We start from the raw sequence: 144,179 nt of genomic DNA, 5'->3' as shown, positions 1-144,179 counted from the left end.
TTAACAGTGTGTACAAGACTCCTTTCTGAACAATGCATAAGAAGCACTGGGAGACCTAATAATGGGGAATGAGCTGGAGCAGATAAGAGTCGGAGAACCGTCACCACACGGACTGCAGCGGTTCAAGAAGGCGGCTCACCACCACCTTCTCAAGGGCAATTAGGGATGGGCAATAAATGCTGGCCTCGCCAGCGACGCCCACATCCCGTGAACGAATAAAAAAAAAGTGTGAGAGAAGATCACTGTGGTTAGTGATTACAGTATAAGGAGGTTTAAGATAATGATTGAGAGACATAAAAGTGTGGGGGTGGGGGCAATTATGAGGGACGAGGATCTAAGAAACGTAAAATGGAGAAACATATTGACAGAAAAATAGATAGAACAACAGTGGGCAACGTTTAAAGGAGAGAGCAATAGAATCCAGGAAAAATACATTACACGAGATTGAGTACAATGGGCTTATACTCTCTGGAGTTTAGAAGAATGAGAGGTGACCTCATTGAAACATGCAAGATTACGAGGGGGCTGGACAGGGTTGATGCCGTCAGATTGTTTCCCCTGGCTAGGGAGTATAGAATTAGAGGGCATTGTCGCAGGATAAGGGGTCTGCCATTAAAGACAGATGAGGAGGAATTTCTTCACGCAGAGGGTTGTAATCTTTGGGATTCTCGACCCCAAAAGACTGTGAATGCTGAATCGTTGAGTATATTCAAGGCTGAGATAGATGGATTTTTAGATTCTAGGGGAATCAAGAGATATGGGGGTTGGGCAGGAAAGTAGGTTTGTGGTCAAAGATCAGCCATGATCTTATTGAATGGCTGATCAGGCTCGAGGGGCTATAAGGCCTGCTCCTGCTCCTAATTCTTATGTGCTTATGTTTTTATGATGAAATAAGAACAATCGAGTGAACAAATGAGATATCATGGATAAATAAAGAGGTGAGGATGAAATTGAATCTGAAGAAAAAGGCATTCACACAATTAAATGAAGGAGAGAATCACAAAAGTGAATATGATGAGATTAGGGAAGAGATAAAATAGGCTTGAGCATCGAGTTGGGAAAGACAGAGAGTGAATCTCTAACAGACTGAAATGCTAACAGGATGAGGACTTTCAACTGGGAGTTAGGTGAGTGTGGGAATTTAGTGAGTATGGGAATTAAGTACAGAGGGGGAAGTAGGTGCTAAGTGATTTAAACCAAAGCACTGTAGACTAAGACTGAGTGGAGCATAAAGGGAGCTGCACGAGGAATCTAAACAAGACAAGGAGGAGCGCCGAGGGCAAGTCAGTATTTAGTTCATTGGGTGGTGTTTTTCACTGGTTCGTGTTTTAGTGACAGATAAACAGTTAAGTGCCTTAAAGCTAAACAAATTTTAAATGACAGTAGCTAACATGGCGGGACAACTGGGGCCCGTCGCATGCACATCCTGTGCCATGTGGGTAGTCCAGAACATTTTGTGTATCCTGGAGAACCACATGTGCAGGAAGTGCCGCCAACTGCTCGAACTCGAGCTCAGAGTTTCTGAGCTGGAGGAGAGACTGGTGTCAATAGAGTGCATACGGGAAGCAGAGAATTATGTGGATAGCCGTTTCAGGAGGTGGTCACCCCGCAGCTACAGAGAGTTCAGGCGGAGAGGGAGTGGGTGATTACCAGACAAACTAGGAGGAACAGGCTGGCAATGCAGGAGTCCCCTGGGAGTGTGACACTCACATGCGGTATTGAGTGTTGAATACCAGTGAGGGTGTTGACACCTCGGGGGAGTGCAGTCAGGATCAAATCCACAGCACCATGGAGGACTCGGCTGCACAGGGGGGCAAAAGAAATGCAGTTGTTACAGGGGATTTGATTGTCAGGGGATAGACAGGCGTTTCTGCAACCGCCGACCTAAGTCTCATTTGGTGTGTTGCCTCACTGGTGCCAGGGTAAAGGACATCACTTAGAGGGTGCAGCACATCTTGAGCGGGAAAGGGGAACAGCCAGACTTCGTCGTCCATGTGGGAACCAATGACATAGGAAGGAAAGGTCGAGGTCCTCCATTCAGAGTTTCAGGAGCTAGGACGGAAGTTAAAAAGCAGGATCTCAAACGTAGTAATCTCTGGATTACACTCAGTGCCATGTGCTCGTGAGTACAGGAATGGTATAATAAGACAGGTTAATGCGTGGCTGGAGAAATGGTGCAGGAGGGAGGGCTTCAGATACCGGGGGCATTGGGGCCAGTTCTGGGGCAGGAGGGTCTGTTCAAGATGGACAGGTTGCACTTTAACAGAGCTGGGACCAATGTCCTCATGGGGAGATTAACCAATGCTGTGTGAGAGGGTTTCAACTAATTTGGCTGGGGAATGAGAACCAGGATGAAACATTAGAGAGGATAAAAAAGGTGCGCAGAGGATTGGGAGGGACAAATAGCACTAGAATAACGAATGGTTCAGAAAGAGGAGGGAACAAATAGGTGGTAAATGCGAGTCAGTCTGCGATTGGAGTGCATGAGTGTAAATCCAAGTAGTGTGGTAAATAAGGTTGATGAGCTGGAGGCCACATGGGATTATGATAGAGTGGCAATAACGGAGACATGGCTTAAAGAAGGGGAGGATTGTGAACTTAATATTCCGGGCTACAATGTATTCCGGAATGATAGGGAAGGAAAGAAAGAAGGGGGCATGGCAGTATTGAGCAAAGGAACTATTATAGCACTGAAAAGGATTGATGTAGTTGAGGGGTCAAAGACAAAATCTGGTTAGAATTAAGGAACAATAGAGGAGCTATGATAATGGGGGACTTCAATTATCCCAATATAGAATGGGACAGTGAGAGTGTAAAGGGCAAAGAGGGAGATGAATTCCTGAAATGTGTTCAAGAAAACTTTCTGGAATAGTTTGTTTCCGGCCCAACCAGGAGGGAAAAAGTGCTGGATCTAGTTCTGAGGAAAGTAGTGGGGCAGGTGGAGCATGTTTCAGTGGAGCAGCATTTGGGGAACAGTGATCATAATATCATTAGCTTTAGCATAGTTAAGGAAAAGGACAAAGAAAAATCAAATGTGAAAATGCTTAACTGGAGGAGGGCAAATTTCAGTGAGTGAGAAAGGGATCTTGCCCAGGTGGGTTGGAATCAAAAATTGGGAGGCAGAAGAATAATTGAACAATGGGAGGCCTTCAAGGAGGAATTGGCTCAGGTACAGAGTAGACAGGTCCTTACAAGGGGAAAGGAAGGGCTCCCTGGATGATGAAAGATAAAGAGATTAAAACGAAACAGAAAAAGGAGGTTTACGATTAACTTAAGGTTCATTACACAGTAGAGTACCAGGTTGAATAAAGAAAGCACCGGGGAGACCTAAAAAAAGGGAATAAGAGGATCAAAGAGAGAGTAGGAGAATAGATTAGCGGCAAACATAAAAGGGAACCCAAAAGTATTTTATAAACATATGAAAAGTAAAAGGGTAGTCAAAGGAAGGGTGTGACCGATTAGGGATAAAAAAGGAGATCTTCTTGTGGAGGCAGCGAGCATGAATTGGCTGAGGTACTAAATTAATACTTCACATCTGTCTTCACGAGGGAAGAGGAGGTTGCCAATATATCAATAAAGGAGGAGGTAGTAATGATATTGGATAGGATAAAATAGATAAAGAGGAGGTAGTTAAAAGAATGGCAATACTCAAAGTAAAAACGTCACCCGGTCCAGATGGGATGTATCCTAAATTATTGACGGAAGTAAGGGTGGAAATTGCGGGGGTTCTGGCCACAATCTTCCAATCCTCCTCAGATATGGGGATGATGCTGGAGGACTGGAGGATTGTAAATGATAAACCCCTGTTTAAAAAAGGGGAGAGGGATAAACCAGCAATTATAGGCCAGTCAGCCTAACGTCGGTGGTGGGGAAACTTTGAGACACAATAATCCGGGACAAAATAAATTGGCACTTGGAAAAGTATGGGCTAATAAATGAAAATCAGCAGGGATTTGTTAAAGGAAAATCATGTTTGAATAACTTGATTGAGTTATTTGATGAAGTAACGGAGAGGATTGATGAGAGTAGCAGGGCTGATGTTGAGTTTATGGACTTTCAAAAAGGATTTCATAAAATACCACATAATAGACCGGTTAGCAAAATTAAACCCCACGGGATTAAAGTGACATTGGCAGCGTTGATACAAAATTGGGTAGCGGACCCAAAGCAGAGAGTAGTGGTGAACGGTTGTTTTTCAGACTGGAGGGAAGTATACAGTCGTGTTCCCCAGAGGTCAGTATTAGGACTACTGCTCTTTTTGATATATATTAATGACCTGGACTTGGGCGTCGAGGGTATAATTTCAAAGTTTGCAGATGACACTGAACTCGGAAATGTAGTAAACAATGTGGAAGATAGTTACAGACTTCAGGAGGACACAGACAGACTGGTGAATTAGCAGATAGCAGATGAAATTTAACGCAAAGAAGTGTGAAGTGATACATTTTGGTAGGAAGAATGAGGAGAGACAATCTAAACTAAATGGTATAATTGTAAAGGTGGTGCAGGAACAGAGAGACCTGGGGTTGCACATGCATAAATCTTTGAAAGTGGCAGGACAAGTTGAGAAGGCTACTAAAAATATATGGGAACCAGGGCTTTATTAATAAAGGCATACAAAACAAAAGCAGGGAAGTTATGCTGAACCATTACAAAACACTGGTTAGGCCTCAGCTGGAGTATTGTGTTCAATTCTGGGCACCGCACTTTAGGAAGGATTTGAAGGTCTTACAGATGGTACAGAATAGATGTACTAGAATGGTACCAGGGATGAGGGACTTCAGTTATGTGGAGAGACTGGAGAAGGTGGGGTTGTTCTCATTAGAGCAGAGAAGGTTACGGGAAGATTTGATAGAGGTGTTCAAAATCATGAATTGTTTTGACAGGGTAAATAAGGAGAAATTATTTCCAGTGGCAGACGGGTCGGTAACCAAAGGACACAGATTTGTGGTTGTTTATTGAGCAGTTTTCTGTTGGAGCTGACCCTGCTTTGACTATTATGACTGACTGTAATGATCCTGCATTTACTCACTATACAGGGACTCACATTGTTTACTGAACAGTTTTGTATTGGAGCTGATCCGGCTCTCATTATGTGAGATGGTACATTTTGGCAGGAGGAATAAGGAGGCCACATACACCCTGGAATATAAGATTCTATAAGCGGCAGAGGAGCAAAGTGATCTCGGGGAACAGATTCACAAATCATTAAAAGTAGTAATGCAGGTTAACAAGGCCATAAAATGGTGGCAAAGCACTGGGGTTCATTTCTCGACGAATCGAATTGAAAAGCAGAGAAGTTATGTTGAACTTATATAGAACCGTGTTTGGACTATACTTAAAGAGCACTGTGCAGCATGCTGGCCTCCATATCACAAACAAGATATAGAGGCACTAGAGACGGTGCAATAAAGATTCATGAGGGCGATACCAGAACTGAGAGTTGATATTTATCATGAAAGACTGAACAGGCTGGTGCTCTTTTCTCTTGCAATGAGAAGGCTGAGGGTTGAAATAACAAAGGTCTTTAAAATAATGTTGGGGTTTCATAGGGTAGACGTAGAGCAGATGTTTCCAATTGTGTTGAAATACAAAACTAGTAGGCATAAATATAAGATGGTCACTAATTAATCAAATAAGGAAATCAGGAGAAACTTATTTATTCAGGTGAGAATGTGGAACTCGCTGCCACATAGAGTGGTTGAGGCGAATAGCACAGATGCATTTAAGGGGAAGCTAGATTAGTACATGAGGGAGAAAGGGATAGAAGGATATGTTGATAGGATGAGATTAAGTAGCCTGGGAGAAGTCTCGTGTGGAGCGTAATCACGGGCATAGATCAGTTGGGTCGAATGGATAGTACCTGTGCTGTAAATTACTGTAATTCAATGCAATTCTATGTAATTATCACTGAAGCCATGCTGCATTTACCCACTGTATAGGGACCAACAACAATAATAATAACTTGCATTTAACATCGCTTTTAACGTAATAAAACGCCCCAAGACGCTTCACATGAGCAATTTCCAAACAAAATTTGACACCGAACCAAATAAGCAGGTATCAGGACAGGAGGCCAAATGCTTGGTCAAAGAGGTAGGTTTAAAGGAGCGTCTTAGAGGACAAAGATGTTCAGAGGCGGAAAGGTTTAGGGAGGGGATCCCAGAGCTTGGGGCCTAGGCTGTTGAAGGCCAATGGTGGAGCGGTTAAAATTGGGGAAGCACAAGAGGCATTAATTGGAGGAGCGCAGAGATCTCGGAGGGTTGTCGGGCTGGAGGAGGTTTCAGAGATAGGGAGAGGCAAGGAAATGGAGAGATTGAAAACAAGTATGAGAATTTTAAAATCGAGGCGTTCCCGGACTGGGAGCCAATGTTGGTCAGCGAACACAGGGGTGATCGGAGAATGGGACTTGGTGTGAGTTAGGATACAGGCAGCAGAGTTTTAGATGAGCACAAGTTTATAGAGTGTGGAGGATGGGAGACCGGCCATGAGAGCATTGGAATAGTCAAGTCTAGAGGTAACAAAGGCATGGATGAGAGTGTCAGCAGCAGATCATCTGAGGCAGTGGCTTTGACGGGCGAGATTACAAAGATGGAATTAGGTTTTGGGTTTGGAGTGGGGATGTGGTCGGATGTGTGGACCCCAATGTTTATTGAAGAGTTTTGTTTTGAAGCTGACCCCGCTCTGACTATTTTCACTGACTGAAGTAATGCTTCATCTCCCCACTGTACAGGAACTCCCATGGTTTAGTGAACGGTTTCGCATTGGAGCCGATCCTGCTCCGATGATTATCATTGAATGTAGTGATGCTTCATTTATCCACTGTACTGGGACCCCCAATTGTTTATCGCCCAGTTTTGCTGTATTTACCCATTGAACAGTTTAACAGTCACAATCTATAAATGAGCTTGTAACTTTTGATGGCAACTTGCCAAAGTTTAGAGGAAAAGTGTTGTGATCCCTCAGTGAGACTCTCACAGAGAAGCAGAGCCGACGGACACGTTTGCTGGGAATCAGAAGTTGCACATTATCACCATCGATGAAATGTACAAGGGAAAGACAAGGTGTGTTCCCTGTAAACAAAAAGGGAAGTGATTTATAGAAGGTGATCACTTGGAATCGAGGATGAATTTCCCGAACCCCAGTGTGTGAAAAGCCGCTCACAGTCTGCAGTGTCTCAGACCAGTCGCTGTGTGTTTTGCTGTTCTGTTGAACTGACAGGAAGCACCTGGTGTTGTGGGGATTTCTGTGGTCGAGTTTTGCTGTCTGCTCACATGAAATATTGACACAATGCTGCTGGAACTTTCCCCTTGTGATTTGAACATAGGCGGCATAACTTCCAGCAGGTCATAGAGTCATAGAGCATTAGAGTTATACAGCACGGATAGAGGCCCTTCGGCCCATCGTGTCTGCGCCGGCCATCAAGCGCTGTCGACTCCAATCTCCAATCTCATATTCCAGCATTTGGTCCGTAGCCTTGTATGCTATGGCATTTCAAGTGCTCATCCAAATGCTTCTTGAATGTTGTGAGGGTTCCTGCCTCCACAACCCTTTCAGGCAGAGGGAAGTATATCTGGGTAATATCATTAATTCACTGAAAACACATGACAGCTTAGTGTCTGCAAACAAACTTAACCCTTATCGCAAAGACTGAATCCCAGCACAAGAGGACGGTAATCTGTGTAAACTTTCTCAAATGTACAACAACAAATATCCATAGGTCCAGATAAGTAGAATATTTCTGTGTCGAAATCAATCAGGAAATTCAGGTAGAGCGGGAGCAGCAATTCTCCCGGTGGTCTTAAAGTGAAGGAGAAGAAACCAGAAGAAGTTTAGGCTGATTTCTGGATCAGTGTCCAGTCCCGGGTGATATTGATCATTACAGACATTAACCAAGGGCTGCAATTGTTTCTATCCCTGATATCCCAGTGCTGGGGGAGTGTCCAGTCCCGGGTGTTATTGATATTCATAAGGCTGTGGATGCTGCGGGATAATTGGAGCTTTCAAGGCGAAGGTTGATAGATATATGTTCGGCAAAGGTATGAAGAGATATGGAGCAAAGGTGGGTAAAAGCAGTTGAGGTGCAGAAAAGCAACGATCTAGTTGAATGGCGAGACAGTGTCGAGAGACTCAACGGCCACCTCCTGTTCCTAATGTTCCTCTGTTCCCATTCATCCTCCATCCCCCTTGCTGGTCACTTCAGAGTCATGGACTTCATGTACCCAAAGCAGAAATTTACAAGCTTTTCATCCTCAAGGGCGACATAGCTACTTACCATTGAGCCTCCTGGGCCACATGTAAGTTTAAATCCCTGTTCCTGTTAATCTGCGTTAAGTCTCAAACCGTGAATCCGAACCATCCTGGTGTCTGATTGAGAGTTTATCCACCAACAGTGTCAAGAGCAGCCCTGTGCAAACCTCTAGATCCACAAAATTCAAGCTGGACAAATGCAAATGAGAAAGGTAAGTTTAAAGAGGACTGAGTTGTCTGGGCTTTGAGGGCCCAATTGCCAGCGCTTGGTGAGGGTTGACATGTGTCCATGAGCTGCAGTTTGGACACTCATGCCCAACGGGATGGGACAGGCAGCTTACTTCCTGGCAACTTGACAGGTGGCCCCCCACCAACACCCCCACACCACGACCCCGTCCCCCTCCTCCACCCCGTTTCCGGGACATTGACAAGTTGAAAAGGCCGTTAAAAAAACGCATACAGGATCCAGGGCTTTATCAATAGAGGTATGGAGTATAAAAGAAAATAACTTTTGGTAAACATTTATAAAACCCTAGTTAGGCCGCAGCTGGAGTATTGTGCTCAATTCTGGGCCCCACCATTTAGGAAGGGTCACGGCCTAAGAGAGGGTACAGAAGAGATTTACCTGAATGGTACCAGGAATGAGGGACTTCAGTTATGTGGAGAGACTGGAGAAGCTGGGATTGTTCTCCATAGAGCAGAGAAGGTTAAGTGCAGATGTGTTAGAGGTGTTCAAAATCATGAACGGTTTTGATGGAGTAAATGAGGAGAAACTGTGGTAGAATGGTCGGTAAACAAAGGATACAGATTTAAGGTGATTGGCAAAAGAACCAGAGGCGAAATGAGGAAACCTATTTTAACACAACAAGTTGTTATGATCTGGAATGCACTGCCTGAAAGGGTGGTGGAAGCAGATTCAATAGTAACTTTCAAAGGGAATTGGATAAATACTTAAATGGAAAACATTTACAGGGCTATGCGGAAAGAGCAGGGGGAGCAGGACTTCCTTCAAAGAGCCGGGACAGGCACGATGGGCCATATGGCCTCCTTCTGTGCTGTACCTACTATGATATAATGATACACATATTAACCAAGGGCTGCAGTTGTTTCTCTCCCTGATATCCCAGTGTTGGTTAAGCGTTGAGACCCGGGTGATATCGACTGTCCTATAATGGAGAGTGATTGAAAGTATCAGAGAGAATATTCTGTGTCTTTACTGTTTAAATATAAATCCCCTTTAATACTGGCTGTATTTAATTATATTGTCTGATTGTGGGGAGTGTGTTTCCTACAATTTATGATTCATAAACTATGTAAGAGAACCTGTTCCCTTTATACTAACCGCATTTTATTCTATTGTATGATAGTGGGGATATAGTTATTACAGTTAATGATACAGAAACTATCAGAGAGAATATTCTGAATATTAATGATGAAGAAAACTGTATTTGATTCTAGGGTGTGCTGGGGGGAATTGTTTTCACCGCGATCTCTCTCTCTCTCCCCCTCTCACTCTCTCTCTCATCGTTTGTTTGTATTCCAGGTAAAAGTCAACGTGAAATCCAGGATGTGATGTCCCGATACGTGTCACAGACTGGCGGGAAATGTTCTGTGTTAATTCTGAGAGAATGTCCATTAACTTATCCATCAGTGTGAACATGCTGAATGTGCTTTTCATCACGATATGAACATCACTTTATTTTAATCGATCATAATATGTTGAAATAACTGGATTTGTTTTTTCTCCATATTCTGTCTGAAAGTGTCTGTGTTCTGATTAATTGACAAATGTAAAACAGAAACAATGTATTTCTGATCATTGCTCAGTTTGTGTTAATACTGTTCTGCATCGATGGACCAACTTTGTAATAGAGAACCTGTGTTTATTAACAGTGGATTTACAGGAACTTCATTATTTGATCGCTTCACTTTTTCATATCTCATCATTAAAGGAGTTTTAGAACCCGCAGGGGGTCCAATGAATGGTCTGTCTGTTTTCTCCCCCTTTATTGTAACTGGTCCCTCCAGAGCCACAGAAGCTGAAACAACAGATGATTTCCCACCTTATGCTCGATGTGCAGAGACTGCTGCAGACTCATAATGTAAGTGGTGATGTACAGCGTAAATAGTTTTCAATAATAAAATAAAATACGTTTGTTCACTCTTTTAGTTGGAATGTGTGCCTTTACTGGTGTAATTCTGTTTACGATATTCAAGTTATTAACATGGTATCGTTGTCTCACGGAATGGGACAGCACAGACAGAAGGCATTTGGCCTACCATGCCTATGAAAGAGCTATCCAATTAGTTCAACACCCCTGCTGTTTCCCCATAGTCCTGTAAATGTTTTCCCTTCAAGTATTTATACAATTCCCTGTTGAAAGTTACTCTTGAATCTGCTTCCACCACTCTTTCAGGCAGCATATTTCCGATAATAACAAATTGCTGCGTAAAAAAATGTTTCCTCGTATTTCTCTGGTTGTTTTGCTAATCACCTTAAATCTGTGTCCTCTGGTTACCGACCCTTCTGCCACTGGAAACAATTTCTCCTTATTTAAGGACAGCATTAGATCCAAAGAGGAGCAATGTAAAGTTGCCATAAAAAGTAGCAAGCCTGAGCATTGGGAGCAGTTTAGAATTCAGCAACAAATGAGCAAGAGATTGATCAAGCGGGGATAAATAAATTACGCGAGTAAACTTGCAAGGAACATAAAAGCGGACTGTAAAAGCTCCTACAAGTATCTAAAGAGAAAAAGATTCGTGACGACAAATGTAGGCCCCTTACAGTCAGAAACGGGAGAATTTATAATGGGGAACAAGGAAATGGCAGAGCAATTAAACAAAATCTGTCTTCACGGAAGAGGACACAAATAACTTCCCAGAAATGCGAAGGAACCAAGGGTTCAGTGAAAAGGAGGAATTAAAGGAAATTAGTATTAGTAAAAAAAATAGTGCTGGAGAAATTAATGGGACTGAAAGCCGATAAATCCCCAGCGCCTGATATTCTGCATCCCAGAATATTAAAGAGGAAATGATGGAAGCATTGGTTGTCATCTTCCAAAATTCTATAGACTATGGAACAGTTCCTGCAGATTGGAGGGTGGCAAATGTAACTGCACTATTAAAAAAGGAGGGAGAGAAAACAGGGAACGTCGTGGGGAAAATGGTTGAGTCGATTATAAAGGATATGATAACAGGACACTTAAAAATATTAACGGGATTAGACAAAGTCAACACGGATTTATAAAAGGGAAATCGTGTTGGACAAACCTACTGGAGTTTTCTGAGGATGTAACTGTTAGAATAGATTATGGAGGATCAGTGGATGTGGTGCATTTGGATCTTCAGAAGGCCTTTGATAAAGTCCGACGTAAGACGTTAGTGTGCAAAATTAAAACACATGGGATTTGAGGTAACATACTGGCATGGATTGAAAATTGGTTAACAGACAGGAAATATAGTGTAGGAATGAATGAATCTTTTTCGGGGTGGCAGGCGGTGACTAGTGGGGTACCGCTGGGATCGGTGCTTGGCCCGACTATTCACAATATATATCAATGATTTGTATGAGGGAATCAAATGTTGTATTTCCAAGTTTGCTGACGACACAAAACTAGGTGGGATCGTGAGTAGTGAGGAGGATGCAAAGAGGTTTCAAGGCGATTTAGATAAGTTGTGTGAGTGGGAAAATACATGGCAGATGCAGTATAACGTGGATAAATGTGAAGTTATCTACTTCGGAAGGAAAAACACAATGGTAGGGTATTATTTAAATGGTGGTGGATTGGGAAATGTTGATCTACAAAGGGACCTGTGTGTTTTTGTACACCAGTCACTGAAAGCAAACATGCAGGTGCAGCAAGCAGTTGGGAAGGCAAATGATATGTTGGCCTTCATTCCAAGAGCATTTGAGCACAGGAGCAATGATGTATTACTGCGGTTATACATGGCATAGGTGAGACCACACCTGGAGTATTGTGTGCAGTTTTGGTCTCCTTACCACAGAAAGGATATACTTGCTATGGAGGGAGTGCAGCGAAGGTTCACCAGACTGATTCCTGAGATGACAGGAATGTCGTATGAGGAGAGATAGTGTCGACTAGGCCTGTATTCACTCGAGTTTAGAAGAATGAGAGGGGATCTCATTGATACGTAAACAATTCTGACAGGGCTAGACGGACTGAATGCAGGGATGGTGTTTCCCCTGGCTATGGGCTCTAGACCTTGGGGGTCGCAGTCTCAGGATATGGGATAGGACATTTAGGACTGAGATGAGGAGAAATTCCTTCACTCAAAGGGTGGTGAACCTGTGCAATTCTCTACCACAGAAGGCAGAGGAGACCAAGTCACTGAATATATTTAAGAAGGAGATGGATAGATTTCTTAACAAAAAAGGCATCAAGAGGAATGAGGAGAGAGCGGGAATATGGTATTGAGATCAAGGATCAGCCATGATAATATTAAATTGCGGAGCAGGCTCGAAGGGCCGAATGGCCTACTCCTGCTCCTATTTTTTCTGTTTCTATTTACTCAATCAAAACAGTTCATGAATTTGAACACCTCTATCAAATCTCCCCTTAAACTTCTCTGCTCTAAGAAGAACAACCCCAGCTCCTCCAGTCTCTTCACATAACTGAAGTCCCTCATCCCTGGTACAAACCTGGTGATTCCCTTCTGCACCCTCTCTAAGGTCTTGTCTTTCTAAAGTGTGGTGCCCAGAATTGAACACAATAAGGCTGAGGCCGAACCGGTGTTTTATGAAGGTTTAGCAAAAATTCCTTGCTTTTGTACTGTAAGCCTCTGTCAATGAATCTAAGGATCCAATATGCTTTTATAAACAGAGATTGAAAAAGCATATGGGATCCTTAGATTTATTAACAGCCTTCTCAACTTGTCCTGTCACCTTCAAAGATTTGTGCACATAGATCCCCAGGTCTCTCTGTTCCTGCACTCCCCCTTCAAAACTGTAGTTTATATTGGCTCTCCTCATTCTTCCGACTAAAATGTATCACTTCACACTTCTCTGTGTTAAATTTCATCCGCTATGTGTCTGCCCCTTTCACAAGCCTGTCTATGGCCTCCTGAAGTCTGTTACTATCTTGCACAATGTTTACTACATTTCCGAGTATCAAACTTTGAAATTAAATCCTCTCTCCCCAAGTCCAGTCATTAATATATGTTAAAAAGTGCACTGGTCCTAATACTGACCTCTGGGGAACACCACTGTACACTTCCCTACAACTGGTTCCCAGACACACCACAATATTGTTTCACTGCTCTACATCTATACCTGGGGATTCCGGCGTGTGGCGGGAGATCAGGAGAATCTGATCACAATTTCAGGGCCAATGTTTTTGGATTTTAATTTTAAAAGCTAAATAATGCAGTTACTCACCAACAGAGGGCGTTTTCAGACTAGCTGCTGCACCATCCATTATTCACCAGCAGAGGGAACTCCGGAAAAGGACGACGCCATTCAGCCCTTCGTGCGTGTTCCGTCATTTCATTCGATCGTGGCTGATCTGCAACTCAACTCAATATATCAATTTTGATCAATAATATTGGAGACACTTATCTCATCAAAATGTTCTATCATTTTGAAAATATCTATTCACCCAGCCTCCACTGCCCTATGGGAAGTGAATTCCAGATTTCCACGAACCTTTTGGTGAAAAAGTGCTTCCTGATTTCACTTCTGAATGTCCTTGCTCTAATTTTATGATTGTGCCCCATTGTTAGGGAATACCGAAATATTGCCAATTATTTTAAACAAGCAAACAATTGCCAAATATATTATTTAAGTTCCAGGACACAAATCATTAAAAACTACTAAACAGGTATAACACGGAATCGAGGTGGCGAATGGAATGTTGGCCTTTATCTCGAGGGGGCTGGAATACAGAGGGGCGGAAGTGATGCTTCAGTTGTTTCAAGCCTTGATCAGACCACATCTGGAGAATGGTGTTCAGTTTTGGGAACCACACTTCAGGAAGGATGGATTGGCCTGAGAAGGGGAACAATGAAAATTGACCAAAATGAACCGGGGCTGAAAGCGTTAAATTACGGAGACAGGTTGCATCAACCTGAGTTGTGTTCCCTTGAGTTTAGAAAGTTGAGGACTGATCTGCTTGAGGTGTTTAAACTGATAATAGGATTCGATAGAGTAGAGAGGGAGAGGATGTTTTTTCCTTGGTTCCCCACTATTTCTGATATGTTTTTGTGTCTTCCACTGTGAAGACAGATTAAAAAAAACATTTGTTTAACGTCTCTGCCATTTCCTTATTCACCATTATAATGTCTCCTGTCTCAGCCTTTAAGGGACCCACGTTTACTTTCGCTAATCTATTCATTTTTACTTCCCGTACGAAGCTCTTACAATCTGTTTTTTTATATTTCTTGCTGATATACTCTCATATTTAATTGTCTCCCTCCATCAATATGTTCTCTCTCTTTCTCTCTCCCCACGTTCCATCAACCTGTCCCTCCTTGTGAACTGTCCATCTGCAATATCTCCCAACTCTGCTGAAGGGATCTCCCTGAACCATCACCATTTCTCCATCATTTACAGACACTCCCTCACCCGTCACAATTTCTCCATCATTTACAGACACTCCCTGACATGTCACCATATCCTCTTCATTTACAGACGCTACCTGATATGTCAACACTTTTCCTTCAATTGAGGAAGCTCCCTGACATGTTTCCGTTTCTCCTTCATTTGTAGACATTCCCTGAGAATTCAGAGCACCTCCAGGCTGTCCCGGAGTTTGGCGCATGCGCGGGGCCACGGGCCTTTGGTTGAGAGTTGGACCGAAGCGAAAGGGGAGAAACCGGAATCCGTCGGGGTGGCTCGCGGTGCGGGGATAACGTTCACTGCTTTATACTCGGGCCCGGGGCCCTCTCCCCCCGGGTTTATTGACCTGTTCCCTCCGATCCTCTGACCTCCACCGACCGCTCCGACTCCCGCAGCCTCCACGACCGCTCATGCTCAGAACACACAGCCAAACAAAGAGCCTCTACTGCGCCTGCGCTCCGGTCTCCTCTGATTCAGATAGGTGATATTCTGTTCCGCGCTGCTTGCTGGGGGCTGCAGCCGCCATTGATGCACTTAATCTCCGGACTGAAAGCAAAGAGATTAGAATCAGGGAGAACGCGTTTGGACCAAGGGTCATAAAATAAACTGAAACCCCAAAACTTGGTGCTATTAAAACCGCAACAAACACTCAATGCAGCCGAGACCCGCTACTTTGGTGAACGGCACATATGATTTTTTTTCCCGTTACTATTAATTTCGTTTTATTAAATGTTGCAACTGACGGGTTCATTTAATGTTTATTGCCCAACTGTCGCTCAGGACGTCACTGTCACCATTAACCCGCCCTGGTGACTAAGGAGAGTTCCGAACCAATAGGAAGAGCGGAGATGGACTGGAGGACCGAGCGGGCGGCTGGTCCTCCAACCAGTCGGAGTGTGTGAGGAGCGGGACTTCCGGCATGGAGTGGGCGGGTCTGAGCCCGGATGACCCGAATTGTCTGAAACTCTGCATCATTTTTAAAACTTAATTTATCTTAAACACCAGGAGAAAATCGGAGCTTTATGTTGTGGCTTTCAACAGATGAAACCCTTTGAAGCGGATCTAACGTTTCAACATTTGTTGGTAAAATGGATTAATTAAGTACACCATGACAAAGGAAATGAAGCGGATGTTGTGTGGATGGATTGTGAAAAGGTGTTTGATAAGGTTCCGTACAGGAGCCTTGTTGATAAAATTAAGGCTGAAGTAATTAAAGGGAGTGGGACAGCGCGGATAGGTAGTTGGGGAAAGGGCAAAAAACAGAGAGTAGTAGTGAATGGATGTTCTCCAGACTGGAGGAATGTAAACAATGGTGTCCCCCAGGGTCAGTGTTGGGACCATTGCTCTTCTCAATATCAAGAAACGATCTGGGTTTGGGTATATGGGCACAAGATGAAAATCATCAGTTGACGCCAAAAAAGGCATCAAGGCAAACTGTGAAAAGGACTGTCAGTGACTTTAGTGTGACATACACAGGTTAGTAAATGGGGCAGGTGGGTGTCAGATGAAATTTAAAGCAGGGCAATATGAGGTGATACATTTTGTAATTTTAAAAAAAGATAAAATCGGGACTAAATGATAAAAGTTTAAAAGGAGTAGAGGAGCAGAACAGTAGCTGGGTGTAAGATTCTAACGAACGCCTTGTCTTATTAATTAGCAGATTCGAGTGTCTAGCGTTAGCAACTTTAATACTTTATTAATAGATACAAGATGAGCAGATTGCCTGTCCTCAACCGTATCTTATATTGGTCCATCAATCAGAGTAAACATGCAAGACCCTGGTGTCCACAGTAATGTAAACGAGGTCAGCCCATTGGACGGGACCTCGGATGCCCTGAGCTTGATCTCTGGTGTCTCCAGTCCCCTCTGCCCCCTTCCATCAGCATCCCCTCACTTTTATACCCTGTAGTGATCCATCTCTGTCACCTGACTTTTCTTTGTCTTCTCTGCTGGGTTTCGGCCGGAAGTGAGGAAATGACAGCTGGAGCTTCTCCAATCTGTGATTTACAAGGACACATTCCTTGGTTCCTAGAGATTACTTTTGTTCAGTAATTTTCTCATTATCCCTAAGCTACACTGCCGACTGTTAATTATGATATTTCTTATACTTTTACAATTATAGGTAGAAACATCACACGTTATCATCCAATCTATTATTTTGCTCGCTCTGGTTTAAGTTTATAGTGTGGTTAATAACAGACAAACTCCTGTTCTTTCTCCTTATCAGATTAGAGTTTCCAACTAGCCGATTCTGTGGAATGGAATGTCTGATCAATGTTGCCATGGCGACCTGTCTGCTGTGAAACGCTTGTTTGAGTTTCTAACTCAGACTAAATTTCTCTTTCCCATAATACACATTATATCAGATTTATGTCAATGTGTTTTAAACATGTTATGTTAATATCTCTAAAATCTACAAAGGGTTCAGATACATAAATCTTTAAAAGTGGGAGGGCAAGTTGATAAAGTGGTTAAAAAACCAAATGGAAACCTAGGTTTCACAAATATGGGTATCGAGTACAAAAGGACAGAGGTCATGTAAAACTGTACAAATCATTGATTAATCTGCAGTTAGAATATGGTGTAAAGATTTGGGCATCTTACACTAGGAAAGATGTCAATGCCATGGAGAGGGTATAGAAGAGATTGACGGAGTTGATACCAGAGACTTCAGTTGTGAGGAGAGACTGGAGAAACTGGGGCTCTTTTCATTTGAGCAAAGACGGGTGCGTGGTGTTCAAAAATTGATCAGGTAAATCAAGAAAAAACTATTCCCATTGGTCGGTGAGTGAGTAACTGGAGGGAATCAATTTCAAGTCTTCACCAAAAGACTCAGCTCCAGGGATAAAATTTCGAACACACTGTACAAAAATGTTAGGGACACTCACTGTTCTTCCAGATCTGTGTCAGGGGAGAAACTGATGGTTTTCTCTTATCAACGGATGCTGCAGGGAAATAACGGGGGACTGGGACTAACTGGATTGCTCTTACAAAGATCCAGCACAGGCTCGATGGGCCGACGGGCCTCTTTCTATGCTTTAATGATTCCATGATTCTATGATTCTATCTTCGGGTTAAATGTTCTCGGCAAGGTGATGGATGACAGCGTCGGAGAATTTGGCATTCTGAGCACTTAGTATCTGCTTGAAACACTCTCCATTCAGGTACAGCAAGCGTTGGATATAGAGAAAAGCTCCCTCTACAGTTTCCCATCAAACACTCCCAGCGCAGGTACAGCACGGGTTAGGTACAGAGTAAAACTACATTTACACCAAGCCATCAAACACTCACAGACCATACTGAGCAGGGTTTCTAGCCACTGCTGTAATGTCATAAACAGTGCCACTCAGACCATCTGGGCTTTCCTTGTCCCTTTAAAGGTGAAGAGCTGGGACATCCTGTCTCGAAACAAATCCCAGCTGCTTGAAGTGAGGATCGCAGGGGAAGAGTCAAAGTCCAGAGTGTGGAATGCCTGTATAAAATGCAGTCTTTGTTGAAGTCATGACGCTGATCAAAGTCTGTGTGAAGTTCTCTTGCCATTTCTGTCAAGATTTTGAAAAGACCTGCTGCCTGACACTTTAAATGTTGCTCAACTTTAGCTGTAGCTCACAGTGTCCGAACAGTCATTGATATCATATGACATATATCCTTTGATGTATCTCCTTGCACTCCATATCTTCTTTCATTCGTTCATGGGATGTGGGCGTCGCTGGTGAGGCCAGCATTTATTGCCTATCGCTAATTGCCCTTGAGAAGGTGGTGATGAGCCGCCTCTGGAACCGCTGCAGTCCGTGTGGTGACGGTTCTCCCACAGTGCTGTTCGGAAGGGAGTTCCAGGATTTTAACCAGGCGACGATGAAGGAACGGCGATATATTTCCAAGTCGGGATGGTGTGTGACTTGGAGGGGAACATGCAGGTGGTGTTGTTCCCATGTGCCTGCTGCCCTTGTCCTTCTAGGTGGTAGAGGTCGCGGGTTTGGGAGGTGCTGTCGAAGAAGCCTTCGCGAGTTGCTGCAGTGCATCCTGTGAATGTACACACTGCAGCCGCAGTGCGCCAGCGGTGAAGGGAGTTAATTTTTAGGGTGGTGGGTGGGGTGCCAATCAAGCGGGCTGCTTTGTCCTGGGTGGTGTCGAGCTTCTTGATTGTTTTTGGAGCTGCACTCATCCAGACAAGTGGAGAGTATTCCATCACACTCTTGACTTGTGCCTTGCAGATGGTGGAAAAGGTTCGGGGAGTCAGGAGGTGAGTCACTCGCCGCAGAAAACCCAGCCTCTGACCTGCACTTGTAGCCACATTGCTCATGTGGCTGGTCCAGTTAAGTTTCTGGTCAATGGTGACCCCCAGGATGTTGATGGTGGGTGATTCGACGATGGAAATGCTGTTGAATGTCAAGGGCAGGTGGTTACAGTCTCTCTTGTTGGAGATGTTCATTGCCTGGCACTTGTCTGGCGCGAATTTTACTTGCCACTTATCAACCCAAGCCCGATGGTGTGCAGATATTGCTGCTTGCGGTCACGGACTGCTTTATTATCTGAATGGTTGCGAATGGAACTGAAAACTGTGCAATCATCAGCGCACATCCCCATTTCTGACCTTATGATGGAGGGAAGGTCATTGATGAAGCAGCTGAAGTTGGTTGGGCCTAAGACACTGCCCTGAGGAACTCCTGCAACAATGTCCTGGGGCTGAGATAATTGGCCTCCAACAACCACTACCATCTTCCTTTGTGCTGGGTATGACTCCAGCCACTGGAGAGTTTTCCCCCTGTTTCCCATTGACTTCAATTTTACTCGGGCTCCTTGGTGCCACACTCGGTCAAATGCTGCCTTGATATCAAGGGCAGTCACTCTCACCTCACATCTGTAATTCAGCTCTTTTGTCCATGTTTGGACCAAGGTCTGGAGCCGAGTGGTCCTGGTGGAACCCAAAATCAGCATTGGTGAGCAGATCATTGGTGAGTGAGTGCAGCTTGTTGGCATTGTAGTCGACACCTTCCAGCACCTTGCTGATGATTGAGGGCAGACTGATGGGGCGGTAATTGGCCAGGTTGGATTTGTCCAGCTTTTTGTGGACAGGACATTCCTGGACAATTTTCCATGTTGTCGCGTAGATGACTGTGTTGTAGCTGTACAGTTTGTCTAGATGCGCGGCTAGTTCTGCAGCACAAGGCTTCAGCACTACTGCCGAGAGCTAGTCGGGGCTCTTCACAAAACTAGCTTATCACAGCAGTGCTGTCTTCAAATGGTATCCCAGTGTGAAAAAATGCATAATTTCAAAGCGAAGCAACGTGTGCAAATTGGAAGGAGGTGCGACTGGAAATTATGGGCCTGGGGCAGCGAGAGCATCTCTTCAGCATTAGATAGTCAGTATCTGAAAGAAGCAGGGAGATGAGGTCTTTTTGTCTATTTGTTCTAGTATATGCAAAATACATCATCCCTCAATGCCCAGCATCTTTCTTCCACTCTCCTGCTTTCCGGTTAAGGGTTTTTTTTTTCGTTAAGTCGCAGTATTTGCTTTGAACATCTATTTCACCGGCATCTGGAGGAGCAGAGGAGGCTGGAGGTAAAGTAATGACAGAAACAGAAGGAGATGACACGTGATGACAAAATCTTGTGTGTGTCAATTGCTTCAAGTGAGACATGACAGCCCTGCTTTGCCGTGTTTCTTTCCCGAGAGCTGCACAGATTAGGTGCGTGCGTTTTGGAAATGGAAACAGTTACACCAGCAGCTTGTGGTAATATTTCCCCTCACTGTCCATTTCATGTACCTGCCTACCCGCACTTGGTGCTGACGTTGTATGAACAAATCTATCGTGTTCCAAAAGTAAATGCCTGTTTGTCCGAGTAACTTGTCTGGGGCGAAAGTGACTTGAGTATCAAAGGGACAAAAAGGAAAAGCAGTGCTGGTTTGCTTGCTTGCCGTAAGATTGCGGTCGATTCTATGGTGGTTTAGATGCGGTACTGTTGTTTCTGTGGCCCATGTTCGATTCCCGAAAGGAGAATTTGAACTTGTTGATATTACTCAAACTGACACCAAACAAATTCCTTTAACAGAGTGTAATACTTGCTCATTAGCTATTTTTTCTCCTTTCTTTACAACCAGCAACCGGTCAAGCTTTAATCTTACAACCCATAAGAGCGATGCACAATGCACTTTCTTGCCTTGTGTGAAATGCCTCCTGTTTGAAAGTCGTGCCGCTCATCAAAGTATGCATGAAGTCTTCTTGCCATTTTTGTCAAGATTTTGGAAAATATCTGCTCCCTGGTGCTTTAAATGTTGCCAACCTTTCACTGCAGCTCGCAGTGTCCGAACAGTGACTGTTATCATTAGCCTTTTATGTATAATCTTGCACTCTATTTCCTGAACAACACCAACTGATGACAGCATCGTTTCCTTCAAATTGAATCCCAGTGTGAAAAAAAATGCACAATTTAAATGGAAGTAACGTGTCCAGGATTGGAAGGAAATGCGACTGGAGATAATGGGCCTGGGACAGTGATAAAATATCTTGAGCATTAAGATAGTCAGTATCTGAAAGACGCGAAACCTACCAAAATCCCTCGAATCAACATGAGCCTTTTCACCACCACTGCTCTTGCCTTAACAGCCAGCAGCCCATCATTCCTTATTCTTACAAACCATTATCGCGATAAACAATGTACTTTTTTGCCTTGTGTAAAATGACGTCATTTTCAAAAGCTGCATGATGTTTTCTTGCCATTTCTGTCAAGGTTTGGAAAAGACCTGCTGCCTGACACTTTAAATGTTACCAACCTGTAATTGTAGTTTACAGTGTCCGAACAGTCACTGTTATCATTAGCCTTTGATGTATCTTGCTGCACCAAAGCTCTTTAACAACACTAGCTGATCACCGCACGACTTTCTTCAAATTGAAACCCTGTGTGAACAAATACACGGTTTCAAAGCTAAGCAACGTGTGCAAGATTAGAAGGAGAGTGAGACTGGGGATAATTGGCTTGGATCAGTGATCTCTTGAGAGTCAAGATATTCATTATCTGAAAGAAGCAGGGAGATGAGATCCTTGTATATATTCATCCTGCAACATACAAAATCCTTCGCCTCTCAATGCCCAGCATCTTTCTTTCCCACTCCCTGCTCTGCAGGGAAGTCTTGGTTTCATTAATTCTCCGTGTTTGCATCAAACATCTAATTCAACTGGCAGATCTGGCCTTGCCTTCGAGTCATAAGTCACCCCAACATGCTTACATCATGTTAGTAACTCAAGATAACCTGTTTTATGTTCATGGAATTCATTCGAGTCAGCTTTCTAGAACAATATGTCGAGGAACCAACCACGGAACAGGCTATTTTAGATCTCGTATTGTGTAATGAGACAGGGTTAATTAGTAATCATATAGTAAATGATCCTCTGAGGAAGAATGATCATAATATGATAGAATTTCATATTGAGTTTGAGAGTGATGTCGTTAAGTCCGAAACTAGGGTCTTAAATTTAAACAAAACCAATTGCGTAGTTATGAGGGGTGAGTTGGCTGAGGCAGTTTGGGAAATTAGATTAAAATATGATGGTTTTATGCAATGCTGAACGTTTAAATAAATAAATACTAATTCTCAATGAAAATACATTCCCTTGAGGATTAAAAACGCCACTGGAAAAGTGGTCCAATCTTGGCTAACTGGAGAAATTAAGGATAGTATTGCGTTAAACGAAGCGGCTTTCAATGTTGCCATAAAGGCTGGTAGCCTGAGGATTGGGAGAGTTTTAGAAACCAGCAAAGGATGACCAAGAAATTGATACAAAGGGAGAAAATAGAATAAGGGTGAACTAGCAAGAAGTATAAAAATGGATTGTAAGAGCCTCTACAAGTATGTGTAATGAAGACATTAGCAAAAGTAAACACGGGCCCCTTGGAGGCAGAGACAAAAAAATTATAGTGGGGGATAAGGAAATGGCAGAGACGTTAAAAAAACTACTTTTATCTATCTTCAGAATAGAAGACACAAAAAATATACCAGAAATTGTGGGGAACCAAGGGGCAAATGAGAGTGAGGAACTTAAAGATTAAGATTGGTAAAGAAAAAGTACTGGAGAAATTAATGGGACTAAAAGCCAACAAATCCCTTGGACCTGATTGTCTGCATCATAAGGTTTTAAAAGAGCTGGCTGCAGAGACTGTGGATACATTGGTTTCGAAGTTCCAGAATTCACGAGATTCTAGAAAGTTCCCCTTGGATTGGAAGGTAGCAAACGTAACCCTGCTTTTCAAGAAAGGAGGGAGAGAGAAAACAGTGAACTGCAGGCCATTTAGCCTGACAATAGTAATAGGGAAAATGCTAGAATCTATTACTAGGGACGTGGTAACAGGGCACTTTGAAAATCATAATTTGATTAGTCAAATGCAGCACGGTTTTATGAAAAAGAAATTGTGTTTAACAAAACTATTAGAGCTTTTTAGAGAGCAACTAGCAGGATAGATACGGGAGAACCAGTGGATGTAGTATATTTGGATTATAAAAACGCATTCGACAAGGTGTCACACAAGATTAGGGCTCATGGGATTGTGGGTGGTATATTAGCATGAATTGAGGATTGGTTGACTTACAGAAAACATAAAGTCGGAATAATTTTCGGGTAGGCAGGCTGTAACTGGTGGGTTGCCGTGAGGATCAGTGCTTGGTCCTCAGCTATTTACAGTCTTTATTAACGACTTAGATGAGGGGACCAAGTGTAATGAGTCCAAGTTTGCTGACGATACAAAGGTAGTTGGGAAAGTGAGCTATGAGGAGGACGCAAAGAGGATGCAAAGTGATATAGACAGGTTAACTGAATGGGCGAGAAGATCGAAAATGAAGTATTTTATGTGGTGAAATGTGAGTTCATTTACGTTGTTAGGAAGAATAGAAAAGCAGGATATCTTTGAAAAGGTGAGAGACTAAGAAATGTTGGTATTCAAAGGTATTTGTGTGTCCTTGTACACGGATCACAGAAAGTTAACATGCAGGTGCAGCAAGCAATAAGGAAAGCAAATGGTATGTTGACCTTTATTGCAGGGGGGGTTGGAGTACAAGGGTAAGGAAGTCTTGCTGCAATTATATAGGGCTTTGGTGAGACCGCATCTGGAGTACTGCGTACAGTTTTGATCTCCTTACCTGCGGAATGATATACTTGCCTTAGAGCGAGTGCAACAAAGGTTCACAAGATTGATTCCTGGGATGAGAGGATTGTCCTGTGAGGAGTAGAATGGACCTATATTCTCTGGAGTTTAGAATAATGAGGTGATCTCATTGATACTTATAAAATTCTTGGAGGGTTTGACAGAGTAGATGCTTGGAGGCCGTTTCCCCTGGCTGGAGAGGCTAGAACTAAGGGTCATAATCTCAAGATAAGGGGTCGGCCATTTAATAAAGAGATGAGGAATAATTTCTTCGTTCGAAATCAACCGTGGCGAGATTCGAATCCACAATCTTTGAAGTAAAAGTCCGACGTGTTACTATTGCGCTGCAAAACCGGTTGCAGTCGATGTGATTTTAGATTTCCCATATGCTGCTTATGAACTTTTGGTCGGGTGGAACAAGTGGTTCGAAAGCTCAGTGGGGATTCAAAGCAGCTCCTGAGAATTCGTCACAGCGACGGTTCATGCAATGCCTAGTGCGCGCTCTCTGTCTCTCACTCCTCTCTCTCTCTTTCTCTCACTTTTGCTCTCTCCCGCTTCCTCTCTTGAGCTCTCACTGTCCCCATGTATCTCAAGAGGGCTGGAATACAAAAGGGTGGAAGTTATGTTACAGATGCACAGAGTTCTGGTGAGACCCCATCTGGAGGACTGCATTCAGTTCTGGGCACCCCAGCTCAGGAAGGATGTATTAACCTGGAGACTCGAAGGGCTGAATGGCCTACTCCTCTTCCTATTTTCCAATGAATGAAACAATAATTCAAGAATAGAGACCTCATTGTATCAGGACGAGTGAGTGAAGATTTTTTTCTGTTTGAAGTACTGATTTCATTAATTGAATATTTTCAGTGTCCCAGCTCAGTGCAGTCCAGTCCAGACAAGCTGCTCGCACAAAGTGGCATTTTCTGTGAGAACACAAAAGACTTGTTCAGGCCATTACAGTACCGAGTGGGGATAGGCCTGTGCATGAAATGGAATAGTGAGGTGAAATATTACCACAAGCAGCGGATGTCTCTGTTTCCATTTCCAAAATGCACGCACGCACGGGCCGATTCGATGCAGCTCCTGGTAAAGCTGCGAAGCAATGCAAGGCTGCCGTGGATCATTTGAAGCAACTGACACACACACGATTCGGCCCGTTTCACGTGGCATCTCCTGTTTCTGACTATTCTTCCCCTCCCGCTTCCTCTACTCCTCCAGCTGCCAGGTGAATTAGATGCATGATGAAAACACAGGGGAATTCATGAATCCCATCCTGACCTGGACAGCAAGGAGCGAGAGGGAAAGAACGGTGCTGGCCTTTGAGAAGGGATGGATTTTGCACATGCCGGGAAAAATAGACACAAAGATCTCATCTCCCTGCTTCTTTGGTATGTCGGATATCTTAATGCTCAGGTGATGATCTCACTGCCCCCCGGCCCATGATCTCCACTCGCACTCTCCTTCCAATCTCACACACCTTTGCTTAGGTTTGCAATCGTGTAAGTTTTCACACTGAGATTCAATTTGAAGAAAGCGATGCTGTGATAACCTGGGGCTATTGAGGAGTTGCAGTGCAAGAAGACTAATGATAACAGTGATAGTTCTAACACTATGAGCGACAGTTAAAGGTGGACAACATTTAAAGTATCATGCAGCAGGTCTGGGTCCAAATCTTTCACGTGGTATCTCCTTCTGCTCCTGTCACTCATTTTCCTCCACGTAGAGTTCATTTGGAATTGCTGTGCGGCTGCATTGCGCATTTTCCAGTTCTGCTTCGAACAATCGGGACTTTAAAGGCACCTCTGTGACCTGCACTTTCTTTAAATGAGTTTTGTTCGCGTTGCATTCGACTGTGAAATCGCTCTCGGTTTTCATCTCAATGAACCAGACTGTGACCGCATTGTATCTGTCAGCGTGTAAGTGGCGAGGTTGGGGTCAGCACGGGTCGTTTTCAACTTTTGAAATCTCACCAATTACAAGAGAAAAGAGACATTGAATCAAACTGTCCCTGTCAGTGATGAATTGAAGTGAATATCGCTCCAAGCAGATCTGGACAACTCGCAGTGCAGCCGCACAGGAGTTCCAAATCCACCCTCTCGCCACTCGGCAATCGCACGAACTGAGCTTTGCTCTGACCCAGTGTCAGGGCGCTGAAATCGAATGTTTGTCGGCCACATCTTTTCTTAACATCATAGTTCCTGGTTTAATGGTGAAAACTGCCGTCCGTTTCACTGTAAATACAAGAGACAACTTTGTAGACACCGTGCAGTGCCACAGACCTGCTCGTTGGACCTGCTCGTTTCATGTCCTCTCATTTTCACCACACCTGAATAATACTGGAATCGAGAATGGAGAATCACAACTCGAAAAATCAATCCTCTCGACCACGAGGGGACGGAGACTTCCGACATACAGATGTTTAATGGCAAGGTGAGTTTAATGTTCAGAAATAACACAGCACAGATTTTCACTCATGCAAACTTCACACCCTTTATTTTGGAAAAGTAAACTGATAGTGGAGAGATGGTATATTGATCGCGGCAACCTGAATTTTTAGCTCGTTGAATCAATAGTTCAAAAACAAACGTGTCGTGTCTCTGTGGCGCAATCGGTTAGCGCGTTCGGCTGTTAACTGAAAGGTTGGTGGTTCGAGCCCACCCAGGGACGGTAGGGAAACTTTTACCTTAAGATTCATGGTCTCATATTTCCTGGTTTCAAATATATGTTTTGTCTGCACAAAAATGCCCGGTTTCGATGGCCAGCTGAGCATGGCCGATCTTCCACCATTTAACCTGAGATTGCCTTCACGGAAATCAGAATTCTCCTTGACAGAAAAGGTCCAAAGATTGCAGGAGAGCCGCTTCACTCTGACATGGATGTTTCTGCAGTGAGCGACACCAGACTGTTTCCACAATAAATGTCAGTTCTTTTATTTTGGAAACGCAAAATTGTTTTCGCATTCCGAAGGGTTTCAGTTCATTTGTGAACTCCACCACTGACCCTGCTGAAGGTTGTAGGCTCAGGGAGTGGGACCTCCAGGAGTGGACTGTAAGAAAGCTGGGTTTCGGTATCCTGACAAATATATGCCGAGGAACCAGAGAAAACCTGACGAAGGAACCGTCTGGGGTTTTACCTGTTAGTTTAAGTCTCAGGGTGAATGATTCCTGACTCCCCGAACTGTCTCACATTTAACTCAGGTCAGATCAGGATGAATTCAGTTTACAGGAGGATAGTGTCAAATATCACCCACAATCGAGGGAGACAAAATCAGCCATTAGACAAGCTACGAGATCATTGGAAAAGAAGATGGTGCACAATTGTGAGAATAAAAGCAAACGCTTTTTCAGCTGCGTCAGCAGTCAGAAGACCATTAAAGATAGATTAGGTCCACTGAAAGGCAGTTCAGGACAGATTCCCAGGCTATGGCAGAGCTGTTAAATGACTATTTCTCATCAGCCTACACTCCTGTGGATGATGCTCAGATTCCAGTTGTGGGATGTGCTGTCGACAATAACATCATAAATATTAAAATGGAAAGGGATGTCATCTTGGATGAAATACGAAATCTCAAAATAGATTGTGCTCCAGGTCCAGATGATATTCACCCACGGGTGTTTAAAGAGATGAGACGGTGCTCTGTGAGCCCCATGCCTGTATCTTCAACAGCTCAGTAGAGTCAGCGATTGTCTCCTGAGATAGGAAAATAGCTTACGTAGTTCCCATTTTCATTAAATGGGACAAATCAGAGCCAGGGAATGACAGATCCATCGGTGTGATATCGATCAGAGGGAATGTGCTTGAAGGGATCCTAAGCGATGCTGTTTATGACCACGGGGAAAGAGAAGGGGCCATTAGAGATACTCAACACGGCTTCCGGGAAAGAAGGTCGTGTCTTACAAACTTGCTTCAGTTATTTGAAGAAGTTGCTGGGTTAGTGGATGAGGGAAATCCGCTTCACATTGTCTATCTCAAGGGTGTCAAACTCATTTTGGATGATGAGCCTGATCCGATATCATGGCACCTGGCCTGGGCCACATACAGCAAAAGTTATTGAACTGGAAATAGATGAAGGTGAACCATATTGTTACTTACTTACGTTTAGATTTTATTTACTGCTACTGCAGCTCCCGATAACTGGCACCTCTTGGCTTGAACCATTGCATCAATATTTGGAGAAAATGACTGGGCTGTGTGATGTCTTGGATAAAAACATGAGGCCACTTGTCATTACAGAACTTTGGAAGTGATTTCCACAGTTTCACAACTCCCTGTGTAAAGAGGTTTCTCTTGATCACTGCACTAAAGCAGAAAGTCGGGGTTAAGGGTCGCTCCTGAGACTGGTAAAAGGTGGAAAGTGGTGTTCCACAAGGATCGGTGCTGGGACTACTATTCACAATTTATATAAACGATTTGGACTCGGGAATCGGATGTACAATTTCAAAATTTACGGATGACACCAGTTTGGGGCGAGGGATAGATGATACTGATGAATATTACAAGAATATGCAAGAAGACATCAATAAACTTGCAGCATGGGGGTGTAATTGGCAAATTAATTTCAATAAAGATGAGGATGAAGTGGAGCATTTTGGTAGCAAGAACAAGGAGTCCTCATAATGCTTGGACAATAAGACTCTGTATGGGGTAGAGGAGTAGAGGGATCGAGGGACACAGATACACAAATCACTAAAATTAGTGATGCAGGTTAAAAAGGCCATAAAAAAGCAAACCAAACACTGTGGTTCATTTCTAGAGGGATAGAATTGAAAAGCTATGTTAAACTTGTATGGAACCTTGATTGGACTACACTTGGAGTACTGGTGAACATTTCTGGTCTCCATATTATAAGAAGGATATAGAGATACTGGAGAAGGTGCAAAAAGGATGTCACCATATAAGTGGTCGCTGGATTTGGTGTCTCTGTGTAACTGTCCCTGTATTTGGTGCCCCAAATGTAAGTGATCCCTGGACTTGGCGTCTCAGTGTAAGTGGTCCCTGGAACTGGTGTCTTAGTGTAAGTGGTCCCTGGATTTGGTGTCCCAGTGTAAGTGGTCCCTGGATTTGGTGCACTGTGTAAGTTGCCCTAGATTTGCTGTCACAGTGTACGTGGTCCCTTTTGTATTGAGGCCTTGCTCGTGGAATTTTTCTCCTCTTTTCACTTTTGCAAAAATTGTTGCCAGCTTATTAAAGCCATGAACTGGCTCTCGGGTAGGGCACAGAAAAAAATGAAACCTCGTCAGTTTCCCTGAGAATGACAGGTCTGAATTCGAGTTAGAGAAAATTTAGCAATTAAACCAGACTGGGTGGGTCGGGTCTGAGTTGCGACTTAGTAACGGAAAACTGGCGGCCAGTTTACTTCGCACCATGGGGAAGGGCCGAGCACTCGGGTTTCTGTATAATTTATTTATTTATTTTGTTTGTTGCCTCCCTGGCACCGACCTCGATTGGATGACAATAATTAATTTTCTGTTCACCAATTCCGGCTTTCAATGGCAGGGCATTTCCCCACAAACCCCCGCGCCTCAGTCTGTGCCTTATCAATGACTACAGGAGACACATGTAACGAGTCGCACAACACCAGGTTATAGTCCAACAGCTTTATGAGAAATCACAAACTTTCGGAGCTTTGCTCCTTCGTCAGGTGAAGTGAAGAGTTACATAAAAGCACAGCATATATAGTCAGAGAACAAAGCCAGATGATTACAGATAATCTTTCGAACTGCCCTTTATCACACCTCGGCAGAGAGATACTCACAGCAATCAAAGGAGTGTTCAAACAGGTTAGTCAGGAAACATTACATCCAAGAATACTGAGGTGGGGTCACCAGGGGTCAAATGTAGCAAATGCTGGGGTTTGTATTAAAAACAGATAACTTTTTTTTTGCTGGAAATCGCAGCAGGTCCGGCCGCATCTGTGTATGGAGATCAAGCCAACAATGACTTGAGCCTGGATGACTCTACATCAGGTGGGGTTACATGTAGCATGACATGAACCCAAGATCCCGGTTGAGGCTGTCCTCATGGGTGCGGAACTTGGCTAATAATTTCTGCTTGACGATTTTGCGTTGTCGTGTGTCTCGAAGGCCGCCTTGGAGAACGCTGACCTGAAGATCGGTGGCTGAATGTCCTTGACTGCTGAAGTGTTCACCGACTGGGAGGGAACCCTCCTGTCTGGTGATTGTTCTGCGGTGTCTTCAACATGTCATCGATGATGACGAACACCTCGCTATGGCCATCCCCACGCCTCCACTACTCGCCTTCAAACAGCCACGTAACCTCAAACAGACCATCGTTCGCAGCAAATTACCCAGCTTTCAGGAGAACAGCGTCCACGACACCACACAACCCTGCCATGCTAACCTCTGCAAGAGATGCCAGATCATCGACACAGATATCACCATCATACGAGAGGAGACCACCCACCAGGTACATGGTTCTTACTCCTGTGACTCGGCCAACGTTGTCTACCTCATACGTTGCAGGAAAGGATGCCCCGGAGCATGGTACATCGGCGAGACCATGCAGACACTGCGACAACGGATGAACGGACACTTTTCCAGGGTATTTGAAGGGGAGGATTGCAGACGGAAATTCAAACCAAAGATCACGTCAAGATCTGACAGAGTCACACGATTCAACAGGACCTGACTATTATCGGCCTTTGAATGTGAAAGGAGAAATGTTTGTCTTTTCTGTCTGCGGGAAACGCTTTCCAACATCAGTGTGACTGGAAAAGCACCGAGACACACACCCGAGTGAGAGTGTTCCAGTGCACTGACAGTGGAAAGTTATTTAACCAGTTACACAGCCTGAAAAAACGCCACACCATTCAGTACACGTGTTGTGTGTGTGGACGAGGCTTCCACTGATCGTCCAACCTGGAGAGACACAAGGACACCCGCACCATGGAGAAACCGTGGAAATGTGGGGACTGTGGGAAGGGATTCAATTATCCTCTGAGCTGGGAACTCATCGAAGCAGTCACACTGCGCAGAGGCCTTTCACCTGCTCCACACAAAACAGGAAAAGCACAGTTTCCGCTCTAGGGTGCGTTTCCTGATCTCACCCGGAGTGGTACTGAGCCCCACAGAGCAGGAAACGCCCAGGCTCATTCACAGGCCTGTGCTCAGTTTTCTATTGTCAGGCTCATGGTTTCGAGCCCAACTTCGAGTGGTTTGTGTGATAATTTTTAGGCTGATTTCACAAGCGATTCTCAGTTCCAAATTCCACCGACAGAGAGCTCAAGGAGTATTTGATATAAATTAGATTCAAGGGCAGTATCAGAAATGTCCTCCTTGATTCTGGACCTTGATCTCTCTCCAACCGCTCGCTGCTACAGATTGAACTTTATTTCAATTCACCTGCAGCTCGGGGTCAGTGCGGATCAGAGTGTTTCGGGCCCATCTCTCCCTTCAGAGCCCATCAGTGCCGGGAAAAGAATGGAGAATTTTACAAACATTCCATGTTCTGTAACTTTTCATGAAAACTAAAGTGTTTTTCACTCCGTGTCCAACACTGTGTGGTCTCCCCTAGCGTGTCCACTTTCTGTGTTTAGAAACACTTCGGTGTATTTCGTTCCGTGTCCAAAACTGTGACGTCTCCCCTGGTGTATTAGCATTTTGTGTTTATAAAGAGTGTAAATTATTGACCGGGGGTTTGTGTGTAGGGATTTTGAGGGTGAGCTCTGATTCCCGCTCCCTGATGGATTGAATGGAGAAAAGAATTAATGAGAGAGAGGCGCGATGTGGGAGACGGGATGATGGAAGAATGTGACCATGATCCTGGTTAAAAGTGGCCCAAACACACGATAATATTAATATATCACCAGCAGAACATTAACATAACCTGAGTTCCGAGATCTGGTCGGGTCCCATTCCCGCGAAGTAAGGAATGAGCAGGAGAGGCAATTCCACCCGGTTTATGTCTTTTTTTCCAAAGCAACACCACACAGTCCAACTTGGGATGGAGCCGAAATAGCTCAGTTGAGAAAACGAAAATTTGAAAGTCCCTGGTTCAATTCCGAATTTAAGCAAAATTTGGTTGTTTGGCTTTCGTTCTTTGCATCGAATCTCGCATTAATTTACAATGAAATTTTATCCGGCGATGGAGGCTTCGCGCAGGATGAGAGAGGCATCATGATTGAGAAATATTGATAGCATCTTTATTTAGCTTTATTTCTTTCTGCATTTTTCTCTATTTTTGCCTCTCTCAGTGCCGGGTGAACATTTGATTGAAACATTTGATTCCTAAACTGATGCCTTCTCCACATTTCGGGCGGCCAGACGCGCTTTGTCTGTTTGTTACTGCTTGTGACATTTAAAGGGAACAAGCCCCGAGTTAAAGGTTTATCAGCAAACCGACAGAGAGATAACACAGCGGGAATAAAACTCGTTGCCTCACATTGTTAGATACTGAGTGACACAGATTGTCATGTGTATCATTAAAACATACCCGGATACTGCGTAACACAGGATGAAACGTGTGTCAGCAAACATACCCGGATACTGAGTGACACAGGATGTAATGTGCGTTTGCAAACATACCCGGATACTGAGTGACACACATTGCAATGTGCGTCAGTAAACCGACCCGGATACTGAGTGACACAGATTGTAATGTGTGTCAGTAAACATACCCGGATTCTGAGTGACACAGATTGTAATGTGCGTCAGTAAACATAACCGGATACTGATTGACACAGAATGAAATGTGCGTCAGTAAACATACCCGGATACTGAGTGACACAGATTGTAATGTGTGTCAGTAAATATACCCGGATTCTGAGTGACACAGATTGCAATGTGCGTCAGTAAACATACCCGGATACTGAGTGACACAGGATGAAATGTGCGTCAGTAAACATACCCGGATACTGAGTGACACAGATTGTAATATGTGTCAGTAAACCGACCCGGATACTGAGTGACACAGATTGTAATGTGTGTCAGTAAACATACCCGGATTCTGAGTGACACAGATTGTAATGTGTGTCAGTAAACATACCCGGATACTCAGTGACACAGGTTGTAATGTGTGTCAGTAAATATACCCGGATTCTGAGTGACACAGATTGTAATGTGCGTCAGTAAACATACCCGGATAATGAGTGACACAGATTGTAATGTGTGTCAGTAAACATACCCGGATACTGAGTGACACAGGATGTAAAGTGTATCAGTAAACATATCCTGATACTGAGTGACACAGGTTGTAATGTGCGTCAGTAAACGTACCCGGATACTGACTGACACAGGTTGTAATGTGTGTCAGTCAACATACCCGATACTGAGTGACACAGATTGTAATGTGTGTCAGTAAACATACCGGGATACTGAGTGACACAGATTGTAATGTATGTCAGTAAACATACCCGGATACTGAGTGACACCAATTGCAATGTGCGTCAGTAAACTTACCCGGATACTGAGTGACACAGATTGTAATGTACGTCAGTAAACATACCCGGATACTGAGTGACACAGGTTGTAATGTTTGTCAGTTAGCATACCCGGAAAAATGGTTCCGGAAATGGAAAGAAATATAAAGATAGGAAACGAGAGAAAAGAGACAGATAGAAAGAGATGGAGACACAGAAAGTGAGTGAGAAAAGAAGGATAAATGAAGAATTAAAAGAAAGATGCGTTTCTCCGCCCCAATGGCAAAGATAAATCAAACATTGTAATGAATGTTATTCCAAACACTTTTTGCGTGAATTTGCTTGTTGGTAAAACCTGGATTTTCAAAATTACTTAAATAATGCAACATGTAATTGATGGCCCGTACGGGGATCGAACCCGCTATCTTGGCGTTATTAGCACCACGCTCTGACCAACCATTCGTTATTTTCACGGCAATTGACTTGGGGCACGCGTTGGGTGGTCTGTGTTTTATTTCTCACACTGCGTATTACGGTTATTGCACGAACATTGAACAAACCACATCCCTTAAACATTGAACAAACCACATCCCTTAAACATCCAGATGGAGTTTAATTTAGATAAATGTGAGGTGATGCATTTTGGGAGATCGAATCGGGCCAGGACCTACTCCGTTAATGGTAGGGCGTTGGGGAGAGTTATAGAAAAAAGAGATCTAGGAGTACAGGTTCACAGCTCCTTGAAAGTGGAGTCACAGGTGGATAGGGTGGTGAAGAAGGCATTCGGCATGCTTGGTTTCATTGGTCAGAACATTGAATGCACGAGTTGGGATGTATTGTTGAAGTTTTACAGGGCATTGGTGAGGCCACACTTGGAATACTGTGTACAGTTCTGGTCACCCTATTATAGAAAGGATATTATTAAACTAGAAAGAGTGCAGAACAGATTTACTAGGATGCTACCGGGACTTGATGGTTTGACTTATAGGGAGAGGTTCGACAGACTGGGACTTTTTTCCCTGGAGAGTAGAAGGTTAAGGGGTGATCTTATAGAAGTCTATAAAATAATGAGGGGCATAGATAAGGTAGATCGTCAAAATATTTTCCCAAAGGTAGGGGAGTCTATAACGAGGGGGCATAGATTTAAGGTGAGAGGGGAGAGATACAAAAGGGTCCAGAGGGGCAATTTTTTCACTCAAAGGGTGGTGAATGTCTGGAACGAGCTGCCAGAGGCGGTAGTAGAGGCGGGTCCAATTTTGTCTTTTAAAAAGCAGTTGGACAGTTACATGGGTAAGATGGGTATAGAGGGATATGGGCCAAGTGCAGGAAATTGGGACTAGCTTAGTGGTATACACTGGGCGACATGGACATGTTGGGCCAAAGGGCCTGTTTCCATGTTGTAACTTCTATGATTCTATGATTCTATGATTGTTACTTGTTTCTGTATAAAACTGGCAAGGGAGCAAATCGAAATTACGGATAAGGAGCACTTTAATGCGACAAATTTAATTCTGGTAATAATTATGTTCTGAACATTGAAGAGCCCATGCCTGAAACACTGCTCCGTTGTAAAACCAGTGGGCAGGACCCTGAGGTACTGCCAAAATCGTGTGCTGAGGTTTCCGTAGTGTAATGCTTATCGTGTTCGACTTTTCCGCGAAAAAGCTCCAATTCAGTTCCCGCATAAAAACATAGTTTTGAGGAACTTGCTTCGGATAAACCCCCAAGCGTCAACTTGTGCTTAGAGAAGGGACAATTATTGTTCCTTCCTGTTAACTTTAACAACGGCTGTAACAAATTCCAGGTGTCATAAACTATCAACATTTGAAACCAGACTCTTAAAATGCAATCTGGAAAGTGAGAATCGGTGAAAGTTCATCACATACAAAGCACAAAAACTTATTTAAAGTTTCATTGTTCGTGTTCGTATTTCCGTGAATATGCAGCATAAAGTTATCGGTTACAACAATTATTCATCTTTCACAGACTTTTATTAGTTTCATTAATTAATTTAATGACGTTCATTGCTCATTGCACCAACAAGCTTTAGCTCGGTGAAAAATTAATTTTGTTAACCATGCGATGTGATGTTTTTCTCTGGCACAATCATTTGGCGCTTTCGGCTCTTAACCCAAAATTTGGTGGTTCGATGACCCCCAAGGAACCACACAATATCCCCGATTTCAATGCGTGTTTTCACTGTAAGGAAATGCACCACAAATGAATTTGATGAAAAGTGACTAATATTGTTGACTTGAAATAGTTTGTGTGCAACTTGACAATGCACCACATCAGAATCCAAATGAAGGTTCGGGGCTAAAAAAAGCAGATATATGCACGGCGACAGAGGACAAGGTTGAAGTATTAAATGAGTATTTTGCAACTGTCTTCACCAAGGAAGAAGAAGCTGCCAGAGTCAGTAAAAGAGGAGGTCGTGGAGATACTGGATGGGATAAAAAATGATAAAGAGGAGATACGAGAAAGACTGGCTGTACTTAAAGTGGGTAAGTCACACGGTCCGGATGGGATGCATCCTTGGTTTCTGAGGGAAGTAAGGGTGAAAATTTCAGATTTGCTGGCCATAATCTCCAATCGTCCGTAGATATGGGGGTGGCGCCAGACGACTGGAAAATCTCAAATGTTACTCCCTTTTTAAAAACGTGTGCAAGGATAAACCCAGCAACTACAGGCCAGTCAGTTAAACCTCGGTGGTAGAGAAGCTTTAGGAAACGATAAATACGGGATAAAAATAACAGCCAGTTCGACAAGTGTAGATTAATAAAGGAAAGCCAGCACGAATTTGTTAAAGGCAAATCGTGTTTAACTAACTTGATTGAGTTTTTCGATGATGTAAAGTGCCACGTAGTAGGCCTGTCAGCAAAATTGAAGCCCATGGAATAAAAGCATGGAAACTAAATTGGATAAATGACAGGAAACAGACAGTCGTGGTGAACGTATTTTTTTTCGGACTGGAGGAAGGTAGACAGTGTTGTTGTCCATGTGTCGGGACTGGGACAATTGCTTTTTGATATATATTAATAACTTGGACTTCTCCGTACAGGAACAATTTCAAAATTCGCGGATAACACAACACAATGCAAGTGTAGTAAACAGTGAAGAGGATAATAATAGTCTTCAATAGTACACAGACGGGCTGGTGGAATGGGCGGACACATGGCAGATAAAATTTAATGCAGAGAAGTGCGAAGTGATATATTTTGGCAGGAAGAATGAGGAGAGGCAATATAAACTAAATGATACAATTCTAAATGAGGTGCAGGAATAGAGAGTCCTGGGGGCATATGTACACACATCTTTGAAGGTGGCAGGACAGGCTGAGAAAGTGGTCCTGGGCTTTATAAATAGAGGCATAGAGTACAAAATCAAGAAAGTTATGTTGAACTTTTATAAAACACTGGTTCGGCTACAACCAGAGTATTGTGTCCAATTGTGGGCCCCGCATTTTAGGAAGGATTTGAAGGCCGGAGAGAGCGTGCAGAAAAGAATTACGAGAATGGTTCCAGGGATGAGGGACTTCAGTTATGTGGACAGACTGGAGAAGTTGGGATTGTTCTTAGAGCAGAGTCGGTTGAGAGATTTGATAGGAGTGATCAAAATCATGAAGGATTTGGAAAAAGTAAATAAAGAGAAGCTGTTCCCATTGGCAGAAAGGTCGAGAACCAGACGACACAGATTTAAGGTGATTGGCAAAAGAAACCAAAGGCGAAATGAGTAAAACTTTTTTATGCAGAGACTTGTTATGATCTAGAATGTGCTGCCTGAAACGGTGGAAGCAGATTCAATCGTGGCTTTCAAAAAGGAATTGGATAACTACTTGAAGGGAAAAAATTGCAGGGCCACGTGGAAAGAGCGGGGGAATGAGACCAACTGGATTGCTCTTACAAAGAGATGGCACAGTCTGGATGGGCCGAATTGACTTCATTCTGTGCTGTAACCATTCTATGATTCGATGATCGGATGGACAGAGCGGTCTAAAAGGAAAGGCGATCGGTTGTGGGTATCAGGGAAAATTTCGACTGGTTGCACGACTGTGTTACTGACGGCTCGTTGGTCTCGGATTATGGTTTTCACTTTGGGCGTTTCACTAATTGATATGTGAGAGGTCCGGGGTTCAAATTCCCGGACGAGCCCTCCTGTTTCACTATTTTCAGTGGAAATTCATTCATTTGTTTTCCACGTCTTTTCAGCGTTGCAGAATACAGGATTGACTGAATTCTAGAGCATGTTTGACGTTTAGTGGCTCGAATGCAGAGGGTTTGTTGACGCAACACCACATAGGGAAAGGAAAATGTCTCAACGTGGTGTGCAGATTGAAGCTGAATGTGAATGTATCCCTTTTCAGGCGATCTCATAGGTGCAGAAAGTAAATGCTCCTTAATCGGCCGGGAATCAATCCCCGTCTCCTCGGGTGGCAGGTGAGAATTTTACCAGTGAAACAGCAACGTCTGGACGGTAGCGGCTCGCAGCTGCGGTGGTCGAGTGGTTAAGACGTTAGATCTGAAACCCAATGGGGTATTCCGGCAGAAGTTGGAATCGTGCTATCAGCGCAATTGTGTAAAGTTTTGTTCAATGCTCAAATAAATATGAACTGGAGATAACGGGTTGCAATTCCTTCCCTCAGAGAGATACTCCACCGCGGCAGATCCTTTTAATTGGGAGCCCAGTGGTCACTTGCAAAATATCAAGATACGTGAAGGGAACTTCACAAAATTCCACAACTGTCCAAAACTGGGCACCGCACTTTATAAAGGATGTGAAGGCGTCAGAGAGGGTGCAGAAACATTTACTGGAATGATTCCAGGGATGAGGTCTTCAGTTACGTGGGTAGACTGGAGAAGCTGGAGTTGTTCCCTTCGAGCAGAGAAGGTTGAGTGGAGATTTGATGGAAGTGTTCAAAATCATGACGGGTTTAGATAAAGTAAATAAAGAGAAACTGCTCCCGTTGGCGGAAGGGTCGAGAACCAGAGGACGCAGATTTACGGTGGTTGACAAAAGAACCAAAGGCGATATGAGGAAAAACTTTTTAAACCAGCGAGTGGATATAATCTGGAATGCATCGGCTGAAAGGGTGGTGGAAGCAGGTTTAATCGTGGTTTCTAAAAGGAATTGGATAAGTATTTGAAGGGAAAATATTTGCAGGTATACGGGGAAAGAACGGGGGAATTGGACGATGGGCCGAATGGCCTCCTTCTGTGCAGTGACGCTTCTATGATTCTATATCTCCCAATCTCCATCTTTAATGCTGCGAACTTGATGTTAGGTTTTTTCTGAACTTCTATCTCTCTATCTCTCTCTGTCTCTGTCTCTCTGTGTTTTCCCCTGATGGACTTCTCAGGCTTCCTTGAACGGCCAAAGCTCATCGAACCTGCGACACCAGCAGAGAAGGGTAAAGATAGAAAGACTGAGACGGTAGGAAAAGTAAAAATCCAACCCAGATGAAGAATTCGCAGCTAATGTCTGCACATTAATGTCTCTTCGTCCTCACAGTGAAAACATCAGTAATTTTATTCCACTATAAAAAGAAAGAAAGTCTTGTATTTATAAAGCGCTTTTCACGACCTCAAGACGTCCCAAAGCGCTTTACAACCAATGAAGTATTTTTGAAGTGTGGTCACTGTTATACTTGTGGGAGAGTGGATAATCTGCGGATGCCGAGGGAGAGAACAATGTAACTTAAGAGCAATTAATTCTGAAAAGTCTCACTTGGCATTACAAGTCGCACATTGAAAACGAATGTGGTAAAGAGAGGCTAATATTGTTGATATGAAATAGTTAGTGTACAACTTTACATTGCTGCACATCGGAATAGAAAAAGTGATTGGATGGATAGTCGGATGGCCGATCGGCGAAGGGTGGCACCGAATTCTGCACTGGTTGCAATCTTTTGGTAGCAGTAGCTGCGATGGCCGAGTGGTAAAGGCGTTGGACTCGAAATCCAATGGGGTTCTCCTGCGCAGGTTCGAATCCTGCTCGCAGCGCTATTTCTTAAAGATTTGTTTAATGTTCAAATAAATATGAACTGGAGTGAACGGACCGTGTTCCCTCCCTCAGAGAGATGCTCCAGCGCGGCAAACGTTTTTAATTCGGAGCCAATGGTCACTTGCAAAGTTGCACGGCACGTGAAAGAATCGCTCCCAAGCTCCATCTTAAATTCTGTTCTTTCGCAGAGCTTGATAATTATACTATTTATTTCGAAACTTTAATCTCTCCCTGTCTCTGCCTCTGTCTCTTGACTCTCTGAGTTTTCCCCTGATGGACTTCTCAGGTTTTCTTGAACGGCCAAGGATGATCGAACCTGCAACACCAGAAGAGAAGGGTAAAGATGGAAAGACTGAGACGGAGGGAGAAGCAAAGGTGCAACCCAGTTGATGAATTCGTAGCGATTGTCCACACATTTATGTCTCTTCGACCTCACAGTGAAAAAATCAGCAATTTGAGTACAGTGCACTTACAGCAGAGTGTTTAAATGCGGATGTCGAGACAGACACCAATCGATCCGTTGCCATGGTGATGACCGAATCTAAACACTGGACCACAAGGAAACGCTGAAAATCCTTTGCTGCGAACAGGCAGACCAACGCGGCCTTTCCTACTTGCCTCTTTGTAATTCAGGTCATTTTCGTGCCAGACAAGCTGTTCCCACAAAATTGCATCTTCTGTTCAAACTACTATTGCGACAGATGGTGATGTTCAGGCAATGACAGCACCAAGTGCAACTAGGCAAGTACATGAAATGGAAAGTGAGGTAAAATATTACCACAAGCTGCTGATGGACATGTTTCCATTTCCAAAATTCACGATACGAATGCAGCTCCTGGCAAAACTGCAAGGCCACGCAGGTCCATCATGAATCATTTGAAGCAACTGGCAGTTTAAAGTGGCATCTCCTCCTGCTTCTGTCGGGGGTGAAGGAGAGACACCGTCGTTATAAACGTACAGTTTGATTTTGTACAGAACTGGACAGAGAAGGAGCACATATACTGGGGCTGTGAGATATTCTATATTATTCATATTTAACCACAAGAATATCCGCAGTCAGAAGCTGAAAAGAAGGGAGAGATAAGAGGCCTGAGAATAAACACAGAGCTGAATGAATCACTAAAAAGTGAAAGAAAAGTAAATCTTACCAGTTCCGCTGTGTTCCGTGCGCAATCATGGGAGCTCCCCGATGGACTGATGGTGAGAATTCAATGCTCCCACCAACGCATGAGTTCGATTCCAAGTCAGGGAATTAACTTAAGCAAGAGTTATGAAATTATTAAATTAATTACATGAAACTAATTAAACCCTATTGGTAGATGAATGACTGTTTTATTCACCATTAATCAAACGATAACTTTCTATTTCAGACTGAAGAAGATGTTGACGTGGTTACCGAGAGACAGTCAAAACTTTAATAAGATTTTTATGCTTTGCAGGTGATCAAATTTCATCATTTTACAGATTGTATCTTAAGGGTATGATTAAAAGCTCAGCGCAGCTGTTGTTAAATTTAAAATGAATAGGCAATTGTCGCCGTTTATCACAGGAACGCCCGAACCGGTTCTACGATCAAGGTGAAAGCAACACAACGAGGATCATCTGATACAAGACGAAAGGCCTCGGGCGATGACAAAAATCCCCACCGCTTTGCTTTTCCAACATAAAGGGTGTGACATTTATTCTCTGAACATAGAAACAGTCTGGTCTTGCTCACTGCAGAAATCTCCATGTCACAGCGAACCAGCTCTCCTGCAGCTGGTGCGGCCTCCCTTCTGGCCTTTCGGGGGCTTGTCTGCCAAGGAGAATTGTGATGTTCTTGCTTCCAAAACATACGTTGAAACCCTGGAACTTTGAGGCGAAGAATCCTGAGGAAAAATCAAATAAGAGCTCGAACCTAAACATCAAACTTTCGTGGTAACCGATAGCACCAACTAGACAGGCGAAGAGGTCACCTGATAAACCAATAATTAATTGGGCTAAACTTTGAGTTTGCAGCGACCAATATAACAACTGTCTACAGTCAGTCCAAAATGAATGGTTGAAGCTTGTAGGAGTGAAAATCCAACAAGCCGGTCTTCACTCTTAAAGCAGCAACTATGAAGAAAAACATGCCGGAGAAATACTCGATTTCAGCGCGGTGACACTGGGCCAGAGTAAAGCTCAGTTAATATGATTGGCGAGTGGCTGGAGGGTGGATTTGGAACTCCTGATCGACCGCACTGTGCATTTTCCAGATCTGCTTGGAGCACCAATCACTTCAATTCATCACTTACAGGGACAATTCGATTCTCGGTTTCTTTTGGCTGACGCTTGGTGAAATTTTACAAATTGGAAGCGATCAGTGTCAAAGCTAACCGCGTCACCGACATGCTCGCAGATACAAAGCGGACACACTCTGCTTCAGCTAGATGAAAGCCGAGAGCGATTTCACCTTCAAATATAATGGCGAACAAAACTTATTCAAAGAAAGTGCAGGTCGTTGAGTTGCCTTTAAAGTCCTGATTGTTTGCATTGAACTTCTTCCCAATGCGTTTGAGAGCCACGTGGGGCGATTCGGGGACTTAATTTCCTTTTATGCAAAAGTTTCAAATGCCGTTCAAGTCAAAAGTCCTGGGACCACTGTTGTTCACAATTTATCGGTGCTGGGACCACTGTTGTTCACTATTTATCGGTGCTGGGACCACTGTTGTTAACAATTTATCGGTGCTGGGACCACTGTTGTTCACAATTTATCGGTGCTGGGACCACTGTTGTTCACAATTTATCAGTGCTGGGACCACTGTTGTTCAGAATTTATCGGTGCTGTGACCACTGTTGATCACAATTTATCGGTGCTGGGACCACTGTTGTTCACAATTTATCGGTGCTGGGACCACTGTTGTTCACAATTTATCGGTGCTGGGACCATTTGTTCACAATTCATTGGTGCTGGGACCACTGTTGTTCACAATTTATCGGTGCTGGGGCCACTGTTGTTCACAATTTATCGGTGATGGGATCACTGTTGTTCTCAATTTATCGGTGCTGGGGCCACGGTTGTTCACAATTTATCGGTGCTGGGACCACTGTTGTTCACAATTTATCGGTGCTGGGGCCACTGTTGTTCACAATTTATCGGTGATGGGATCACTGTTGTTCACAATTTATCGGTGCTGGGACCACTGTTGTTCACAATTTATCGGTGCCGGGACCACTGTTGTTCACAATTTATCGGTGCTGGGACCATCGTTGTTCTCAATTTATCGATGCTGGGACCACTGTTGTTCAAAATTTATCGGTGATGGGATCACTGTTGTTCAAAATTGAAAGATGCTGGGATCATTGTTGTTCTCAATTTATCGGTGCTGGGACCACTGTTGTTCACAATTTATCGGTGATGGGACCCCTGTTGTTGACAATTTACATTAATGATTTGGTCACAGGAATCGGAAATACAAATTCGAAATTGACAGACAGCACATAATTGGGAGCTGTCGTTAATACAAAGGAAAAATGCGAAAAATACAGGAAGACATCAGTAAACTTGCAAAATTGGTGTGTAAATGGCAAATTAGTTTCAATATTTATTTTGTATTCCCTTGCCTTGTTTGCCCTCCCTAAATACATTACCTCATTCCCCAGATTGAATTGCATTTGCCACTATTCTATCCACCTGTCCAGTCCACTGATATCTTGCTGCAGTCTACAGCTTCCCTCCTCACCATCAACCACACGACCAATTTTTGTATCTTCTGCAAACTTGTTAATAATACCCCGGACATTTAAATCCAAATCAATTATCTGTAGTACGAAAAGCAGCGACCTAGTACGGATCCCTGCGGAACCCCACTCGAGACAGCCTTGCAGTCACAAAAACACCCGTCGACCATGACCCTTTGCTTCCTGCCACTCGGTCAATTTTGGATCAACTTGTCAATTTCCCTTGGATCCAATGGGCTTTTACATTTTTGATCAATCTGCCATGTAGGAATTTGTCAAAAGCCTCGCGAAAATCTATGTCGACGACAAAAAACGCACGACCCTTATCCACCTTCCTTGATACCTCCTCAAAAAATTCAATTCAAACGACCTTCCCTGAACAAATCCATGCTGACTGTCCTTCATTAATCCGTGCCTTTCTAAATGAAGATTAATACTTTCCCCCAGAATTGTGCTCAATATCGAGGTGAGGCTGACTGGCCTGCAATAATTCGATCTGTCCCTTTCTCCCTTTTTAAACAACGGTACAACTTCAGCAGTCCTCCAATCCTCCGGCATCGCACCTGTAACCAGGGAGGATTGGAAAATGATGGTCAGAGCCTCCGCTATTTCCTTCCTTGCTTCTGTTAACAGCCTGTGATATATTTCATCCGGGCCTGGCGATTCAGGTGGAGTGATTTGGGGACTTCCTTTCCCTCTTTGCAAAAGTTTCCAACGCAGGTCAAGATCACAAGTCCAGGTCCAAATTAGGACTACTTCCGGGTTTGAACCTCAAATCGTGAATGATACCACGACCCCAACGAGCCCAGAAACAAGAACGTGTCCTTAAATTAACGTGTTTCAAACACATTCCATGAGAGGTCTGTCTGGACAATGAAAGGGCGATTTTGAACAGTCTTTCTGGTGTCCGTTTCCTCCTGAACAAACACCAATACCACAGTGTTATTTTGTCGCTTAATTGCACAAATAAGGTAAAATAACAAGCTACACAAGGCACTGCTGGGAGTTGAACCCAGGATCTCCTATTTACTAGACAGATGCTTTAACTAGCTAAGCCACAGCGCCAAGTGATAATCTTACGGGTCCACCTCCTCACATTAATATCTATCAGCGACACTTCACGTTTGGGGGTTCAGGCCGTTTGATCTTTGTCTGTTTCGCTTGTCCGTTCACCTGTGCATTTCGATGTTGCCTGCATTTCTCGCTTTGTTTATCTTTGTGTATCCATCAGTGCGGTGATACACGGATGATTATGTGTGATTGTATTTGTTACATTAAATAAATTAGTGCTTCAGACAATTCTCGCTCTGACATTGGAGAACTATTGAGCCGAACTTTACAGCGAAGTGTTGTTTATTGTGGTGCTGAAACTAAAAAATCGTAAGAGGAGCAAAAAGGGAAAAGGAGAAAAACGTGTGAGGGAAAATGAGGACAACTCTCAAGGTTTTTACAAGTATATTAAGAGAGAGAAGGGAGGCTTAGAGTAGTGTGGGCCCCTTAAAGACAGATGGAGGTGAAATTGTAACTGAAAATCAGGAAATGTTAGAGTTGCTAAATTTTTACTTTGCATCGGTCGTCACAGAAAAGGATGAGGCTAACATACCAGAGACACGAGGAAAACTGTTAATAAATCAAGGGGTTTCGTACAAGTAAAATAATGGCAATGGAGAAAATAATTAGACTAAAGATAGACAAATCTCCAGGTCCTGATTGTTACCACCCCAGGGGATTAAAAGGAACAGGTGAGGAAATTGTACATGCTTCAGTCATGATCGATCAAAACTTTCCTGAGTTAGGAATTTTTATTTAACGAAGCGCATCTTGATTGGAGGCTTCTGTTTCAGTAAGATCTCGAAGTGATAATTGAGAGACCGAAAATGAAGCTGTTTGACAGGAGCGCTGATGCTGTCGGTTGTTCGCTGCTCTCGTGTTGCACAATTGTTAAGAATGCGTTACTTATTTACAGCAGTATGGGCTCCAGATATGGCCAGGTTGTGAGTTCGAGCGTCTTTTAAAACAATCAATCCTTTTACTCCGAACATTTTGACCGGAGTTCAAAGTACAACTGGTATGTTCCATAATGCATCTACTTCATAGTGTTCCCATGTGGGCTCTTGGGTTCCTCTGGCCGACCGTCTTGCAATAGGAGGTGCCAGTTTACTTGTTCATCGGGGGAGAGGGGGCTTTTCGCGGCAGCTCATATGGCAAAGGAGCCGGTACGAGATCATTAAATCTAAAGAACCAAACAAACAATTCTTATTTTCGTCAAGCCGATATTCATCGGTTGGAAGTTTCTTGTGGGGAAAATTTGGAAGGGAAATATGCTGCCTGGTGTCACTGTGCAACGGAAGAAATTATTCAGCTTACAGATGTTAATACGCTGAAAGTTCTTGAGGCCTTTTCCAGCTCCCGTGTGGGACAAGTTCAGCTTTTGAGCCGCTGGGTAAAGTGTGATTTTAATTGCTGCTAACGAATGACAAGACATTTGGCACAAACAAGAAGAATTGTAAACTCACGAGTTCACTGTCCATGTTTCTTACATCATGTTCAACAGGAACAAGGATTCTCCTCAACACGTTCCTGAGAATTTTATCAAACGGAACTCACCCTTGTTCGACGGCTTCAGGGATAATTCAGACACCTCTCATGAATATATACGATGGGAGCTTATGTAGTATCGAGCCTGGGTAGCTCAGTCGGTAGAGTATCAGACTTTTAAAGTGGGTAGTGAGCTGAAGATCCAGCGTTTAACTCCCTGTCCAGGCTCCAAATTTCGAAACAGCTGGCAAGCTGTGTCTTTTCAGGGGGACCTGCGATGTGTTGTCAAAGTTTCGGTAGTATCTTGTTTCCCAGGGATAGGCAGTAATGCGCTGTCTGAGGCGGTTCCCGATCAGGAATTCAACTTTACTGTATTAATTCACTGTATTAATTTCGCAAAACTCATTAAACCCTAAAAAAGAGGAATACTTGTTTAAATCGCCATTGATCAACCAGTAACTTTCTGTTTCCGGCTGAAAGAAATGATAACTTTTTTTATGCGCTCATTCACCAGGGCGAATTTAGGGAGTTCAGAGGGGAAGTGAAAAAGGAAATGAGAGGCAAAGAGAAATATTACTATAGACTGACGGCCAACATAAAAGTGAATCCAAATGTCTTCGACAGGCATGTAAACAGTAAACGGGTAGTAAGGGGAGTGGTGAGGCCGATTAAGGAGATCTACTCATGGAGGCAGAGGGGATGGCCGAGGTACCAAATGAGTACTTTCCATCTATCTTTACGAAGGAAGAAGATGCTGCCAGAGTCTCAGCAAAGGAAGTTATAGTTGAGATACTGGATGGTCTAAAAATTGAAAAAGAAGAGGCACTTGAACGGCTGGCTGGACCTAAAGTAGATAAACCACCAGATCCGGATGGGATGCATGCTGGTTTGCTGAGGGAAGTAAGGGTGGAAATTGCGGAGGTACTGGCCATAATCTACCAACATACTTAGATATGTGGGTGGTGCCAGAGGACTGGAGAATTGCAGAGGTTACACCCTTGTTCAAAAAACTGTGTACGGATAAACCCAGCAATTATAGGCCAGTCAGTTTAACCTCAGTGGTGGAGAAACTTTTAGAAACGATAATCCGGGACAGAATTAACAGTCACTTGGACGAGGGTGGACTGATTAGGGAAAGCCAGCACGGATTTGTTAAAGGCAAATCGTGGTTCACTAACCTGTAAGAGTTTTTTGATGAGGTCACAGAGCGGATAGATGAGGGCAATTCAGTTGATGTGGTGTATATGGACTTTCAAAAGGTGTTTGATAAAGTGCCGCATGGTAGGCTTATCATCAAGATTGCGGCACATGGAATAAAGGAGGCAGTAACAACATGAATGCAGAATTGACTAAGAGCAGGAAACAAAGATTACTGGTGAACGGTTGTTTTTCGAACTGGAGAGAGTTGTACAGTGGTGTTCCCCAGGGATCAGTGCTGGGACCACTGCTTTTCTTGATATATATTAATGACTTGGACCAGAGTGCACAGGGCACAATTTCAAAATGTGCAGATGAAACAAACTTTGGAAGGGTAGTAAACAGTGTTAAGGACAGTGAGAGACTTCAAAGGACATAGACAGGCTGGTGGCATGGGCGGAGACGTGGCAGATGAAATTTAACGCAGAAAAATGCGAAGTGATACATTTCGGTTGGAAGAACGAGGAGAGGCAATATAAACTCCGGGGCACAAACGTAAAAGCGATCCAGGAACAAAGAGAGGTTCATGTGTACAAATAGTTGAATGTGGCAGGGCAGGTTGAGAAAGCGGTTAAAAAGCATTCGGGGTCCTGGGCTTTATAAATAGATGCATAGAGTGCAAAAGTATAGAAGTCAGGATGAAACATTATAACACACTGGTTCGAACACAACTGAAGTATTGTGTCCGGTTCGGGACACCGCACTTCAGGAAAGATGTGAAGGCCTTGGAGGGGGTGCAGAAAAAAATTAGCCGGAATAATTGCAGGGATGAGGGACTTTAGTTACGTGGATAGACTGGAGAATCTGAGGTTGTTCTCCTCGGAACAGAAACGGTTTTGTAGAGATTTGATAGAGGTATTCAAAATCATGAAGGATCGAGACACAGAAGATGGAGAGAAACTGTTCCCATTGGCGGAAGGGTCAAGAACCAGAGGACATCGGTTTCAGGTGATTGGCAAAATAACCAAAGGTGACATGAGGAAAAACGTTTTCACACAGCAAGAGGTTCGGATCTGGAATGCACTGCCCGAGGGTGTGATGGAGGCAGATTCAATCATGGCCTTCAAAGGGGAGCTGGATAAGTACTTGAAAGGAAAAAAAAATGCAGGGCTTCGGGGAAAGGCGGGGGAGTGTTTCTAGCTGGATTGCTCTTGCAGAGAGCTAGCACGGACTCGATGGGCCGAATGGCCTCTTTCCGTGCTGCAACCTTTCCATAATTCAACTCAATGTGCATGAGGCGATGCAAAGGGAACAGAGCGTGCCGCAAATCGACACACCTCTCAGTATCCTCCCAAGCAATGTAGTTTAAGAGCAAATAATTCTGAAACGTCTCACTTGACAACTCAAGTCGTACACTCGAAACCAATTTGGTAAAGGGAGACTAATATTGGTGATTGGAAATATTTAGTGTGCAACTTGATATTGATGGACTCCGGAGCAGAAAACGAGATTGGATGCACAGACGTGGTCTGAAAGGATGGCCGATCGGCTGTGGGAGGCAACGAGCTTTTACACTGGCTGCATAGCTGAAATAATAGCGGCTCGTTGGTCTAGGGGTATGATTCTCGCTTAGGGCGTTTCATTGAGTGATATGCGAGAGGTCCTACGTTCAAATCCCGGACGAGCCCTCCTTTTAGTGAAAAGTCACCAATTGGCTTCTGACATCTTTTCAGTGTTGCTGTTGGTGGAACTGAATTATTTCCAGAGGATGTTTGAGCTCCAGTGGACTCAATGCCGAAGTTTCGTCGGCGCAACACACGTGAAGGAAATAAAATGTCTCAAGATGATGAGGAGATTGAAGCTGAATTTGGATTTTTCCCAATTCAGGCGGATATTAGATGACGGGATAGAAAGTCACATATCCAAGTTTGCCGATGACACCAAGATGGGCAGCATTTTCAGCAGTGCAGATGGAAATATAAAATTACAGAGAGGCATTAATACAATGAATGAATGGGTAAAATTGTGGCAAATCGATATCAATTTAGTCAAGTGTGAGGTCATCCACTTTGGACCAAAACGGATAGATCAGAATACTTTGTAAATGGTGAAAAGCTCGAAACAGTGGAGGTCCAAAAAGACTTTGATGTCCATCGACATACATCATTAAAATGTCATTGACAGGTACAAAAAATAATCAACAATGTCAATGGAATGTTGGTCTTTATATCTAGAGGACGAGAATACAAGGGGATAGGCATCATGATACAGCTATACAAAGCCCTGCTTCGACCACACCTGAAGTACTGTATTCAGTTCTGGGCAACGCACCTTAGGAAGGATATATCGGCTGTGGAGCGAGTGCAGCTTCGGTTTACTGGAATGTTACCTGGACCCCAAGGGTCAAATTACGCGGAGAGATTACATAAACTCGGGTTTACCTCGAATTTAGTAGATTAAGAGCTGATTTGATCGAACTTTTCAAAATATTAAGGGGAACTGATGGAGTAGATAGAGAAAAACTATTTCCGCCGGTTGGGATGTCTAGGACTTGGGGACATCGCCGAAACATTAGGGTCAGGACTTTCAGGAGTGAAGTTGGGAAACACCTCTGCAAGCAAAGGGAGGTGGAAGTTTGGAACTCTCTTCCGCAAACGGCAGTTGATGCGAACTGAATTGTTAATTTTATACCTGAGATTAATCGATTTTTGTTAACTGAAGTTATTAAGCGATACGGGGCAAAAGCGATTATCTGGAGTTCGGTCACATATCAGCCATGATCTGTTTGAATTGCGGAACAGGCTCGAGGGGCGAAATGGCATACTTATATTCCTCAGCTCCTCATTGGTGAGAATGATTCTGCATTGGCCGGAAATCGAACCAAAGTCTCCCGCATAAGAATTGAGAATTCGACCCCTGAACCTCCAATGCGCGCGTTCTTAATAGCGGCAAGTGTCCATTTGGAATCCGATCTGAACGAACATGCCGTTTACAGCTGCGGTGGCCGAGTGTTTAAAGCGTTGGACTCAAAATTCAATTGAGGTTTTCCTGCGCAGGGTTGAATTCTGCTCGCAGAGCAACTGTTTAAAGATCACTTCAGTGCTGAAATAGATTAATTGGAGTTAATTGACCGCATTTATCTCTCTCCCAGAATGAGAGATTCGACAGCGTGGCCGGTGCTTTTAATTAGTGTCGGATCTTCTCTTGAAAGACTTCAAGACCCGAGAAGGAATCTCTCCCAACCTGTAACTTAAATTCTGCTCGTTTGCAAAACCTGACATTTATACTCTTTATTTTCTTTGCCTGCATCTCTCTATCTCTCCCTGTCTCTGTCTCTTGTCTCTCTGTGTTGTCCCCGATGGACTTCTCAGGTTTCCTTGAATGGCGAGAGCTGATCTAACCGGCAACAATAGCAGAAAAGGGTAAAGGAAAAAAAGACTGAGACAGTAGGAAAAGGAAAGGTGCAACCCAGCTGATAAATTCGTAGCTAATGTCTCCACATTCATGGCTCTTCGCTCTCATAGTGAATGAAAGCAGCAATTTGAGTAAAGTATATTTATGGTCGCGTGTGAACAACAATGTCGTTTCAGAGCAATTCATTCTGTAAAGTGTTACTTGATAATACAAGTCGTCCATTCAAAAGGAATTTGATGTTGTTGATATGATATAATTGGTGTAGAACCTGACATTTTTCGACATCGTATATCGTACAAGAAAGCGGGATTGTATGGACAGAGCGTTCTGAAAGGATGGCGGATCGGCTGCGTTGCAGTAAAATTTTACAGTGGCTGCACGGCTCTGTTGCCAGTTGGTCTTCGGGTCTGATTCTCGGTCAGGGAGTTTCACTGGTTCAAAACCCGTTGAGCCCCGTTGTGTCCCCATTTTCAGTCAAAGATCACCAATTGGCTTCTCATTTCCTTTCAGCAGTGCAGAAGGCAGGTTTGACTTATCTCCAGCAGAGCATGTTTGAGCACCAGAGGACAGAATGCAGAAAGTTTGTCCACGCAACACACGTAGAGGAAATGAAGATAATCTTTCTAGAAGTTGGACAGATTGAAGCCGTCACATTAATTTATCCCAACTCAGGCGATCTCATGGGCACAGAATACAAAAGGTAAAGGATGCTGCATTGTCCTGGAAACAAACTCATGGTTTACCGCCGGCAGGCAAGGGTTCCACACAGAACCACCAATGAACACATGGCTGCAGACTGCACGTGTAGCGTTGGATACATGTCTGGAACATGCAGTCTGGCAGAGTTCCCGTATGTCCACCTCGATGATTTCACGAATTGCCTTTAAGCTGCACCTTAAATTCTGCTCAATCACAGAATTTGGAGATTGATACTATTTTTCTTTGCATGTATCTCGATATCTCTGTCTGCGTTTCTTCTCTCTCTGTGTTTCCCCCTGATGGTCTTATCCGGTTTCTTTGAACGGCCAGGTCTGCAAACCCGGGCGTTCCAGAAGGGTTTCCAGAATGTCAGATCTTCAGTCCAATTGTTGGATTTCGACGGGATGAGCTTTGCGATTTTCGTCTCCGTTTTTGGAAAATATAAACCCAGATGGGTTTTCACCTCCTCGGGTCCCGTCAACTTCGGGTAATGGGAATGAACCCAATCTATCATTCGGTCTTAATATATGTATTCTCATTGCTTAAGAATTAAATTACGGGGTTACATTTATTTTGAGGACACATTTTAGAAATTAACACATAACAGACTTATTCGAAAACTAAAAGCACGTGGGATTAAATGACCGGTGTTAACGTGAGCACGTAATTAGCTAAAGGACAGGAGGCAGAGAGTCGTGGTGAACGAATGTTTTTCTGACTGGAGAGAAATATGCAGTGGAATCCCCCAGGGGTCGGTATTAGGACTATTGCTTTTCTTGTTAGATACACATGACTTGGATGTAGGAATAGGGAGTACCGTTTCGAAGTTTGCGGATGATACAAAACTTGGCAACGGAGAAAATATTGAGGAAGATAGCAGCAGACTTCAGGAGAACATGGACAGCCTGGTGAAATGGGCAGTCACGTGACAGATTTAACGCCGATCAGTGTGAAGTGATGCACTTTTGGAAGAAGAACAAGAAGAGGCAGTATTATCTAAATGGAACAATTTATGGGGGGTTCCAAGAGCAGAGGGACCTGGGGGAGCCTATTCACAAAACAGGGCAAGTTGATAAGGTAGTTAAAAAAGCGTATGGGATATTTGGCTTTGTAAATGGGGGCATTGAATTTAAATACAAGGAAGTCACACTAAACCTTTACAAACAACTGGTTAGGCCTCAGCTGGAATGTATATTACACTTCTGGGCAACATATTATAAGAAGGATGAAAAGGGATTGAAGAGGATTCAGAGCAGGTCGACCTGGATGATACCAGTGATGAGGGACTTCAGTTATGTGGAGAGATTGGAGAAGCTGGGATTATTCTCCTTACAGCAGAGATGGTTAACGGGAGACCTAATAGTGATATTCAAAATAATGAGGGGTTTTGAAATAGCAAGTAGGGAGAAACTGTTTCCTCCGGCAAGTGGGTCGGTAACCAGAGATCACAGATTTAAAATATTTGGCAAAATAACTAGAGAGGAATTTAAGAGATTTTTTTTTCACACAGAGGGTTTGTTAAGATCAGGAACGCACTTCCTGAAAGGGTGGTGGAAGCAGATTCCACAGGATCATTCAAAAGGCAATTGGACATGTTCTTGAAGAGGACTAATTTGCAGGGTGATGGGGAAAATCTGGGGTGTGGGTCGAATTTGGACAGGTCTTCGAAAAATAGCCGGCAAAGGTACGATGGCCGAATGGCCTCCTTCTATGCTGTAAGATTCTATGATTCTATGATTACCTTCTGAATCGTTGGAATTGATAATTTTCAGTGTTGTGGAGCAAAGAAAATTATAACCATGATATTTGGATTCACAATTCCCTTATGGATATCGCAGATTATAATGTCCAGGCGGGGGTAGGTCTGAATGGGGGATAGATTGCGGTGATTGGAATGGAAGCCTCGCAGAATGAACTTGATCTCAACAGCAGGCGGTGAACCTTCTTCTCGAGAGAGGATCGTCATTTTAGTTCAAAAGGAAAAAGGTATCAAGAAAATCGGGTGAAACAGATACGGTATGATCCGGGACTGACAGCACATCCCTTTTGAACAGACACAGACACTGAATGATTTGGGACTGACAGCACATCCCTTTTGAACAGACACAGACACTGAATGATCCGGGACTGACAGCACATCCCTTTTAAACAGGCACAGACACGGAATGATCCGGGACTGACAGCACATTCCATTTAAACCGACACAGACACGGAATGATCCGGGACTGACAGCACATCCCTTTTGAACAGACACAGACACTGAATGATTTGGGACTGACAGCACATCCCTTTTGAACAGACACAGACACTGAATGATCCGGGACTGACAGCACATCCCTTTTGAACAGACACAGACACGGAATGATCCGGACATAAATCATAATTATGGTACGTAAGTTTCTCTTGCAGAAACGTCCGTTGGCCGTTTCGAGAAGGAAGGGACCTGATCTTCGAGATTGACTGAATGAAACAATACTGAACACAACATCGACGAGGATGGGATTCGAACCCATGCGTGCAGAGCACAATAGATTAGCAGTCCATCGCCTTAACCACTCGGCCACCTCGTCGCATGAACAAACTCGCACAAGCTCCTTTATTCAAAATGGAAATACTGGCTATGTTGCCAAACTGAAATAAAAACAATAAATGCTGGACATCCTCAGCAGGTCAGGCAGAATCTTTAGATATAGAAACAGAGTTAATATTTCATGTAGGTGACTATCACATGAGTAATCTATTACAATCCTGACTTGCGCCTTGCAGATGGTGGGACGGCATTGCGGAGTCAGGAGGTGAGTTCCTCGGCGCAGAATATCCAATCTCTGACCTGCTCTTGTCGCCACAGTATTAATATGGCTGGTCCAGTTAACTTTCTGGTTCATGGTGATCACCAGGATGTTGATGGTGGGTGATTCCTGGAAAGATTCCAGGAATGAGGGGCTTTAGTTTCATGGATAGACTGAAGAAGCTGGGGTTGTTCTCCTTGGAATAGAGACGGTTGCGAGGAGATTTAATGGAGGTATTCAAAATCATGAAGGATCTGGACAGAGTAGATAGAGAGAAACTGTTCCCATTGGCGGAAGGGTCAATGACCAGAGGACATAGATTGAAGGTGTTTGGCAAAAGAGCCAAAGGTGACATGAGGAAAAACTTTTTTACACAGCGAGTGTTTCGGATCTGGAATGCACTGCCCGAGGGGGTGGTGGAGGCAGATTCAATCATGGCCTTCAACAGGGAACTGGATAAGTAATTGAAATGAAAACAAAATACAGGGCGACAGGGAAAGGGCGGGGTGGGGCGGTGGGGTCCAGCTGGATTGTTCTTGCAGAGAGCCGGTACAGACTCGATGTGCCGAATGGCCTCTTTCCATGCTGTAACCTTTCGATGATTCAATTCTATGTGTCGGGGGCGATGCAAAGCGACCGGAGCGTGACGTAAATCCACCTGCTCATGTCCATTCCCTGATAATAAATCCTAGTGTGATGCAAAGAAGAAATACATAATTATGGTACATATCTTTCATCTTATGCTCACCATAAGAGATACTTCGTTTACCAGGGGGCCATTGCACACTTTGATTGAAACATCACCTGGATCACCCCTTCCACTCCCAACACCTCCGTGCAAGAAACATTTTGGGTGGCAATTCAGACTTTGCTGATTTGTGCAAACAGATATAAGCCAGCAATGCGGAAACGCACTTCTTTGGAAAGAAGATTTTTAGGTGAGGCGGCCAAAATAAACAACTCTACCAATTGTGACAGAGATGGGATGCGAACCGACATAATCGAAAAATTGAATCCAGCATCTGAGAGAGTTAAGCTACTCTCCTACCGACCAGTACATCCACTGCTGATGAAAAAGATCAGATGGCTGAAACCTTACCTCTGGTTCTTTCTCCACAGGCGCTGCCTATCCTGCTGAGCGTTTCCAGCATTTTCTGTTTTCATTTTTGTGAATTCACAATGGCTTTTTTCCTGAAAACACCCAATTTGACCCAAGGACAAAGCTCACACTTCACTTTCCCCACGCGCTTTAAAGTCTGTCGTTTCTGAACAAAATCCCCTCCGCGCCGGACATTCAAAGGACCTTTCGCTCACGGCCAACCTCCTGTAATCGACACTTTTTCACCATTGCCGCTCTTCCCATTTCTCCTCATTCCTTTTCAATCGGACATTTCCACAGAACTATTAAGATCAAGCGGAACATTTCCGACCTGACTGCACCGCCCAGATTGCCAAAAGTGCACCTTTCAGCCGTCATTCGCTGCTATGCAGCGCCTCCCGTCTCTCCCCCACATCGACTGCTCGGGGAAAAGCGCCAACGACCATGAAAACAAAACCAAGTTCTTCAGTTATCATCCCCCGTGTCACAAGATACCCCATAGAAATTTCACCGAAAAGTATGCCACTGTCCTTCCGAATGCCAGTCCTGCTTTCTTAGTGCTTGTCTCTGGAGCAGTTGGGCAGATCGAAATGTAACGATTGGTTTCAAGGCACAAATGAACATTGGTGCGAGCGGGACATGTGTCCCCGAGAAACAGCGGTCGATGTGGAGCAAACTTAAAGGCGTAAGAATGTGAAAGTGAATGTTAGAGTTGGCAAGGCCGCAGGAAAGTCTCAATGAAATGGACCATGATTGTGGAAGGAAGGAAAAGTTGGAGGAAGCGGCGGGTCTGAATTTTGGATCATCCAGCAGAGACACATTAGAGAACAAAAACAGGATAAAGACAAAGGTGCAGGAGGCAGAAATAAAAAGCACGAAATAAGAGGAATGAAAAGAGAGTGACTTAGTGGAGCGCGAAGAGGTACAGTCGCATAGTGGTTATGTTACTGGCTAACAAGCCAGAGGCCTGGACTCATAATCCGGGGTCACGAGTTCATAATCCCGCCATGACAGCTGGAGAATTTCAATTCAATTAATGAAAAATAAAACCTGGAGTTAAAATACCAGTATCAGTAATGGTGGCCATGAAACTACCGCCAAGCTCTTCCAGTACAGCTACAACACTGGCATCTACCCGACAATGTGGAAAATTGCCCAGGTATGTCCTGTCCACAAAAAGCAGGACAAATCCAATCCGGCCAGTTACCGCTCCATCAGTCTACTCTCAAACATTAGCAAAGTGATGGAAGGTGTCATCGACAGTGCTATGAAGTGGCACTTACTCACAAATAACCTGCTCAACGATGCTCAGTTTGGGATCCGCCAGGACCACTCGGCTCCAGACCTCATTACAGCCTTGGTCCTAACATGGACAAAAGAGCTGAATTCCAGCGGTGAGGTGAGAGTGACTGCCCTTGACATCAAGGCAGCATTTGACCGAGTGTAACACCAAGGAGCCCGAGTAAAATTGAAGTCAATGGGAATCAAGGGGAAAACTCACCAGTGGCTAACACAAAGGAAGTTGGTAGTGGTTGTTGGAGGCTAATCATCTCAGCCCCAGGCCATTGCTGCAGCAGCTCCTCAGGGCAGTGTCCTCGGCCCAACCATCTTCAGCTGCTTCATCAATGACCTTCCCTCCATCATAAGGTCAGAAATGGGGATGTTCGCTGATGATTGCACAGTGTTTAGTTCCATTCGCAACCCATCAAATAATGAAGCAGTCCGAGCCCGCATGCAGCAAGACCTGGACAACATCCAGGCTTGGGCTGACAAGTGGCAAGTAACATTCGCGCCAGACAAATGGCAGGCAATGACCATCTCCAACAAGAGAGAGTCTAGCCACCTCCCCTTGCAATTCAACAGCATTACCATCGCCGAATCCCGCTCCATTAACATCCTGGGGGGTCACCATTGACCAGAAAATTAACTGGACCAGCCATATAAATGCTGTGGCTACGAGAGGCTGGGTATTCAGCGGCGAGTGACTCACCTCCTGACTCCCCAAATCCCTTCCGCCATCAACAAGGCACAAGTCAGGAGTGTGATGGAATACTCTCCACTTGCCTGGATGAGTGCAGCTCCAATAACACTCAAGAAGCTCGACACCATCCAGGACAAAGCAGCCCGCTTGAATTGCACCCTAGCCACCACCCTAAATATTCACTCCCTTCACCACCTGAGCACAGTGGCTGCAGTGTGCAACATCCACAGGATGCATTGCAGCAAATCGCCAAGGCTTCTTCGACAGCACCTCCAAAACCCACGACCTCTACCACCTAGAAGGACAAGAGCAGCAGGCACATGGGATCAACACCACCTGCACGTTCCCCTCCAAGTCACACACCATCGCCGTTCCTTCATCATCGCTTGGTAAAAATCCTGGAATTCCCTTCCTAACAGCACTGTGGGAGAACCTTCACCACACGGACTGCAGTGGTTCAAGAAGGCGGCTCCCCACCACCTTCTCAAGCTCAATAAATGCCGGCCTCGCCAGCGACGCCCACATCCCATGAACGAATGAAACATTAATGTGAAGACATTGGCTGCAGCAGCGGGGTTGCACCTTTACTTTTCCGACTGTCTCAATCTTTCTTTAACCTTCTCTTCTGGTGTTGCAGGTTCGATCAGGCATCGCCGTTTAAGGAAGCCTGAGAAGTCCATCAGGGGATAATACGAGAGGCAGAGATAGGGCGAGATGGAGAAATGCATGCAAAGAAAATAAAGAGAATACATAGAATCATAAAATGGTTTCAACACAGAAGGAGGCTATTTGGTCCATTGAGCCCGTGCCGGCTCATTGTAAGAGCGATCCAGTTCGTCCCACTCCCCCGCTCCTTCACGTGTGTTGTGCCTTGGAAACTTCCACACCCTGTCCTCTGGAGCTCAAATATTCTCTGGAAAAAAATCAATTCTCCCAACAGCAACACCGAAAAGATGTCGAAAGCTATTTGCTGACTTTTCACTGAACGCACTGAGACAGGAGGGGTCGTGCGGGATTGAAGCTGAGATCTCGCGTTTTTTACTTAACGCAAATCTCGAAGTCAGAATCATACCCCGAGACCCACGAACCGCTGACAGTGAAGTCGTGCAGCCAGTTGAAATGTGCGCTGCCTCCCACTGCCGATCGACCATCCTTTCAGACCTCTTCTGTCCATCCAATCTCGTTTTCTATTCTGGTGCACAGCAATATCAAGTTGTACATTAACTACTTCCAGTGACCAATATTAGTCTCCCTTTACCAAATTGGTTTCGACTGTACGACTTGAATTATGAAGTAAGAAGTTTCAGAATTAGTTGCTCTGAAACTACATTGCTTGGGAGGAGACTGAGAGATGCAGATGAACAGCGGATCCTTGCAGTGCATGTCCACAGATCCCACAAGGTAGCAGAACAGGTAGATAAGGTGGTTGAGAAGTCATAAAGGATACTCTCCTTTATTAGCCGAGACATAGAATATAAGAGCAGGGAGGTGATGGACGAAATTTATAAAACAATAGTTAGGCCACAGCAAGAATACTGCGTACAGGTGTGGTCACCACATTACAGGAAAGGTGTGATTGCACCAGAGATGGTACAGAGGAGATTTAAGACAATGTTGCTAGAACTGGAGAATTTTAGCCATGAGATTAGATTGGATAGGCTGGGGTTGTTGGCTTTGGAACTGATGAGGCTGTTGGGAGATTTAATTGAGGTGTATAAAATTAAGACGGGCCGAGATAGAGTGGATAGCAAGAACCTATTTCACTTAGCAGGGAGGTCAATAATCAGGGTACATGGATCTAAGATAATCGGTCGAAGGATTAGAGGGGAGTGGAAGATTTATTTCCCACCCAGTGGGCGGTGGGTGTCGGGAAATCACTGCCTGAAAGGGTGGAACAGGCGGAAAACTTCATCGCATTGAAAAATAAAAACTTGAATATGCACCTGAAGATCCGTCACCAACAAGATTGGGGACCAAACGCTGGAAAGTGAGCTGAGGCTCGGTACCGATTTTTCGGCCGGCACAGGCACGATGTGCAGAATGGCTTCTTTCAGTGGCCTAACTTTCTAGGATTCTATGATATGATTGCCGTCTGTCTCGGCATCGTGATAATATGCACTCTACCATAAGTATACTTTAATCAAATTGGTGCTTTCTTTCACTGTGAGAGCGAAGAGATAAGTGTGCAGACATTGGCTGTTGCAACTGGGTTGCACCTTTACTTTTGCTACCGTCTCAGTCCTTTTCATTACCCTTCTCTGCTGGTGTTGCAGGTTAGTTCAGCCTTTGCCGTTCAGGAAGCCTGAGACGTCCATCAGGGGACACACAGAGAGGCAAGAGACAGAGACAGGGAAAGATAGAGAGATGCATGCAAAGAAAATAAAGAGTATAAATGTCAGGTTTTGCAATCTAGCAGAATTTAAGTTACAGATTGGGAGATATTGCTTCTCGGTCTTGAAATCTTGGAAGAGAAGATTGGACGCCCAATTAAAAGCACCGGCCACGTTGAAGTATCTCTCATGCTGGGAGAGAGGTAAATGTGGTCAATTAATAACAATTAATGTATTTGAGCATTGAAGAGATCTTTGAACCGGAGCACTGCGAACAGAATTGAAACCTCGGCAGGAAAACCCCATTGGAGTTTTGAGACCACCGCTTGAACCAATCGTTCATCGCAGCTGTAAACGGCATGTTCGTTCAGACATGATTCCATAGAGAAACATGCAGTTGGTGTATAAGCCAGCATTGGTGGTTCAGGGGTAGAATTCTCGCCTGCTAAACGGGCGACCCAGTTTCGACTACCGACCAATGCACGATCATCTTGCATTCTGCACCAAGGAGGAACTCCGGAAGAGGAGTCTGGTGTTTGGTCCTTCCAGCCGATTCTGCAACTCCATGGGATCATGGCTGAGTTGTAACCAAACTCTCTGTGCCCGCCTTAGCCCCATATCTCTAAATACCTTTGGTTAGCAAAAATCTCTCAATCACGGGTTTGAAATTAACAATTGAGCTCGCGTCAACTGCCGTTTGTTGAAGAGACTTCCACAATTCTACCTCCCTTTGCTTGTGGACAGTTGTCCCAAATTCACTTCTGAAAGTTGACTCCAATGTTTAGGCTCTGCCCCCAAGTCCGAGACAGGCCAACGAGCGGAAATAGTTTCGATATAACTAACTCATCAGTTCCTCTTAATATCTTGATAATTTCGATCACATCAGCCCTTAATCTACTATATTGCAGGGAATACAACCATAGTTTGTGTAATCTCTCCTCGTAATTTAACGCTTAGTGTCCAGTTATCATTCTAGTAAATCTACACTGCACTCCCTCCAAGGACAGTATATCCTTTCAAAGGAGCGGTGTCCAGAACTAAACACAGTACTCCAGGTGTGGTCCAACCAGAGCTTTGTGTAGCTCTAGAATAATGTCTATTCCCTTGTATTCTCGTCCTCTAAATATGTAGGCCACCATTCCATTAGCCTTTTTGATCATTTCCTGTACCTGCCCATGACATGTTAATGATCTATGTACATGGACACCTAAGTTCCTTTGGAACTCCACAGTTTCGAATTTTTCACCTTTTGTAAAGTATTCTGATCTATCTTTGTGTGGTCCAAAGTGGATGACCTCACACTTGCCAAAATTGAAATCCATTTCCCACGGTTTTGGCCATTCATTTATCATATTAATGCCTCTCTGGAATGTTATGCTTTCATCCACACTGCTCACAACGCTGCCCATTTTGGGGCCATCGGCAAACTTCGATATGTCGTTCTCTATCCCATCATCGAGCATCAATGAGACCGCCTGAACTGGGGGAAATTCACATTCAGCATCAATCTCTTCAGCATCTTGAGACATTTTATTTACTTTACATGTGTTGCGTCTTGGGAACTCCATCACTCTGTCCTCTGGATCTCAAACATGCTCTGCATGTAATTCAATTCTACCAACAGCAATACTGAGAAGATGTCAGAAGCCAATTGGTGTCTTTTCACTCAAAATAGTGGGCCAGCAAGGCTCATCCTGGATTTGAACCCGTAACTTCTTGGATATTAATCAACGAAAGCCCCAAAGCGAGAATCATGCATCTGGATCAACCAAGCGCTGTTGCTTGCTTCGTGCAGCCAGTGTGAAGGTTCGCTGTCTCACAAAGCCGATCGGCCATCCTTTCAGACCTCTTCGATCCATCCAATCTTGTTTTCTGTTCCGATATGCAGTAATATCAAGTTGTACACTAACTATTTCCTGTCACCAATATTCGTTTCCCTTTACGAAATTGGTTTCGTCTGTCCGACTTGTATTATCAAGTAAGACGTTTCACAATTAGTTGCTTTGAAACTACATTACTTTGGAGGATACTGAGAGGTGTTGATGAAAAGAGGGACCTTGGAGTGCATGTCCACAGATCCCTGAATGTAAGAGGACAGGTAGTTAAGGTGGTTAAAAAGGCATACAAGATACTTTCTATTATTAGCCGAGGCATAGAATGTAAGAGCAGGGAGGTTATGGTAGAAATTTATGAAACTATAGTTAGGCCACAGCAAGAATACTGCATACAGTTGTGGTCACCACATTGCATGAAAGATGTGATTGCACTAGAAATGGTACAGAGGAGATTTACGACACTGTTGCCAGAACATGAGAATTTTAGCTATGAGATTAGATTGGATAGGCTGGGGTTGTTTGCTTTGGAACTGAGGAGGCTGTTGGGAGATTTAATTGAGGTGTATATAATTATGACGGGCCTAGATAGTGTGGATGGCAAGAACCTATTTCCCTTAGCAGGGATGTCAATAATCAGGTTACATAGATCTAGGATAATTGGTAGAAGGATTAGAGGGGAGCAGAAGATTTTTTTTCCACCCAGCAGGTGGTGGGGGTCTGGAAATCACTGCCTGAAAGGGTGGGAGAGGCAGAAACCCTCAGCGCATTGAAAAATAAAAACTTCAATATGCAAGTCAAGATCCGTAACCAACAGGATTAGGGACCAAACGCTGGAAAGTGGGATGAGGCTAGGTACAGATTTTTCGGCCGGCACTGGCCCGATGTGCAGAACGGCTTCCTTCTTTCGCCTAACTTTCTAGGATTCTCTGATATAATTGCCGTATATCTCGGCATCGTGCTAACATGCACTCTACCATAAGTATACTTGAATCAAATTGGTGCTTTGTTTCACTGTGAGAGCGAAGAGACATAAGTGTGTCGACATTAGCTGCAGCAGCTGGGTTGCACCTTTACTTTTCCAACCGTCTCAGTCCCTCTTTTACCCTTTTTTACCCTTCTCTGCTGGTGTTGCAGGTGAGATCAGCCTTCGCCGTTCAAGAAAATCTGAGAAGTCCATCAGGGGTCACACAGAGAGACAGGGAAAGATAGAGAGATGCATGCAAAGAAAGTAAAGAGTATAAATGTCAGGTTTTGCAAGTTACAGATTGGGAAAGATTCCTTCTCGGGTCTTGAAATCTTAGAAGAGAAGATTGGACGCCCGATTAAAAGCACCGGTCACGTTGAAGTATCTCTGATGCTGGGAGAGAGGTGAATGCGGTCAATTAATTCCAATTAATGCATTTGAGCATTGAAGAGATCTTTGAGCCGTCGCACTGCGTGCCGAATTCAAACCAAGGCGGGAAAACCCCATTGGAGTTTGGAGACCACAGCTTGCACCACTCGGCCATCGCAGCTGCCAACGGCATGTTCGTTCAGACAGGATTCCATTTAGAAACATGCAATTTCTGCATAAACCAGCATTGGTGGTTCAGGGGGAGAATTCTCGCCTGCCACGCGGGCGACCCGGGTTCGATTCCCGGCCAATGCAAGATCTTTTTGCATTCCTTAAGTCTGGAACTCACTGCCTGAGAGGGTGGGAGAAGCAGAAATCCTCATCGGATTTAAAAAGCACTTCAATATGCACTTGAAGAGTCATAACCGACAAGACTACGGACCTAAAGCTGGTAAGTCGGGCGATGCTGGATACCTCTTTTCCGGCCGGTACAAACACGATGGGCGGAATCGCCTCCGCTGGCGTAAATTTTTAAGGTGTGGAGATGCCGGTGATGGACTGGCGTTGACAAATGTAAACAATCTTACAACACCAAGTTATAGTCCAACAATTTTATTTGAAAATCACAAGCTTTCGGAGGCTTCCTCCTTCGTCAGGTGAATGTCGGTGAAATTTTTCAGATTGTCTGATTCTCTGATATGATTGCCGTCTGTCTCGGCATGGCGATAACATACACTCGACCATAAGAATACTTTAATCAAATTGGTGATTTGTTTCACTGTGAGAGCGACGAGACATGGATGTGCAGACATTGGCTGCAGCAGCTGGGTTGCACCTTTACTTTTTCGACCGTCTCAGTCTTTCTTTAACCTTCTCTGCTGGTGTTGCAGGTTCGATCAGCCGTCGCCGTTCAAGGAAGCCTAAAAAGTCCATCAGGCGACAACACAGGAGACAGAGACAGGGAGAGATAGAGAAATGCATGCAAAGAAAATAAAGGTTATCAATAGAATCATACAATCATAAAATGGTTACAGAACAGAAGGAGACTATTCGGCCCATCGAGCCCGTGCCGGGTCATTTTAAGAGCAATCCAGTTGGTCCCATTCACCCGCTCCTTCCGGTAGCTCTGTATTTTTATGCCTTCAAGTATTTATCGAATTCCTTTTTAAAAGCCACGATTGAATCTGCTTCCACTATCCTTTCAGGCAGCGCATTCCAGATTACAACTACTCGCTGGGTAAAGAAGTGTTTCCTCATGTCGCCTTTGGTTCTTTTGCCAATCACCGTAAATCTGTGTCCTCTGGTTCTCAACCTTTCCGCCAATGGGAACAGTTTCTCTTTATTTACTTTATCTAAGCCCTTCATGATTTTGAACACTTCTATCAATTCTCCTCTTAACGTTCTGCTCCAAGGAAAACAACTCCAGCACGGGGTAAATGCGATCAATTAGCTTCAATTCATTAATTTGAGCATTAAACAGCTCTTTAAACGTTACTGTGCAATTATGGTAGCGTGGCCTCGCGGTCTAAGGTGTTAAATGCGTGGGTTTGAATCCCGCTGCTTTTAGAATTTCTGCCAATGTTTATTTTGTTCTGTTCACAGAAAACCCGATTGTAGTGCGATGGAGCAGAGGATGTGAAAGGAGCTGAAAGTGTAACTGCAGATATTATTTTCATCACGGGGACAGGACACGTTTCCACAGGTAAGGGCCTCTCACTTTAATATTATTTCCAGCAGAGTGGGACAGGTGATCAGAGTGACCGGGCTCCAGCGGCGCAGTCAGTGCACGCTCCTTACCTGACAGTACAGGGTCGGGAAATGGCGAGGTTGTTGGTTGAGTCTCACCAAGATCAAAGAATCCTTTTCCTTGTGAACATTTCGAACGGAGCTGAACGTATAATTGAGTGTTCCAAAATGCATCAATTATTTGTATCGCCACGTGGTTCCTCTTGTTGCAATATCAGATGAGATATTTAGTGTTATTAGTTTACAGGAGGGAGGCTGCGGTATTGGAGCCGCAAACTATGATTTTGATCAATCTACTAATTTTGGGATTTAGCTTGAGTTTTAAACCAGCGCGTTAGAACGCTCAGCCACGATACTTTCCATCTTGCGATCATCAGGAGCTACTTTTACAGGAATTGAATTACTGCAAACAAGAATTATACCCCTCAAGCACCAATGCTCGAAAAGCAGCAGGATGAATGTGTCCAGTTAGAAACCAGTCTGAAGGAACATGCAGTCTGACAGAGCCGGAAGTTCAGCAGATTGACTTTTGCGGTGAGCAGATGATCAGCCTCCTTCTTGAGAGCCAATCCAGCTCAGAGTCGATTGAGCATTATAAATTGGGGTGGGACTGGAGCCACTTGTGTAAGATGAAGTGCAGGGAGTTGTTTCCCTTCCTTGACGGGCATTAATGATCCCGTTGTAGTTTTGCTGCAAAATTTCACTTCCCAGCGCCGAAATCACCGAACCCTGAGCTAAAATTCAACGATGGTGAGATTCAGACACACAACCTTTGCAGTGATTAGAAGTCCCACGTGCTCCTCATGGCATCACAAATCGGCTATCGATTAGGTTATTTCACGTTACCCATATGCTGATTTGGAACTTTTGCTGCGGTGCAGGAAATGGTTCGAAAGCTCAGTGGGGATTCAAAGCGCTGCTGAGAAATCGACACAGCGCTGGTATGTGCAATGCAGAGTGCTCTCTCCATCCCATTCTGGAGGACTGCATTCAGTTCTGGGCGCCCCACCTCAGGAAGGATGTCTGAAACTGAAGGCTCGAGCTGCTGAATGGCCTACTCCCGTTGCTATGTTCCAATGAATGGAAAAATAATTCAAGTACAGGGACTCTAATGTATCAGGATGTGTGAGTGAAGAATGTTTTCTGTTTGAAGTACTGATTTCCTTCGTGTTCCAGTTCAGTGCAGTCCAGTCCAGACAAGCTGCTCGCACAAAGTGGCATTTTCTGTGAGAACGCGAAAAACAGTACCGAGTGCGGGTCGGCCTGCGCGTGAAATGGAAAGTGAGGTGAAATGCTCCAACAAGCAGTGGATGTCTCTGTTTCCATTTCCAAAATGCACGCACGCACGGGCCGAATCGATGCAGAGAAAGCTCCGAGGAGAAGCAGGACTGCCGTGGATCATTTGAAGCAACTGGAACACACAAGATTCGGCCCGTTTCACGTGGCATCTCCTGTTTCTGCATCTTCTTACCCTCCTGCTTCCTCTACTCCTCCAGCTGCCAATTGAATTAGATGCCTGATGCAAATACAGCCAATACATGAAACCTATCTTGACCTGGTCAGCAGGGAGAGAGAGGGCAAGAACGGTGCTGGCCATTGAGAAGGGATGGATTTTGTACATGCAGGGAAAGGTCTCATCTCCCTGCTTCTTCACTTTGCGGAATATCTTATTGTTCAGGAGATGATCTCACTGCCCCCCAGGCCCATGATCCCCGCTCACACTCTCCTTCCAATCTCACACACCTTTGCTTAGGTTTGAAATCGTGTATGTTTTCGCACTTGGATTAAATTTGAAGAAAGCGATGCTGTGATAACCCGGGACTATTGAGGAGATGCAGTGCAAGAAGATACATAAAAGGGTAATGATAACAGTGACTGTTCTGACACTGTGAGCTACAATTAAAGCCTGAACACTTTTAAAGTCTCATGCAGCAGGTCCAGGTCCAAATCTTTCACGTGGCATCTCCTTCTGCTTCTGTCACTCCTTTTCCTCCACGTAGAGTTCACTTGGAATTCCTGTGCGGCTGCATTGCGCATTTTCCAGATCTGCTTCGACCGCAATTCGCTCCAGTTCATCAATTGCAGATACTAGTTTCATAAAGGGGAGAGGACACCTTTTCACAGACAAGGGCTGTTCATCCTTTTGTTTTTCAAGCACAGTAGGGCAGATGATCAAAGTAACCGGATTGGGTGAACTGTCTGTGCAGGTGCCTGGTGGGCTCGTGGTTATGATTCGGCGTTCACACCTATATAATTAATTACATGAAACCAAATAAACTCGACGAAAAGATGAATATTTCTGTAAACACCATTAACCAACCTATTATTTTCTGTTGCAGACTGAAAGAGACGCTAACGTGGTTACCGAGTGACAGTCACAAGTTTAATAATGATTTGTTTTGCATGTGAAACGCTTTTCAGACTGCATTTTAGAAATGGTCAGTGTATATGACACCAGGAGTTTGGTGCAGCCGTTGTTAAATTGAACAGGAACCGCCGATTGTCGACCTATCAACACAGGAGAAGAAACTCGCCCCTGAAGGTACATATCGAGCAAGTTCCAATATAATGAAGAAAATCTGCCCGGGATCCAATTGGGGGCTTTTTGCATGTGAGATGAACGTGCTAACCGCTATAATACAGAAACCGCAACACGGTAAGTATTTGTAAAAATGTTCAGTGCAACCGCTGTTCAATTTCACAGGACCGGTGTTTTGCATCAAACAGAAGTTAGCAGCAAAAAGTGTTATTAATGGGAATAGTGGGACTGAGAAATGTTTAAACAGCCGGCACCCTGTAAAACAGAACTCCAAGTATCGGTTTAAATAAAGTCCTGAACTGACAGAGCGGAGGGCAATTAAAGATTGAATTATATCGCAATTCACCGAATCTAACCAACGTTTAAAGAAGTGAATCTGTCAGGAGTGGGATTCCTGCGCTTTTGGTGAGGAAGTGTGGTGGGCTGCTGCTTCCGTCCCCCGCACTCCGAGAAGCGCGGTGGGGATCGGTACCAATCACCATCCTATGTATCCGGGTCCACACGTTTCCTGCAGAGCTGGTGGCAGAACTGCAGCGTCTGACTCCAGATCCGAAGACTACGTGTTTGAATTACGTTGGTTCCCAGCATTTTCACTCCGGCTCAGGGCTCTGCGACTGATTCGAAATTGGGACAGTGTTTTGGGGATTGGCTGTTCAGCGTTTGCGCAGTAATAACAAAGTTATATTTCAAACATCATTATTTTTTTTCTGTTACTTTCTATTTACACCCTCTCCAGTTTTAGATAGAAACAGATATCAACGTTTAAGTGGTGTGCTGTCCAATGTTTGTGGAATCAGTGTAATTCAATTTGATGCATTGAATGGCGTTTTCTGTAACTTTCTATTTGGACCCTCTCCAATTTAATGTAGAAATAGGTCTCAATTTTTAATGGCTGTAGTGTGCAATGTTTGTGGTATCAGTGAAATTCAATCTGCTACTTTAGTCTATTCCTTCTCCAACCCAAACTCTTGTCGTTAGATTTGTAACATCACCTCGTTCAAAATGGGATAGTCAGTGATATAAATAAATCAGTAACAGCCCCGAAATCTCAGCGGGTATATTTGTTCCAATACTCAGTGACCATCTCGATTTCCATTGAAAATTTCAATCAGCAAATCCCAGCGGGTATTTTGGGTTTGATAAACTAATTTAATTGCTTGACTGTTTCCTGGAAATGATACAGTTGGGATTTCCTTACCCGTATCGGCAATTGAATCAATACATTCGTTCATTTCGCAAATGACAGTTGCAGAAATAAATAAATCTCGACATGTAACATGGAAAAGCAACACTTCCTGTCATTAAAAACAAATTACGCATTTTTTTATTTGCTTACGTTTAAATGTAGAACATACATTCAGAACTGCCCTCTAAACTTAAAAAATGGTAAAACAATCCCAGATTTCAAACACAGAGCATGATGCTCATGTATAAGTAAGATTAATCATTACTTTGTGAAATTTGCATTCTAATTGTCTTTATGATGTTACGGAAAATATTCCGAGATGTCCGTCCCCAACTTAACGGAGAAACTAAGATGAAAACCGAAAGAATTTTTCAAAAACTATTTGGAGCGATTTGATCGGTTCCACTTCTCCTTTCTTTAATTGTTACCTTTTGCTAATTGTTCATCTTGATCCGTTTGCTTCATTTTTTCCTCAGCTATTTATGGTCAATTTTCTACTTGTTAACGTTATTAAATATGTGATTTGTTTGTTCCCTCCCTCTTGACTTGTGATTTGTTGACCTCCAGGTAAAAGTCTGAAACAGAAATGTGTTTATATTCAGGCGTGACTCTGAAGTGTGAGACCGAGAGGTGATGCCGGATGTGTGACCGAGAGAACAACTGCTGGAGGCAGAACTGTCCGTAACCCAACATACCCCGTGTGGCATTGCTCATGGTACGTCGGATGACAATGTTTTATATTGACTGACCGGCTATATATATAACACACACCGGATTTTACTGCTGGTTTAACTCCACAAAGTATAATCACCATAAATGACCAAAGTCTCAGATCAGTTAGAATTGAATTGCTGTTGGTGAGGGGAGTTTGTGCATTGGAAGGAGTTTATACATTTACAGCTCCAGGTAAACCTGCAAACCTCCCTCGCCTGTAGGTGACGTCACCATGAGGTGTCTACCTTTGTTTGTGCTTCTGGACTTCTGAAGTGTGATTGAACCTCACCAAAAGTTTCCTATAATTAGTGAGGAAGGAAGGTATCAGTGTAAATGTGAGATATAAACGTGGATGTTTCACTGGGTAACCATGGGAACCAGATACACTGCTCATTCCAGTTATTTGTCCAGCAGGAAACAGAAATCATTCTCTTCAACTGTATTCGCCCGAAGGAAAAGGAAACAAACAAAACTGCTCAGTTCTTTGTTTTCGCTTCTTCTGTTGGTTTACGTTCACTCACCGAGAAAGTGACAGAGGGACTGAGAGATTGGATTGGCTTTTTCACTTTGTAATCTATTACACTTTGTACTGATTGTAAGAGACGGTTCCACCAAAACTATCCTGTGCCTGATATTCTCATTAATACCAAGATGTGTTCAAAATGAGTTTCTAGAATTTTACAAAAGCTGAACAGCGAAAACTACTTTGAAACGAGTTTCGCTTTGCAACCTTGAACAGAGATGGGTTACTGGTTGTAAGTAAAGAAGTTTGTACACACAGGCCTTTGGATCAATATCCTCGAAACGTGTTTCGGACACATTGTATGAGAGGTCCGTCTGCACAGTGAAGGAACATTTCCGCATTGAAGCTCTGGAATCCTTTCCTTGTTGGCTCCGGAATTAATACAAATACCGCCCAGTGTTATTTTGTTGCTGAATTCACAAATTGGGTAAATATCACATTGGAGACTTAAGACAAAAAAGTCCCCGACCAAACGGGCACTTTGAGCAGCTTAGCCACGGAGCCAAATCAAGCTGCAACTTCACGACCTCCCCTCTCTGACACCTGTCAGATTCCCGCCACTGTCTGTTGGAGTTTGAGGCCGTTTTGTACTTTTCGATTTGTCGTGTCGATTTCGCTGTGTTTACCAATACCGTTTGTATCTCTCGCTCCGTTTTGCTCTCTGTGGCAATGTGTGGATTGATTCTGAATGAAAAATGAAATAAAAGGCCCTAATTATCAGGTGGGCCAGTGGCGCAATGGATAACGCGTCTGACTACGGATCAGAAGATTGTAGGTTCGACTCCTACCTGGCTCGGTTTTATGGAATTTTCCCCCTGACACTGGGGAATGAATGAGTCAAACATTATAATTAGATATTGTTTATGGTGAAGCAGCAAATAAAACATTCCATTTTGAATGATTTAGTTTCAGTTATGTACAAAAAAAAGAAACTTTGACCACAACGTAATTCCAACAAGCCGCCTATTCGGTTGATGTCAGACACACTAACATTGCAGCACGAGGTGTCGCCACCGCGCAAATGGCCTTCATGTGTGCACGGATCTTTCAGACGCTTCGTGTGACACAAGAGCTTTCCAATCCCGCCACCTCCTGAACATCGAGGCGTCCGGCAGAAGCAGCATTCACCGCCAGGACCGATATCGCGCTACCTTTGCCGGTCTTCAGGAAATCCGATTCTGAAAATACAAAGCAGGACGGACAGTATCTGGAAAACAGTTAAACTTTCAGTGTTCAGACTTGGTGAGATCTATAAGCAGGACTTTGGCTAGATATTAACTGGAAGTGTAGTCGGAGTGCGCTGCTCTTTTATAAACTGTGGGCGTGTAGATATGAGTGCGATGTCTATACATAAATTGTGGGTGTGTATATATGAGTGAGATGTTTATATATTAATTGTGGGTGTGTCTATATGAGTGTGATGTTTATATATGAATTGTGGGTGTGTATATATGAGTGTGATGTTCCTATATGAACTGAGGGTGTGTGTATATGAGTGCGATATTTATATATGAAATGTTGGTGTGTATATATGAGTGAGCTGTTTATATATGAAATGTGGGAGTGTATATATGAGTGCAATGTTCATATATGAAATGAGGGTGTGTATATCTCAGTGTGATGTTCATGTATGAACTGAGGGTGTGTATATATGAGTGCGATGTTTATACATCAAGTGCGGAATGACCTGAAGGGACAATTCCACCCGGGATTATATGTTGTTCCAACGAATGACACAAAGTTCAATAAACATTAGGCGGAAATCACTCAGTTGGGCGGGCGTTAGACTGAAGATCTGAAGATCTCGGGTTTCTGCAGTTTTAGTTATTTACCCATAACCCTTCATGTTTTTCCCTTCAAGTACTCATCCAATTCCCCTTTGAAAGTCACGATTGAATCTGCCTCCAGCACTCACTCAGGCAGTGAATTCCAAATCTTAACCACTCGCGGCACAAAAGCGTTTTTCCTCATATCGCCTTTGATTCTTTTACAATCACCTTAAATCTTTGTCCTCTGATTCTTGACCTTTCTGCCAATGGGAGCAGCTACTCTGTCTGGACCCTTCAAGATTGTATCCACCTTCCCCTTAAATGCATCTATGTGATTTGCCTCAACTACTCCTTGTGGTCGCGCGCTCCACATTCCGACCAATCTTTCGGTAAAGATGTTGATCCTGAATTCCCGATTGGATTTATTAGTGACTATCTTATACTTATGACCTCTGGTTTTGGACTCGCCCACAAGGCAAGTGAAACCATTTTCTCTATGTCGACCCTATCAAACCCATTCATTATCTTAAAGACTTCTATCAGGTCCCCCTCGGCCTTCTTTTTTCCAGAGAAAAAAACCGTAGCCTGTTCATCCTTTCCTGATAAGTCTCTCCTCTCAGTTCTGGTATCACCCTTGTGAGTCTTTTCCACCTTCCCCAATGTCCCTATATCCTTCTTATAATATGGAGACCCGAACTTTGCCCAGTGCTCCAAATTTTGTCTAACCAAGGTTCACTGCAAGTTTAATATAACTTATTTGCTTTTCAATTCTATCACTCTAGAAATGAACCCCAGCACTTAGTTTGTTTTCACATGGCCTTATCAACCAATGTCGCGACTATTCGTGATTTGTGTATCTGTGACCTTAGATCCCTTTGCTCCTCTATCCCATTTAGACTCTTATTATCCAAGCAGTATGTGGCCCACTTATTCTTCCGACCAAAATGCACCACCTCACACTTAGCTATATTTAAATTAATTTGCCATTTACACGCCCATGCTGTAAGGTTATGAATGATTGCCTGTATTTTTCGCCTTTTTCCTTTGTATTAACTGGAGCTCCCAATGCGTCCGCAAATTTTCAAAATGTACTTCCGATTCCCGTGTCCAAATCAATAATGTAAATTTTGAACAACAACGGCCCCAGTACCGATAAATTGTGAACAATAGCAATCCCAGCACCGATCAATTGTGAAGAACAGTGGTCCCAGCACCAATAAATTGTGAACAACAGTGGTCCCAGCACAGATAACTTGTGAATAACAGTGATCCCAGTACCGATCAATTGTGAATAACAGTGGTCCCAGCACCACTAAATTGTGAACAACAGTGGTCACTGCACCAATAAATTGTGAACAACAGTGATCCCAGCACCGATCAATTGTGAAAAACAGTGGTCCCAGCACCGATAAATTGTGAACAATAGTGGTCCCAGTACCAATAAATTGTGAACAGTGATCCCAGCACCGATCAATTGTGAACAACACTGGTCCACCAATAAATTGTGAACGACAGTGGTCCCAGGACTTTTGATCTTGAACTACAGTTGAAACTTCTGCAGAACATGAAAAGAAGCGCCCAAATCGCTCCACGTGAATCTCAAACACTTTGGGAAGAAGTTCAGTGCAAACAATCAGGAATTTAAAGGCACTTCAATGACCTGCACTTTCTTTGAATAAGTTTTCTTCGACATTACATTCGAACCTGAAATCGCACTCGGCTTTCATCTCACCGAAGCACAGTGTCGCCGCTTTGTATCTGTCTGCCTGCAAGTGACGAGGTTGGACTAGGCACGGTCTTATCCAATTTTTGAAATCTCGCCAAGCTCCAGGGAAAGGAAACTTAGAGTCGAACTGTCCCTGTGAGTGATGAGTTGAAGGGAATGTCGCTCCAAGCAGATCGGGACAGAGCGCAGTGCAGCCACACAGGAGCTCCAAATCCACCCTCTCGCCAGTAGGCAATCACAAATTTTAATTGAACTATCCATTAGCCCAGAGTCACCCGCTGAAATCGAGTCTTTCTCGGACACATTTTTTTCTGAGCATTGGTTTAAAAGTGAAAACTGCGGTCCACTTCACTGCAAGTGCAAGAGAGAACTTTGTAGATGCTGCCCGCGTGCATCAAGACCTGGACAACATTCAGGCTTGGGCTGATAAATAGCAAGTAGCATTCGCGCCAGACAAGTGCCAGGCAATGACCATCTCCAACAAGAGAGAGTCTAACCACCTACCCTTGACAATCAACAGCATGACCATCGCCGAATCTCCCACCATTAACAACCTGGGGGTTACCATGGACCAGAAACTTAACTGGACCATCCATATAAATATTGTGCTATAAGAGCAGGTCAGAGGCTGGGTATTCTGCGGCGAGTGACTCATCTCGTGCCTACTCAAAGCCTTTTTACCATCTACAAGGCACAAGTCAGGAGTGTGATGGAATACCCTTCACTTGCCTGGATGAGTGCAGCTACAACATCAGTCAACAAGCTTGGCACAATCCCGAACAAAGCATCCCACTTGATTGGCACCCCAGCCACCACCCTAAACATCCACTCCCTTCACCACCGGCGCACCGTGGCTGCAGTGTGCACCATCCACAGGATGCACTGCAGCAACCCGCCAAGGCTTCTTCGACAACATCACCCAAACCGACGACCTCTACCACCTAGAAGGAAAAGGGCAGCAGGCGCTGGGTAACACGGCCACCTGCACGTTCCCCTCCAAGTCACACACCATCCCGACTTGGAAATATATCGCCGTTCCTTCATCGTCGCTGGATCAAAATCCTGGAACTCCCTACCTAACAGCACTGTGGGAGAACATTCAGCACACGTGTTGCAGAGGTTCAAGAAGGCAGCTCAACTCCAACTTCTCAAGGGCCATTAGGGATGGGCAATAAATGCCGGCCTTGCCAGCAACGCCCACATCCCATGAAAATATACAAATTGTCGAAAGGTTACAGCATGGGAGGAGGCCATTCGGCTCTATCAAGAGCAATCCAGGTAATCCCACTCCATCGCCCTTTCCCAGTAGCGCAGCATTTTTTTCCTTTCATGTCCTTATCCAATTCCCTTTTGAAGGCCATGGTTGATTCTGCCTCCATCACATCCTCGGGCGATGCATTACTGATCCTAACAACTCGCTGTGTAAAAAGGTTTTTCCTCGTGTCACCTTTGGTTCTTTTGCCAATTACTTTAAATCTATGTCCTCTGGTTCTTGAACCTTCCGCCAATGAGAACAGTTTCTCTCTATCTACTCTGTCCAGACCCTTCATGATTTTGAATACCTCTATCAAATCTCCTCGCAACCGCCTCTGTTCCAAGGAGAACAATCCCAGCTTCTCCAGTCTATCCACGTAACTAAAGTCCCTCATTCCTGGAATCATTCTAATAAATCTCTTCTGCACCCTCTCTAAGGCCTTCACATCTTTCCTAAAGTGCGGTGGCCAGAACTGGACTCAATACTCCAGTTGTGGCCGAACCAGTGTTTTATTGAAGTTGATCATGACTTCCATACTCTATGCCTCTTTATATCAAGCCCAGGATCCCGTCTGCTTTTTTAATGATTTTCTCAACGTGCTCTGGCACCTTCAACGATTTGTGCACATTAACCCCCAGATCTCTCTGTTCATGTACCCCTTTACAGTTGTGCCCTCTAGTTTATATTGCCTCTCCTCGTTCTTCCCAGCAAAATTTATCTCTTCGCATTTTTAGCGTTAAATTGCATCTGCCACTTGTCGGCCCATGCCACCAGCCTGTCTATAACCTCTTGAAGTCTATGACTATCCTCCTCACTGTTTATTTCCCTTCCAAGTTTTGTATCATGTCCAAATTTTGAAATTGTGCCCTGCACACCCAAGTCCAAGTCATCACTTTATATCAAGAAAAGCAATGGTCCCAGCACTGACCGCTGGGAACACCACTGTGCACCTCCCTCCAGTCCAAAAAACATCACCATCACTCTCTGTTTCCTGTCCCTTAGCCAATTCTGCATCTGTTGCGACTGACCCCTTTATTCCATTTGCTGCAATCTTAATGATAAGCCTACCGTGTGGCACTTTATCAATTGCCTTTTGAAAGTCCATATACACCACATCAACTGCATTACCCTCAACTACCCTCTCTGTTGCCTCATCAAAAAAACTCTATCAGGTTAGCTAAACACGGCTTTCCCTAATCAATCCACACTCGTCCAAGTGACTGTTAATTCTATCCTGGATTACCGTTTCTAAAAGTTTCCCCACAACTGAGGTTAAACTGAACGGGCTATTGTTGTTGGGTTAATCCTTACAACCTTTTTTGAAGAACGGTGTAACATTGCAATTCTCCAGTTCTCAGGCACCACCCCCGTATCTATGGATGTTTGGAAGATTATGGCCAGAAGCTCCGTAACTTCCACCCTTACTTCCCTCAGCAAATTGGGTTGCATCCCACCAGGACCGGGTGATTATCTAATTTAAGTGCAGCTGGAATTTCAAATACCTCTTCTTTATTATTTTTTAGCCCATCAGTAATTCAACTATATCTTCCTTTACTGAGACTCTGGCAGTATCTTCTTCCTTGGTAAACACATGCACGATGTCCTTTTATTTTATTCGTTCATGGGATGTGGGCGTCGATGGCGAGGCCGCCATTTATTGCCCATCGCTAATTGCCCTCATTTAGGATCTCGGCCATCTCCTCTGCCTCCATGAGTAGATCTCCTTTATGGTCCCTAATCGGCCACACCCCTCCTCATACTACCCGTTTAACGTTTACATGTCTGTAGAAGACTTTTGAATTCCCTTATATGTTGGACGCCAGTCTATTCTCATACTCTCTCGTTGTCCCTCTTATTTCCTTTTTCACTTCCCCTCTGAGCTTTCAATATTCTGCCTGGTGAATGAATGAATTAAAAAAAAACATGTTAGGATTTCCTTCAGTCTGAAACAGGAAGTTACTGGTTGATTAATCGCGATTTGAACAAGCATTCGTCTTTTTTACAGAGCTAATGAGTTTTGCGTAATTGATAAAGTGAATCATTTTGTAAAAGTTAATTCCCTCAACGGGAACCGGAGCCGTCTCCCGCACTGAGAGCATTTGCAGAAGGCAGCTCTCTTCTGCGATTTTCCTATAACAGCTCCATCGGTAGAGTTTCAGTCGTGTCGTGGTTATCACGTTGAACTAACCCGCGAAAAGTCCCCGATACACAACCAAACGGAAATATTGTGGAAAAAGTAGTGCACTCAGAATCACTAAATATAAAAAAGGAAGAATTCACTCTGTGTTTCGATATGAATAAAATACAACGCCTCACAAAACCGGTAGAGTTTCCTTACTCTGCCCAGTTCTACACACACTCAAGCACTACACATATACCGACAGTATCTCTCCCTCACTCCGGTTTCCTGCCCTGACGGTACAGGAAGCCCCTCTCAAAGCTGCACATTGCGACTGGTTTCAGTTGATTTGTGAAAGATCATTAAATGATCCTGCAGCGCTGCCTCGGTTAATAACTACAGTTATAAACAACATTCTATAACGAGGGGGCACAGATTTAAGGTGAGAGGGGAGAGATACAAAAGGATCCAGAGGGGCAATTTTTTCACTCAAAGGGTGGTGAGTGTCTGGAACGAGCTGCCAGAGGCAGTAGTAGAGGCGGGTACAATTTTGTCTTTTAAAAAGCATTTGGACAGTTACATGGGGAAGATGGGTATCGAGGGATATGGGCCAAGTGCAGGCAATTGGGACTAGCTTAGTGGTATAAACTGGGCGACATGGACATGTTGGGCCGAAGGGCCTGTTTCCATGTTGTAACTTCTATGATTCTATGATTCTATGATTGCAGCCGCGGCAACAAACACATCAGTTTTTCGATGTTCGATGTTCCCCAGCTCCTGGATTGTGTGAGGCCACGACAGCAACTTCATTCAGGCCGTCTGTCCGGCCTCGCTCTCTCCACTCACACGTTAGACCAAGAGAGATAGGAGCAGGTCTCGGCTATTCGGACCCTCGAGCCTGCTCCGCCATTCAATGAGATCATGGCTGATCTGATTTTTACCACAACTCCACTTTCCCGCCCTTTCCCCATATCCTTTAACTCCCTCACTGATCAAAAAATTTGTCTCACTCAGCCTTGAATGTATTCAATGACTCGGCCTCCACAGCATTTTGAGGTATAAATTCCAAAGATTCACAACCCTCTTGGAGAAGAAATTCCTCATCATTTCTGTCTTAAACGGGCGACCCCTTATTCTGAGACTATGCCCCATAGTTTTAGATTCCCCCAAGAGGGGTAACATCCTTTCAGCATCTACCCTATCGAGTCCCCTCAGAATCTTGTATGTTTCAATAAGATCTCCTCTCATTCTTCTAAATTCCAATGAGTATAAACCCAACTGTTCAGTCTTTCCTCACAAGACAACCCTTCCATACTCGGAATCAACGCAGTGAACCTTCTCTGAACTGCCTCCAATGCAAATATGTCCTTGTTGCTGGTGGAAATCAGAAAATTCCGCTTCAGACAAAGCATTACTGCCCATCCCTGGGAAACAAGATGCCACGGAAGCTTTGACAACACATCGCAGGCATCGTTTGACCCGCAGTTGTTGCTCCGATGCAAAGCAGAACTTTGTGAAGCCAGCTGTTTCAAAATTTATAGCCTGAACAGGGACTTGAACCCTGGACCCTCAGATCACTACCCACCTTAAAAGTCTGATGCTCTACCGACTGAGCTACTCAGGCGCTATATTCAAAAAGCTTCTATTATACAGATCCATGGTAGGAGTCTAACTTATCCCTCGGCGACGTCGAACCATGGTGAAGATCCGATTTATAAAATTCTCAGTAACGTGTTGAACATGACGTAAGAAACATGGACTCCGAACTTGTGATTTATAATTCTTTTTTCTGCCAAATGTCTTGTTATTAGTGAGCACCAATTAAAAAAACACTTTACCCAGTGGCTCAAAAGCTAAATTGTCCCACACGGGAGATGGAAAATGCCTCTCGACCTTTCACCGTATGAACATCTGTGAGCTGAACAATTTCTTCCGTTATACATTGACACCAGGCAGCAAATTTCCCTTCCAAATTTTCCTTACACGAAACTTCCAACCGACGAATAACCTCTTAACGAAAAGAAAAATTGTGTGTTTGGTTCTTTTGATTTAAAGATCTCGTACGGCCCCGTTGTCATATCAGCTGCCCCTCTCCCTCAAAAAACAAGTAAACTCGCACCTGCTATTGCAAGACGGTAGGCCAGAGGAACCCAACTGCCCAGATGGGAACACTAAGAAGTAGATGCGACATGGAACAGACCAGTTGTATCTTGAACTCCGGTCAAAATGTTTGAAGTGAAAAGTTCGACTTTTATCGGTGAGGTTCGCACTCACAACCTGAGCATTTCTGGAGCACCAAAAACGTTTCGCGAACTGTTCGATTGCGCTACAAGATCACAAAAGCGTTTAACTTTCGGTCTCTCGATTATCGTTTCGTGACAAACAGAAGCCTCCAATCAAGATGCGCTTCGTTCAATATCCGCAGTAAACTTTAAAAGCCGTGGAATCTGAAACAAAACCCCAGAAGATAAGAACTTTTAATTATATTATTATTATTAACTTAAGGACAATTTTTGATGGTACATTAAGAAGGATTTGGAGAAAATGTGAGATGAAACTAATCAACTCTCTCTGGGCTGTCGGTGACTGAAGAGATGAGCGTTATTTGACTTGGAAACTGAGGTTCGGAACTTTCCGATGGAGAAGTGTGACAGAAGATTGTGGTTAGTGACAGTTGCCGGGGAGATCCAGAGGAGGGGCAGAAAAGTCAAAGTCACAGCTGTGACAGCTCAAGTGCTTTGCTTATCTGTAATATTTAAAAAGTAATGTACAGTACGGGGCAAACCGATTTGGTATCAGTTATCAAAAATATTAAAAGACATAGGTTCAAAGACGGATTTGTGAAGAGGGAACGGATTTAACCGCCAGACCGAAATCATTCCACATGAATCTGAAGCGTCTTGGGGAAAACGGCAGCGCCAACTGTTATGTTCGTGTCATGATTTGAAAGACCCTCCAATTACCGACAGTATCTTTGAACCGGTTGTGCAGCAAAACCGCGATTGAAGCCGCTTTGTATTTGTCAAACGTGCAGGTGATGATATTGGGGTTGAAAAGGGTCGATTTCAATTTTATGAAATCTAACCATATGACCCGAAAATCGAATGTAAAATCGAGTTTTTCCTTTAAGTCGTGAATTGAAGTGAAAGGCGCATCGAACAGATCAGGGAAATGAAGAGCAGAATACGTGGATGGAACTTTCACAAGTGAAAATCCCTCTTTGTCGGAAGACTCAGTCCCCAGTTGCGGAGAGGATTGATATTTCGAGCTTTTATTCACCAGCCTCAACTTCAGCAATTTCCCGTTTGCTGACAATGACATGAGTCGAAATGAGCAGGTCCAACGAGCCGGTCTGTAACACAGGCCAATGACTCAGTTCAACTCGTTCACCAGTCACTGGGCTCCGTTATAGTCGCTACAGTCAGTAACACACAAAGATGAATCTGAAACAGAAAGAGATAATTTTTAACACTTTATATCAACCACCGGCGTTTCCCTCTTTCCGGCTTTTAGAACAATCTGTTTCACAGTTTGTCAAACCCGAAACAGCCTCTGGGATTTGCTGATTGAGAATTTCAGTAGAAATTGGGACCGTCACTCAGTATTGGAACAAACATTCACGCTGAGGTTTCGGGGTTGTTATTGGTTTATTTATATCAGTGAGTGACCGATTTTAAACTAGGTGAGGGTCTAAACCTAAGGTAAGAGCCTGCGATAGACAAGAGATTCTTCAATGTATCAAGTTAAATTACACTGATTCCACCAACACTGTACATCACATCCCTTAAACATTGTTACCTGTTACTGTATAAAACTGGTATGGGTGGAAATGGAAAATAACTGAAAAAACCTTCATTGTATCAAACTTAATTCTGATCATTATTATTATACAAACATTGCACAGCTTATTCCTCAAAAAAGACCCAATAAAAAAACAGTCGCCAGTCCCCGAGCCGCTGTGCTTGTGGTATGATTTGCACCCGCTTCTGACTGACTTGAGATCAGACGCACTCCCGTCAAAAGTAAACGGATGGAGCCGGATTCATAACAGAAAAATGAGGACCGATCTCCGCGGTTCTCCAAGAGTGCGGGAGGCGGAATAACAGCAGCACACAGAGCGATCTCTCTAAACCAGCCGCTGCCGCCTGAGAAAAGCGAGTCCTGTTCCGAGCCGTGTCTGCTGGGCGCCTGCCGACCCTCCCTTCACTGAAGGGGACCGATTCAGCACCAACTCACACACCATTGGATCATTTAATCACCTTCAACATCTGAATTACATCACCACTTAATCTTCCATACACAAGGAAATTCAAGCCTTGTCCACGCAACCTGTCCTCATAATGTAACCATTTTAGCCCCGGTATCATTCTGGTCATTCGCGCTGCACCTCCTGCAAGGCCAATATATCCTTCCTGGGGTCAGGTGCCCAGGACTGAATGCCGTACTCTAAATTTGGTCTCAACAGAGTTGATATAATTGTAACATAACTTCCACCCGTTTGAATTCCTGCTCCCTTGAGATAAAGGCCGACATTCCATTGGCCATTTTAATTATTTAAGCACCTGTCTGCCAACTCTTCTTGATTTCCCAAAATATCTCTGCTCACCTACAGTTCCTAGCTTCTCACCATTTCGGAAATACTCTGATTTATCTTGCTTAGGGACAAAGTGGATGGCCTCACATTTCCCCATATTGAAACTTTGAACAGTCTGGGGCTCTTTTTTTTATCGAAAATAGAAGGCTGAGGTTGACCTGATATCGGACTTTAAGATTATTCAAGGGTTTGATAGTTCAGATGTAGATAAGGTGTTTGTACTTTTGGGAGTGGGGACGTCAAAACTTAGGGCCATGAATATAATAGTCATCAATAAATCAAATATCGCATTCAAGAGAAACATATTTATCCGGAGAGTCGTTAGAATGTGCAACTCGCTACCACAAGGAGTAGTTAAGACAAATAGCGTGGATACATTTACGGGGAAGCTAGATAAACACATGGAGGAGAAAGGAATATTCGGGTTTGCTCATCGGGTTAGATGAAGAGAGGTTGGAGGAGGCTCGTCTGCAGCATTAACACCAGCATAGTTTGGTTGGGCCGAATTGCCTGTTTCTGTGATGTACATTCTATGTAATTCTATGTAAGCTCCATCTATCACAGTTTTATCAACTCACCTAATCTGTTAATTTCCCTTTACAACTTTATGCTCCCATCTACACTACTCACTGTGTCACCTAACTTGGTGTCGCCGACAAACGTGGATATACGGCTCTCTATTCCTTTATCTCCCTCATTTATACATATAATAAAAAGATGATTCGCCGGTACAGATCGCTGGGCGACACCACTAATCAAATCCTGCCAATTTGTGTACATAACCACTAACCCTACTCTCTGTCTCCTACCTCCTAACTAACTCCCTCCCCATGGCAATGGGTTGCTTTGAATTCCACATGTTCTCATTTCTTTCAACAGTCTCTGATGCTAAACCTTATCGAATGCCTCTGGAAGTCAATATAAACATAACACCCATAGACACTCCATTATTTATTACGTTAGTTACATCTTCAAAAAGTTCAACGAGTTTCGTTTGACTTGCCTTACACTTTACAAATCCATGCTGGCTCTCTCTGATCAATTCATGTTTATCCAAGTGCTCAGTTATTCTTTCCCTAATGACAGATACTGGTAACATCCCCACAAGAGACGTCAGACTAATAGGTCTGTAATTTCCTGCGTTATCTCTCCTACCCTTCGTATATAATGGAATGACATTTGAAATTTTTCAATCCGTGGAACAATTCCTGAATCAAGAGAGTTTTGAAAGATCATGATTAAAGCATGTACAATGTCCTCACCGATTCCTTTTAATCCCCTCGGGTGGTAAACATTATGCCCTGGAGATTTGTTTATCTTTAGTCTAATTATTTTCTCCATTCCCATTATTTTACTTACACTGAATCCCCTTGATTTTTTTTCAGTTTTCCTCTGTCTGTGGTATATTGTCCTCATGCCTTTCTGTGAGTATCAGCAAGTCTGCCATTTCCTGATTTTCAATTACAATATAACCCCCATCTGTCTTTAAGGGGCCCACATTACTCTTCGTCACCCTTCTGTCTCTTAATATACGTGTAAAAACCTTGAAAGTTGTCCTTAATTTCAATCACAAGTTTTTCTCGTTTTCCCTCTTTGCACCGTTTAAGATTTTTTTTAGTTTCAGCACCACAATAAACAACACTTCGCTGTACATGCAGGGAAAGGTCTCACCTCCCTGCTTCTTCGCTTTGCGGAATATCTTATTGTTCAGGAGATGATCTCACTGCCCCCCAGTTCCATGATCCCCACTCACACTCTCCTTCCAATCTCACACACCTTTGCTGAGGTTTGAAATCGTGTATGTTTTCGCACTTGGATTAGATTTGAAGAAAGCGATGCTGTGATAACCCGGGACTATTGAGGAGATGCAGTGCAAGAAGATACTTAAAAGGGTAATGATAACAGTGACTGTTCTGACACTGTGAGCTACAGTTAAAGGCTGAACACATTTAAAATCTCATGCAGCAGGTCCAGGTCCAAATCTTTCACGTGGCATCTCCTTCTGCTTCTGTCACTCCTTTTCCTCCACGTTGAGTTCACTTGGAATTCCTGTGCGGCTGCGTTGCGCATTTTCCAGATCTATTCGACCGCAATTCGCTCCAGTTCATCAATTGCAGATACTAGTTTCATCAAGACACATTTTCACAGAAAAGGGCTGTTCATCCTTTTGTTTTTCAAGCACAGTAGGGCAGATGATCAAAGTAACCGGATTGGGTGAACTGTCTGTGCAGGTGCCTGGTGGGCTCGTGGTTATGATTCGGCGTTCACACCTATGTAATGAATTACATGAAACCAAATAAACTCGACGAAAAGATGAATATTTCTGTAAACACCATTAACCAACCTATTATTTTCTGTTGCAGACTGAAAGAGACGCTAACGTGGTTACCGACTGACACTCACAAGTTTAATAATGATTTGTTTTGCATGTGAAACGCTTTTCAGACTGCATTTTAGAAATGGTCAGTGTGTATGACACCAGGAGTTTGGTGCAGCCGTTGTTAAATTGAACAGGAACCGCCGATTGTCGGCCTATCAACACAGGAGAAGAAACTCGCCCCTGAAGGTACATATCGAGCAAGTTCCAATATAATGAAGAAAATCTGCCCGGGATCTAAATGGGGGCTTTTTGCATGTGAGGTGAACGTGCTAACCGCTATAATACAGAAACCGCAACACGGTAAGTAATTGTAAAAATGTTCAGTGCAACCGCTGTTCAATTTCACAGGACCGGTGTTTTGCATCAAACAGAAGTTAGCAGCAAAAATTGTTATTAATGGGAATAGTGGGACTGAGAAATGCTTAAACAGCCGGCACCCTGTAAAACAGAGCTCCAAATATCGGTTTAAATAAAATCCTGAACTGACGGAGCGGAGGACAATTAAAGATTGAATTATATCGCAATTCACCGAATCTAAACAACGTTTAAAGAAGTGAATCTGTCAGGAGTGGGATTCCTGCGCTTTTGGTGAGGAAGTGTGGCGGGCTGCTGCTTCCGTCCCCCGCACTCCGAGAAGCGCGGTGGAGGTCGGTACCAATCTCCATCCTATGTATCCGGGTCCACACGTTTCCTGTGGCAGAACTGCAGCATCTGACTCCAGATCCGAAGACTCCGTGTTTGAATTACGTTGGGTCCCAGCATTTTCACTCCGGCTCAGGGCTCTGCGACTGATTCAAAATTGGGACAGTGTTTTGGGGATTGGCTGTTCAGCGTTTGTGCAGTAATAACAAAGTTATATTTCAAACATCATTGTTTTTTTTTCTGTTACTTTCTATTTACACCCTCTCCAGTTTTATATAGAAACATATATCAATGTTTACGGGGTGTGCTGTCCAATGTTTGTGGAATCAGTGTAATTCAATTTGATGCATTGAATGGCTTTTTCTGTAACTTTCTATTTAGACCCTCTCCAGTTTAACATAGAAATAGGTCTCAATTTTTAAGGACTGCAGTGTGCAATGTTTGTGGTATCAGTGAAATTCAATCTGCTACTTTAGTCTATTCCTTCTCCAACCCAAACTCTTGTCGTTAGATTTGTAACATCACCTAGTTCAAAATGGGATAGTCAGTGATATAAATAAATCAGTAACAACCCCGAAATCTCAGCGGGTATATTTGTTCCAATACTCAGTGACCATCTCGATTTCCATTGAAAATTTCAATCAGCAAATCCCAGCGGGTATTTTGGGTTTGATAAACTAATTTAATTGCTTGACTGTTTCCTGGAAATGATACAGTTGGGATTTCCTTACCCGTACCGGCAATTGAATCAATACATTCGTTCATTTCGCAAATGACAGTTGCAGAAATAAATAAATCTCGACATGTAACATAGAAGAGCAACTCTTCCTGTCATTAAAAACAAATTACGCATTTATTTTATTTGCTTACGTTTAAATGTAGAACATACATTCAGAACTGCCCTCTAAACTTAAAAAATGGTAAAACAATCCCAGATTTCAAACACAGAGCATGATGCTCATGTATAAGTAAGATTAATCATTACTTTGTGAAATTTGCATTCTAATTGTCTTTATGATGTTACGGAAAATATTTCTAGATGTCCGTCCCCAACTTAACGGAGAAACTAAGATGAAAACCGAAAGGATTTTTCAAAAACTATTTGGAGCGATTTGATGGGTTCCCCATCTCCTTTCTTTAATTGATACCTTTTGCTAATTGTTCATCTTGATCCGTTTGCTTAATTTTTCCTCAGTTATTTATGGTTCATTTTCTACCTGTTAACGTTGTTAAATATTTGATTTGTTTGTTCCCTCCTTCTTGACTTGTGATTTGTTGACCTCCAGGTAAAAGTCTGAAACAGAAATGTGTTTATATTCAGGAGTGACTCTGAAGTGTGAGACCGAGAGGTGATGCCGGATGTGTGACCGAGAGAACAACTGCTGTTGGCAGAACTGTCCGTAACCCAACATACCCTGTATGGCATTGCATATGGTAGGCCGGATGTTTTATGTTGACTGAACGGCTATGTATACAACACACAACGGATTTTACTGCTGGTTTAACTCCACAAACTATAATCACCATAAATAACCAAAGTCTCAGATCAGTTGGAATTTAATTACTGTTGTTGAGGGGAGTTTGTACATTGAAAGGAGTTTATACATTTAAAGCTCCAGGTAAACCTGCAAACCTCTCTCGCCTGTGGGTGACGTCACCATGAGGTGTCTACCTTTCTTTGCGCTTCTGGACTTCTGAAATGTGATTGAACCTTACCAAAAGTTTCCTATAATTAGTGAGGAAGGGAGGTATCAGTGTAAATGGGAGATCTAAACGTGGTTGTTTCACTGGGTACCATGGGAACCGGATACATTGCTCATTCCAGTTATTTGTTCAGCAGGAAACATAAATCATTCTCTTTAACTGTACTCGCCCGAAGGAAAAGGAAACAAACAAAACTGCTCAGTTCTTTGTTTTCGCTTCTTCTGCTGGTTTACATTCACTCACCGAGAAAGTGAGAGAGAGAGAGACTGAGAGATTGAATTGGCCTTTTCACTTTGTAATCGATTGCACTTTGTACTTATTGTAAGAGACGGTTCCACCAAAACTATCCTGTGCCTGATATTCTCATTAATACCAAGATGTGTTCAAAATGAGTTTCTACCAATTTTACAAAAGCTGTGCAGCGAAAACTACTTTGAAACGAGTTTCGCTTTGCAACCTTTAATAGCGATGGGTTACTGGTTGTAAGTAAAGAAGTTTGTACACACAGGCCTTTGGATCAATATCCTCGAAACTTGTTTCGGACACATTGTATGAGAGGTCCGTCTGCACAGTGAAGGAACATTTCCGCATTGAAGCTCTGGAATCCTTTCCTTGTTGGCTCCGGAATTAATACAAATACCGCCCAGTGTTATTTTGTTGCTGAATTCACAAATTGGGTAAATATCACATTGGAGACTTAAGACAAAAAAGGCCCCGACCAAACGGCCACTTTGAGCAGCTTCGCCACGGAGCCAAATCAAGCTGCAACTTCACGACCTCCCCTCACTGATACCTGTCAGATACCCTCCACTGTCTGTTGGAGTTTTTGGCCGTTTTTTACTTTTCTGTTTGTCGCGTCGATTTCGCTGTGTTCACCAAAACCGTTTGTATCTCTCGCTCCGTTCAGCTCGCTGTGGCAATGTGTGGATTGATTCTGAATGAAAAATGAAATAAAAGGTTTTAATTATCAGGTGGGCCAGTGGCGCAATGGATAACGCGTCTGACTACGGATCAGAAGATTGTAGGTTCGACTCCAACCTGGCTCGGTTTTATGGAATTTTCCCCGTGACACTGGGGAATGAATGAGTCAGACATTATAATTAGGTATTGTTTATGGTGAAGCAGCAAATAAAACAAACATTCCATTTTGAATGGTTCAGTTTCAGTTATGTAAAAAAAAAACTTTTACCACAACGTGATTCCAACAAGCCGCCTTTTCGGTTGATGTCAGACACACTAACATTGCAGCACGAGGTGTCGCCACCGCGCAAATGGCCTTCATGTGTTTCCGGGCCTTTCAGACACTTCGTGTGACACAAGAGCTTTCCAATCCCCGCCACCTCCTGAACATCGAGGCGTCCGGCAGAAGCAGCATTCACCGCCAGGACCGATATCGCGCTGCCTTTGCCGGTCTGCAGGAAATCCGATGCTGAAAATACAAAGCAGGACGGACAGTATCTGGAAAACAGTGAAACTTTCAGTGTTCAGACTTTGGTGAGAACTATAAGCAGGAATTTGGGTAGATATTAACTGGGTGTGTAGTCGGAGTGCGCTGTTCCTTTATAAACTGTGGGAGCGCAGATATCAGTGCGATGTCTATATATGAATTGTGGGTGTGTATATATGAGTGAGATGTTTATATATTAATTGTGGGTGTGTCTTTCCGAGTGTGATGTTTATATATGAATTATGGGTGTGTATATATGAGTGAGCGAGTTTTTATATGAAATGTGGGTGTGTATATGTGAGTGCAATGTTTAAATATGAACTGAGGGTGTGTATATCTCAGTGTGATGTTCATATATGAACTGTGGGTGTGTATATATGAGTGCGATGTTCATATATGAAATGAGGGTGTGTATATATGAGTGCGATGTTTATACATCAAGTGCGGAATGACCTGAAGGGACAATTCCACCCGGGATTATATGTTGTTCCAACGAATGACACAAAGTTCAATAAACATTAGGCGGAAATCACTCAGTTGGGCGGGCGTTAGACTAAAGATCTGAAGATCTCGGGTTTCTGCAGTTTTAGTTATTTACCCGTAGCCCTTCATGTTTTTCCCTTCACGTACTTATCCAATTCCCCTTTGAAAGTCACGATTGAATCTGCCTCCAGCACTCACTCAGGCAGTGAATTCCAAATCTTAACCACTCGCGGCACAAAAGCGTTTTTCCTCATATCGCCTTTGATTCTTTTACAATCACCTTAAATCTTTGTCATCTGGTTCTTGACCTTTCTGCCAATGGGAGCAGCTACTCTGACTGGACCCTTCAAGATTTTATCCACCTTCCCCTTAAATGCATCTATGTGATTTGCCTCAACTACTCCTTGTGGTAGCACGCTCCACATTCCGACCACTCTTTGGGTAAAGAATTTGATCCTGAATTCCCTATTGGATTTATTAGTGACTATCTCATACTTATGACCTCTAGTTTTGGACTCGCCCACAAGGCAAGTGAAACCATTTTCTCTATGTCGACCCTATCAAACCCATTCATTATCTTAAAGACTTCTATCAGGTCACCCCACGGCCTTCTCTTTTCCAGAGAAAAAAATCGTAGCCTGTTCGTCCTTTCCTGATAAGTCTCTCCTCTCAGTTCTGGTATCACCCTTGTGAATCTTTTCCACCTTCCCCAATGTCCCTATATCCTTCTTATAATATGGAGACCCGAACTTTGCCCAGTGCTCCAAGTTTTGTCCAACCAAGGTTCACTACGAGTTTAATATAACTTCTTTGCTTTTCAATTCTATCCCTCTAGAAATGAACCCCAGTGTTTAGTTTGTTTTCACGTGGCCATATCAACCAATGTCGCGACTTTTAGTGATTTGTGTATCTGTGTCCTTAGATCCCTTTGCTCCTCTATCCCATTTAGACTCTTATTATCCAAGCCGTATGTGGCCCATTTATTCTTCCGACCAAAATGCACCACCTCACACTAAGCTATATTTAAATTAATTTTCCATTTACACGCCCATGCTGTAAGGTTACGAATGATTGCCTGTATTTTTCGCATTTTTCCTTTGTATTAACTGGAACTCCCAATTAGGCGCCGTCCGTAAATTTTCAAAATGCACTTCCGATTCCCGTGTCCAAATCAATAATGTAAATTTTGAACAACAACGGCCCCAGTACCGATAAATTTTGAACAATAGAGATCCAAGCACCGATCAATTGTGAACAACAATGGTCCCAGCACCGATAACTTGTGAATAACGGTGATCCCAGCACCGACCAATTGTGAACAACAGTGAACCCAGCACCACTAAATTTTGAACAACAGTGGTCCCTGCACCAATAAATTGTGAACAACAGTGGTCCCAACATTAATTAGTTGTGAACAACAGTGAACCCAGCACCGATCAATTGTGAACAACAGTGGTCCCAGCACCGATAAATTGTGAACAACAGTGGTCCCAGCACCAATAAATTGTGAACAGTGATCCCAGCCCCGATCAATTGTGAACAACACTGGTCCCAGCACCAATAAATTGTGAACAACAGTGGTCCCAGGACTTTTGATCTTGAACTACAGTTGAAACTTCTGCAGGAAATAAAAAGAAGCGCCCAAATCGCTCCACGTGAATCTCAAGCACGTGGGGAAGAAGTTCAGTGCAAACAATCAGGAATTTAAAGGCACTTCAATGACCTGCACTTTCTTTGAATAAGTTTTGTTCGACATTGCATTCGAACCTGAAATCGCACTCGGCTTTCATCTCACCGAAGCACAGTGTCGCCGCTTTGTATCTGTCTGCCTGTAAGTGACGAGGTTGGACGAGGCACGGTCTGATCCAATTTTTGAAATCTCACCAAGCGCCAGGGAAATGAAACTTAGAGTCGAACTGTCCCTGCAAGTGATGAGGTGAGGGGAATGTCGCTCCAAACAGATCGGGATAGAGCGCAATGCAGCCACACAGGAGCTCCAAATCCACCCTCTCGCCAGTCGGCAATTACAAATTTTAACCGAAATATCCATTGGCCCAGAGTCACCCACTGAAATCGAGTTTTTCTCGGACACATTTTTTTCTTAACATTGGTTTAAAAGTGAAAACTGCGGTCCACTTCACTGCACGTGCAAGAAAGAACATTGTAGACGCTGCCCGCGTGCAGCAAGATCTGGACAACATTCAGGCTTGGGCTGATAAATAGCAAGTAGCATTCGCGACAGACAAGTGCCAGGCAATGACCATCTCCAACAAGAGAGAGTCTAACCACATACTCTTGACAATCAACAGCATTACCATCGCCGAATCTCCCACCATTAACAACCTGGGGGTTACCATGGACCACAAACTTAACTGGACCATCCATATAAATATTGTGCTATAAGAGCAGGCCAGAGGCTGAGTATTCTGCGGCGAGTGACTCACCTCGTGCGTACCCAAAGCCTTTCCACCATCTACAAGGCACAAGTCAGGAGTGTGATGAAATACCCTTCACTTGCCTGGATGAGTGCAGCTACAACATCAGTCAACAAGCTTGGCACAATCCCGAACAAAGCATCCCACTTGATTGGCACCCCAGGCACCACCCTAAACATTCACTCCCTTCAGCACCGGCGCACCGTGGCTGCAGTGTGTACCATCCACAGGATGCACTGCAGCAACCCGCCAAGGCTTCTTCGACAGCACCTCCCAAACCGACGACCTCTACCACCTAGAAGGACAAGGGCAGCAGGCGCTAGGTAACACGGCCACCTGCACTTTCCCCTCCAAGTCACACACCATTCCGACTTGGAAATATATCGCCGTTCCTTCATCGTCGCTGGATCAAAATCCTGGAACTCCCTACCTAACAGCACTGTGGGAGAACATTCAGCACACGTGTTGCAGAGGTTCAAGAAGGCGGCTCAACTCCAACTTCTCAAGGGCCATTAGGGATGGGCAATAAATGCCGGCCTTGCCAGCAACGCCCACATCCCATGAAAATATACAAATTGTCGAAAGGTTACAGCATGGGAGGAGGCCATTCGGCTCTATCAAGAGCAATCCAGGTAATCCCACTCCATCGCCCTTTCCCAGTAGCGCAGCATTTTTTTCCTTTCATGTCCTTATCCAATTCCCTTTTGAAGGCCATGGTTGATTCTGCCTCCATCACATCCTCGGGCGATGCATTACTGATCCTAACAACTCGCTGTGTAAAAAAGTTTTTCCTCATGTCACCTTTGGTTCTTTTGCCAATTACTTTAAATCTATGTCCTCTGGTTCTTGAACCTTCCGCCAATGAGAACAGTTTCTCTCTATCGACTCTGTCTCGGCCCTTGATGATTTTGAATACCTCTATCAAATCTCCTCGCAACCGCCTCTGTTCCAAGGAGAATAATCCCAGCTTCTCCAGTCTATCCACGTAACTAAAGTCCCTCATTCCTGGAATCTTTCTAATAAATCTCTTCTGCACCCTCTCTAAGGCCTTCACATCTTTCCTAAAGTGCGGTGCCCAGAACTGGACTCAATACTCCAGTTGTGGCCGAACCAGTGTTTTATTGAAGTTGATCATGACTTCCATACTTCTGTACTCTATGCCTCTTTATATAAAGCCCAGGATCCCGTCTGCTTTTTTAATGATTTTCTCAACGTGCTCTGCCACCTTCAACGATTTGTGCACATAAACCCCCAGATCTCTCTGTTCCTGTACCCCTTTACAGTTGTGCCCTCTAGTTTATATTGCCTCTCCTCATTCTTCCCAGCAAAATTTATCTCTTCGCATTTTTAGCGTTAAATTGCATCTGCCACTTGTCGGCCCATGCCACCAGCCTGTCTATAACCTCTTGAAGTCGATGACCATCCTCCTCACTGTTTATTTCCCTTCCAAGTTTTGTATCATGTCCAAATTTTGAAATTGTGCCCTGCACACCCAAGTCCAAGTCATCACTTTATATCAAGAAAAGCAATGGTCCCAGCACTGACCGCTGGGAACACCACTGTGCACCTCCCTCCAGTCCAAAAAATATCACCATCACTCTCTGTTTCATGTCCCTTAGCCAATTCTGCATCTGTTGCGACTGACCCCTTTATTCCATTTGCTGCAATCTTAATGATAAGCCTACCGTGTGGCACTTTATCAATCGCCTTTTGAAAGTCCATATACACCACATCAACTGCATTACCCTCAACGACCCTCTCTGTTGCGTCATCAAAAAAACTCTATCAGGTTAGCTAAACACGGCTTTCCCTAATCAATCCACACGCGTCCAAGTGACTGTTAATTCTATCCTGGATTACCGTTTCTAAAAGTTTCCCCACAACTGAGGTCAAACTGAACGGGCTATTGTTGTTGGGTTAATCCTTACAACCTTTTTTGAAGAACGGTGTAACATTGCAATTCTCCAGTTCTCAGGCACCACCCCCGTATCTATGGATGTTTGGAAGATTATGGCCAGAAGCTCCGTTACTTCCACCCTTACTTCCCTCAGCAAATTGGGTTGCATCCCACCAGGACCGGGTGATTATCTAATTTAAGTGCAGCTGGAATTTCAAATACCTCTTTATTATTTTTTAGCCCATCAGTAATTCAACTATATCTTCCTTTAGTGAGTCTCTGGCAGTACCGTCTTCCTTGGTAAACACATGCACAAAGTCCTTTTATTTTATTCGTTCATGGGATGTGGGCGTCGATGGCGAGGCCGCCATTTATTGCCCATCGCTAATTGCCCTCATTTAGGATCTCGGCCATCTCCTCTGCCTCCATGAGTAGATCTCCTTTATGGTCCCTAATCGGCCACACCCCTCCTCATACTACCCGTTTAACGTTTACATGTCTGTAGAAGACTTTTGAATTCCCTTATATGTTGGACGCCAGTCTATTCTCATACTCTCTCTTTGTCCCTCTTATTTCCTTTTTCACTTCCCCTCTGAGCTTTCAATATTCTGCCTGGTGAATGAATGAATTTAAAAAAAACATGTTAGGATTTCCTTCAGTCTGAAACAGGAAGTTACTGGTTGATTAATCGCTATTTGAACAAGCATTCGTCTTTTTTACAGAGCGAATGAGTTTTGCGTAATTGATAAAGTGAATCATTTTGTAAAAGTTAATTCCCTCAACGGGAACCGGAGCCGTCTCCCGCACTGAGAGCATTTGCAGAAGGCAGCTCTCTTCTGCGATTTTCCTATAACAGCTCCATCGGTAGAGTTTCCGTAGTGTCGGAGTCATCACGTTCAGCTAACCCGCGAAAAGTCCCCGATACACAACCAAACGGAAATATTGTGGAAAAAGTAGTGCACTCAGAATCACTAAATATAAAAAAGGAAGAATTCACTCTGTGTTTCGATATGAATAAAATACAACGCCTCACAGAACCGGTAGAGTTTCCTTCCTCTGCCCAGTTCTACACACACTCAAGCACTACACATATACCGACAGTATCTCTCCCTCACTCCCGTTTCCTGCCCTGACGGTACAGGAAGCCCCTCTCAAAGCTGCACATTGCGACTGGTTTCAGTTGTTTTGTGAAAGATCATTAAATGATCCTGCAGCGCTGCCTCGGTTAATAACTACAGTCATAAACAACATTGCAGCCGCGGCAACAAACACATCAGTTTTTCGATGTTCGATGTTCCCCAGCTCCTGGATTGTGTGAGGCCACGACAGCAACAACATTCAGGCCGTCTGTCCGGCCTCGTTCTCTCCACTCACACGTCAGACCAAGAGAGATAGGAGGAGGTCTAGGCTATTCGGCCCCTCGAGCCTGCTCCGCCATTTAATGAGATCATGGCTGATCTGATTTTTACCACAACTCCACTTTCCCGCCCTTTCCCCATATCCTTTAACTCCCTCACTGATCAAAAAATTTGTCTCACTCAGCCTTGAATGTGCTCAATGACTCGGCCTCCACAGCATTTTGAGGTAAAAATTCCAAAGATTCACAACCCTCTTGGAGAAGAAATTCCTCATCATTTCCGTCTTAAACGGGCGACCCCTTATTCTGAGACTATGCCCCATAGTTTTAGATTCCTCCATGAGGTGTAACATCCTTTCAGCATCTACCCTATCGAGTCCCCTCAGAATCTTGTATGTTTCATAAGATCTCCTCTCATTCTTCTAAATTCCAATGAGTATAAACCCAACTGTTCAATCTTTCCTCACAAGACAACCCTTCAATACTCGGAATCAACCCAGTGAACCTTCTCTGAACTGCCTCCAATGCAAATATGTCCTTGTTGCTGGTGGAAATCAGAAAATTCCGCTTCAGACAAAGCATTACTGCCCATCCCTGGGAAACAAGATGCCACGGAAGCTTTGACAACACATCGCAGGCATCGTTTGACCCGCAGTTGTTGCTCCGATGCAAAGCAGAACTTTGTGAAGCCAGCTGTTTCAAAATTTATAGCCTGAGCAGGGACTTGAACCATGGACCCTCAGATCACTACCCACATTAAAAGTCTGATGCTCTACCGACTGAGCTACTCAGGCGCTATATTCAAAAAGCTTCTATTATACAGATCCATGGTAGGACTCTGACTTATCCCTCGGAGACGTCGAACCATGGTGAAGATCCGATTTATAAAATTCTCAGTAACGTGTTGAACATGACGTAAGAAACATGGACTCCGAACTTGTGATTTATAATTCTTTTTTCTGCCACATGTCTTGTTATTAGTGAGCACCAATTAAAAAAACACTTTACCCAGTGGCTCAAAAGCTAAATTGTCCCACACGGGAGATGGAAAATGCCTCTCGACCTTTCACCGTATGAACATCTGTGAGCTGAACAATTTCTTCCGTTATACATTGACACCAGGCAGCAAATTTCCCTTCCAAATTTTCCTTACACGAAACTTCCAACCGATGAATAACCTCTTAACGAAAAGAAAAATTGTGTGTTTGGTTCTTCTGATTTAAAGATCTCGTACGGCCCCGTTGTCATATCAGCTGCCCCTCTCCCCCTATGAACAAGTAAACAGGCACCTGCTATTGCAAGACGGTAGGCCAGAGGAACCCAACTGCCCAGATGGGAACACTAAGAAGTTGATGCAACATGGAACAGACCAGTTGTATCTTGAACTCCGGTCAAAATGTTTGAAGTGAAAAGTTCGACCTTTATCGGTGAGGTTCGCACTCACAACCTGAGCATTTCTGGAGCACCAAAAACGTTTCGCGAACTGTTCGATTGCGCTACAAGATCACAAAAGCGTTTAACTTTCGGTCTCTCGGTTAACGTTTCGTGACAAACAGAAGCCTCCAATCAAGATGCGCTTCGTTCAATATCCGCAGTAAACTTTAAAAGCCGTGGAATCTGAAACAAAACCCCAGAAGATAAGAACTTTTAATTATATTATTATTATTAACTTAAGGACAATTTTTGATGGTACTTTAAGAAGGATTTGGAGAAAATGTGAGATGAAACTAATAAACTCTCTCTGGGCTGTCGGTGACTGAAGAGATGAGCGTTATTTGACTTGGAAACTGAGGTTCGGAACTTTCTGATGGAGAAGTGTGACAGAAGATTGTGGTTAGTGACAGTTGCCGGGGAGATCCAGAGGAGGGGGAGAAAAGTCAAAGTCACAGCTGTGACAGCTCCAGCGCTCTGCTTATCTGTAATATTTAAAAAGTAATGTACAGTACGGGGCAAACCGATTTGGTATCAGTTATCAAAAATATTAAAAGACATAGGTTCAAAGACGGATTTGTGAAGAGGGAACGGATTTAACCGCCAGACCGAAATCATTCCACTTGAATCTGAAGCGTCTTGGGGAAAACGGCAGTGCGAACTGTGATGTTCGTGTCATGACTTGAAAGACCCTCCCATTACCGACAGTATCTTTGAACCGGTTGTGCAGCAAAACCGCGATTGAAGCCGCTTTGTATTTGTCAAACGTGCAGATGATGATATTGGGGTTGATAAGGGTCGAGTTCAATGACATGAAATCTAACCACATGACCCGAAAATCGACTGTAAAACCGAGTTTTTCCTTTAAGTCGTGAATTGAAGTGAAAGGCGCATCAAACAGATCAGGGAAATGAAGAGCAGAATACGTGGATGGAACTTGCACAAGTGAAAATCCCTCTTTGTCGGAAGACTCTGTCCCCAGTGTTGGAGAGGATTGATATTTCGAGCTTTTATTCACCAGCCTCAACTTCAGCAATTTCCCGTTTGCTGACAATGACATGAGTCGAAATGAGCAGGTCCAACGAGCCGGTCTGTAACACAGGCCAATGACTCAGTTCAACTCGTTAACCAGTCACTGGGTTCCGTTATAGTCGTTCCAGTCAGTAACACACAAAGATGAATTTGAAACAGAAAGAGATAATTTTTAACACTTTATATCAACCACCGGCGTTTCCCTCTTTCCGGCTTTTAGAACAATCTGTTTCACAGTTTGTCAAACCCGAAACAGCCTCTGGGATTTGCTGATTGAGAATTTCAGTAGAAATTGGGACCGTCACTAAGTATTGGAACAAACATTCACGCTGAGGTTTCGGGGATGTTACTGGTTTATTTATATCAGTGAGTGACCGATTTTAAACTAGGTGAGGGTCTAAACCTAAGATACGAGTCTGGGATAGACAAGAGATTCTTCAATGTATCAAGTTAAATTACACTGATTCTACCAACACTGTACATCACATCCCTTAAACATCGTTACCTGTTACTGTATAAAACTGGTGAGGGTGGAAATGGAAAATAACTGAAGAAACCTTCATTGCATCAAACTTAATTCTGATTATTATTATTATACAAACATTGCACAGCTTATTCCTTAAAAAAGACCCAATAAAAAAGCAGTCGCCAGTCCCCGAGCCGCTGTGCTTGTGGTATGATTTGCACCCGCTTCTGACTGACTTGAGATCAGACGCACTCCCGTCAAAAGTAAACAGATGGAGCCGGATTCATAACAGAAAAATGAGGACCGATCTCCGCGGTTCTCCAAGAGTGCGGGAGGCGGAATAACAGCAGCACACAGAGTGATCTCTCTAAACCAGCCGCTGCCGCCGGAGAGAAGCGAGTCCTGTTCCGAGCCGTGTCTGCTGGGCGCCTGCCGACCCTCTCTTCACTGAAGGGGACCAATTCAGCACCAACTCACACACCATTGGATCATTTAATCACCTTCAACACCTGAATTACATCACCACTTAATCTTCAATACACAAAGAAATTCAAGCCTTGTCCACGCAACCTGTCCTCACAGTGTAACCATTTTAGCCCCGGTAGCATTCTGGTCTTTCTGCGCTGCACCTCCTGCAAGGCCAATATATCCTTCCTGAGGTATGGTGCTCAGAACTAAAAGCCGTACTCTAAATTTGGTCTCAACAGAGTTTATATAATTGTAAAATAACTTCCACCCGTTTGAATTCCTGCTCCCTTGAGATAAAGGCCGACATTCCATTAGCCCTTTTAATTATTTTTGCACCTGTCTGCCAACTCTTCTTGATTTCCCAAAATATCTCTGCTCACCAACAGTTCCTAGCTTCTCACCATTTCGGAAATACTCTGATTTATCTTTCTTAGGGACAAAGTGGATGGCCTCACATTTCCCCATATTGAAACTTTGAACAGTCTGGGGCTCTTTTTTATAGAAAATAGAAGGCTGAGGGTGACCTGATATAGGACTTTAAGATTATGCAAGGGTTTGATTGGACAGATGTAGATTAGGCGTTTCTCCTTTTGGGATTGGGGACGTCAAAACTTAGGGCCATGAATATAATAGTCATCAATATATCAAATATCGCATTCAAGAGAAACATATTTATCCGGAGAGTCGTTAGAATGTGCAACTCGCTACCACAGGGAGTAGTTAAGACAAATAGCATGGATACATTTACGGGGAAGCTCGATAAGCACATGGAGGAGAAAGGAATATTCCGGTTTGCTCATCGGGTTAGATGAAGAGAGGTTGGAGGAGGCTCGTCTGCAGCATTAACACCAGCATAGTTTGGTTGGGCCGAATTACCTGTTTCTGTGATGTACATTCTATGTAATTCTATGTAAGCTCCATCTGCCACACTTTTATCAACTCACCTAATCTGTTAATTTCCCTTTACAACTTTATGCTCCCATCGACACTACTCACTGAGTCACCTAACTTGGTGTCGTCGACAAACGTGGATATACGGCTCTCTATTCCTTTATCTCCCTCATTTATACAAAAAATAAAAAGATGATTCGCCGGTACAGATCCCTGTGGGACACCATTAATCAAATCCTGTCAATTTGTGTACATACCCATTAACCCGACTCTCTGTCTCCTACCTCCGAACTAACTCGCTCCCCATGGCAATGGGTTGCTTTGAATTCCACATGTTCTCATTTCTGTTAACAGTCTCTGATGCTAAACCTTATCGAATGGCTCTGGAAGTCAATATGCATATAACACCCATAGACACTCCATTATTTACTACGTTAGTTACATCTTCAAAAAGTTCATCTAGTTTCGTTAGACTTGACTTACACTTTACAAATCCATGCTGGCTCTCTCTGATCAATTCATGTTTATCCAAGTGCTCAGTTATTCTTTCCCTAATGACAGATAGTGGTAACTCCCCCACAAGAGACGTCAGACTAATAGGTCTATAATTTCCTGCGTTATCTCTCCCACCCTTCGTATATAATGGAATGACATTTGAAATTTTTCAATCCGTGGCACAATTCCTGAATCAAGAGAGTTTTGAAAGATCATGACGAAAGCATGTACAATGTCCTCACCGATTCCTTTTAATCCCCTAGGGTGGTGAACATTATGTCCTGGAGATTTGTTTATCTTTAGTCTAATTATTTTCTCCATTACCATTATTTTACTTACACTGAATCTCCTTGATTTATTTTCAGTTTTCCTCTGTCTGTGGTATATTGTCCTCATGCCTTTCTGTGAGTATCAGCAAGTCTGCCATTTCCTGATTTTCAATTACAATATAACCTCCATCTGTCTTTAAGGGGCCCACATTACTCTTAGTCACCCTTCTGTCTCTTAATATACGTGTAAAAACCTTGAAAGTTGTCCTTAATTTCAATCACAAGTTTTTCTCGTTTTCCCTCTTTGCGCCTTTTGCGATTTTTTTTAGTTTCAGCACCACAATCAACAACACTTCGCTGTGAAATTTGCTTAATTAGTTCTTCAGTGTCAGAGCGAGAATTGTCCATCACTAATTTTTATTTAAAGTAAAAAACAAACAGAAGCACACATATTCATTCGTGTATCAAAGCACTGATGGACACAGAAAGGCAAACACAGCTTGAAATGCAGGCAGTATCGGGATTCACAGGTGAACTGGCAAGCGAAATCGACAAAGATAAAACAGTCTGAACCCACAACAGAATGTGACGTGTAGCTGATAGATATTAATGAGGAGGTGGGAAACAACCCCGTGAATTGGCACCGTGGCTGAGTTGGTTAAAGCGCTTGTCTAGTAAACAGGAGATCCTGGGTTCAACTCCCAGCGGTGCCTTTTTTTGTAATTCATGGTGTTTCGTGAATTTGAGAAGCATGCAGTGCTGTGTTTTGTTCAGGAGCAAACACGGAACTGATCAGCAAGTCTCTTCAGAAATGCCGTTTCATCGTACGGACAGCCCTCTCAGAGAATGTCTTCGTGACACGTTCTTGTTTCTGCGCTCCTTAAGGTCGTGGTACAATTATTGATTCGATGGTTCATACCCCGGAGAAACCCTAATTTAGCCCGAGATTTTGGATCTTGAGCTGCGGTTCAAACTTTTGCAAAGAGGGAAAAGGAGTCCCCAAATCACTCCACCTGAATCTCAAACGCTTTCGGAAGAAGTTCAGTTCAAACAATCAGGACTTTAAAGACACCTCAATGACCTGCACTTTCATTGAACGAGCTTTGCTTACAATTGCATTCGACCCTGAAACCGCTCTGGGCTTTCATCTCACTGAAGCAGAGTGTGGCCACTTTGTATCTGTGAGCATGTCGGTGACGAGGTTAGCTTTGATATTGGTCGCTTTCAATTTTTAAGATCTCTCCAAGCTCTGGGAAAAGAAACCGAGAATCGAATTGTCCCTGTCAGTGATGAAGTGAAGGGATTGGTGCTCCAAGCGGATCTGGAAATTGCGCAGTGCAGTCGCTCAGGAGTTCCAAATCCACCAGCCAGCCACTCGGTGATCATATTAACTGAGCTTTACTCTGGCCCAGTGTCACCGCGCTGAAATCAAGTATTTCTCCGGCACGTTTCTCTTAACTTCACAGTTGCTGGTTTAAGAGTGAAGAGCGGCTCGTTGGATTTTCACTCCTGCAAGCTTCAACTATTGATTTTGCAAAAGTGAACTGACATTGACAGCTGTTAAATAGGCTGTTGCCGCCTTAAGGTTCAGCTCAGTGAATTACGCATTTAGCAGAGGGCTTTTCCGTCTGTTTCAGTGGTGCAAAAGTTTGATGTTCGAGTCCTTTTTTTATTTTTCCTCAGGTTTCATCGCCTCACAATTCCAGGGTTTCAATGTGTGTTTTGTCTGCAAGAAAATGTACCGTAATCATTGCCAGCTGAGCAGGGCTGATAGTCCGCCATTTACCCTGCGGTCGGAAATCAGCCACATGAATCATAGAAAGGAATGGAACATTGGCTTCACGGAAATCACAATTCATCTTGAGAGACAAGCCCCCGAAAGGCCCGAAGGGAGGCCGCACTAGCTGCAGGAGAGAAGGTTCGTTGTGACATCGAGATTTCTGTGATGAGCGAGACCAGACTCTTTCTATGTTCAGAGAAGAAATGTCACACCCTTTATTTTGGAAAAGCAAAACGGTGGGGATTTTTGTCATAGCCCGATGCCTCTCCTGTTGTATCAGATGTTCCTCGTTGCGTTACTTTCATCTTGATTGTAGAACCGGTTCGGGCGGTCCTGTGATAAACGGCGACAATTGCCTGTTAATTTGAAATTTAACAACGGCTGCACTGAGCTTATAATCCCACTCTTAAGATGCAGTCGATAAAATGATGAAATTTCATCGCATACAAAGCACAATAATTTTATTAAAGTTTTGACTGTCTCTCGCTAATCACGTCAGCATCTCCTTCAGCCTGAAATAGAAAGTTATCGGTTGATTAATGGTGATTAAAACAGTCATTCAACTACGAACAGGGTTTAATTCGCTTCATCTGGTTAATTTAATAAGTTCATAACTCTTGTTGAAGTTAATTCCCTGATTGGGAATGGAACCACGCGGCGGTGGGAGCACTGAATTTTAACCACCAGTCCATCGGGGAGCTCCCAGGATTGCGCACGAGATAAAGTGGAACTGATGAAATTTATTTTTATTTCACTCTTCCGTGATTCATTCAGCTCTCTGTTTGTTCTCAGGCCGCTTATCTCTCCCTTCTTTTCAGCTTCTGATTGCGGATATTCCTGTCGTTAAATACGAATAATATCGAATATCTCACAGCCCCGGTATATTTGCTCCTTCTCTGTACAGTTCTGTACAAAACCAAACTGTACGCAGGTACCGACAGCGTCTCTCCCTCACCCTCGACAGGAGCAGCAGGAAATGCCACTTTAAACTGCCCGTTGCTTCAAATGATGCCCGATTGAACTGCGTTGCCTTGCAGTTTTTCCATTGATTCGGTGCGTGAATTTTGGAAATGGAAACATGTCCATCAGCAGCTTGTGGGAGTATTTTATCTCACTTTCCATTTCATGTACATGCCTACTTGCACTTGGTGCTGTCATTGCCTGAACATCACCTTCTGTCGCGATAATAGTTCGAACAGAAAATGCCATTTTGTGCGAGCAGCTTGGCTGGTACAAAAATGACCTGAATGACAAAGGGGCAAGTGGGAAAGGCCGCGTTGGTCTGCTTGTTCGCAGTAAAGAATTTTCATGCGTTTCCTTGCGGTCCAGTGTTTAGGATTCGGCGCTTTCATCACCACGGCAACGGTTTGATTGTCGGTCTCAACATCCGCATATTATACACTCTACCATAAGTGTACTGTACTCAAATTGCTGATTTTTCACTGTGAGGGTGAAGAGACATAAATGTTTAGACATTAGTTACGAATTCATCAGCTGGGTTGCACCTTTGCTTCTCCCCCCGTCTCAGTCTTTCCATCTTTACCCTTCACTGCTGGTGTTCCAGGTTCAATCATCCGTGGCCGTTCAAGGAAGCCTGCCATGTCATGAGGGGAAAACACAGAGTCAAGAGACAGGGACAAGGTGAGATCAAAGTCTTGGAAGAAATAGTATAAATGTCAATTTCTGCGAACGGGCAGAATTTAAGATGGAGCTTTGGAGAGATTCCTTCACGTGTCTTGCAATTTTGCAAGAGACCATTGGGCTCCCAATTAAAAGCATGTGCCGTGCTGAAGCATCTCTCTGAGAGAGGGAATGCGGTTCGTCAACTCCAGTTCATATTTATTTGTGCAGTAAACATAACTTTAAGCAGCTGCGCTGCGAGCAGGATTCGAACCTGCGCAGGAAAATCCTATTGAATTTCGAGTCCAACGCCTTAACCACTCGGCCATCGCAGCCACAATCGTTGGTGGTGCACGGCTGAAAATCAGAATGCGTGGGTTTATCACAAGCGATCTGTAATACTGTGTTCTCTCCGATAGGTTTCCAACTTGATAGTTGGAGCTTGTTAACGCCGGGCATTGCTGTTTTTGTGATGGAATCCTCCTCTGTCACGTGGTGAAGTCGGGCTTCGATTCCCGCTCAATTCAGGATTATTTTCATTCTCCATTCATAAGATTGCGTGAATTGGGATCTATTTGCACTCATCTTCAATCTGCTCACCATTCTGAAATATTTTCCTTTCTTCACGTGTATTGCGTCGAAGCTGGGGAGGAAAATCACTTTACGAGTCCAACGCCTTAATCTTTGGGTCATCGCAGCTGCAAGCGACGAATCCTACACGGCTTCAGATCAGAATGAGGAAGGTTATCGCAGGAGATCTATGAGACTGTATGTTCTTGCAGAGCGGTTTCCAGCTGGACACATGCAGCCGACTCCTGTGCGGGCATTGCTGTTTCAGGGATAAAATTCTCGCCTGCCATGCGGGATGTCCGCGTTCTTTTACCGGCCAATGGAGGAGCATTTTCATTCTCCATTCATGACATCACGTGAATTGGGATACATTTACATTCAGCTTCAATCTGAACACCATCTTGAGGCATTTTCCTTTCTCCATGTGTGTTGTCGTCGACATAACCTCTGCATTCTGTCCTCCTCCATGCACTGGAATTAAGTCAATCCTGCCGACTACACCGCTAACAAGACGTGAGAAGCCAATTAGTGATTTTGCACGAAAAATGGTAACACCGCAGGGCTCGTCCGGGTTATCTGACATAACAATCAGCAAATACCCAAAGCGAGAATCATACCCCAAGGCCAACGAGCCACTGATAACAGAGGGGTGCAACCAATGCAGAATTCGGTGCCACCCACAGCCGACCGGTCATCCTTCTGTCCATCCAATCACGTTTTCTAATCCGATGTAGAGCAATGTCTAGTTGTATTCTAACTGTTTCATATCAACAATATTAGCCTCTCTTTACCACATTAGTTTTTAATGTGCGACTTGTATTATCAAGTGAGACTTGGCAGAATTAATTGCTCTCAAGCTACATTGTTGTCTGTCTAGGCATCCGCAGATTATCCACTCGACCACAAGTATAACAGTGACTACACTTCAAAAATACTTGATTGGCTATAAAGCGCTTTGGGACGTTTGAGGTCGTGAAAAGCGCTTTATAAACACAAGAATTTATTTTGATACTGGGCTAAAATTACTGACCTTTTTACTGTGAGGACGAAGAGACATTAATGTGTGGACATTTGCTCCGAATTCATCTTCTAGGTGGGCCCTTTACATTTCTCACCGTCTCAGTCTTTCTATCTTTACCCTTCTCTGCTGCTGTCGCTGGTTCGATCACCCTTAACCGTTCAAGGAAGCCTGAGAATTCCATCAGGGGAAAACACAGAGATAGATAGAGACAGAGAGATAAAAGTATGGAAAAAATAACCTAAATATCAAGTGAGCAGAATTTAAGATGGAGCTTGGGAGAGATAAAATCATAGAATCATAGAATAGTTGCAGCACATTCCAGATTTTAAATACTCGCTTAGCAAAAAAGGTTTTAATCATATCGCCTTTGGTTCTTTTGTCAACCACCGGAAATCGGTGTCGTCTGGTTCTCGACCCTTCCGCCAATCGGAACAGTTTCTCTTTATTTACTTTATCTAAACACGTCATGATTTTGAACACTTCTATCAAATCTCCCCTCAACCTTGCTGCCCTAAGGAGAACAACCTCAGCTTCTCCATTCTATCCATATTCCAATTGTGGTTTATTGTGAAGTTTCCTTCATCCATCTTGAAATTTTGCAAGAGACCATTGGGCTCCCAATTAAAGGGTCTGCCGCGGTGGAGTATCTCTCTGATAGAAGGAAATGTGGCCCGTTGTCTCCAGTTCATATTTATTTGAGCATTGAACAAAACTTTAAAAAATAGCGCCGCCAACTTTCGCCGGAACACCCCATTGGCTTTTATATCGAACGCCTTAACCACTCGGACACGGCAGCTGCGAGCGTCTCTAATGCACGGCTGTAAATCAGAATGCGTAGGGTACTCAGAGGAGATTTGTGAGACGATATGCTCTTTCAGACAGGTTTCCAAGTAGAGACATGTAACCGCTACCGTGCAGACGTTGATGTTTCATTGGTAGAATTCCCCAGGTGCAGCTCACACACAGGCTCAGGAATCTCACTCCTGACAGATTCACTTCTTTAAACCTTGTTTAGATTCAGTGAATTCGCATTTAATTTAATCCTCATCTGCACTCCGCTCTGTTTTACAGGGCGCTGGTTGTTGATGCATCTCATTCCCACTACTCCCATTAATAACACTTCTTGCTGCTAAATTCTGCTTAACATAAATTGCCCAGGAATTAGGGAATTTCTCCTGGGGACTGAGGAACTGACTCGGGTTTGTCTCAACCCTCAAATCCACGAAGTTATTGTCACTGCTACTGCACAGGATTAAAGGAAGGGACCGGTCCAGTGATAATCAATAAAAACCAATAATAGACACAGTCGTTGAGTATGTCATCTCAATACTCATATTCGAATGACGTACCCATGTGCACTTTAACCTTTTTGTGTTTGGTGTTGAAATGGTGAAATGAAGCTCTAGCGGGCAGATAGGCAGTTGGACGGGAGACACAGTTCAAAATACAGAAATGTAAACGGGAGGAGAGCAGTGAAAGGAAGTCTCGACTGAATGAGAGTAAAGGTATGGAAGGATGGAAGGGCGCAGATACTCACATCTTTAAAATTCATCCTATTACAGATTGAGAGCTGTTAGTAATTGGGGCCAACAAAAAATAATCGACAAGATCACTCCACGTGAATGTCAAGCAGTGCCCTTCGCGGTATTGATGCGGTCGGGGCAATTTATGTGAGGTCAGTTATCTGCATTACTGGCGCCACACCTACGGTGCAAATCCGGGTCACGGCACAGATTGTTTTGCTCTCTGCGACACATGCTAATAGAACGCAACGAGAAATCAATATTTACTACATGAAAGAAAGAAGTTTTCTGGTGAAAGCCTGCTTACTCTTTTACATCCGAGCACTCTCATGTGTCTCTGCTGGATGATCCAAAATTCAGACCTGCCGCTTCTTCCAGCTTTTTCTTCCTTCCACAATCATGGTCCATTTCATTGAGACTTTACTGCGGCCATGCCTACTCTAATATTTACTTTCACATTCTTCCGCTTTAAGTTTGCTCCACATCGACCGCTGTTCCTCGGGGGCACATGTCCCGTTCACACCAATGTTCATCTGTGCCTTCAGACCAGTCGATACATTTCGATCTGCGTGACTGTTCCAGAGACAAGCACTGAGAAAGCAGGGCAGGCATTCGGAAGGACAGCGCATACTTTTCCACAAAATTTCCATGGGGTATCTTGTGACACGGGGGATGTTAACTGAAGAACTGGGTTTTGTTTTCATGGTCATTGGCGCTTTTCCCCGAGCAGTTGAAGTGCGGGAGAGACGGACGGCGCAACATAGCTGCGAATGACGGCTGAAAAGTGCACTTTTGGCAATCTGGGCGGTGCAGTCAGGTTGGAAATGTTCCGCTTGATCTTAATAGGTCTGTGGAAATGTCCGATTGAAAAGGAATGAGGAGAAATTAACAGAACGGCAGTGGAGGAAAAGTGTCGATTGCAGGAGGTTGGCCGTGAGCGAAAGGTCTTTTGAATGTCCGGCGCGGAGGGGAGTTTGTTCGGAAACGGCAGACTTTAAAGCGCGTGAGCAGGGAAGTAAAGTGTGCTCTTGCGTGTGAGAAGAGCACAAGAAAGTTCTGCTTGGAGCTGCGTCCTTGAAGCAAATGAGATGTTTTCGCGACCTTCCACGAAGGTGTGCGATGTCAGGTCGCGAAGTTTCAAAGTGTTTCGTGGTGTCCTGGTAAAAACAGTAAATCTTATGGTCAACGAAAGAGGAACTTATGTACCATAATTACGGGTTATAGAATCATAGAATCATAGAAGTTACAACATGGAAACAGGCCCTTCGGCCCAACATGTCCATGTCGCCCAGTTTATACCACTAAGCTAGTCCCAATTGCCTGCACTTGGCCCATATCCCTCGATACCCATCTTCCCCATGTAACTGTCCAAATGCTTTTTAAAAGCCAAAATTGTACCCGCCTCTACTACTGCCTCTGGCAGCTCGTTCCAGACACTCACCACCCTTTGAGTGAAAAAATTGCCCCTCTGGATCCTTTTGTATCTCTCCCCTCTCACCTTAAATCTGTGCCCCCTCGTTATAGACTCCCCTACCTTTGGGAAAAGATTTTGACTATCGACCTTATCTATGCCCCTCATTATTTTATAGACTTCTATAAGATCACCCCTTAACCTCCTACTCTCCAGGGAATAAAGTCCCAGTCTGTCTAACCTCTCCCTGTAAGTCAAACCATCAAGTCCCGGTAGCATCCTACTAAATCTTTTCTGCACTCTTTCTAGTTTAATAATATCCTTTCTATAATAGGGTGACCAGAACTGTACACAGTACTCCAAGTGTGGCCTCACCAATGCCCTGTACAACTTCAACAAGACATCCCAACTCCTGCATTCAATGTTCTGACCAATGAAACCAAACATGCTGAATGCCTTCTTCACCACCCTATCCACCTGTGACTCCACTTTCAAGGAGCTATGAATCTGTACTCCTAGATCTCTTTGTTCTATAACTCTCCCCAACGCCCTACCATTAACGGAGTAGGTCCTGGCCCGATTCGATCTACCAAAATGCATCACCTCACATTTATCTAAATTAAACTCCATCTGCCATTCATCGGCCCACTGGCCCAATTTATCAAGATCCCGTTGCAATCCTAGATAACCTTCTTCACTGTCCACAATGCCACCAATCTTGGTGTCATCTGCAAACTTACTAACCATGCCTCCTAAATTCTCATCCAAATCATTAATATAAATAACAAATAACAGCGGACCCAGCACCGATCCCTGAGGCACACCGCTGGACACAGGCATCCAGTTTGAAAAACAACCCTCGACAACCACCCTCTGTCTTCTGTCGTCAAGCCAATTTTGTATCCAATTGGCTACCTCACCTTGGATCCCATGAGATTTAACCTTATGTAACAACCTACCATGCGGTACCTTGTCAAATGCTTTGCTGAAGTCCATGTAGACCACGTCTACTGCACAGCCCTCATCTATCTTCTTGGTTACCCCTTCAAAAAACTCAATCAAATTCGTGAGACATGATTTTCCTCTCACAAAACCATGCTGACTGTTCCTAATTAGTCCCTGCCTCTCCAAATGCCTGTAGATTCTGTCCCTCAGAATACCCTCTAACAACTTACCCACTACAGATGTCAGGCTCACTGGTCTGTAGTTCCCAGGCTTTTCCCTGCCGCCCTTCTTAAACAAAGGCACAACATTTGCTACCCTCCAATCTTCAGGCACCTCACCTGTAGCGGTGGATGATTCAAATATCTCTGCTAGGGGACCCGCAATTTCCTCCCTAACCTCCCATAACGTCCTGGGATACATTTGATCAGGTCCCGGAGATTTATCTACCTTGATGCGCGTTAAGACTTCCAGCACCTCCCTCTCTGTAATATGTACACTCCTCAAGACATCACTATTTATTTCCCCAAGTTCCCTAACATCCATGCCTTTCTCAACCGTAAATACCGATGTGAAATATTCATTCAGGATCTCACCCATCTCTTGTGGTTCCGCACATAGATGACCTTGTTGATCCTTAAGAGGCCCTACTCTCTCCCTAGTTACCCTTTTGCCCTTTATGTATTTGTAGAAGCTCTTTGGATTCACCTTTGCCTGATCTGCCAAAGCAATCTCATATCCCCTTTTTGCCCTCCTGATTTCTCTCTTAACTCTACTCCGGCAATCTCTATACTCTTCAAGGGATCCACTTGATCCCAGCTGCCTATGCATGTCATATGCCTCCTTCTTATTTTTGACTAGTGCCTCAATCTCCCGAGTCATCCAAGGTTCCCTACTTCTACCAGCCTTGCCCTTCACTTTGTAAGGAATGTGCTTACACTGAACCCTGGTTAACACACTTTTGAAAGCCTCCCACTTACCAGACGTCCCTTTGCCTGCCAACAGACTCTCCCAATCAACTTCTGAAAGTTCCTGTCTAATACCATCAAAATTGGCCTTTCCCCAATTTAGAATTTTAACTTTTGGGCCAGACCTATCCTTATCCATAGCTATCTTAAAACTAATGGAATTATGATCACTGGTCCCAAAGTGATCCCTCACTAACACTTCTGTCACCTGCCCTTCCTTATTTCCCAAGAGGAGGTCAAGTTTTGCCCCCTCTCTAGTCGGGCCATCCACATACTGAATGAGAAATTCCTCCTGAATACACTCAACAAATTTCTCTCCATCCAAGCCCCTAATGCTATGGCTGTCCCAGTCAATGTTGGGAAAGTTAAAGTCCCCTACTATTACCACCCTATTTTTCTTGCAGCTGTCTGTAATCTCCTTACATATTTGCTCCTCAATTTCCCGTTGACTATTTGGGGGTCTGTAGTACAATCCTATCAAAGTGATCTCTCCCTTCTTATTTTTCAGTTCTACCCATATGGACTCAGTGGGCGAACCCTCGGATATATCCCGGATCATTCTGTGTTTGTTTAAAAGGGATGTGCTTCAAGTCCCGGCTCATTCTGTGTGCGTTTCACCCGATTTTCTCGATACATTTTTCCTTCTGAACTGAAATGACGATCCTCTCTCGAGAAGAAGGTTCACCGCCTGCTTCGGGCAACTGGTAGGAAAAATAACAAATTCTGATGAGACCAAGTTCATTCTGCTGGGCTTCCATTCCAATCTCCGCACTCTATCCCCCATTCAGACCCACCCCCGCCTGGACATTATAATCTGCGATATTCATAAGTGAATCGAGAAGCCGAATATCACGGTTAAAATTCTCCTCAATTCAACTCAAGTTCTTTTGCCAATTATTTTAAGTCTGTGACCTCTGGTTACCGACCCACTTGCCAAAGGATGGAGTTCCTACCTACTTGATCTTTCAAAACCCCTCATTATTTTGAATACATCCATTGGATCTCCCCTTAAACTTCTCCGCTGTAAGGAGAATAATCCCAGCTTCTCCAATCTTTCCACGTAACTGAAGTCCCTCATCTCTGGAATCATCCAGGTAAACCTGCCCTGAATCCTCTTCAATGCCTTTTGATCTTGAAGTGTGTGGTCCAGAACCGTCCAATATATTCCAGCTGAGGCCTAACCAATGATTAGTAATGGTTTAGTATGACTTCCTTGTTTCTATATTCAATGCCCTCTTTACAAAGCCGAGTACCCCATTCGCTTGCTGAACCGCCTTATCAACTTGCCGTGTTTTCTGAATATACACCCCCAGGTCCCTCTGCTCTTGCAACCCGCCATAAATTGGTCCATTTAGATTATACTGCCGCTCCATATTCTTCTTGCAAAAGTGCATCACTTCACACTGATCTGTGTTTAATCTGTCATGTGACTTCCCGTTTCACCATTCTGTCCATGTCCTCCTGAAGTCTGCTACTATCTTCCTCACTATTTACTACGTTGCCAATTTTTGTATCATCAGCAAACTTCGAAATTTTACTCCAAATTACCACATCCAAGTCATCTATACATAACAAAAAAACAATAGTCCGAATACCGAACCCTGGGGGATCCCACTGCATATTTCTCTCCAGTCAGAAAAACATCCGCTCACCACGACTCTCTGCCTTGTATCCTTTAACCAATTACGTACCCAGGTTACCACCGGCCCTTTGAACTCACGTGCTTCTTGTTTACGAATAAGTCTGTTATGTGTTAATTTCCAAAATGTGTCCTGAAAATATCTGTAGCCCCGTAATTTTATTCTTAACTAATGAGAGTACAGATATTAAGACCGAGTGCGAGATCAGGTTCATTCCCATTACCTGGAGGTGACGGGACCCGAGCAGGGCAAATCTCATCTGGGTTTATATTTTCCGAAAATGGTGACTGAAAATAGCAAAGTTCATCCCGTCCAAATAAAACAATTGGACTGAAGATCCAACAGCATTGTCCCGTCCCGGGTTTCCAGGCCTGGCCGTCCAAGAAAGCCTGATAAGTCTATCAGGGGAAACACAGAGAGAGAAGAAACACACACAGAGATAGAGAGATGCAGGCAGAGAAAAAAACAATATAAATTTCCAAATTCTGTGATTGGGAGGATACTGAGAGGTGGAGACGTACAGCGGAACCTTGGAGTGCATGTCCACAGATCACTGAAGGTAGCAGGACAGGTAGATAAGGTGGTTAAGAAGACATTCGGGATACTTTCCTTTATTAGCCTAGGCATAGGATATAATAGCAGGGAGGTTAATGTTACAACGACATAAAACACTAGTAAGGCCACATCTAGAGTACTGCGTACAGTTCTGGTCACCACATTACGGGAAAGATGTGATTGCTCTAGAGAGGGTACAGAGGAGATTTACGACGACGTTGCCAGGAGTTGAGAATTTTAGCTTTGATGAAAGATTGGATAGGCTGGGGTTGTTTTCTTTGGAACCAAGGACATTTAGACTCTTATCGTCCAAGTAGCATGCGGCCTCCTTGTTCTTGCTAACAAAATGCTCCACTTAACCCTCATCTGCATTTAGATTCATTTGCGAATTATACACCAATTTTTCCCCGTGATCATAAACAGCATCTCCTAGGATCCCTTCAATCATCTTCCCTCTGATCGAGGTCACACTGAAGGGCCTGTCATTCCCCGGCTCTGATTTGTCCCCTTTAATGAAAATGGGAACTACGTGAGCTACCTTCCAATCTCAGGGAACAATCCCTGACTCTACTGAGCTGTTGAAGATACAGGCAAGGGGCTCACAGAGCACCCGTCCCATCTCTTTATACACCCGGGGGTGAATATCATCTTGATCTGGAGCACAATCCATTTTGAGATTTCATCTTTTATCCAAGATCACATCCCTTTCTATTTTAAAATTTATGATGCGATTGTCGACAGCACATCCCACAGCTGGAATCTGAGCATCCTCTACAGGAGTGTAGGCTGATGAGAAATAGTCATTCAACAGCTCTGCCATAGCCTGGGAATCGGCCCTGAACTGCCTTTCAGTGCAACTAATTCTGAAATGTCTCACTTGATAATACAAGTCGTCAGTCGAAACCAATTTGGTAAAGGGAGACTAATATTGGTGACTGGAAATAGTTAGTGTACAACTTGATATTGCTGCACACCGCAATAGAAAACGAGATTGGATGGACAGAAGAGGTCTGACAGGATGGCCGAGCGGTTGTCGGAGGCAGTGAACGTTTACACTGGCTGCACAGTGAGAGCGGCGCGTTGGTCTCGGGATATGATTCTCGCTTTGCGGGTTTTATTGATTGATATGCGAGAGGTCCTGGGTTCGAGGCCTGCTGTCTTGCTGCTTTTGGTGAAAAGTCTCCAATTGGCTTCTAATATCTTTCCAGTGTTGCTGTTGGTAGAATTGAATTACATCCAGAGCATGTTTGAGCTCCAGAGGACAGAGTTCGGAAGTTTCCAAGGCGCAACACACGGGACGTAAATAAAATGTTTCAAGATGATGAGGAGATTGAAGCTGACTGTGAATTTATCTCAATTCAGACAGTCTCATTGATATTGGATGACGGGATAGAGAGCCACATATCCAACTTTGCTGATGACACCAAGATGGTCAGCATTGTAAGCAGAGTAGATTGAGGCATAAAATTAGAGAGAGACAGTAATATAATAAATGAATGGGCAAAACTGTGGCAAACGGATTTGAATTGACGCAAGTGTGAGGTCATCCACTTTGGACCTAAAAAGGATAGTTCAGAATACGTTCTAAATAGAGAAAAACTTGAAACTGTGGAGTTCCAAAGGGACATAGGGTCCATGTACATAGATCATTAAATATCATAGACAGGTACAGAAAATAATCGAAAAGGCTAATGGAATGCTGGCCTTTATATCTAGAGGACTAGACGACAAGGGGATAGACATTATGCTACAGCTATACAAACCTCTTGTTAGACCACACCTGGAGTACTGTGTTCAGTTCTGAGCACCGCATCTGAGGAAGGATATATTGGCCGTGAATGGAGTGCAGCGTAGATTTACTAGAATGATACCTGGACTCCAAGGGTTAAATTACGAGGAGAGATTACACAAACTGGGGCTATATTCCCCGAAATTTAGTAGATTAAGGGCTGATTTGATCGAAGTTTTCAAGATATTAATGAGAACTGATGGGGTTGATGGTGAGAAACCATTTCCGCTGGTTGGGGAGTCCAGGATGGGGGGACACGGCCGAAACATTGGAGTCAGGACTTTCAGGATTGAAGTTAGAAAATACTTCTATCAGCAAAAGGATCTATCAGAACCCGGGTCTCCCGCGTGGCAGGCGAGAATTCTACCCCTGAACCACCAATGCTCACAAAGGATGCCTTGCTTGTTTCCATTTGAAATGATCTCTGAACGAACATGCCGTTTGCTGTTGGGATGGCCGAGTGATTGAAGCGTTGGTCTCAAAATTCCAATGGTGTTTTTCTCCCTCGATTTGAATTCTGCTCGCAGCGTCACTGTTTAAAGATCTCTTCAATGCTGAAATAGAAAAATTGGAGTTAGTTGACCGCATTTATTTCTCGCTCAGCATGACCGATATTTCAGCGTGGCCGGTGCTTTTGATTGGGTGCCCAAACTTCTCTTGAAAGATTTCAAGACCCGAGAAGGAATCTCTCCCAATCTGTAACTTAAATTCTGCTAGTTTACAAGACCTGACATTTTTACTCTTTATTTTATTTTCGTGCATCTCTCTATCTCCCCCTGTCTCTGACTCTTGTCTCTCTGTGTTGTCCCCGATGTAATTCTGATCTCAACTGCAAAACCAGCAGAGAAGGGTAAAGAATAAAAAGATTGAGGCGGTTGGACAAGTAAAGGTGGAACCCAGCAGATAAATTCGGAGCTAATGTACCCACATTTATGTCTCTTCGCCCTCATAGTGAATGGAAGCAGCAATTTGAGTAAAGTGTACTTATGGTGGAGTGTAAACTATGACGATGCCGAGAGAGACGACAATGTCGTTTCGGAGCAATTCATTCTGCAAAGTGTTACTTGAAAATACAAGTCGTACATTCAAAACAAATTCGGTAAAGAGAGGCTAATATTGTCGATGTGATATAATTCGTGTAGAACCTAATGTTGCTCGACATCGTACATCGTACAAGAAAGCGAGATTGGAGGGACAGAGCGTTCTGAAAGGATGGTGGATCGGCTTCAAGGCAGCGAAATTTTACAGTGGCTGCACGGCTCTGTTGCCAGTTGGTCTTTGGGTCTGATTCTCGCTCAGGGAGTTTCAATGGTTCAAGTGCCGGATCAGCCCCGTTGTGTCCCCATTTTTGGTCAAAAATAACCAATTGGCTTCTCACAGCTTTTCAGCGATGCACAAGGCAGGTTTGACTTATCTCCAGCAGAGAATGTTTGAGCGCCAGAGGACAGAATGCAGAGGGTTTGTCCACGCAACACACTGAGACGAAATGAAGACAAGTTTTCTAGAAGTTGTACTGACTGAAGCCGGCAAATTAATTTATCCCAACTCAGGCGATCTCACGGGTACAGAATACAAAAGGTAAAGGATGCTGAATTGGACTGGAACCAAATCCCTGATTTCCCACCGGCAGGCGAAGATACTAACACTGAAATAATAATGCACACACAACTGCAGGCTGCACGTGTAGCGTTGGGTACATGTCCAGAACATGCAGTCTGGCAGAGTTCCCGTGATAACCCGACGCAGTCTGCTCCACTGCCGTGCAGTTCCTGTGGGTTACGTAAGGAGTGGGTCAAACATAGCCGTGTAATTCAATGGGGGCTTGAAACCACCGCACATCGCCACTGTGAAATGCTCAAATAAATAAGAGCTGTAGTTACCAGGCAGTGTTTACTCCCTCAGAGCATAAAGGATAATCCAGCCCATTGTTCACCTAAAAGATTTCACGACATGAGACTGGATTTATTTTAACCTGTACTTTAAATTCTGCTCAATCACAGAATTTGGAGATTTATACTATTTTTCTTTGCATGCATCTCTCTATCTCTGTCTGTGCTTCTTCTTTCTCTCTATTTCCCCTGATGGACTTATCAGGCTTCCTTGAACGGCCAGGTCTGGAAACCCGGGATGGGACAAGGCTGTCGGATCTTCAGTCCAGTTGCTTTATTTCGACGGGATGAGCTTTGCTATTTTTCGTCTCCGCTTTCGGAAAATATAAACCCAGATGGAAATTCCCCTCCTCGGGTCCCGTCACCTCCCGGTAATGGAAATGAACCCGATCTATCACTCGGTCTTAATATCTGTATTCTCATTGCTTAAGAATAAAATTACGGGGCTACAGCTAGTCTCAGGACACATTTTAGAAATTAACACATAACAGAATTATTCGGAAACGTGGGATTAAAGGGCAGGTGATAACCTGGGCACATAATTGGCTAAAGGGAAGGAGGCAGAGAGTAGTGGTGTACGGATGTTTTTCTGACTGGAGAGAAATATGCAGTGTGATCCCCCAGGGGTCGGTATTGGGACTATTGCTTTTCTTGTTTTTATAAATGACTTGGATGTGGGAATAGGGAGTACGATTTCGAAGTTTGCGGATGATTCAAAACTTGGCAACGGAGCAAATAGTGAGGAAGATAGTAGCAGATTTCAGGAGGACATGGACAGACTAGTGAAACGGGAAGTCACGTGACAGATTTAACGCAGATCAGTTTGAAGTGATGCACTTTTGGAAGAAGAACAATTTATGGCTGGTTGCAAGAGCAGAGGGACCTGGGGTGCATATTCACAAAACAGGGCAAGTTGATAAGGCGGTTAAGCAAGCGAATGGGGTACTTCGCTTTGTAAATAGGACATTGAATATAGAAACAAGGAAGTCATACTAAACCATTACAAATCATTGGTTAGGCTCAGCTGGACTATATTGTACGGTTCTGGGCACCACACTTTAGAATGAAAAGGCATTGAAGAGGATTCAGAGCAGGTTGACCTGGATAATGCCAGGGTTGAGGAACTTCAGTTATGTGGAGAGATTGGAGAAGCTGAAATTATTCCACTTACAGCAGAGAAGGTTAAGGAGTGAATCTAATGGATGTATTCAAAGTAACGAGGGGTTTTGAAATATCAAGGAGGTAGGAATTGCTTCCTCTGGCAAGTGGGTCAGTAACCAGAGGTCATAGATTTAAAATAATTGGCAAAAGAACTAGAGGGGAGTTGAGGAGAATTTTAACCGTGAAATTCGCTTTTCTATTCCCTTATGAATATCGCAGATTATAATGTCCAGGCGGGGTGGGACTGAATGGGGGATAGAGTGCGGAGATTGGAATGGAAGCTCATCAGAATGAACTTGGTCTCATCAGTTTTTGTTATTTTTCCTACCAGTTGCCCGAAGCAGGCGGTGAACCTTCTTCTCGAGAGAGGATCGTCATTTCAGTTCAGAAGGAAAAAGGTATCAAGAAAATCGGGTGACACAGACACGGAATGATCCGAGACTGACAGCAATTCCCATTTAAACTGACACAGACACGGAATGATCCGGGACTTACAGCACATCCCTTTTAAACAGACACAGGCACGGAATGATCCGGACATAAATCATCATTATGGTACATATGTTTTTCTTACGTTGACCATAAGATTTGCTCCTTTTTGCAATGACTCCGCTTTTCTCTTTGACACTTCGCGGCCATTCTCATTTCAACACGTTCGTGGAAGGAACTTTTGCTGATTTCAGCAAACAACGCAAAAACCTCTGCCCGCCGTTTCGAGAAGGATGGGACTTTAACCAGACCTGCTGAATGAGGGAAAGAAGACTTAAACACAATAACGACGAGGGTGGGATTCGAACCCACGCATGCAGAGCACAATGGATTAGCAGTCCATCGCCTTAACCTCTCGGCCACCTCGTCACATGAGGAAGCCTGCGAAATCCCTTTTATTCAAAATGAAAATACTGGTTATGTTGCCAATCTGAAATAAAAACAGTAAATGTGGATATCCTCAGCAGGTCAGGCAGAATCTTTAGATATAGAAACAGAGTTAACGTTTCAGGTCGATGACCATCACATGAGTATTACATCACACTCCTGACTTGCGCCTTGCAGATCGGAGAACAGCTTTGGAGAGTCACGAGGTGAGTCACTCACCGCAGAACATCCAGCCTCTGACCTGCTCTTCCAGCCACAGTATTTATGTGGCTGGCCCAGTTAAGTTTCTGGTCAATTGTGATCCTCAGGATGTTACTCGGGGGGATTCGGCGATGGTAATGCCATGGTAATGGTAATCTCCCGCAGAAGAGATTTACTGGAAAGATTCCAGGGATGAGGGTCTTTAGTTACATGGATAGACTGGAGAAGCTGAGGTTGTTCTCCTTCGAACAGAGACGGTTGCGAGGAGATTTGATAGAAGTATTCAAAATCATGAAGAGAGTAGATAGAGAGAAACTGATCCCATTGGCGGAAGGGTCAAGGACCAGAGCACATAGATCTCAGGTCTTTGGCAAAAGAACCAAAGTTGAAGGAAAAACTTTTTTTACACAGCGAGTGGTTATGATGTGGAATGCACCGCCCGAGGGGGTCTTGGAGGCAGATTCATTCATGGCCTTCAAAAGGGAACTGGATAAGTATTTGAAAGGAAAAAAATACAGGGCTCCAGGGAAAGGGCGGGGGAGTGGGTATTGGTGAATTGCTCTTGCAGAGAGCCGGCAAGGACTCAATGTGCCGAATGGCCTCTTTCCGTGCTGTAACATTTCTATGATTCTATTCTATTTGTAGGAGGCGATGCAAAACGACCGGAGCGTGACGTCAATCGACCTGCTCATGTCCATTCCCTGATAATGAATCCTCGAGTGAGGGAAAGAAGAAATACATAATTATTGTACTTATTTTTTATCTTATGCTGACCATAAGAGATACTCGGTTTACCAGGGGGCCAATGTGCCCTTTGATTGATATTTCACCTAGATCACACCTTACAGTCCCAACACCTCCGTGCAAGAAACAGTTTAGGTGCTAAATTGACTTTGCTGATTTGAGCAAACAGATGTTCGCCAGCAATGCGGAAAGGCACTTCTTAGAAAAGAAGGATTTTTGGTGAAGAGACCAAACTGAACAGCGCCAGCAAATTCTTACAGCGGTGGAATTCGAAACCTTGTAATTCAGAGATCAAATCTAACATTTTCGAAAACTAAGCCACTGTCCCACATGGAAATCGATTCGTTGCGGCTGAAAGATGTCATAGAGCTGAAACGTTACCTCTGGCTCTTTCTCCACAGGCGCTGCCTGACCTGCTGAGTGTTTTCAGCATTTTCTGGTTTCATTTTTGTGATTTCACAATGGCTGTTTTCCTGAAAACACCCGATTTGACTCAAGGACAAAGCTCGCACTTCACTTTCCCCACGCGCTTTAAAGTCTGTCGTTTCGGAACAAAATCCCCTCCGCGCCGGACATTCAAAGGACCTTTCGCTCACGGCCAACCTCCTGTAATCCACACTTTTTCGCCACTGCCGCTCTTTGCATTTCTCCTCATTCCTTTTCAATCATACATTTCCACAGACCTGTTAAAATCAAGCGGAATATTTCCGATCTTCCTGCACCGCCCAGATTGCCAAAAGTGCACATTTCAGCCGTCATTCGCAGCTATGTCGCGCAGCCCGTCTCTCCCACACATCAACTACTCGGGGAAAAGCGCCAACGACCATGGAAACAAAACCCAGTTCTTCAGTTCACATCCCCCGTGTCACAAGATACCCCATGGAAATTTCAGGGAAAAGTATGCCGCTGTCCTTCCAAATGCCAGCCCTGCTTTCTTCGTGCTTGTCTCTGGAGCAGTCTCGCAGTTGGAAATGTTTCAAGGCACAAATGAAGATTGGTGTGAACGGGACATGTGCCCCCGAGAAACAGCGGTCGATGTAGAGCAAACTTAAAGACATAAGAATGTGAAAGTGAATGTTAGAGTCGGTAAGGCCGCAGGAAAGTCTCAATGAAATGGACCATGATTTTGGAAGGAAAAAAACCTGGAAGAAGCGGCGGGTCTGAATTATGGATCTTTCAGCAGAGACACATGAGAGAACAAAAACAGGGTACAGACAAAGGTGCTAGAGTCAGAAAGAAAAAGCACGAATTAAGAGGAATGAAAAGAGAGTGAAAGAAAGGATGGGATAGAAGGCGATGAAAGAAAGAAAGAAAGAAAGAAAGAAAGAAAGAAAGACGGGAGAAAGAAAGACAACCGTGCATACTCACCCAGCAAACGGGCGCTGCTCCCAATCGGCTACACTTCGCCCCACTGACCCTCGTCCCATTCACAACATCCTACAATATACTGTCAATGCTGTGCAGTGAAACAGAGAATTTAAAGGTATAAAGACACTCACACCGTCCTACAATACACTTTCAATACATGTGCAGTGAGACAGCGAGTTTCAAGGTATAGAGACACTCACACACCGTCCTACGATACACTTTCAATACATGTGCAGTGTGACAGCGAGTTTAAAGGTATAGAGACACTCACACACCGTCCTACGATACACTTTCAATACCTGTGCAGAGAGACAAAGAGTTTAAAGGTACAAAGACATTCACACACCGTCCTACAATACACTGTCAATACCTGTGCAGTGAGTCAGCGAGTTTAATGGTATAGAGACACTCACACCGTCCTACAATACACGTTCAATACCTGTGCAGTGAGTCAGCGAGTTTAAAGGTATAGAGACACTCACACACCGTCCTACGATACACTTTCAATACATGTGCAGTGAGACAGCGAGTTTAAAGGTATAGAGACACTCACCTTTTTTTCAAAAGTAGCACATCCCAGGAATAAGAGAGAGCGAGGGTCAGTTTCCCTCTCCTGATGCAGCTGAGGCTTGTCAGTCAAGAGTCCCCTCCTCCCAGTATTGGCTGTGGAGGAAGTACAGTGTAGATTTAATGGAATACCTTCAGCCTGACCGAGGTTAGGCTGACTGGCCAGTAATTATTCGATCTACACCTTTCTCCCTTTTTAAACAACGGTACATCTTTAGCAGTCCTCCAATCCTCCGGCATCACATCTGTAACCAGAGATGATTGGAAAATGATGGTCAGAGCATCCGTTATTTCCTTTCTTGCTTCTATTAACAACCTGGGATATATTTCATCCGGGCTCGCCCACCTCCTCTCACTAATATCTATCAGTGACACGTTACTGTCTGTTTGGGGTTCAGACCGTTTTATCTTTGTCCATTTCGCTTGTCCGTTTACCTGTGCATCCCAATTTCGCCTGCATTTCTCTCTGTTCAACTTTGTGTATCCCTCAGTGCGTTGATACACGGATGATTATGTGTGCTTGTGTTTGTTACATTAAATAAATTAGGGGTTCAGACAATTCTCGCTCTGACATTGGACAACTATTGACCCAAACTTTACAGCGAAGTGTTGTTTATTATGGTCCCGAAACTAAAAAAATCGTAAGAGGTCCAAAAAGGGAAAAGGAGATAAACTTGTGAGGGAAAATATTGACAACAATCAAGGTTTTTACACGTATATTAAGAGAAAGAAGGGTGACTAAGAGTTATGTGGGCCCCTTAAAGACAGATGGAGGTGATATTGTAATTGAAAATCAGGAAATGCCAGAGTTGCTAAATATTTACTTTTCATCGGTCTTCACAGAAATGGATGAGGCTAACATACCAGAGACACGAGGAAAACTGAAAATAAATCAACGGGATTCGTATAAGTAAAATAATGGTAATGGAGAAAATAATGAGTCGAAAGATAGACAAATCTCCAGGACCTGATGGTTACCATCCCAGGGGACTAAGAGGAATAGGCGAGGAAATGGTACATGTTTTAGTCATGATCGTTCAAAAGCCTCTTGATTCAGGAATTGTTCCTTTGATTGAAATATTGTCACTCTCACTCCATTATTTAGGATGGGTAGGAGAGATTAAGTTAGAAATTAAAGACCCATTAGTCTGAAGTCTGTTGTGGGGGAGTTACCAGTATCTGTTATTAGGGAAATAATGACTGAACACTTGGATAAATATGAAGTCATCAGCGAGAGCCAGCATGGATTTGTAAAGGGTAAGTCAAGTCTAACAAAACTAGTTGAACTTTTTGAAGGTGTAACTAACGTGGTAGATAATGGAGTTTCCTTGGGTGTTATATAATATTCACTTCCAGATGCATTCGATAAGGTACCACATAAGAAGCTGTGAACAACAATGAGAGTGCGTAGAATTTACGGCAAACTAATGAAATGGGTTCGGAGTTGGTTAGAAGGTGGGAGACAGAGAGCCAGAATAATAAGGTATGTACTCAAATTGGCAGGATGTGATCAGTGCTGGGGCATTAGCTTTTGACTATATGTATAAATAACGTAGGTGAAGGAATAGGAAGCCGTATCGCCACGTTTGTCGCTAGCATCAAATTAGATATCACAGTGAGTAGCGTTTCTGGGTGTATAAGGTTGTGGTGCAATCGGTCAGCCTGCGGTAATTAGAAGACTCTAGAAATACCCAGGTTATGAATTCGAGTCGCACCTTGGATAGACAAACCTTCCAATCCGAGCATTTTGACCGGAGTTCAAGGTGCAACTGGCATGTTCCATAACGCATCTACTTCTTAGTGTTCCTCTGTAGGCACTTGTGGGTACTTGAGTTCCTCTGGCCGACCGTCTTGCAATAGCAGGTGCGAGTTTACTTGTTTATAAGGGAAGAGGGGGCGATTAGCGACAGCTGATAAAGCAAAGCGGCCTACACGAGGTCCTTAAATCTGAAGAACCAAACACACAATTCTTCTTTTCGTTGAGTGGATATTCGTCGATTGGAAGTTTCGTGTGAGGAAAATTTGGAAGGGAAATCTGCTGCCTGGTGTCACTGTGTAACGGGTGAAACTATTCAGTTTACAGATGTTAATACGCTGAAAGGTCGAGAGGTTTTTTACAACTCCCGTGTGGGACAAGTTTAGCTTTTGAGCCACTGGGTAAAGTGTTATTTTAATTGGTGCTAACGATTGACAAGACATTTGGCACAAACAAACAGAATTGTAACCTCACGAGTTCACTGTCCATGTTTCTCACATCATGTTCAACAGAAACAAGGAATCCCCTCAACACGTCACTGAGAATTTTCAAAAAGGGATCCTCATCATGGTTCGACGTCAACGAGGGATAATTCATAGTACAGGAATCTGCATAATGGAAACTTTTCTAATCGCGAGTCCGGGTAGCTCAATCGGAAGAACATCGGACTTTAAAAACCGATATTGTTCTGAAGGTTCAAAGTCTGGTTCAGGCTGTAAATTTTGAAACAGCTGGCAAGTTCTGTCTTTGCAGCGGAGCAACAACTGCGGGACAGACGATACCTGCGATGTGCTGTCAAAGCTTCGGTGGTATCCTGTTTCCCAGGGATGGACAGAAATGCGCTTTCTTCGGCGGCATTCGCTTCTTTCCGCCAGCAAGGTGTGATTGGAGAGAGCGGGGCCGGACAGGCGGCCTGAATGTTGTTGCTGTCGTGGCTTCACTCAATCCGGGAGCTGGGGAACATCGAAATCGGAAAACTGATGGATGCAGTGCTGTTTAGAACTGCAGTTATTAACCGACGCAGCGCTGCAGGATTCTTTAATGATCTCTCACAAATCAACTGAAAACAGTCGCAATGTGCAGCTTTGAGAGGGGCTTTCTGCACCGTTAGGGCAGGAAACGGGAGTGAGGGAGAGACACTGTCGTTATCTCTGTAATGCTTGAGTTTGTGTGGAACTGTGCAGAGGTTCTATGAGGTGTTGTGTTTTTTTCATATTTAACTACAGAGTGAATTCTTGCTTCATTTATATTCACTAATTGTTGGTGGATAACGTTTTCAAAATGTTTCCGCTCGGTTTCGAAGCGGAGTTATTTAGTGTGTTCGGCGTGCGTGATAATTACTGCACGACGAAAAGTTCACTGTGTAAATGCATATTGGCATAACTCAGATGATAGCTGCCGTCTACAAATGCTCTCAGTGCGAGAGCCGGGTCAGATTCCCGTTCAGGGAATTAAGTTTTACAAAATAGTTTATTGTATTAATTTCGCAAAACTCATTAAACTCTAAAAAAGACGAATACTCGTTCTAATCGCCATTAATCAACCAGCAACATTCTGTTTCAGACTGAAGGAAATCCTAACATTTTTTTAATCATTCATGGGATGTCAGCGTCGGTGGAAAGGCCAGCACTTATTGCCCAATCCTAATTGCCCTTGAGAAGATGGAGGTGATCCGTCTTCTTGAACCGCTGCAGTCCGTGTGGTGAACGTTCTCCCACAGTGCTGCAATGTAGGGAGTTCCAGGATTTTGACCCAGTGACGATGAAGGAACGGCGATATATTTCCAAGTAACGATGGTATGTGACTTGGAGGGGGCGTGCAGGTTGCGGTGTTCATATGTGCCTTCTGCCCTTGTCCTTCCAGGTGGTAGAGGTCGCGGGTTTGGGAGGTGCATCTTGTGGATGGGACACACTGCAGCCACGGTGCGCTGGTGGTGGAGGGAGTGAATGTTTAAGGTGGTGGATGATGTGCCAATCAAGTGGGCTGCTTTTTCCTGGGTTGTGTCGAGCCTCCTGAGTGTTGTTGGAGTTGCACACATCCAGGCAAGTGGAGAGCATTCCATCACACTCCTGACTTATGCCTTGTAGATGTTAGAAAGGTTTCGGGGAGGCACGAGTCTCCAGTGCAATCACAGCTTTCATGTAATTTGATGACCAGAACTGCACGCAGTACTCAAGTTGTGGCCTAACTAATGTTATGTACAGTTCGAGCATAACCTCACTGCTATTACAGTCTATGCCTCGGCTAATTGAGGAAAGTATCCGGTATGCCTTTTAACCACCTGATCTACCTGTCCATCTACCTTCAGCGATCTGTGGACATGCACTTCAAACGTCCCTGTGTTCATCTACACCTCTCAGTATCCTCCCAAGCAATGTAGTTTCAGAGCAACTAATTCTGAAACGTCTTACTTGATAATACAGGTCGTACAGTCAAAACCATTTGGTAAAGGGAGACTAATATTAGTGACTGAAAATAGTAAGTGCACAAGTTGATATTGCTGTACACCAGAATAGAATACGAGATGGGATGGACAGAAACGGTCTGAAAGATGGCTGATCGGCTATGGGAGGCAGCGGACATTTATACTGGCTGTCCGACAGCCAGTGGTTTGTTTTTCTCGGGGTATGTTTCTCACTTGGGGGATTATGTTGATTAATGATACGAACGGTCCCGGGTTCGAATCCACGACGAACCTGACAACCACAAGGCTTTTTGTGAAAAGTCACCAATTGGCTTCTGATACATTTTCAGTGTTGCTGTTGGTCGAATTGAATTATATCGAGAGCATTTTTAAGATCCAGAGGAGAGAGTGCGGAACTTTCCAAGGCGAAACGCATGTGAAGTAAATAAATGTCTCAAGCTGATGAGGAGATTGAAGCTCGATGTGAATTTACCTTCAGGCGGCCTCATTGACATTAGATGACAGGATAGAACGCCACATATCCAAGTTAGCCGATAACACCAAGATGGGCAGCATTGTACGCAGTGCAGATGGAAGAACAATATTACAGAGACATTAATATAATAAATGAATGGGCAAAACTGACAAATGGATTTCAATTTAGTCCAGTGTGAGGTCATCCACTTTGGACCTGAGGAGGATATTTCAGAATACTTTCTAAATGATGAAATGCTCGAAACTGTGGAGGTCCAAAGGGACTCAGGTGTCCAGCTACATAGTCATTAGAATGTCATGGACAGGTGCAGAAAATAATCAAAAAGGTTAATGTAATGCTGGCCTTTTTTATTTAGAGGAATAGAATACTAGAGAATAGACATTATGCTACAGCTAATCAAAGCTCTGGTTTGACAACACCTGGAGTACTGTGTTCAGTTTTGGGCACCGCACCTGAGGAAGGATATATTGTCTGTGGAGGGAGTGCAGTGTGGATTTACTACAATGATACCTGGACTCCAAGGGTTAAATTCCAAGGAGAGATTACACAAACTCGGGTTGTTTACCCTGGAATTTGGTAGGTTAAGGGCTGATTTTTTCGAAGTTTTCAAGATATTAAGGGGAATTATTGTGGTAGTTCGAAAGAAACTATTTCTGCTCGTTGGGTGCCTGGGACGAGGGGACATCGCTGAACCATTAGAGTCAGCAATTTCAGGAATGAAGTTGGGAAACACTTCCACAAGCAAAGGGAGGTAGAAGTTTGGAACTCTCTTTCGCAAACAGCAGTTGATGCGAGCTTAATTGTTAATTTTAAACCTGAGATTGATAGGTTTTTTTGAACCAAAGGAATTGAGGTATATGATGCTCAGGCGGTTTTATGGAGGGAGGTCACAGAACAGCCATAATCTCATTGAATTGCGGAACAGTCTCGAGGTGCAAAATGGCCGACTCCAGTTCCCAAGTTGCTCATTGGTGCAGAATGCAAAACGATTCTGCATTGGCCGGGAATCGAACCCGAGTCCCTCGCGTGGGAGGCGAGAATTCTACCACTGAACCACCAATGCTGGCACATCTGTTATCTGCAAATGTCCACTTAGGTCTCTTCGCTCACATAGTGAATGAAAGCAGCAATTTGAGTAAAGTTTACTGATGGTCAAGTGTGCGTTGTGACGATATCGAGACAGTCGACAATATTCAGCGCAGTTGATTCTGCAAATTGTTGCTTGATATTACAAGTCGTACATTCAAAACCACTTTGATAAAGACACTCTAATATTGTTGATTTGAAATAATTGGTGTAGAACCTGATATTGCTCGACATCGTATTTGGTACAAGAAAGAGAGATTGGATGGACAGAGCGTTCTGAAAGGATGGCGGATCGGGTATATGGGAGCGGAATTTTACCCTGGCTGAACATCTCCGTTGCCTTTGGGTCTGATTTTTGCTCAGGGAGTTTCATTGGTTCAAACCGGATCAGCCCCGTTGTGTCCCCATTTTTAATCAAAAATCACCAATTGGTTTCTCACATCTTTTCAGCGGTGCAGAAGGCAGGTTTGACTTATCTCCAGCAGAGCATGTTTGAACACCAGAGGACAGAATGCAGAGGGTTTGTCCACGTAACACACGTAGACGAAATGAAGATAATCTTTCAAGAAGTTTTACAGATTGAAGCCGGCACGTGAATTTATCCCAATTCAGTCGATCTCATGTGCGCAGAATGAAAAGGTAAAGAATGCTGCATTGGCCTGGAACCAAACCCCTGGTTTCCCACAGGCAGACGAGGGTTCCACCACTGAACCGCTAATGCACACACAGGGGCAGGTTGCACGTGTAGCGTTGGATATATGTCTTGAATATGCAGTCAGCAAAGCTCCTGTGCAGCCTGCTTTTACAGCCGCGCGAGCGAACGAGGCAAGGCATGGACTTTGAAATTCACTGTGCTTTCGAAACCAACTGACAATCATGGTGCAAAATGCTCAAATAAATAAGAGCTTTAATTACCAGGCAGTGCTTCTCTCAGAGATAAAGAGATAATCCAGCCAAATGTTTACCTATAAGATTTCACGATATGGGATTTAATTTAAGTTGCACCTTAAATTCAGTTTGATCACCGAATGTGGAGATTTATGCTATTATTTTCTTTGCGTGCTTCTCTCTATCTCTGTCTGCATTTCTTCTCTCTCTGTGTTTTCCCCTACTGGACTTATCAGGCTTCCTTGAACGGCCAGGTCTGGATGGGATATGCCTGTCGGATCTTCAGTCAAATGTTGTATTTCGACGGGATGATCTTTGCGATTTTCCGTCTCTGTTTTCGGAAAATATAAACCCAGATGGGATTCCCCCTCCTCAGGTCCCGTCACCTGCGGGTAATGAGAATGAGCCTGATCTATCACTCGGTCTTAATATCTGTATTCTCATTGCTTAAGAATAAGATAACGGGGTTACAGTTATTTTCAGGTCACATTTTAGAAATTAACACATGACAGATTTATTCGAAAACTAGAAGCACGTGGGGTTAAAGGACCAGTGGTAATGCGGGCACGTAATTGGCTGAGGGATAGGAGACAGAGAGCAGTGGTGAACGGATGTTTTTCTGACTGGAGGGAAATATGCAATGGGATCCCCCAGGGGTCGGTACTGGGACTATTGCTTTTCTAGTTACGTATAAATGACTTGGATGTGGGAATAGGGAGTACAATTTCGAAGTTTGCGGATGTTACAAAACTTGACAAAGTAGTAAATAGTGAGGAAGATAGTAGCAGACTTCAGGAGGACATGGACAGAATGGTGAAATGGGCAGTCACGTGACAGATTTAATGCAGATCAGTGTGAAGTGATGCACTTTTGGAAGACGAACATGGAGAGGCAGTATAATCTAAATGGAACAATTTATGGGGGTGGGGGGGTGGGGGGTGGGGTGGGATGCAATAGTAAAGGGACCTGGGCGTGCATGTTTTGAAATCAGGGCAAGTTGATAAGGCGGTTTACAAATCATAAAGGATACTTTGCTTTGCAAATAGGGGCATTGAATACAAAAAAAAGGAAGTCATACTAATCCTTACAAATTTGTGTTTAGGCCTCAGCTGGAGTATATTGTAGGGTTCTGGGCACCACACTTTAGGATGAAAAGGCATTGAAGAGGATCCAGAGCAGGTTGGCCTGGATGATACCAGGGATGAGGGACTTCAGTTATTTGGAGAGATTGGAGAAGCTGGGATTATTCTCCTTACAGCAGAGATGGTTAACCGGAGACCTAATAGAGATATTCAAAATAATGAGGGGTTTTGAAAGTACAAGTAGGGAGAAACTGTTTCCTCCGGCAAGTGGGTCGGTAAACAGAGATCATAGATTTAAAATAATTGGGAAAAGAACGAGAGCGGAATTGAGGAGAATTTTTTCACACGGAGGGTTTGTTAAGATCAGGAACTCACTCCCTGAAAGGGTGGTGGAAGCAGATTCCACAGGATCATTCAAAAGGCAATTGGACATGTACATGAAGAGAACTAATTTGCAGGGAAAAATCTGGGGTGTGGGTCTAATTGGACAGTTCTTCGAAAGATCCAGCACAGGTACCACGGCGGAATGGCCTCCTTCTGTGCTGTAAGCTTCTGTGATTCTATGATTACCTCCTGAATCATTACAATTGATGCTATTCAGTGTTGAGGAACCAAGAAAATTATTAACGTGATATTCGTCATCTCCATTCCCTTACCAATATCGCAGATTATAATGTACAGGCGGGGGTGGGACTGAATGGGGGATAGACTGCGGAGATTGGAATGGAAGCCCAGCAGAATGAACTTGGTCTCATCAGTTTTGTTAATTTTCCTACCAGTTGCCCGACGCAGGCGGTGAATCTTCTTCTCGAGAGAGGCTCGTCATTTCAGTTCAGAAGGAAAAAGGTATCAAGAAAATCGGGTGACACAGGCACGGAATGATCCGGGACTTGGAGCACATCCCTTTTAAACAAACACAAACACGGAATAATCCGGGACTTACGGCACATCCCTTTTAAACAGACACAGACACGGAATGATCCGGGATATAAATCACAATTGTGGTCGATTAGTTTCTCTTCCGCTGATCACAAGATCAACTCTTTTTACCAGGACACCGCTGTCCGTTTGATACGTCGCGATCTCCCAATCTCTGCACCTTCGTGGAAGGAACTGTTGCTGATTGCAGAAAACAACGCAAAAAGTTCGGTCTGCCGTTTCGGGAAGCACGGGACTCACAACCACACCTTCTGGATGGAGTGAATGAGAAAAACAAGACTTGAACACAATAACGACGAGTATGGATTCGAACCCACGCGTGCGAAACACAATAGCTTAATAATCCGTTGCCTTAACCTCTCGGCCACCGCATCACAAGAGTAACACTCCGAAAGTCCTTTTATTCAAAATGAAAATACTGGCTAAGTTGCCAATCTGAAATAATAACAGTCGATGCTGGAAATCGTCAGCTGGTCAGACAGAATCTTTAGATACGGAAACAGAGTTAATGTTTCAGTTCGATGATCTTTCGTCTGAGCTGAGTCAGAATAAAAGCGCTTTCATTTTATTTTGTTGAATGCAAAGCCCTGGACTCTGAGGACAAGAAAGTCGGACCATACAATGTGACCTGCCCATGCACCCAAATCGAGAATGTTGAAAATACCCAGTCAGCAGAAAACTTCGGTGGAAGAACAGATTTTGTCACTGCATGCAGCGTGGGGAATTGCCAGGATGCCAAGCATTAGGATTCACTCGATATTTTGTCAGAGAGGCCGTTGATGAATTTCAGATGGAACAGCAACATGTTGAAATCCAGTCGGTGTGTGAAAGAAAGCGAGTGCTGATGGAAGGGGCTGGGAGTTCAGCAGTGTGGGGCCGTGTGCCCAAACACAGCAGTTAAATCCGATTCTCAATTAGTGAACCCATCCAAAAGATCTGTTTGTTTGGTTGAGGTTTTTTCTTATTCGTTCATGGGATGTGACCGTCGCTGGCGAGGCCGGCATTTATTGCCTATCGCAAATTGCCCTTGAGAAGGTGGTGGTGAGCCGTCTTGTTGAACCGCTGCAGTCCGTGTGGTGAAGGTTCTCCCACAGTGCTGTTCGGTAGTGAGTTCAAGGATTTTGACCCAGCGACGATGAAGGAACGGCGATATAATGTCGATGAAAACATAAATTACAAAAGGAGATTGATAGATTAGGTGAATGGGCAAAATTGTGGCAAATGGAATTCAATGCAGACAAATGTGAGGTCATCCACTTTGGATCAAAAAAGGATAGAACAGGATACTTTCAAAATGGGAAAATGTTAAAAACAGTGGATGTCCAAAGGGACTTAGGGGTTCAGTTACATAGTTCATTGAAGTGTCATGAACAGGTGCAGAAAATAGTCAATAAGGCTAATAGAATGCTGGCCTTTATATCTAGAGGACTAGAGTACAAGGGGGCAGAAGCTATGCTGCAGCTATACAAAACCCTGGTTAGACCGCACCTGGAGTACAGTGAGCAGTTCTGTGCACCGCACCTTCGGAAGGACATATTGGCTTTGGAGGGAGTGCAGCGTAGGTTTACTAGAATGATACCCGGACTTCAAGGGTTAAGTTACGAGGAGAGATTACACAAATTGGGGTTGCATTCTCTTGAGTTTCGAAGGTTAAGGGGTGATCTGATCGAAGTTTATAAGATATTAAGGGGAACGGATAGGGTGGAGAGAGAGAAATTATTTCCGCTGGTTGGGGATTCTAGGAGTAGGGGGCGCAGTCTAAAAATTAGAGCCAGACCTTTCATGAGCGAGATTAGAAAACATTTCTACACACAAAGGGCGGTAGAAGTTTGGAACTCTCTTCCGCAAACGGCAATTGATACGAGCTCAATTGCTAAATTTAAATGAGCGATCGATAGCTTTTTAGCAACCAAAGGTATTAAGGGATATGGGCGAAAGGCAGGTATATGGAGCTAGATCACAGATCAGCCATGATCTTATCAAATGGCGGAGCAGACACGAGGGGCTGAATGGCCTACTCCTGTTCCTTTGTCCTATGTTCCGATATTTCCAAGTCGGGATGGTGTGTGACTTGGAGGGGAATGTGCCGGTGGTATTGTTCCCATGTGCCTGCTGCCCTTATCCTGCGAGCTGGTAGAGTTCGTGGGTTTGGGAGGTTCTGTCGAAGAAGCCTTGGCGAGTTGCTGCAGTGCATCCTGTGGATGGTGCACACTGCAGCCACTGTGCGCCGGTGGTGGAGGGAGTGAATGTTTAGGGTGGTGGATGGGATGCCAATCAAGCGGGCTGCTTTGTTCTGGATGGTGTCGAGCACTCATCCAGGCAAGTGGAGAGTATTCCATCACACTTCTCACTAGCGCCTTTTCGATGGTGGGAAGGCTTAGGGGAGTCAGGAGGTGAGTCACTCGCTGCAGAATATCCAGCGTCTGACCTGCTCTTGTAGCCACAGTATTTATGTGGCTGGTCCAGTTAAGTTTCTGGTCAATTGTGACCCCAAGGATGTTGATGATTGGGGATTCGGCGATGGTAATGCCGGTGAATGTCAAGGGGACATGGTTAGATTCTTTCTTGTTGGAGACAGCCATTGCCTGGCATTTGTCTGGCGCGAATGTTACTTGCCACTTATCAGCCCAAGCCTGGATGTTGTCCAGGTCTTGCTGCATGCGGGCACGGACTGCTTCTTTATCTGAGGGGTTGTGAATGGAACTGAACACTGTGTAATCATCAGCGAACATCCCCATTTATGTCCTTAGGATGGAGGGAAGGTCATTGATGAAGCAGCTGAAGACCATTGGGCCTAGGACACTGCCCTGTACTGTACACTACTTTTTAAAATATTACAGATAAGCAGAGCACTTGAGCAGTCACAGCTGTGACTTTGACTTTTCTCCCTCTCCTCTAGATCTCCCCCGCAACTGCCACTAACCAACCGCAATCTTCTGTCACACTTCTCCACGAGAAATTTCCGTGCCTCAGTTTTCAGATGAAATAACGTCCATCGCTTCAGTCACGGATAGCCCAGAGAGAGTTTCTGAGTTTCAGGACCCACTTTGCCTCAATCCTCCTTGAGGTACCATGAAAAAATGTCCTTCAGTTAATAATAATACAAATAAAAGTTCTTATCTTTTGGGGTTTTGTTTCGATTCCACGGCTTTTAAAGGTCATTGCGGATATTTGACGAACCGCCTCTTGATTGGCGGCTTCTCTTTGACAAAGATCCCGAAGCGATCATTGAGAGGCTGAAAATCAAGCTGTTTGAGAAAAGCACTGATACTTCGGTATTTATGTTAGCAGTATGGGTTCTGGAAGTGCTCAGGTTGTGAGTTCAAGTTTCACCTTCAACAATCAAACCTTTCAATCCGGGCATTTTGACCGGAGTTCAAAGTGCAACTGGTAAGTTCCATGATGCATCTACTTCTTAGTGTTCCCATGTGGGCACTTGGGTTCCTCTGGCCTTCCGTCTTGCTTGAGAAGATGCGAGTTTCGTTGTTTTCGAGGGAGAGGGGAATCTCAGCGTCAGCTGTCATGGCAAAGGGGCCGGAATGAGATCTTTAAATCGTTAAGCGGATATCCATCCGTTGCAAATTTCGTGTGGGGAAAATTTGGAAGGGAAATATGCTGCCTGGTCTCACTGTGTAACGGGTGAAATTATTCAGCTCACAGATGTTAATACGCTGAAAGGTCGAGAGGCCTTTTCCAGCTCCCGTGTGGGACAAGTTCAGCTTTTGTGCCACTGGGTAAAGTGTTATTTTAATTCGTGCCAACGAATGACAAGACATTTGGCACAAACAAGAAGGATTTTAAACTCACGAGTTCACTGTCCATGTTTCTTACATCATGTTCAATAAAATCAAGGATACCCCTCAACACGTGACTGAGAATTTTATAACAGGGACCCTCACCCCCGTTCGACGTCTTCGAGGGATGATTCAGAGTCCTCTTATGAATATTTAAGATGGGAACTTAACGACGAGCGAGCCTGGGTAGCTCATTCGTTAAAGCATTAAACTTTTAAAGCGGGTAGTGATATCAGGGTCCAGTGTTCAAGGTATAAATTTTGAAACAGCTGGTAAGTTCTGCCTTTGTTGCGGAGCAACAGCTCCGGGACAGACGATGCATGTGATGTGTCGTCAAAGCTTCGGTGGTGTCTTGTTTCCCAGGGATGGGCAGTAATGCGCTGTCTGTAGCGGGAATTGCATCTTCCCGCCAGCAACGTGTGATTGGAGAGAGCGGGGCCGAAAGATGGGCTTAATGTTGTTTCTGTCGTGGCCTCAATCAATCCGGGAGCTGGGGAAGATCAAACATCGAAAAACTGATGTTTGTTGCCGCGGCCGCAATGCTGTCTTTAACTGTGGTTATTAACCGAAGCTGCACTTCAGGAGCCTTTAATGATCTCTCACAAATCAGCTGAAATTATTCGCAATGTGCAGCTTTGAGAGGGGCTTTCTGCACCGTCAGTTCAGGAAACGTGAGTGAGTGTTAAACACTGTCTGTATATGTGTCGTGTTTGAGTTTGTATTGAACTCTCCAGAGAATGGAAAATATACCTGTTCTGTGAGGTGTGGTATTTTATTCACATTCAACCACAGACTGAATTCTTGCTTTTTTCACACTTATTGAATTTTAGTGGGTCACGTTTTCAAAATGTTTCTGCCCGGTTTCGAACCGGGGACCTTTCGCGTGTTAGGCGAACGTGATAACCACTACACTACAGAAACGCTGTTGCACACGATCGTATCGGAAGCCCTCAGAAGATAGCTGCCGTCTGCAAATGCTCTCAGTGTGGGAGACGGGTCCCATTCCCGTTCAGGGGATTAACTTCTACAAAATAGTTTACTGTATTAATTTCGCAATACTCATTAAACTCTGAAAAAAGACGAATAGTTGTTCAAATCGCCATTAATCAACTAACAACTTTTTGTTTCAGGCTGACGGAAATCCTAACTTTTTTTTATGTATTCATTCACCAGGCAGAATATAGAAAGTTCAGAGGGGATGTGAAAGAGGAAATAAGGGGGTCAAAGAGAGAGTATAAGAATAGACTGGCGGCCAACATAAAAGGGAATCCAAAAGTCTTCCACAGGCATGTAAACATTAAACGGGTCGTAAGAGCCCTACTCTGATTAGTGACCATAAAGCAGATCTACTCATCGAGGCAGAGTGGGTGGCTCAGGGACTAAATGAATACTTTGCATTTGTCTTTAACAAAGATGAAGATGCTGCCAGAGTCTCAGTATAGGAAGATATAGTTGAGATACCAGATGGGCGAAACATTGATAAAAAAGAGGTACTTGAAAGGCTATCTGCACATAAAGTAGATAAGTCACCCGATCCGGATGGGATGCATCTTCGGTTGCTGATAAAAGTAAGAGGGGAAATTGCAGAAGTACTGGCCATAATCATCCAAATATCCAAAGATACGGCGGTGGTGCAGAGGAACGGAGAATTGCAAATGTTACACCCTAGTTCAAGAAAGAGTGCAAGGGTGAACCCAGAAACAAGAGGCCAGTCAGGTAACCTCAGTATTGGGGAAACTTTTAGAAACGATAATCCGGGACAGAATTCACAATCACTTGAACGAGTGTGGATTGATTAGGGAAAGCCGGCACGGATTAGTTAAAGGCAAAACGAGTTTAACTAACCTGATGGAATATTTTGATGAGATAACAGAGAGGGTAGATGAAGGCAATGCAGTTAATACGGTGTATATGGACTTTAAAAAGGCATTTAATAAAGTGCCCCATTGTAGGCTTATCAGTAAGATTGCGGCCCATGGATAAAGGGGGCAATAGAAACATGGATACAGAATTGGCTAAGGGACAGGAAACAGAAAGTAGTGGTGAGCGGTTGTTTTGTGGACTGGAGGGAGGTGTACAGTGTTGTTCCCCAGGGGTTAGTGATGGGACCACTGCTTTTCTTCATATATATTAATGACTTGGACTTGGGTGTACTGGGCACAACTTCAAAATTTGCAGATGACACAAAATTTGGAATGGCGGTAAAAACTGTGACGGATAGTGATTCACCTCCAGAGGTGATAGACAGACTGGCTGCATGGCGGACACATGGCAGATGAAATTTAACGCAGAAACATGCATAGTGATACATTTCGGTAGGAAGAACGAGGAGAGGCAATATAAACTAGAGGGCACAAATCTAAAAGGGGCACAGGTTCAGAGAGTTCTGTGGGTTTATGTGCACAAATCTTTGAAGGTGGCAGAGCAGGTTGAGAAAGCCGTTAAAAATCATACGGGATCCTGGGCTTTATAAATAGAGGCATAGAGTAAAAAAGCATGGACGTTATGATGAACCTTTATCAAACACTGGTTTGGCCACAACTGGAGTATTGTGTCCAGTTCTGTGCACCGCACGTTGGGAAAAATGTGAAGGCCTTCGAGAGGGTGCAGAAGAGATTTACTGGAATGATTCCAGGGATGAGAGACTTTCGTTAATTGTATAGACTGGAGAAGTTGCGTTGTTCTCCTTGGAACAGAGACGGTTGCGAGGAGAATTAATCAAGGTATTCAAAATGATGATGGGTCCAGACAGAATAGATGGAGAGAAACTGTTCTCATTGGCAGAAGGGACAAGAAACAGAGGACATAGATTTCAGGTGACTGGCAAAAGAACCAAAGGTGAAATGAGGAAAAACTTATTTACACAGCGAATGGTTAGGACCTGGAATGCACTGCCCGAGGGGGTGGTGGAGGCAGATTCAATCATGGCCTTCAAAAAGGAACTAGATAATTACTTGAAAGGAAAAGAATTGCACGGCTTCGGGGAAACGGTGGGGGAGTGGGACGAGCTGGATTGCTGTTATATTAGAGCCGAATGGCCTCCTTCCGTGCTGCAACCTTTCTCCGAATCTATGATTTCATGGGAAGTGACCGTCGCTGGCAATGCCAGCATTTATTGTGTATCCCTAATTGGCCTTGAGAAGGTGGCGGTGAGCCGCCTTCATGAACCACTGAAGTCCGTGTGCTGAAGGTTCTCCCACAGTGCTGTTCGGCAGGGAGTTCTAGGATTTTGACCCAGCGTCACGTGAGCATGGTGTGTGACTTGGAGGGGAACGTGCAGGTGGTGTTGTTCCCATGCGCCTGCTGCTCTTGTCCTTCTAGCTAGCAGAGGTCGCGGGTTTGGGTGGTGCTGTCGAAGAAGCCTTGGCGAATTGCATTGCTGCAGTGCATCTTGTAGATGGTACACACTGCAGCCACGGTGCGCTGGAGGGAGTGAATGTTAAAGATGGTGGATGGGGTGCCAATTATTCGGGCTGCTTTGTCCTGGATGGTGCCTAGCTTCTTGATTGTTGTTGAAGATGCATTCGTCCAGGCATGTGGAGGGTATTCCATCACACTCCTGACTTGTGCCTTGTAGATGGTATAAAGATTTTGGAGAGTCATGAGCTGAGTCACTCGCCGTAGAATGCCCAGCCTCTGACCTGCTATTGTAGCCACAGTATTTAAGTATTTTAATATATATTCGTTCATGGGATGTGGGCGTCGCTGGCGAGGCCAGCATTTATTGCCCATCCCTAATCACCCTTGAGTGGTGGTGGTGAGCCGCTTTCTTGAACCGCTGCAGTCCGTGTGGTGAAGGTTCTCCCACAGTGCTGTTAGGCAGGGAGTTCCAGTATTTTCACCCAGCAGTGATGAAGGAACGGCGATATATTTCGAGGTCGGGATGGTGTGTGACTTGGAGGGGAACGTGCAGGTGGTATTGTTCCCATGTGCCTGCTGCCATTGTCATTCTTGGTGGAAAAGGTCGTAGGTTTGGGAGGTGCTGTCGAAGAAGCCTTGGCGAATTGCTGCAGTGCATCCCAAAGATTGTACACACTGCAGCCACTGTGGGTCGGTGGTGAAGGGAGTGAATGTTTAGTGTGGTGGATGGGTGCCAATCAAGCGGGCGGCTTTGTCCTGGATCGTGTCGAGCTTCTTGAGTGTTGTTGGAGCTCCACTCATGCAGGCCAGTGGACAGTATTCCATCACACTCCTGACTTGTCCCTTGTATATGGGGAAAGGCTTTGGGAATCAGGAGGTGAGTCACTCGCCGCAGAATACTCAGCCTCTGACCTGCTCTTGTAGCTGCACTATTTATATGGATGGTCCAGTTAAGTTTCTGATCAATGGTGAACCAAGGATGTTGATGATGGGGGATTCGGCGATGTTAATGCCGTTTAATGTCAAGGGGAGGTGGTTCGACTCTCTCTTGTTGGAGATGGTCATTGCCTGGCACTTGTCTGGCGCCAATGTTACTTGGCACTTATCAGCCCAAGCCTGGATGTTGTCGAGGTCTTGCTGAATGCGGGCTCGGACTGCTTCATTATTTGAGGGATTGCGAATGGAACTGAACACTGTGCAATCATCAGCGAACGTCACCATTTCTGAAATTATGATGGAAGGAAGGTCATTGATGAAGCAGCTGAAGATGGTTGGGCCTAATGCACTGCCCTGAAGAACTCCTGCAACAATGTCTTGGGGGTGAGATGATTGGCCTCCAACAACCACTCCCATCTTCCTTTGTGCTAGGTATAAATCCAGCCACTCGAGAGTTTCCCCCTGATTCGCATTGACTTCAATTTTATTAGGGTTCCTTGGTGCCACACTCGGTCAAATGCTGCCTTGATATCAAGGGTCTGTACCTCTCAACTCACCTCTGGAATTCAGCTCTTTTGTCCATGTTTGGACCAAGGCTGTGGTGAGGTCTGGAGCTGAGTGGTCCTGGCGGAACCCAAACGAGCATCGGTGAGCAGTTTATTGGTGAGTAAGTGCCGCTTGATAGCATTGTCGACGACACCTTCCAACACTTTGCTGATGATCGAGAGTAGACTAATGGGGCGGTAATCGGCCGGATTGGATTTGTCCTGCTTTTTTGGATAGGACATACCTGGGCAATTTTCCACATTGTCGGGTAGATGCCAGTCTTGTAGCTGTACTGGAACAGCTTGGCGAGAGGGGCGGCTCGTTATGGAGCACAAGACTTCAGCACGACAGCCGGGATGTTGTCCGGGCCCATCGCCTTTGCTGTATCCAGTGCACTCCAGCCGTTCCTTGATATCACGTGGAGTGAATCGACTTGGCTGAAGATTGGCTTCTGTGATTTTGGGGATATCGGAAGGAGGCCCAGATGTATCATCAACACGGCACTTCTGGCCGAAGATGGTTGCAACCGCTTCAGCCTTGTCTTTTGCACTCACGTGCTGGGCTCTGCCATCATTGAGGATCGGGAGGTTTACAGGGCCTCCTCCTCCCATGACTTGTTTAATTATCCACCACCATCACGACTGGATGTGGCAGGATTGCAGAGCTTTGATCTGATCCGTTGGTTGTGGAATCGCTTAGCTCTGTCTATAGCATTTTGCTTCCGCTGTTTAGCATGCATGTAGTCCTGAGTTGTAGCTTCACCAGGTTCACACCTCATTATTTGGACGCCTGGTGTTGCTCCTGGCATGCTCTTCTACACTCCTCATTGAACCAGGGTTGATCCACTGGCTTGTTGGTAATGGTAGAGTGAGGGATATGCTGATCCATGAGATAACAGATTGTGCTGCTGCTGATGGCCCACAGCAACTCATGGATGCCCAGTTTTGAGCTGCTCGATCTGTTCTGCATCTTCCCCATTTAGCACAATGGTAGTGTCACACAACACGTTGGATGGTATCCTCAGTGTGAAGACGGGACTTCGTCTCCATGAGGACTGTGCAGTGGTGTCATGGAACAGATGCATTTGCGACAGGTAGATTGGTGAGGACGAGGTCAAGTCAGTTTATCCCTCGTGTTGGTTCGCTCAACACCTCATGCAGGCCCAGTCTCGCAGCTATATCCTTCAGGACTCGACCAGCTCGGTCAGTGGTGGACATTGAAGTCTCCCACCCAGAGTACATTCTGTGCCCTTGCTACCCTCAGTGCTTCCTCCAAGTGGTGCTCAACATGGAGGAAGACTGATATCATCAGCTGAGGGAGGACGGTAGCTGGTAATCAGCAGGAGGTTTCCTTGCCCATGTTTGACCTTATGCCATGAGTTTTCATGGGGTCCAGAGTCAATGTTGAGGACCACCCAGGGCCACTCCCTCCTGACTGGATATCACTGTACCGCCACCTCTGGTCGGATCTGTCCTGCCGGTGGGACAGGACATCCCCAGGGATGGTGATGGAAGAGTCTGGGACGTTGGCTGAAAAGCATGATTCTGTGAGCATGGCTGTGTCAGGCTTTTGCTTAACTCGTCTGTGGGACAGCTCCCCTAATTTTCGCACAAGTCTCCAGATGTTCGTGAGGAGGACTTTGCGGGGTTGCTGGGCTTGTTTTGACCTTTGTCGTGTCCCGTGCCGAGTGGTCCGTCCGGTTTTATTCTTATTATGACTTTTTTTTAAGCGAGATTTTTCAGCTGAGTTGCTTGCTCGGCCATTTCAGAGGGCAATTAAGAATCAATCACATTGCTGTGGGTCTGGAGTCACATTTCGGCCAGACCGGGTAAGGACGGCAGGTTTCCTTCTTTGAAGGATATTCGTGAACCAGATGTGTTTTCACGACAATCCGGTAGTTTCATGGCAACCCATTACTGATACCAGTATTTTAATTCCAGATTTTATTTAATTAATTGAAATTAAATTCCTCAGCTGCCGTGGCGGGATTTGAACTTATGACTTGGAGATTATTCAGCCAGGACTGTGAGATTACTATTTCAGTAACACAACCACTCTGCTACCGTACCGTATCTGGACAACAACATATTGATTTCACTCTGTTTATTAATTAGTATTAAAAAAACCGCATTCCCACCGGTCACACGGAGATGGGGCCTATTTTTAATAAACTATTAAAGGTGACGTTGGGTCTAAAGAATAAAGGTGACTAAAAAAGCAAAAAAAAAACAAATAATGCGATTTGGTTCCAGTTTGGTTGTGATGAAGAAATAAAGGTGTCGTTGGACCCAGTATCACCTTTATTTTTTTTATATAGTTCACATCATAATTTTACTGTGATTAATTTCAGTAGGTGTTAGACATTCACATGGTACAAGTTGTAAATCAAATTCAGCACCAACAATGGAAGAGTTAATGTCACGTGTGTACCAAGTAATTCTGTCTCACCTTTATTCTTCCATTAAAAACAGGCCCATCCGTGTGAGCCGTGCGAATGCGGGTTGATGTTCGGGAGCCCGTGGGCCACGGACTCTGCCTCAGCCTGATTGGGACATTCCGTTACTGCGGGTTAAACAGCGCTGCGATAAAAAGGGGAAGTCGGCTTTCCATTATCACTTACTTTGGAGAGTTCGCTTGTTATAATGGAGGAGTTGGGGATTCTTGTTTTGTTATTTGTTGTAATCTGTTCTGCTCAGCCGCCCTCTCTTCTTTTCCCCGCCGATAAATGTTGGTTGTCTCCTAAAAACCGCAAAGACTGCGGATTTCCGGGAATTGAAGCTCGTGAGTGTGTGCGGAGAGGCTGCTGCTTCGATGCGGGGAATCTGGATGCGCCGCCGTGTTTCTATTCACTGGACAATCTGCCAGGTGGGTGTATTCTTGGTCTGTCTATATTCTGGGCCAGGACTTTCCAGGGTCACCCGCCATCAAGCTGCACGCGGTTTCCCTGGACAGTTTCATCTCTTTCCCTCCTGTCCTACAACGCCAGTTGGAGATTCAAACTTTTCCAGTCCGGAGAGTGGAACCGCTGGTGGGATTGAGCTTCCAATCCCGCAGAGTAGATTTGATGGTGGGATTGGGGGTGCTGTTAATCAGATACAGAAAAGGCAATAGTTAATCGTCCTTTGACCCAGTATCTGCAGTTCGAATCATTCTACTGTTCGGTGACTTGGGAGTCGCACTGAGTAAGGGCAGAGTGAATGAGCCCCGGCCCCTGCTGCCACTGGCTATTTGGATTTGATATTTAATTTCTATCGGAGATACAAGCAATTTAAATCCAACCATCGTGGTGATGAGCTATAGTTGGTCTACTGGTCTTCATTTGACAGATAATGGGACGGGATAGAAACTGAAACATGGATGGGGTTTGTCCCCCTCCCGGTAACAGTTCCCTTGACCCTCCCCGTGGGGCAACTAACCGCCTTTCATTGCCTCTCTTGCAGTCTGCACCAAGGATGGGCGGGTCCTGATCGCGATCTCCAAGGATTTGACGCTGCCTCCTGTAAACCTAACAACCCTCCATCTGAAGGATGGAGACGGAGCTGAGTGCAATCCGACCGTGGCCTCTGCAGACACTGTGCTTTTTCAGTTCGCAGTCACTGAATGTGGTGCTACTCAGCGGGTAGGTATTGCGGGCTGGGAGTCCCATCAATTGCTCAGTTCGGGACTGATGGTCTTTTCTCTTGTAGCTGGACGGGGTGAACATTCTGTATGAAACGGATGTGTTGGGTGAGTTTGAGATCTTGGATGGAGCTTTGGGATCGGTGACCCGGGACAGCCCTTTCAGGTGAGAATAGGAGCACATTCAGCGGGTAGAGACAGTGAGGAGCTGAATTCTCCAGCCGTGTCCGTTCTCTTGCAGGCTCCATGTCCAGTGCAGTTACAAGGGAAGCCAGGAGTCTGATCTACAGGTGAAGCCCAGAGTTTACACCCTTTCTCCACCACTGCCTGCCACTGAGGCCGGGATCCTGCTTCTGGAGCTGAGAATAGCGAGAGGTAACGAGTGCTCGCTGATGGCTAGTGTCCAACTTGAGGCTCTCTCCACATAGTGCCCACCCTTCATCTTTCTCTTTCCAGATGGTGGCTACCGGAGCTGGTACGTGGCCAGTGACTACCCGATCCAGAGTGTGCTCCGGGACCCCGTGTTTGTGGAGGTTCGTGTTCTGAACCGGAATGATCCGTCCCTTGTGCTGGTGCTCAATGACTGCTGGGCGACCCCCACCCCAGAGCCGTATTCAGGGATCCGATGGGACCTCCTGGTGGACAGGTAAGGGAGCGAGGAAGCTTGAGGCAGTGTGGGGATTGGGGAGGGTGCGACATCGGCGGGGATTAATACAGAAATCGTTACTGGAGTCCGAGTTAATGACGGGGGGAAATATTCCTTCGAAGTTGATATTGTGTTCCAGACGCTGGTGTAATAGGTTTGATGTAAACCTGTAACCGTGTTACTCCCCCTCTGTCTCTGTTCCAGGTGCCCCTTTGCTGGTGATAACTACAAAACCCGCCTCCTCCCGGTAACCGCTGCTTCCCATTTGCTGTTCCCAACTCACCATAATCGTTTTGTAGTCAGCACGTTCGCTTTCTGGGACCGAGTTTCGGCCCGAGCTCTGACCGGGGAGGTGAGTTTCCTTCAGTGCTTCTTTCGCGGTCACTTGGTATCACTTGTTCCCTGGCTCTTAATTAGTGAGTAGGCCCCCTGTTGGTCGGTTGACTAGAAGCATTAATCTCCTGACTGGTAACTGTGACTGACCGTACCGCACTGTCCCTTTGCAGGTTTATTTCCACTGCAGTGCTGAGGTTTGCTACCCTTCCACCCGAGAGAACTGCACTGCTCCCTGCAGCTCCAGTAAGTACCTGTGATCTGACCAGAAATTAATTCCTGATGGGGAGGGGTGGGTGTGGGACATCTGGACACGGGGCTCCCTCAGCAAGAGGCCGAACACTGAGAACAGGAGGAGTGTCCTGAATCTGGCGGTTCTGGGAACTTGCCCAGTTGCATTCGGTGCAGGTTTCCATTTAGAATGTCAATTTAGGGCAGCGGGTCTGAGCGCATCTTGCACCAGGTCAGTAATTGTGAAGGATGCTCTGATCCTTGAGCTGGAATGAATGAAGTATTTTTGGCTCTTGCTACTTGCCCGGATGCTGAGCTGCCCTACTTGCCGACCGCTGAAGAGCAGAATCCTCCCATTGTTGGCACGGGTGTGTTCCGCATCCGGTTCGGAACAGTTCACCCTTGGCATTGGAGAACGTTTAACCAGAATCTAATTGTCCTCTTTCTGACACTGGGAATTCAGGGTGCAACTGAAAGGATGTCCCGGGGCCGGACACCTGGCCAATTGCGGGTCAAAGTAATGCATCAAATAGTGTCTCCTTCACCAGGAGACCAGACTGGCCATTGTAGCGGCAGCAATTGCAAACTCTGCTCAGTTGGTGCGTCCTTCTGAGAATCGGTTTGGTGAGAACCAGATGCAATTATAGCCGGAATTCTAAACTCTGTCCGGTACCCAGGGCCCTGATGGTTTTTTGCATGAGGCCATCTGATTCAGGATTTGCAGACAACTGAAGATTTAATTATTCACCATCAACTCTTGTCTCTTGTTCTCCTTCGCCCCCAGAGAGGCGAAGAAGCGCCGATAACCGGTCTGGGGCCTTGGTGACCGCTGACGGACCCATCCTTTTCCTGGAAGGTGAGGAGAGATTGGCTGCTCGGATCCGACAGGATGAGAAAGGTAAAGCAGGATGCTCCACCTGTCTCGTGATGGAGTGACTGGTGCCCATCTAAACCTGGCTTTTCCCCACAGATGCTGCTGTTGATTCCACCTCCCTTGTTCCCGGATTAGCGGTTGGGGTAGCGCTGCTCTCCGTGGCCCTGTTGGTCGGGACTGTTGCTTTGTGGAAAATGGAGCAGGGCCGCAGGGTGGGCTCCGAGTGCAGCTCCATGGAACTGTAGATGTGTCTGTTGGATAATAAACTCCTGTTATAGACGATTGCTGGTCTCGTTATCTTTCAAATGCTCGCTGGATTGTACTGTTTGCAGTGAGTTAATTTGGTATCTGGTTTGAGAATTGTTTTTGCAGCAAACAATCCCCCCCCCCACCCAACGATTCGCATAGAGATCCAGGGCAAAGCTGTGGTGGGTTTGTAGCAAAATGGTGTCGGTCAGGAATGACTGGTTCATTTGCCTCGAACACTGGTCCTGGGCACATGTCGCCGGAATTGGCTCTTCCCTGACGGCATCGATTGACCAATTTGCCAAGCCTGGCGAGTGTTGGGCTCTCCTCGCATGACCACTGGCTGCTGGTCTCTCCGGATATCGAAACAGGAGAATAGACCAGATGAATGTGTGGCTGCAGGGATGGTGTCGGAGGGAGGGATTTAAATTCATGGGACATTGGGACCGTTCTGCAGAAGGTGGGACCTGTACAAGTAGGACGGGTTACATCAGAGCCGGACCAGGACCGATGTCCTCGCAGGGGAGTTTGCTCGTGCTGTTGGGGAAGGTTTAAACTGGAATGGCAGGGGGATGGGAACCTGAGCAGGGAGACAGGAGGGGAAAACAAGGATAGAAACAAGACAAAGGGAGGAAGCAATAGTGGCAGGCGGAGAAAACAAGAGCAAAAAACAAATAGGGCCATAGTGCAAAAAAAATACTAGATAACTAGCAATCTTCAAGACCAGTCTGAAGGCATTGTCTTAATGTGTGGAGCATTTGCAATAAGGTCGATGAATTAACAGCAAAGAGATTAATGGGTATGAACAAGTTATCATTATGGAGACATGGCTGTAGGGTGACCAAGGATAGGAACTGAACATCCAGGGGTCGTCAATATTTAGGAAGGACAGGCAAAAAGGGAAATTATGTGAGGTAGCGTTGTTAGTAAAGGAGGAAATCAACGCAATAGTGAGGAAGGATATTGGCTCAGAAAATCACGATGTGGAATCTGTATGGGTGGAGCTAAAATACCAAGGGGCAGAAAACGGTGGGGGTTGTCTATTGCCCCCCAAACAGTAGTGATGTAGGAGAGGGCATTAAACAGGAAATAGACGCATGCAAGTAGGGTACAACTGTAATCACGCTGACTTAATTTAACATGTAGTTTGGTCAAACCAAATTAGCAATAATACTGTGGGGAAGGAATTCCTGGAGTGCACATGATTGATTTCTAGACCAATACTTTGAGGAACCAACTAGAGAACAGGCGATCCTAGATTGGGTATTGTGCGATGAGAAAGGATTGATTAACAATCCTTTGCGGGCTCCCTTAGAGAAGAGCGACCATAACATGATAGAATTCCTTATTTCAGATGGAGAGTGAAGTCGTTGAATCCGAAACTGGGGTCCTGGATCTAAATGAAGGAAATTATGAAAGTGTGAGTTGGCTAGGATGGATTGGGGAACTTCACAAAGGGATGACGGTGGATAGGCAATGGCTAATATTTAAAGAACATATGCAGGAATTACAACAATTATTGATTCCTGTCTGGCACAAAAGTAAAACAGGAATAGTGGCTTACAAAAGAAATTAGGGATAGTATTTATCCAAAGAGGAGACATATAAAATTGCTAGACAAAGCAACAAGCCTGAGGATTGGAAGCAGTTTAAAATTCAGCAAAGGAGGACAGAGATTGACTAAGAGGAAAAAATTAGAGTATGAGAGTAAACAAGCAGGAACATAAAAACTGACTGTAAAAGTTTCTCTAAATGTCAAGAGAAAAAGATTAGTGAAGACAATTAAAAACATACTTTGGTTCTGTTCTCAAAGTCGGACACAAACAACCTTCCAGAAATGTGAGGAACCAAGCTTCTACTGAAGGAAACCAGTATTACTTTTAAAGAAAAAATGCTTGGGAAATTAATGGAGTTAAAGGCTGACAAAGCCCCAGGGCCTGATAATCTACATCCCAGAGTACCAAACGAAGTGGCCCTGGAAAGAGTGCATGCATTGGTGATCATCTTCCAAAATTCTATACTCTGGCACAATTCATACAGATTGGAGGGTTGCAAATGTAACCGCACTTTTTTTTTTAAAAAAGGAGGGGGAGAAAAAACAGGGAATTAAAGACCAGTTAGCCTCACATCAGTAGTGGGGAAAATGCTCGAGTCTATTTTAAAAGATGTGATAACAGAACAATTAGAAGGCATTAATGGGATTTGATAAAGTCAGCATAGGTTTATGAAAGGGAAATCATGCTTCACAAATCTACTGGAGTTTTTTTGAGGATGTAACTAGCAGATTAGATCGGTGAGAACCAGTGGATGTGGTATACATGGATTTTCAGAAGGCCTTTGATATGGTCCCACAGAAGAGGACCGTGTGCAAAATTAAAGCACATGGGATTCGGGGAATAGACTGGCCTGGATTGAGAATTGGTTGACAGACTGGAAAGAGTGGGAATAAACTGGTCTTTTCCCGGGTGGCAGGCAGTGACTAGTGGGGCACGGCAGGGATCAGTGCTTGGGACCCCAGCTATTCACAATATATGTCAATGATTTGGATGAGGGAACGGA

General features: G+C 44.2%; 1 protein-coding gene and 14 non-coding genes across 15 annotated transcripts; 7 read left to right on the top strand and 8 right to left on the bottom strand.

Moving 5' to 3' along the window:
- The first annotated feature begins 26,552 nt into the window (after positions 1-26,552).
- Positions 26,553-26,626, top strand: trnan-guu (transfer RNA asparagine (anticodon GUU)). Its single transcript has one exon. It is a non-coding gene; the product is annotated as a tRNA-Asn (tRNA).
- A 12,626-nt stretch (positions 26,627-39,252) lies between these two features.
- On the top strand, positions 39,253-39,334 carry trnas-cga (transfer RNA serine (anticodon CGA)). The gene has a single exon. It is a non-coding gene; the product is annotated as a tRNA-Ser (tRNA).
- A 4,694-nt stretch (positions 39,335-44,028) lies between these two features.
- trnat-agu (transfer RNA threonine (anticodon AGU)) lies at positions 44,029-44,102 on the bottom strand. The gene has a single exon. It is a non-coding gene; the product is annotated as a tRNA-Thr (tRNA).
- A 9,211-nt stretch (positions 44,103-53,313) lies between these two features.
- trnas-gcu (transfer RNA serine (anticodon GCU)) lies at positions 53,314-53,395 on the bottom strand. The gene has a single exon. It is a non-coding gene; the product is annotated as a tRNA-Ser (tRNA).
- A 9,041-nt stretch (positions 53,396-62,436) lies between these two features.
- trnag-gcc (transfer RNA glycine (anticodon GCC)) lies at positions 62,437-62,507 on the top strand. Its single transcript has one exon. It is a non-coding gene; the product is annotated as a tRNA-Gly (tRNA).
- A 7,116-nt stretch (positions 62,508-69,623) lies between these two features.
- Positions 69,624-69,696, top strand: trnar-acg (transfer RNA arginine (anticodon ACG)). The gene has a single exon. It is a non-coding gene; the product is annotated as a tRNA-Arg (tRNA).
- Positions 69,697-77,308: 7,612 nt separating this feature from the next.
- Positions 77,309-77,393, bottom strand: trnak-uuu (transfer RNA lysine (anticodon UUU)). The gene is given in 2 exon segments: positions 77,309-77,344; positions 77,357-77,393. It is a non-coding gene; the product is annotated as a tRNA-Lys (tRNA).
- Positions 77,394-86,062: 8,669 nt separating this feature from the next.
- Positions 86,063-86,135, top strand: trnar-acg (transfer RNA arginine (anticodon ACG)). Its single transcript has one exon. It is a non-coding gene; the product is annotated as a tRNA-Arg (tRNA).
- Positions 86,136-93,417: 7,282 nt separating this feature from the next.
- On the bottom strand, positions 93,418-93,502 carry trnak-uuu (transfer RNA lysine (anticodon UUU)). The gene is given in 2 exon segments: positions 93,418-93,453; positions 93,466-93,502. It is a non-coding gene; the product is annotated as a tRNA-Lys (tRNA).
- Positions 93,503-98,399: 4,897 nt separating this feature from the next.
- trnat-agu (transfer RNA threonine (anticodon AGU)) lies at positions 98,400-98,473 on the top strand. The gene has a single exon. It is a non-coding gene; the product is annotated as a tRNA-Thr (tRNA).
- Positions 98,474-101,413: 2,940 nt separating this feature from the next.
- On the bottom strand, positions 101,414-101,495 carry trnas-cga (transfer RNA serine (anticodon CGA)). Its single transcript has one exon. It is a non-coding gene; the product is annotated as a tRNA-Ser (tRNA).
- A 13,910-nt stretch (positions 101,496-115,405) lies between these two features.
- Positions 115,406-115,487, bottom strand: trnas-gcu (transfer RNA serine (anticodon GCU)). Its single transcript has one exon. It is a non-coding gene; the product is annotated as a tRNA-Ser (tRNA).
- Positions 115,488-124,033: 8,546 nt separating this feature from the next.
- trnag-ccc (transfer RNA glycine (anticodon CCC)) lies at positions 124,034-124,104 on the bottom strand. Its single transcript has one exon. It is a non-coding gene; the product is annotated as a tRNA-Gly (tRNA).
- A 7,574-nt stretch (positions 124,105-131,678) lies between these two features.
- trnav-aac (transfer RNA valine (anticodon AAC)) lies at positions 131,679-131,751 on the bottom strand. Its single transcript has one exon. It is a non-coding gene; the product is annotated as a tRNA-Val (tRNA).
- Positions 131,752-138,306: 6,555 nt separating this feature from the next.
- LOC137318771 (zona pellucida sperm-binding protein 4-like) lies at positions 138,307-141,656 on the top strand. The gene is made up of 9 exons (XM_067981423.1): positions 138,307-138,537; positions 139,113-139,291; positions 139,359-139,456; positions 139,532-139,665; positions 139,747-139,936; positions 140,141-140,288; positions 140,443-140,515; positions 141,285-141,398; positions 141,471-141,656. The coding sequence occupies exons 1-9, from the start codon at positions 138,315-138,317 to the stop codon at positions 141,617-141,619; spliced, it is 1,308 nt and encodes a 435-aa protein (XP_067837524.1). The 5' UTR covers positions 138,307-138,314; the 3' UTR covers positions 141,620-141,656.
- Positions 141,657-144,179: the final 2,523 nt, after the last annotated feature.

The sequence above is a fragment of the Heptranchias perlo genome, unplaced genomic scaffold (genome assembly GCF_035084215.1).
Source record: "Heptranchias perlo isolate sHepPer1 unplaced genomic scaffold, sHepPer1.hap1 HAP1_SCAFFOLD_73, whole genome shotgun sequence".
Lineage (NCBI taxonomy): Eukaryota > Metazoa > Chordata > Chondrichthyes > Hexanchiformes > Hexanchidae > Heptranchias > Heptranchias perlo.
Note: the sequence above shows the minus strand (reverse complement) of the source record. Positions and strands in the feature narration are given on the sequence as shown.

Bases quoted from the DNA above. Each gene is read 5' to 3' on its own strand.
- LOC137318771 (XM_067981423.1), top strand. From the start codon at position 138,315: ATGGAGGAGTTGGGGATTCTTGTTTTGTTATTTGTTGTAATCTGTTCT. The intron at 138,538-139,112 runs GTGGGTGTATTC...CCTCTCTTGCAG, and splicing joins TTCACTGGACAATCTGCCAG to TCTGCACCAAGGATGGGCGG. The intron at 140,516-141,284 runs GTAAGTACCTGT...CTTCGCCCCCAG, and splicing joins CACTGCTCCCTGCAGCTCCA to AGAGGCGAAGAAGCGCCGAT.